The sequence below is a fragment of the Amia ocellicauda genome, chromosome 13 (genome assembly GCF_036373705.1).
Source record: "Amia ocellicauda isolate fAmiCal2 chromosome 13, fAmiCal2.hap1, whole genome shotgun sequence".
Lineage (NCBI taxonomy): Eukaryota > Metazoa > Chordata > Actinopteri > Amiiformes > Amiidae > Amia > Amia ocellicauda.
Genome location: NC_089862.1, coordinates 16202570 through 16346748, shown reverse-complemented (window position 1 = coordinate 16346748; position 144179 = coordinate 16202570). Strand labels below are relative to the sequence as shown.

At 36.2% G+C, this 144179-nt stretch overlaps 3 protein-coding genes and 1 long non-coding RNA gene across 6 annotated transcripts; 3 read left to right on the top strand and 1 right to left on the bottom strand.

Annotated features, from left to right (window-relative positions):
• The first annotated feature begins 9490 nt into the window (after positions 1–9490).
• LOC136766502 (TNFAIP3-interacting protein 3) lies at positions 9491–25170 on the top strand. Its single transcript, XM_066719999.1, has 13 exons — positions 9491–9554; positions 13506–13585; positions 14222–14321; positions 15521–15601; positions 16336–16422; positions 16652–16717; positions 16845–16964; positions 17420–17548; positions 20986–21048; positions 21488–21613; positions 22491–22661; positions 24585–24666; positions 25030–25170. Exons 1-13 carry the CDS (start codon positions 9510–9512, stop codon positions 25050–25052), a joined length of 1173 nt encoding a protein of 390 aa, XP_066576096.1. The 5' UTR covers positions 9491–9509; the 3' UTR covers positions 25053–25170.
• A 5585-nt stretch (positions 25171–30755) lies between these two features.
• On the top strand, positions 30756–41591 carry ndnf (neuron-derived neurotrophic factor). 2 transcript variants are annotated; one of them, XM_066719998.1, is made up of 4 exons: positions 30756–30941; positions 37027–37212; positions 37902–38026; positions 39496–41591. In XM_066719998.1, the coding sequence occupies exons 2-4, from the start codon at positions 37028–37030 to the stop codon at positions 40893–40895; spliced, it is 1710 nt and encodes a 569-aa protein (XP_066576095.1). In that variant the 5' UTR covers positions 30756–30941; position 37027; the 3' UTR covers positions 40896–41591. The 2 variants fall into 2 exon arrangements, with proteins under 2 accessions (XP_066576095.1, XP_066576094.1); XM_066719997.1 differs by lacking the exon at positions 30756–30941 and adding an exon at positions 31131–31562.
• A 10651-nt stretch (positions 41592–52242) lies between these two features.
• Positions 52243–54100, bottom strand: LOC136766499 (uncharacterized). The gene is made up of 2 exons (XR_010821748.1): positions 53325–54100; positions 52243–53206 (listed from the first exon to the last, which is right to left on the bottom strand). It is a non-coding gene; the product is annotated as an uncharacterized LOC136766499 (long non-coding RNA).
• A 3105-nt stretch (positions 54101–57205) lies between these two features.
• prdm5 (PR domain containing 5) lies at positions 57206–108390 on the top strand. 2 transcript variants are annotated; one of them, XM_066719995.1, is made up of 16 exons: positions 57206–57440; positions 58264–58347; positions 59556–59678; positions 64985–65138; positions 66338–66509; positions 67647–67739; positions 67980–68101; positions 72642–72721; positions 75486–75570; positions 76028–76185; positions 79027–79120; positions 80637–80797; positions 84697–84790; positions 96866–96951; positions 105015–105119; positions 106671–108390. In XM_066719995.1, the coding sequence occupies exons 1-16, from the start codon at positions 57342–57344 to the stop codon at positions 106833–106835; spliced, it is 1875 nt and encodes a 624-aa protein (XP_066576092.1). In that variant the 5' UTR covers positions 57206–57341; the 3' UTR covers positions 106836–108390. The 2 variants fall into 2 exon arrangements, with proteins under 2 accessions (XP_066576092.1, XP_066576093.1); XM_066719996.1 differs by lacking the exon at positions 67647–67739.
• The last annotated feature ends 35789 nt before the right edge of the window (positions 108391–144179 follow it).

The following is a 144179-nucleotide window of genomic DNA, read 5'->3' as shown; positions in this document are numbered from 1 at the left end:
TTCAGCAGTGATTTTTAAAACATCTATCTGACAACAATAATAATTGAAAATGCATGTTTTTTTCTTTTACAGTTGGAAAAAAACATTTCAATCTATTTCTATACATTGTGTGAAGAAAGATTAATTTTCATAGTTTCTTGTTGATAGTTAAAAAAAAAAAAGACCGTGCATGACTTTAATGGCTATCACCCTGCTCTTTAGTAGTTGAGCTCCTCTACAAAATCATGTTCAGTGAGGATTCACTCCCAAAACTTTGTGATTTATTTTTGTTTGCAGGTGCAAGTTCATTGAGGGGAGAACAATCATAACAATCATCCATGAAAATATTGACATGCAAAACTGTTATCAGCCATGTGATGGACCCACATCACAATGGTACATATTTATGTGAAAACAATAAATATGCTGAATTACATCTACATGACACATATTGTCTATTTACCTGTATCTGTGTAAATCTTCACAGGATGCCTTGTCCACTTTGCTTTGTCAGGAAGCTCACCTTTTCACACTCTGTACACAATACTCAATACACATTTCATTTGTTTGTAAATTGTGGCCTTGTAACATCGTCATTATAATGACACAACTCATTATGAATTTAAAAAGTGAATATATTTCCCTGAAAAACTGATGACCTCTTTGATACTCTCTCACCATATCAATGGTACCACTTCTACTGTATTCTCCACCAGAATTCCTGAATAGCAGCAGTCAGCAATCTTCAAATTGTAATGATGTAGATTGTATTATTTAGTGTTTTTTTTTTAATCTAATATTTATTCTAAGTTGAAGACCGTTATTATGCAACATGCAGATACACATATTGAAATAATTATCTTGTAATCAAAATGCGTGAAGAACACAACCCGCTCCTCTTCAATCATCCTTTTGGCAGACATGATCTTCATGTGTGCATCTCTCATGTGAGCTCTGTAACAACCTACAATGCAGGAGTCACACGGCTCATTGAAATAAGGTTCCAGTCTTTCAAACACTCGAAGGAGCATCTTTGTATCATCATCATCTGTGTCATGTGCGATGGCAGTTTCTTCACAGCAAGCAGTGTCACTGAGGACATAGGCATTGTTTGGCCTCTTGCTATGGATTTTCCTCTTGTGTTGTGGTTTTATCATTTGAAAACTGTCAAGCTCTCCAAGTCTTTTCATGATTTGTGCAAGAGGGTTTTACCTGAGCGAACCAGACGTTTCAGCTGCTGTAGTTAGTTCTCACATCCACAGCCATTATCAAGGCTCCTGTGCTCATTTGCATCAGATGCAAAATGGACCATGGAATGCACATTATAAACTAGGAATTATTGCCCATGCAAATTGCTTCCTTGTGCCACAAGGAATATCAGTAGCTTTCTTGCATAGTCATTTTATTATTGAGCAGATCCTGGGCAGACAATGATGCACAAAGCAACACTGAAGGTCATGAAATTATCGTAAAGATTGTCTTGAAGATTGTCTTCAGAACCACCCTCTCTGTGCACAGTGCCATTTGTCAAAATCGGTTTCACCCAATCCTCTTGGCTTTTGTGCAGAACAGTTTGGCTCTGAGGTCTTCAGCTGATGTAGCTGACTTCAATTATTTGTCCAGCTGACATTCATGTTTGTCTGTTTCATTGCAGCCATAAAAGTCGGAGTGTTTTCACCCAGGCAACTCTGGTGCATGTAATCTGCTGGGAGTTGCATGGCCATGTCAGTTACAGAGATGTGAATTCCCATTGTGGTGCTCTTCTTACACTTTCATTCGGAACAAGTAATCCGTTCTCAATGTTAGGTTGTCCACCTCTTGATGAGAAATTTTATTCAGCCACACACCTTTCAGGGTACATTTGTCACATCCATCATAATACATAAATAAATAGTACTGTTTAATGGGTTTCACCATCGCCCTGGCAGGAGCATCACATATAATGCATCTCAGTTGTATCCTTAGTGTTTTGTCTCCATACTAAGCCAAGATAATGTGAAGATTATTGCCAAGATCATTTATGGTCTCCTCAAGATATTCCAAATCAACTGGTTTGGAAGAGCAAAGAATAAGGGTAACTGGAAAGATGGTGGTGGGTGATTCATGGATAGCACACAGAATTGGCCAAAGTGTTACTTTGGTGTTGTTGAAGAGGGGCAATCAATCAATGTGAAAGAAATGTCCAAATTGTCTACTCTGCTTACTTCAGCTTCTGGATATCTTTTCAGCTCCTTTGAAACTTAGTTTTTCAATTAGAAATGAATGTACTGCATCCCTGACTTAATTTCTGTATTTTATTTAAATTATATCTATCTATCTATATATATATATATATATATATATATATATATATATATATACACTCACCTAAAGGATTATTAGGAACACCATACTAATACTGTGTTTGACCCCCTTTCGCCTTCAGAACTGCCTTAATTCTACGTGGCATTGATTCAACAAGGTGCTGAAAGCATTCTTTAGAAATGTTGGCCCATATTGATAGGATAGCATCTTGCAGTTGATGGAGATTCGTGGGATGCACATCCAGGGCACGAAGCTCCCGTTCCACCACATCCCAAAGATGCTCTATTGGGTTGAGATCTGGTGACTGTGGGGGCCAGTTTAGTACAGTGAACTCATGTTGTCATGTTCAAGAAACCAATTTGAAATGATTCGACCTTTGTGACATGGTGCATTATCCTGCTGGAAGTAGCCATCAGAGGATGGGTACATGGTGGTCATAAAGGGATGGACATGGTCAGAAACAATGCTCAGGTAGGCCGTGGCATTTAAACGATGCCCAATTGGCACTAAGGGGCCTAAAGTGTGCCAAGAAAACATCCCCCACACCATTACACCACCACCACCAGCCTGCACAGTGGTAACAAGGCATGATGGATCCATGTTCTCATTCTGTTTACTCCAAATTCTGACTCTACCATCTGAATGTCTCAACAGAAATCGAGACTCATCAGACCAGGCAACATTTTTCCAGTCTTCAACTGTCCAATTTTGGTGAGCTTGTGCAAATTGTAGCCTCTTTTTCCTATTTGTAGTGGAGATGAGTGGTACCCGGTGGGGTCTTCTGCTGTTGTAGCCCATCCGCCTCAAGGTTGTACGTGTTGTGACTTCACAAATGCTTTGCTGCATACCTCGGTTGTAACGAGTGGTTATTTCAGTCAAAGTTGCTCACATAGTGACCATAGTCACCAAGAAAACAATTGGTAACACACTACGCCGTGAAGGACTGAAATCCTGCAGCGCCCGCGAGGTCCCCCTGCTCAAGAAAGCACATGTACAGGCCCGTCTGAAGTTTGCCAATGAACATCTGAATGATTCAGAGGAGAACTGGGTGAAAGTGTTGTGGTCAGATGAGACCACTTTTTTGAAATGCGTTTTTCTGGATTTTTTTGTTGTTATTCTGTCTCTCACTGTTAAAATACACCTACCATTAAAATCATAGACTGATCATTTCTTTATCATTGGGCAAACGTACAAAATCAGCAGGGGATCAAATACTTTTTTCCCCTACTGTATAATATACACTACCAGTCAAGAGTTATAGAACACCCCAATTTTTCCAGTTTTAATTGAAATTTAAGCAGTTCAAGTCCAGTGAATAACCTGAAATGGTACAAAGGTAAGTAAACTGGTAAACTGCAAGAGGTTAAAAAAAAGTACAATTCAGAGTTATTTACTGTGTTACTACACCCTCTTAAGCATTATTTGGCATTGTTACGTGCAGCTCCTGTGCATAGAAATTACACTGTATTCCTACGATGCGCACATCATTTGAAAGCTTATTCTCTTGGCTACCAGCGTGTTTCATTATCAGACACATTCAATTTACAGTTTCTGTGTCGCCCGCCGTCATTCAGAGCCCAGGGGGTAAATGTGCTGCTCTGGCAGGGGGGGTCTCATTCACAGATCTCTCAGCTTCGATCGGATTTCTTTGCAAATAGGCTTGTTTTGTTCAGAACAACCTGACAATTAATCCAGTATATATTTGATGTTCGATCAAACACAGTGCAGTTCAGATCCAATTATGTAAAATCATTGTGTATTAGTACACTGTTAACAGAGTTTTCCATCTTGACATTGTGAGCTCTCTATGGGTGTGTTGCTTCTACCAAAACATGGATGGTCTTGTTTTGATCAGTCTCATTCCAGAATATGTCATAATTCTGAGATTTTGTATTCCTACTCAGACCAAGTATCCCTCCACCCCACCCCCCCATATCAGAATGCAAGTATAAAACTTTTTTTTTCACATTGTTAGAAAGCTGAGAATATGAGAGTTTCAGCTTTCATGGGATACCAAACACTTGGCAATCAACACAACAGTGGAGAGTACACATGGGATCAAAGAGAAGCACATGGATTTGGTGCCCTTTTAAGAGTACCAGAGGGGTTTGTCAGTTTAAGGGGTTAAATTTTGCTAAACAAAACGATTCCATGATTTCATTTTTATCTCCAATTCTCTATTTGTTCTATGCTTTAATTTCAGAGTACATTGAAACATTAAGCTGCGTAAATGTCAAAAAAACTGGACAAATGGAGGTGTTCTATAACTTTTGGCCAGTAGTGTGTGTCTATATCTAGTCTGAGAACATCACTCGAGCTCTATCAGTGACCCTAGGGTTCCTTGCAGACACATTACATTACTTAGTAAACAGCTTAAGACAGTATTTGCAAGTCAATGAAAAAGACAGGGTAGTGTTTTACATCACAATTAATTGTTTGATAACTTTTCATGAAGTTTAATTTAATGAATTATATATATATATATATATATATATATATATATATATATATAATTTGACAACCATACATTACTGTAATTAATTTAATTTGGTCTCTGTCTTGTTATTTTGGACACATTCAGTGTTTTAGACTAACAACTAAACAACAGTAAAAGTCGAGTCAGATAAAAACCCGCATACATACAGTTACAAGCTTCACAATGATAAAACACACCCCGTGGTCTGATTTGTACTTTGCGATTAGCGGTCAAAGTCTTATTTAGTTTATTATAAAGTAAACAGCGAGTTCATAAACATTGTGGCTAGTTTTATAAAGGAAAACTAATAAATTAGGCAGTACAGAACAAAATGTGACATCTGGCATTTCATTAGGGCTTTTCAGCAAATGCGCAATAACTGAGAAAGAAAACTAAATATCCTCCTCACAGATCTACATGCTCAGAAAATACAACTAAAACTAAAGCCTGTGAGTCATGGCACTTCCTTGATGCAATAAATGTGGGTATTGCATTTCCTACTGCAAACAGAATAAATATATAAATTAGATCATTTTCATCTATTTAATTTACATCCTACATAGATCTATAACATGGGGGGAAAAACACAAACAAAATGCCAGCTAAAATGCATATTAGCAACAGATAATTCCTCATAGAAAAAAATCTCTGTCTGACAAGTGTGTCTCATATTGCCACAGCTTCAGCATTGTGTGGACCTCCATATCGCCGACGAGGTGGCTGTGGTTGTTAATGCAAGTCCTGGGCCTCTGCTAGTCCAGGCAACTTGATGTAGCTGCTCATCATCCTCTCCCATATGGCAGTGCAGACCGCATATACACAACGGTGAACATAGTCTTGTGGACTACGATTGCCTCTCCCGCCACCCTGTACTCTGCACAACTGCTGTGAACTTTCGGGTTGAAACTGGAGGACGGTGTCTTGGCATGCTCAGCCCTACAAAGGATCCAATCACTCAGCACAAGCTTTCTAAGGACATTTCTGAAATGTCCATTGCCTGCATCATGATTAAGCGAAGTATTACTGCGTTGTTGTCTTCGGAAGATGACACAAACTGTGGTGACTTTGCATTATTATTATTATTATTATTATTATTATTATTATTATTATTATTATGTTGTTATCTCCATAATATATATGTCACAGCATTGTTGTTATGATTTAAGTATTTTATATACATTATTCCGGAAATCAGTCCTGTATTTTTTTTTTCTCTATTGTTGATCAATTCTATGTGTTCTACTAGTAAACTAAAACATTTAAATTATTAATTTGCACATTCTAAGCAGTGATTTAATAACATAATAACCACAATAAGATGTATTAGTAATAAAGGGATGCATGACTAATTAAATGTCCGCAGCTGCTGCCACTTAATTAACGTGCCAATGTGTATTAGTGGAATGACTAAATGAAATGATTACAGGAATCAGGAGATTATTAATCAATAAGTGGTTTGATTAAGAAGACTACATGATCATCTTGTGCTGGGAGGAATGAAGTGCTGCCTTAGAAAGTTGTATAAACCACAGGCCCCTATTCATAGGGTCTACAGGTGCAGTCTGAATATATGTGTTTTCGGGCAGTCTAATAATGGTATATGCATTATTTCAACCATTTCTCAGCAATCTAATTCGGTTGGTGAGGACAAGTAGATAGGGATTTAGTCTCAGATCCTATCATTATCATCACTGTGCTCAAAATCAGATCGTTCATAAAAGGAACTGGGGTGTATGTCCACACTGTTGGATGGATGGCATTGTGTCTTCTATTGGTAAGTTTAGCTCCCTTACACACATCACTAAAATATTCTCACTGCTGGAAATTGGGATTGTGAAACTGGACTGAAATGGAGGAGCCTGGCAGGTTTCTCCAACATGATCGAAACCAAATCCCTCTTATGCAGCTGAGGTGACACCTTAGATTAGAGTTTGAGGTATTGCTGCCAAACCTGTTTTGCTGCTGTACACCAACTTGTGACTGGTGTCCTGTGAAAAATGAGTCACTGTTCAAAGCTGTAATTTCTGGGCCTTAACGTGGCATGCACTGCAACACAGCCCTCCCTGCTCTGTCCACTAGATCTGCCCTCCCTACCTCTGAACCTCCATTTCTAACACTTGGGTCTGGGTCCATCCCTCATGCAGGAGGCCAACCGCTCTGCTCCTGTAGAGAGGAATTCAATCCGCAACGCGACTAGTTACACTTTGTCTTACTGCAGAAACAACCTCCCCACACAACAGGCATGCAAAGGCAACCATAGTGACGTCACTCCTAAACACAATGCCTGGTCTTCTGTCAGCCCACAGTATCTCCCCGGAAGCCCCCTTGGTGGTCTTTGCCTATACATGAAACACCTATAGACATACAAGACACACACTGGTCTGAGGATAGTTTGCTACAGTATTGTATACATATTTAAATGCTTTATTTAATAATACTGATCAAAATGGTTTGCCTGAATTATAGAAATAAAACCATTGAAATATTTGTTCTGCATTCAGATCCATACACTGAGAATATCAGTGCTGTACACAGAATAGCTTTTAAATAGTTGCCAGAGTTCTGTGACATTTCATTATAAGAACGTCTCATTATGGCTTTTAGTGGATTCATGGCAATTAAATGACTAAGTTTTCGTTATGATTTAATGGGCAAGTCAAATGCCACACATTTCTGACTACAAATCGAGCATTCAGCAATTGAAAACAAATTTAGTTTCTATCCCAGTTCAAACAAAGGTGGGGGATTTCTAAACTACTTTATGATTGATTCACAGCACAGTTATATCCTTGGTATCTGATTGCTTAATCTAAACTATACTGGAATAAACGTTTGTTTGTGACAACTTTTATTGTATATTTATTGCATGGAAATCCAAAGGTACAACAATGTAAAATAATTCACACTGATATCTAACTATAGATGTTTTAGGGGCAATGATTGGATTAGAACAGAATGTAAAATAATCAATCTGTAAATTGAATTGTTGAATGAAATATACTTTTTACAAATGGTTATCCAATTACATTTTGCTTTATAAATAACTTGGCTTAATATATCTACACTCACCTAAAGGATTATTAGGAACACCTGTTCAATTTCTCATTAATGCAATTATCTAACCAACCAATCACATGGCAGTTGCTTCAATGCATTTAGGGGTGTGGTCCTGGTCAAGACAATCTCCTGAACTCCAAACTGAATGTCTGAATGGGAAAGAAAGGTGATTTATGCAATTTTGAGCGTGGCATGGTTGTTGGTGCCAGACGGGCCGGTCTGAGTATTTCACAATCTGCTCAGTTACTGGGATTTTCACGCACAACCATTTCTAGGGTTTACAAAGAATGGTGTGAAAAGGGAAAAACATCCAGTATGCGGCAGTCCTGTGGGCGAAAATGCCTTGTTGATGCTAGAGGTCAGAGGAGAATGGGCCGACTGATTCAAGCTGATAGAAGAGCAACTTTGACTGAAATAACCACTCGTTACAATCGAGGTATGCAGCAAAGCATTTGTGAAGCCACAACACATACAACCTTGAGGCAGATGGGCTACAACAGCAGAAGACCCCACCGGGTACCACTCATCTCCACTACAAATAGGAAAAAGAGGCTACAATTTGCACAAGCTCACCAAAATTGGACAGTTGAAGACTGGAAAAATGTTGCCTGGTCTGATGAGTCTCGATTTCTGTTGAGACATTCAGATGGTAGAGTCAGAATTTGGCGTAAACAGAATGAGAACATGGATCCATCATGCCTTGTTAGCACTGTGCAGGCTGGTGGTGGTGGTGTAATGGTGTGGGGGATGTTTTCTTGGCACACTTTAGGCCCCTTAGTGCCATTTGGGCATCGTTTAAATGCCACGGCCTACCTGAGCATTGTTTCTGACCATGTCCATCCCTTTATGACCACCATGTACCCATCCTCTGATGGCTACTTCCAGCAGGATAATGCACCATGTCACAAAGGTCGAATCATTTCAAATTGGTTTCTTGAACATGACAATGAGTTCACTGTACTAAACTGGCCCCCACAGTCACCAGATCTCAACCCAATAGAGCATCTTTGGGATGTGGTGGAACGGGAGCTTCGTGCCCTGGATGTGCATCCCACAAATCTCCATCAACTGCAAGATGCTATCCTATCAATATGGGCCAACATTTCTAAAGAATGCTTTCAGCACCTTGTTGAATCAATGCCACGTAGAATTAAGGCAGTTCTGAAGGCGAAAGGGGGTCAAACACAGTATTAGTATGGTGTTCCTAATAATCCTTTAGGTGAATGTATTGAGATATCTGTAAATAGATTTCACAGATTTACATCGGATTAATAGTTTATTTGAATATATTGAACAGTGGGCTATTTATGCAGTAGTGCACTCTTTTCTGTTTCTGTTTCATTTTATCATAAAGTGCTGTGTTTAAAAAAAAAATACAACTTGGTGTCAGAAGCTCCCATGGTCTTTTTCAGCTTCATGAAATATTGCTAAACCATTTTGCTAACAACACATTTTATACTGTTCTCTACCAAGTCATATGTATATATATATATATATAGAACCAATTTATTAAAAGGATACAGAAATGAAAACTATCAAGAGATCCTGGATCAGCTTTTAGTGAGTCATACATGAGTCACTGCATATCTTACGTATGAACTGTGACTGGTATCTAGAATTTCCTAGGAATTTGAGAGGCACTATATAAACTTGTGTCAACATGGATTCATCATCTGAGGCATTGAAGACACACATGACATATCGGCTACATCCCTGTGGATATTTTTCAGAAATCATGGTAAGTTTACTTGATACTCCACTTTTTAATAATAATAAAAAGTTTGTGGCAGTTATACACAAATTTATGGTTTTAGTTGATATTATAGGGCTCATATTTGTTTTGTTTAGAGATATTGGAGTTGGTTTGCTAGAAATGTCTTATACAATTGAGCCATAGTCTGCCCCCACGCATTGCATACAGCAATGTGGGTGTTTGAGATTGAAAAGTCCCTCTGACTGACCCATCAAAGACTAGGACTACAAAAGGTTAAAAAACATTTACTGTCAATCTTGAGGCTTTGCTTGACCTTAAAAATGATGGGTCTGGAGTTGAAGAAACATGTATCTAAAGCCATGCCTAACGCCTTAAATCACTGTACCTTCTGTGCAAAAAAAAAAAAGACAAAAAGACAAACAAAGAAGAGAGCAGAGACAAGACAAGCTGTTAATATGCTCTTAGTATGTGTTTCTCTAGTCACATAAATGTCCCTGTAGGCCTTATATTTTGTTAGGTGATTATCTCCGGTATGATTTTGAGTTATTTTGGATTAAGAGCTGGCTATGGTTTCTACATTTACTTTTAGTCTCTTGTAAACTGATGTTCTTGTATAAAGAAAAGTAGTCCTGGTTCTGACCTCCGATCAACACAATGATTTTCACGGTCTAAAGACTCTGAGAGAACAAACAGCAGATTCTATGGACGTGTGGTATCAGCTACAAGAAGATAAGGACAGCTCAATGTTTATATTTAAAAGAAAAAGGAACTTCTTGCAGGAAATAAAAGTGAAGCCTTTACTCACGTGTAGTATTGTTAACAAGATCTGCAATGGTTAAATTCGTTGCTTAGAATAGAAGGTAAAACGGAGGACATAAGTGATAGAAAATAAATAACCAAATCGAACAAAATAATACAAAGCTGGTGGAAGTAAAGAATAAAGTGGTGCTGCTGGTGCAGGTTTGCTTTTATTTTCAGCAAAGATATTGTGCAGAAAACCAGCATATTTATCTTACCAGCACACCAGCACGATTCATCCACCTACCCCAGCCGACAAGGTTACCTTCAGCAGATGGTAATCGACAGGTCGCTGATCTCAGTGGGTGATTATCATTTAGGAAAGATGCTTACTAATAATTGAGGGGAGCATACCTATAAAATCCCCTCTCTGTTTACTGACATTAGGAGAATGCGTTTTTGAGTCAGCATCTACTGCACAAAGGATATCCAGATTAACATGAGCTGATCTTGCTTTGCGAATTGACTTCACAGATTCTTATGTTGTTTGGCAATTTTAAAAGGATTCCATTCAGTTAAAATGACAGCATAGAACTGCTTATAGAGTTAGAACTGGAATTTTAATTAAAGTCATGGTATTTGTTTGAGTTTCATGTTTACTGAATATATAGTATACATACTTGTTTAAAATCTTACAGAACACATATCCAATGAGAGATGTAGTTGTTAGCTAAGTTAATTTAAAATTACTTTTTCTTAAATTCCAAATTTGCAAACAAGAATTCCCATTAGAAATTATAATAATAAAGTATAGAATATATACACATTTGGAATATAGAAAATATAGAATCTGCATTTATATAGAATCTGGATTTTTACTGTGACATTAAGAAAGGTTAAACCTGAACAGAGCCTTTACAGTAAGTCCTTCAAATTACTGGCATTGAATATACCAGGTACTGATGAATCCTTTCCAAATCTGAAAGTCGTGGCTCCCTCTTGGTGAGTAGGTGAACCTGTGTTACTGTGTTTTTTAACTTGCTCCATGACAAACTATGATTAATAGGGAATCCTTGCAGTAGAAGACTGCGTGGGCGGCCGCGTGCTGTTGCGAATGTGAAAAGGAAGTATACTGCTTTTGAATGGGGATTCCCTTTTGGGTGGGCTAAGTTTTATTTAAATAAGCCATCGCAGGAAGAAAAAAATGTTGCTCTCCCTTGGTATACTGTCAGAGCCAGTATAGTTACTCAGATTATTGCAACATGAACAGAGGAGACTCCTGTTAATAGAGTGGTGAGTTTGTATTAGTTTGATATTGAAATAAGTGCTGTTGAGTTAGAAAACATTTGGATGAAAAGACAGAGAGGGAGAAAGAAAGCTATTTAATCTTCCATTCTAACAATGTACCAAACATTAAAAATAATAATTTATGTATTCAGAATTTTACTTACATAATGTAAGCATTATAGTAAACAAATCAATGAAAATGTATTCAGATACAGTATACATGTTTAACATAATGTTTAAAAGCTTATGACTGGCCTGTTAAGGCCATTTCTAAAATGTGTAAGTCTCCATTTACAGCAAATCTGAAAACTGCTTCAGATTTTCAGTCAACAATAGCAGCGACAACAGCAACAGCAACAACAACAACAACAACAACAACAACAACAACAACAACAACAACAATAAAATTAGTAAATACGCCTCTGGTATCATTTTAGGTGTATGGGTTTGCATGACACCTTATTAATACTTTTTTAACTAGCTTGATATACACAAAAACAAACTGCATTACAATATCATTCAGTTAAGATACACTGGATAATTAATACAGGTCAGTCAATGACACTCTTATAATATTAATTGAGTTTTATACTACTTGTTACAAAGTTTTTAGTCACATAATCCTAGCACAAAACTAGAAAACAGTATAGGTTATATTAAGGTTATATTTTGTATTTCTTTACAATGACCTTTAAGAAATGTCAACAAATGATCTATTGTTACAAAGATTGTTTTTAGTTTTACAATCTTGTAGTACTTATTTATAGATAAAGTACAAATATAAATGGCTAATCTCTGATTCATTGTCACTGAATTAAAGCATTAAACTACATTAGTAATGTTACATCAAATTGCAGCCAGTTAACTAAAACAGGAAATGGAACCTCAATGGACATTCAAAATGTTTCCCTCAATATGAGGGTTTGTTGGCTCAGGTTTCTATATTTTTGTGTACATTTCTCAGAGCTGTTGCTGAGATGTAACTTAAGAGACATATAACTTGTCTACGTAGAGGGTTTTACTAGGGATATGCCAAAAATAAGGAATTTTGCTAACTGTTTACTGACCGAAATTAAAACAAATTTTGGAGTCTAACTTATATTGTAGATTCTATGGTATGAGGGAAAGCTATACAATGTGAAGAATGTACATCCTTGGTTCATTATGTGAAAAATATCAACAAAAATGGTTTCTCAATAATTATTCAGGACATGAACACATGCTTAAAACATTATAACTGAGGCTGACAGTCAGGGGGTGATTGTAAATGCTTGTCGGTCCTCTCTGCAAAGGAAAAGGTAAAGACAATGTTTTTATAGAAAAAATAAAACACGCCATTATAACCATTAGCCATTATAACATGCCCATTTATATGAAAGGTGGGTGTTTCTTGGAAGCAGCACATACTGTAATCTGCATTTGAAGGTGGTGGGCGTCTTGCAGATTTGACTCTGAAGGATCTCCCACCCAAATGGAGACCTCTAATGTTCGCATGAAACCATATAGTGGGTCCGCTATGAAGGATTGCTCATCATTTTCCATTTCCTCCATATTTGGTATTTTTTGAAACCACAGTACAACGTTGCTTTAGTGGTATTTCCCAGGTCCTGCGCTTTAAGATCATCGGGTCTGCTTTTATTGTTCAATTCTGACATTCATTTCAGGCAGAAAACTCCACGAGATATGCCCTGTCATGGAGGCAGCACGAAGATGTGGGGGAATGAAAACAATGTACAGGGTAGCAGAAATGACTGATTTGAAACTGAGTGTATTAATAACCGTCAAATAAAAATTTGTTTATTCATCTTTCTATCCTCTTTGACGTGGATGTGAAAAGTCATCGGTGTCACTTTATTCTTTTTCATTGCTGACTTGTGCTGTATGCAGAAGTAGGCTGTTGAAGATACCAATGCGATTACAGTGTGGTGACAAAGCTGTCTGCTTCCACAGCCGCAGAATGAGCACCTGAGCATGAGGGACCAAGAGCTGAGACCAAGACATCACATGGAAAGTTGTGAAGATCTGGAAAGGTAATTTTTCTATTTAGTGTTCACACCATATCGCAGGAGAGAGCACTGTGTTATAAACCAGTCTGGGTTTTCAATGTTTTTAGTTCTTTTCTTAAACACATTTGTTTGTTTTGCGAATAAGAATATGGCATGTATTTCTATAAAGTGTGATCATTCTTAGAAGAGACCAAGCAAAGGCAGATAAATACAAGGTTTCCCAAAATATTCTTATTTTATTATCTGGGCAGTTAGTGGGAATTTAATATTACAGGGCTCTTTGTGACAAAATCTGAATTACCGTGGCTTGCTATGAGTCACATGGCAAAACTTGTCATGTTCTGATTGAATATATATCAAGGTGGGATGTTGTTAAAATGCTGTTTGATGACTCACTATTTATGCCTATGTTTACCTGTCGTGTGCATTGGTGCCTTGAGCACTGAGCAAAGGGAATTAATAAACTCAAATGTATTAATAAACCTTTCATTCATTACTTATATAAAAAATGGTATAGTAAACTATAATTAAACTAGTATAAATTCATCAATATAATCAAATGTCTCCCTCATTAAAATGCTCACATTATATAAAATATATCAGGTAGTGTTCAACATATGCTGGAAGTATCATTGGCATTTTTGTGCTGTATTGTTATAGGTGTGAAAGTGTGGAGCTTGATGACAATATCAGATTGTACATTACCCAGATGAATGCTTCCCACAGCCAAAACTACATAAAGAAACAACATCAACTTCAGGTAAGCATGAGATTTGGTTTCCTTCTCAGTTTCGTAAAGAGTTGAGCTGTGTTCCAGTCAGTGTAAAAAGGAAAGCATTTCCCTGAGTTTTGTAATAGAGGAAATGTACCACAGGGAGACCAGTAAACGAAGCCTGACCGTAATTCTGACAGGCTTACCAAAAGTCAGAAAGCTATTTTTAACTTGGTATTAAAATGATGATTGGGTTATTTCTCTTCTAAATATATAAATATCCTAGTGCTGTGAATCTTTCATAATAAAAAGTAATATACATATACATACAAGTTATAAATCAATCAATAATTAAATAGTTCTGACTGAATGCCCTTGGGTGGTAATGCTCCCAGTGGGTAACATTATCAATTTAATTTTTCTAACGTCATTCTCATTTTGTCATTTTATTTTTTATTTTTTTGAGTTTCAGTATCCTCTTACTAACTTCCTTTTTTAATAATATATGTTAAGCTTGTGTGGCTCCTGGTTTCCTGCTGTAGCAAAATGGTTATAGAAGAATAAGAAAAAATAGGACTTTGCTGGTCAAATGTTTGGATGGTCTCTTGATTTTGAAACGTCAGTCACATTTCTAGGTCAGTCTTCATTTTTCATTTCAATACATGCATTATCTGTAGTTATGTTCATATACCATATAATACATCTGCACAGGTACTAAAGCACAACAATAAGGTACCATGTCAGGTTATAGACATGCAGGAATTCATCACCCTTTTTGAAGTATTCATCCTCAAGGAAAAAAACTAAAACGCACTATTCACATTTTGCTCTAAGTATATTTAATTGCCTAAGATTTTTATGTTATGGCATAACTTGCTAACTTGACAAGTGACATTTTAGGAATTATTTTGCAAATGTTGTCTCTGTCAGAGAGCTACTTCACATGCTACTTCACAGAGTCACATGCCCCTGTATATCTGGTGTTTATTAGGGTTATTATTAGGTTTGAGTTTGTTCCTTTTTAGCTTTCTTCCTTATCGAGCTTTCCAGTAAAAAAAGCAGCCGTAGTTTCCACTATATTCCATCCTTAAGAAATGATCATTTGAAGCAGGGATATTGTGTCATTGTGGGATGACGCTTATTGTGAAAAAAATGTAAGTTTTCCATACACCTCATGAAGTCCAACTTCAAAAGCAATGTGCTGAACAGTACCACTTACTGTTTTTTTGTTTTTTTCTCATCAAAAGCCTTCATGTCCTTCAGAGGATTTAGAGTCCAGAAGGAGCTCCTGTAGGATGACAGAAGAACTGCCGGTTGACACAAGTGAGGTAAGAATTCTTCATATTCTGAACTACAGAATTAAAAGAGAGTCATAAATCAAACTAGTTCATTTAGCCCTGTTTTGACTCTTCATGGACTAGTATCATTAATGTGATTGAAGGCAATGAACATGTTTTAGCTAATGGAAGTCACAGGAGGACACAATACATTCCAGCCACATTAATGCTTGCCATTAGTTTTTGATATTTGTGTAGTTGAATTTCTGTAATTTACTTTGTATATTCAACAACAGCTCAGTGTGTATACAATGATTAATATAATTATTTCCAAAACTGGAAAGATTAGATGCTGGTTACAAAGTGACTTTTTAAGCATTGTTTATATGACTGAATAATTTCAATAGTAATTTTAAAGGTATAGAAAGTGGGTACATGATGCATGATGGCTCGGAAATTACTTTACAAACAAACCTTTATTTTGCCCTTTTTCAAAATCAAGCTACAAAAGTGTAAGCATAAAAAGGGTCAGATCTGCTTTTAAGTTTGCTTTTGGCTCCATCTAATGGTTATATGTTTAACTTAAAAATAAACGTATGTGTACATTATACATGGACTCAAATATCTACATCAAAATACAGCAGTGGGTTCAAACTATAAGTCATTCATTAACTATGGACTGTTAGCAGATTAACATCTTTAATTGATCAATGAGAGAGAGAACTGTGGATAAAAAAGTAATTGGTCAGACTTTTACAGAGATTGTGTTATTATTGTGTTCACAGGTTTTGGGATCAAAGGGAAGTCAGAGAGGGACTTCCCCAGAGGAGTTAAAACAACGGATCATGATTCTGGAAAAACAAAGACAAGAGGTTAATTTAAATGCCATATATATATATATATATATATATATATATATATATATATATATATATATATATATATATATATATATATCGTTAATAGCAAGCTAGGCTTGGTGGATAATTGAGATGGGGAACAAGTATGGCTTTGTTGAATGCCATTTGGGTGTTAATGGAAGGCTTAGAGATGGTTATTCCAGATGTGTGTCTGAGCCATTGTTCTTTTTCCATTTCATAGCTGCTTGCTGTGAATAAGAAATGGGATGAGCAATATAAAACCATGAAAAAACATTATGAACTGAAGGTAATTCTTTTTCATTTTTCTAAGATGATTTTTAACGTTTGTTTAGTTTTTTACAAAATGTATGTACACAATACGAACTAAAAATGAATATTATAACTCCTTTCTATGGCTTGCATTTCATTTTCAGATCATGGAAATGAGAAAGAGGTTGATGACGTGTAATAAATACATCACTGAACTGCAGGAGAAGCAGACAGATTTTGATAATAAAATTATGATTGCCAAAGAAAAGATTGAAAATGAACAGGTCGGTTTCATGTATTGCTCATGTGATACATATATTCAATATCTGTATTAAATCTAGAATGTGTAACTCTGAGAAACACAGAAACAGATAAAGATCATTGTGGTTTATGTGTTAGCAGGAGCTAATTATCATGCTGATTATTATCAAAAGTACAAGCCATAGCTCAGAGATGACATTAAAAAGTCTGTAAAAGTTAAAATGATATCCAATTGGCAGGTACATGGATACTTCCATTTATTACTATGATTGATAAGCATAAAGGGCAAGTATTACCTTTAACAGATTGACATGCCTACAGTCCTCAAGCTTACATCTGATACAGGAAACCACACAAGGCAGAATATTATAATCATGACTTACAAGGTTTCATGTCCTAAATCAGATGCTAGTATCAGATATACAGTTAAATAAAATGAACTAAGCTCTGTTAACAGTATTGTCTTTGATATTTGCAGGGACAAAGCACTAAACTTAGTGCTGAATTACTTGAAATGAAAAGACAAAAGCAGAATCTACAGGAAGAGAACGCCTTTCTGACTAAAAAGAAGCAACATCATGAATGTGAAATTAGGAGGCTGAACAAGGTAGGGACACTTTTGTTTAGAACCAAATATAGCAGAACTGCCTTCAAAGATTAAGTTCCTCAGTTTAACAAATACATCTCTTTGTGGATTTACAATAACTGCCTGTGTTTACTGTAATTGTGTAAACTATTCTGGGTTTTATTATAGACATCTTCAAAACACATGGGAAGAATGTCTGTGGCAATGCTATTCCCTTCTTTTTGTTAAAAAATAAGACCCTTTACTGAATGCATTTGGAAAAAAAGACTATTGGTGTTTGGGACCAAAATGTCTTTATTATATGTTATAATACATATACTGCATGTAGGCTATTGAAAATATGTATACAACTTAGTTCAAGGACAAGTCTGCTATGTGAGACATAAAGCCTTTAGTTAACATTTTACTGAAATGTTGTTCATGGGCCTTGTATTTGAAACAGGTTAGGTTAACAACTAGCTACCCCTTTCAGGAGATTCCCTTATTGTGTTATTATAGTGTCTCCTTTACATCCCCTGCTTTTGGAAAGCATAAGACAACAAAAATACTTTCAAGCAGAGGAAGACTGACCTTTCCTGTTCTCATTCATTGATATATGTATATCTCTATATATAGTATAAATATATACAAGTTTTCTTATTTCTCATGGCAAATTGGCTAATTACTTCAACTTTTCAATTAATGTAGAGAGAAAGTCAGTTAAAGAGCACTCAAGCAACCCATGATTTGTAGCCACTAGATTAGGAAGCCTGGTCTTAGTATATACAGTGGATCGAGCAGCTGTAGAATTAAAAGTGCATTCATTTCACTCCCTTCCCTAACCACACTTCCTCCATAGTAGTGAACTAGTATTTTTTTTCCTGTATGTTTTAATGTAGTTCACTGAATTTAATGAAACAGATGTGAACTTTGAGTCACAAGTGTTACCAATCAATTCTATTTTTGGTTCTGCTGACTTACACTAATATGGCAGGTCTGTGTTATTTGATGTATTGACTCACAGTAACAGGCCAGGGAGTTTTCAAAACGATACCTAAATCTCTTCCGTGAGGTCTCCTAAATCCAGAACACAGGTTTTAGCTGAGCATCACCCATCTGAATTAAAGGTCACAGTGTACTTTACAAAGTAAATACAACCTCTGTTACAGTCTGATGAAAGGATAATGCACCTTTTAGGAGAGTTAATTTATTATTTGGCTATTAGACATCATTACACTGTTTATTTTCCTCTGACCTTTAAGTAGTTTGAAAGACGACTTCATTAATCTGCTGCAGGTATTTAGTCTTGCGCTTTCATTATCCCACTAATAAGAACTGGGGTCGTTTATGTATATATGCATATGCCAGACTCTTATGGTTGGCTTGCCAGTAAGGCTGTTGTTAGAACATTTTATCCTTTGTGGGTATTCCTAAACGAATGGACTTATGGAAAATTCAAAAGAAGAAATATATAGAAATGTAATATAAAACTGGAAATAAAATATGTATAAATGTCCTTATCAATGGTATTTTCCAAACACTCGGTATTCCCTCAAAAACCTGTGTAGCAAGTCTGGTAAACCCCAAATGTTTAGAGGGAGAAATTAAACCAAGTGAAAGATATGGAAATGGCATTAAAGCAAGACATAACAGTATAGTATTGTACAGTAATCAAACCATACATTAGTCTACCTGTCACAGGTTTGAACTGTGTTTTGGTAGAATTTAAAAGAGAATAACATTGCCTGCTGAGATGAACAGGAAGTGGTTAGGCTACACAGCCACATATATACCTATGAGACATAAACAGGAAGTTATTTCAGTTTCTTTAAGTAGAATTTCTGTGAAAGTTTTTTAGTCTCGTCTAATGACTCACTGTAGACATGCTTGAAATGTGTACAGCTGTGGCTGTTATAGTGTCAGCCTGAGGATCGGTTCCAGGTTTGACTATCTGCTTAAGATATAGATTTATAGGAATGGGGAAAAAAAGAGGTTTAAGCATGCCAACCTTCAAGGTGTTAGACAAAACTAAGCCTGACCTTTTCCTGTAGCCCTGTAACTTTATCACTATTTTTACATCTCGCCTGGGTTTTAGTAGCTCCATCACTACAGTCAGAGGAATGCAGACTCTAATGCTAGGCTATTTGCAGGATTAAAGTATGTGAAAGTGGATCTTAAATATTTAATTACATGAAGTGTAGCATGTCTCATTCCTGAAAATATATTAGCTGTCAACATTCTGTTTTACAATATTTTCATCTTTAAAGATCTGAGTATGATACAATGCACTAACCTAATGAAACAATGAAGTGTCCATCATTTCAAAACAACATAGGTAGAAACCTGAAGCAAAGCTGGCAAAACATGAAATTAATTGTGACAACAATTGAAGAACATATACAAAACTTTTCAATAACGTCATCTTGTCCACGATTATTTGAAGATCTTATTATTTTTTAATTGTTTGAAAAGGTTGTTGATATGGCCTCTTTTTGCAGTGCATATGCAATCTTAATCGGAAGAATAAACAAATATTTGGCTTCATAACACTTGACCCACACAGCTGTCGACATTCACACATTCCAATAACAATCCCACTTCAAAAGAAACCTCATGGGGGATCAATTGAAGATTGCAGGAGGAAGGCACTCCGTTTAGTGCACATTCCAAACAGATGTAAATGTGAAGGCTTTACCAGATCGGGGCGAATGCTGGTATTTTTTTAAAGACACTGATTTTAATATATTTCTGATAAATATATAGAACATTTTTTTTACATTCAACAAAAGCAGTGTGTCAAAATCAATTCCCTCCATTTGATTAGCAGATGAAAAAGTAGCTGTGCATCAATCCCTGTTTCCTCATCTAGTTCATGTCTGCAGACTTAATGAGTTGAGCTATGGGCAGGGCTTGTATTGTGGACTTCAATCCATAGGGGGGCTGAGCTGAAACAACAACATTTACACCATGTGTGACATGCTTAGTGAATTCATCAGATGAATTGCTGTGTGTGGTTTAGAAATATTAATGTTACGTTTTCATTTTACGCTGGAAAACAGAAGATGTGTTTTCTTGTTTTATTCTGTATTTTGGTAATCTCTAACATCTGCAAGAGTTTAAATATATATGCATTGTTCTGTCTACCTATACATTTAATTAAGTATCATCAACTATGTGCAGGTGATTCCTCATGTATACAGGTTATATTGTCTTTTTTCGGGCTTTAAGGGTAAATCAAATTCACAAAAATCATGAAGGATCTTTTTATCTTACAAATGTTTTAAATAGACCAAGGAAGATCAGCTACAGTATCATGACGTTTAAAATATAATTTGAAAAGAAACTGAGATAAGGATAATACATGTATGCAGACAAGATTAGGTATTTCCAACATAACCAATTATCAATTGAAGCAAAACATTGATTTCACTTAAACTTTAGATCCTACTGAAATTCTAATTGAATTTTAATCATGACAGGTCCTCTCGGAAAACATCCGTGGAGAGGAAACTGTAACACAGATTGATGTCCTAAAACACCAGGTGAGGCAATGTAATACTGAATAATTGCCATCTTCCAATTTCTTATTAATAATGATAATATTTAACTTTATTGGATTAAAATGTAACTTCATAATTCGCAAAATATGGATATAGACCACATATTTCTATTGGATCTGAAAGGAGTTTATTCAAAATCCATAAATGTGTTTGTAATACATCGAACACTGATTTGAGTGATTATGAAAGGATTTAATGGACCAGACATTTTGTACCAGAATCTTCCATCTCAACCATTGTGCTAATGAGTTACATTCATAACAATTATATTAAAATGCCTTAAAGTGTTTCTCCCATATTGTTTAAAAGTCTTTTTACAGCACACATGCAGTGTGTATAATCTCTAATTATAGATAATTGCCCACTTAGGAAATGCAAAACTGACCTCATTAGAGTTTTCTTTATCTCAATGTTTTCAAAGGCTCAAGTCTATAAAGAAGACTTTCAGAAAGAAAGACACGACAGAGAGAGGCTAAAAGAAAGAAATTACGAATTGGAGAAGAAATGTAAGAAACAGCAGTCTGAGCTACAGTCACTTAAGTTACAGGTAAAAACTTAATATGTTTTTAATAAGTCTCCTTAGTTATTATTATTTGTGGTTCATAACCCCAAATGTCTTACACTGTGTGCAAACGGTGCACTTTGTCTTTCTTCTTGGACATTACACTTTATGATAGGTCACCACCTGGTATGAAATCATTGAACAGCAATGCAGTACATTGTCCAAATGCTGTGATACAAAATCCTTATGCCAAAGACTCAAACACTGGTCATATCCCTGAATGTCTTTTGTATTTTACTCATCCATATCCTTGTTACTTACACTGACTTACAAGATTGCTTTTTGTATGCATCATTTAGCTGTAAAACATTACAATTTGGTTTGCTTACATTGTTAAAAAGTAACCTGCATATAAAACATACAGGACAAATACACACACAAACACACACACACAAATACATGTTTTGAGGACTAAACAAATCAAAATAACAGCACATGAGCTTGCGTTTCTTTTCTCTGCAAGCTCCCCGACTTCATTGTTCACTACCAGACCTGTTTCGTCCAAGCCACAAATAAAATGTTTTGACCGTGTTTGAAGAAAAAATCAACATTGTGTTTGGACTACAAGTTAACATCGAAAATTAAAGAGACAGATAGGAATATAAAACAAATATGGGCTGCAGGACCTGACTGTATATGGTTCAACAAAGGCAATGCTTTAACAATCACCTTCAATTATTTGGGTTTCATGATAAGATTCCTGAACCCAGGGATAAGCAGTAAGGTCACATCCATGATTCATGAAAGCCCTTCTGGGAGAAGGACCCAGACTTCGTTTTATTTTAAAACAGCAATCCTATCTTCAATATTGACTTGACTTATATGTTTTAAATATCAGCTTCTGTTTGTTCTTGCTTCAAAGGTGAAACAGTTTCCCCAGCAAGTCGCCAAACAATGGATTCCAGCTCCCTATTACTGTCCTCACTGGGCTGCCTTTCCCACCCATGGCAACATCTGCACATTACCTCACAGCCCAGACCCCAGCGATCCACGCACACACCAGGACAAGCATGGGGACCATCAGCAACACCCAGTGAGTGACTGCTGTTTTCTAATCACCTCCTAATTGTTTCAGTATGGTTTCAGACACAACACTTTGAAAGGCTAGACTACAATAAATGAAGCATTATAACACTAATTACAACTTTTTGTAATGTCTTTATTGGTAGTTTAAAAACATCATGACTTCCCTGCTCATAAGTTAAAAATATTTGCACAGTGTATTACAAGTAATATGGAGATAATCCTTCCTCTGCTGGTAATGGATTTTACCAGAGACCATGGGCTTTGTGGAGGACATTTGTCCAGAGGTCTGTAATGGCATTCTGTTCTAGACATTCACTGGTGGTATACCAAGTGATGACAGAAATCGTGGAATGAAAGTTGCTTTCCATATTATACCTTTAGGGAGACTGTATTGCCTTTATTGGAAGACTATGGGACATCAGAGTGTAACCCAGTCCAAACATGACTGTATGAAGGATTGGATGCAGTGAACAGAGAGATTGGGTTGGTCTAAAACCCATTTCCCAAGATATCCATGACTATATGTGTGTATGCAACTGTGTCCATTGTGGAGAGGGAATTACAGTGACAATGATTTGATGGCAGGGTAGTCACCAAAGAACCAGTGAATTTACTGGGAAATAAGCAGCGATAAAGACAATTATCCAGGTACCATTGATCCTGAAGTGGAGAGCCTGGGTTTGGTGGTGGCCTGGAGAAGATTTCAATCAATCAAAAGAGTTTGGACTATTGCTTTCATTTATTTTTATTAAGGGTGGCACATATTGTGATATTTTGGACAGCCCTGTGGTGCCAGTCTCAATAGAGTTTTATAGTAAAGACCCGTGCATCTAGCAACAGGATGATTGAGCAGATCACAAAGCTCAGAGTACAGCTCAGTGGGTCAAGGAGAAGGGAATTGAAAGTGTTTCATGGTCTGCTCAGAGTCCTAACATTAATCACTGGGATGGAGGAGCAGGAACTGCAGGAATTAATGTCTCTTGTTGCCTTAGAAACTACACTGTGAGTAATGGCACAGTATTTCTCTGACCATTTATTAAAAGAAGTTGGAAAGGGATTCATCTTGGAATCATTTATGACTATAACATTCTTCATTGTCTTTTATTATTATGGTTTTTATATGGTATTGGTAATGTAATGTGCACCTATACAGCTATTCTTGGTGTGTGTACAGTGCTGTACAGTTTTTTTGCGGTGTTGTTAAAAATATCATGAAGCTTACTCTTGTATCTTCCCCCACCGAAAATCTGTAATCCCTGATCTCCAGAAGTTTTATCTGAACCAATAAGACTGTGCCCTGTCTTAGAATATATTTGAATATCCCAGGGCCACCACATGAAGAGATCTGTATCTGTGTGTAAAAAGCCTCCATGCCATGCAGTGATTCTTCATCAATACCTTGTTTTAGTATGATGATGCACATCAGCGAGAATATCTATACAGATGATCCGAGCAGGATGACAGAATGTATCAGAAAATGAGCATAGAGAGTATACCAGCTAACATTTCCTTAGGAAAAATAAATGCCATTGGTAGCAAATATTACTGTAATGCAGATCAGATGCTTATTTTCTCACAGTTGTCAACCTGTTTCACAGCTGGCATTCCTCATATCAAAGACTTCTACAGGCATTTCCCTTCTCTTCCTGTTTTTCCTGCTATTTATTTAGTAGGCATATTGTGTCCTTAATGGCTTATTTGACACGTTTCAATGTGCATTAAATTGGGGTTGCAGTTTCCCTTTCTTGCCCCCCTGTAAGATGTCTGTGGTAAATGAAGGAAATTAACTCACATTTTCTTCACACAGTGCTTTACTTAGAAATATATGCGGTGTTATAGCCAAGCTTCTTGTAGCATTGCGAACTGTGAACTCAGTGTGACATGGTGTTTTCATATTGCTGTAATATATAAACTGTCTTGTCTATTGCAGCCAAACTATCAGTGGTATGTTTCCTCTTCTGACCAGCTTCCTCCAGATGTTCCACACATCCCACCCAACCAGAAAGCCAACGGTAAGACAAAGCTCCATACCTTCTGCATTTACATTTTTCTTTGCAAAGATTACCACAAGCGTTTTGTCTGAAGAGCTTTGGAGAAACATTTAGAATACATATATAAACATTATGTTTAATTTACATTTATTTTTGGAATCCTTTTTGGTTATTCTGGATCCATTATACGGTACTAAGATATTTTAGGTGGTCTGAGGTCATGGTCTGAGTTCAAAAGTCTAATACCTGAGTATCACCATCACACCAGTTTATCTCTGTGATCAGTTATTTCCAATTAATCTCTTTTTAACTCATTCAAAGATGTTCATAAAAGCAGTTATATTTTTTTCATGTACCTTTTTTGTTTTTTTTGTCTTTTTACAGGTACAAAAAATACAGAAAAATAAGATTTTGCTGTGAATGTGTATAATAAATCCTGTGTTGTTGTTGTTGTTGTTGTTGTTGTTGTTGAACAGAAATGAAGTACAACCAAAATATATTTTTGATAATAAAATGTATAATGAATATGTTTTTCTGTTATTTTATTTACAAAATGATAATTAGAACCACATAGTGTTATTAATGTATTATCAGTCTGGCCCAAGTGATGTAATTTGGAAAGACCTTTTTTGAGCCACATTCATTTTTAATGAAGATTATAAATTATGCGGGGATACTTAATGTCTTTTGAAGTAAAACTATTAATGGTATTGTAAGGGCACTTTTTGTGATATATACAGTATATAAGCTATATATATGATTGTATGCTTGATTATATACATATTACTTGGTTATATATATTTTCCTGGGGAGATGAATGCATTTGACAGTCTGGTGACTAGCTTGTTATGGAGTAATGGGATTATGACATTCCTTTGATTCCCACAGACTGAAGATTGTTTCTGTTCTGCATACTTCATTTTCTATGGAAAGATCATAATGGTCTACATGTAAGATTAAACGTAAACATCATTTAACTTTACATTCTGAAACTCTACAAGTTTCTTGATACTCCCATTAACTGTGAATACAATTCTGACCTATAATAAAATCTGAGAAAATGGTCGTACTTGTACTGTTCAGCTGTATTAGTTCTCTTTAATCTGCATCTTAAACCCATGGCCTAGGGGAGGGGTTTCCATTAGAGGTAATTCCTAAGATATATGTTTGTCCAATGTCCCATGGATGTCCCACTTAAAATTGTTTACTCTGAGGCCTTCAGAATGCAATGGAAGTGTGTACAAATGACACAGATACATACACCAATGGACCTCATAGGCTTAGATAAAAATAGCTGTATCTTAAGTGGTACTAAGGGGATGACTTTGAAGTTTCTTGTGGACTGACTTCTGCTGTCACCTTTAACCTCTTGGTAATCTTTTGTACAGGAATCAGCCCACAGATACTCAGCAGCTCTCTTTGATTTATAAATGTTCTACATTTTTCATCTGGTTTATCTTGCCCACACTCACCCCCTGCTGATCAACCCCATAGATAATACCATCTTGGGTCCATTCTCCAAAGCTCCGATACGAACCCCATTTACGCTCAAATCTGTAGTCCATACCAAGAGCTGCATTGCCATTTTTCTTGTCAAGAAACCATCTGTGTTGCCTGTCCTTACAATGAGTTCATTTCACTCAATTCTGACTTGAGTAGATTCCTGCCAAAGCAAGGTCATGGAAAAGTATTGGAAGAACGTATGTGCTGAAGATGCATCCAACCAGAAATTAGACACAGGCCTGCATGCTTATTGTGTTAGTGAAACCCTGAGGAAAAGATACTCTCCTCTTTAGAAAATATCATAGTAAATAAGCAACCACTCACTATGGTGAGAGTAAAGCAAAGGCAATGCTGATGTGCCCACATTACGTCACAGTAGCTTAGAATTTGAATTGGGTCAGAACTCACATCCTTTTCTGCAGTGGGCTTCAGTGGTTTAAGCTTTTCCTATGGTTGAGAAGGTGGCATTAACTAATCTAATGGAAAATATTATAATGAGGTATTGCTTATGGTAATCAAAAGCTCATTTACCTTTTCTTAAAGAAAATTATTTAATTGCAACCTTAGCACTGATAAAAATTCTCTGTATCAATTTTCTCACCAGGGCATATGCTCACTGCACTGTTACTAAAGTGATTTCACCCATTCTGTCATTTCTCACAGTTTGTGTGGCTTTGTTTCATTGTCCTCTCATCCAAACTGCACGAGATGACATATCTTATACAATAAGACACATCTCTAACATGACCTATTCACTTGTAATATATGATCTTACATTCAAATACTCACGCCAACTTCTCGTCCGGTTTTCTAAATTCACGATGACTGACGAGTGTTTTCCAACCAATGAAAATCCAGAGTCCACTGTAGGCGGAGACTCTGTGTAATTAAGTAATTTCCATAGCAATAAATACTTTTTATATTAGTTTTGATAGAGGATCTATGGAAATGTGAAGGAGGGAGGAGGGGGATTTGTTGGAGGGCATTTTGATGAATGGAGGAGGGAGTTTTGTCAGAGGGAGTTTTGACGGAGGGAGGAAGGCCTTTCGTTGGAGGGTGTTTTGTTGGAGGTAGGTGGGAGTTTTGACAGAGGGAGCAGGGAGCAGAGAGTTTTGGCAGAGGGAGTAGGGAATATATGGTGGAGGTAGCTGGGAGCAGAGATGTCTAATATGGACACTGTATTACAAGATATCTTATTGAATATCCCAAACTTAATTCACAGTGAGAGTCAATATATTATTTGAACTGGTTGAACACACACTCCACCAACAACTGTGTAATTGTGTGGCAGAGAAATGACTGTGAGCACTAGATTGCATGATTGTTTCACTGGTTTATTATTTGTAAGACCTGTATTCATCATTATTCTCAATATTGTATCATTTGTCAGGATTCGATACCCAAATTCAGCCACAACTTGTTTTTTTTTCAGTAACAAAGGGTGTTTTATTCAAAGTCACATTTGTCTCATGGGCCGAGCTCAGCACTACAACATAGAGGGGGATCTCTCTTTCTGGGAACCTATTACACATTTCTGCCAAATCATATATTTCTACGAATGACAAAGATAATGCAGACAGTAGGATTATAAACTAGGATTATAAAGCTAATGGTGTCCTTTTATCACCTCTTCCACACATGGACAATGTCAACCCAAAGGACGTTTTTAAGGTCAACAATTAAACAACAACCAGAGGTCATGAATGTAAATTAAAGTTAGTAGCATTTAGGACTGAAAACGTATAAAACGCTATGATGGCCTGGACCATTGACTCCTTCAGTAAACGTCTGATTCAAGTAAGCATGTAATAAAGTTCAAATAAACTTAAACAATGTGGAAAGTATGAACATTCAAATAACCTACTTAATATCCTTTATACACTTGCATGTTCTGGTGTTGTGCAGAATTTGTTTTTTAAGGACAAAAAGTCACCTCACAAATGCTTTTCTTGTCAGGTTTTTCTCTTCCTGTCTACTATAAACTGTCCCCTGTGTGTATATGTTTTCATAGGTTTGGCATGTGGCTTCATCACTGACAATAGATTGAACTTGGCATCTATTTTAATCACAGTAACATGAGAGTCTGTTCCCCTTGGTAATTTCTAAAACTCGGAGGGCAATTATCGTACTGATATTCCTAACAAAACGCTGATCTGACATTTGCAGTGCAAGGCAGTTAGTTCTCCACCTACTTGGATTTGGTTTTGAAATCTGTGTTTTCAGTCTACTGTTGTTAGATGATAGACCAAAAAAAATGTGAAGCTACGGGATAATGTATTTCATTTAAGTATTTTACATTATTATGGTTGACTAAGCTTTGTTAATAAAAACATGCGTCCTTTGCTGCTGAGACCAGCTTTAGACTGTTTTCTGTTATGATGTTATTCCTGAGTGCTTTTGGCATGTTGCTACTGGAAGACAAGAACTGCAACTATTTAGGAAAGAATATTTCATTTCTACTTTGTGTGTTTAGTTAATGGACAGATACCCAAAGAATTCAAGTATAAATCGCAGTAAGTGGTGTATCCTGTGCAAGGCAGAGTATTATGTAGATTGTAATTGTAGAAAATAATAAATACTATTGGCTAAAAAGGTGGTAGAGAGACAAAGGGACGTCCAAGTCATAAAAAGTTATTTATATACGCTCACATTATATATGATGACATAAAAAAAGATTGGCCCCAATAATATAGACTCTCACTCATCCACTCAAGATCTAATTCACACACTCCTCGTGGAAGAGTGAAGTCAGATCAATAAACATTTTGACATGTCTTCTTCTTAATTTAATACTCACATGAAAACGTTTATTGATTGATCTTGTGTCCCTTGGTACCCCAGCAATGTAAATTTGTTGATGACCTAGGCTGATACAGTTTCCACTCCTAGCAGGACTAGAAATGTACTCCTCCCAAGAGCATACCAGTGAGGCATCCATATATCACAGTGGGCTTCAGGTGACCTTTCTTCTCTCACTGATGAGCTGAAAATATGTTGCAGGTGTTCAGATCCTACAGACACTTTCATTAATGAACACGGCCTGCTAGATGGTTGATAAGAGTTACATGACTGTTGATGTTGTGTCTTCAGTTTCATGGTGCTTGCATGGTCCTTGCTGCTTGCCTCAACAATACTAATGCTAATAATAATAATAATAATAATAATAATAATAATAATAATAATAATAATAATAAACTGATACAAAGAAAATATCAGCAATATTTAAAACACTACTTTTAAAGCACCTTTTCAGTCACATTGCAATGTAATAATTTGTTAAATAAGTGTAGTTTCTTGCGTGTTTTGATTGCACTCTGTATTAAAAAATCTGTATTTTTTACATAAACCACATGAACACCAAGTTATCTCTCTCTCTCAGTGTGTAATTGTCAGAATAGTCTTGGGTTATTCCACCTATGGACATTCCCATGTCCCCCTTGCAAAATCATTTTCTGTTTCAGGTCCAAGATATTACATAGCTTATGTGGAGGAAATAACAAACTCTTAAGCATCCTTTTCCACTTTGAATGTGTATCATTTATTTGAGTAATATATATTTATGTTGGATGTTCATTTTGGCAGCACACTACACCCCCCCCCCCCCCCCCACGTCACTGTATACAGAGTGGTCATGACGTTACTTTTCACAACGCTAGATGGAGCCCTTGCATTTGACACATCTGGATCATTAATATCCGTATAAGAAAATAGAGCAGGCTGTTTTATTTGTGTGTAATCTAACAATACGTGTTTCCTTTATGAATATTTACTTGATGTGTTCATCTTAATAATAAAAAAAAGCTGCACAGCAATTAAGAAATACCAAGATTATACCATTTAACAAAATAAATGAACTAAAATAAAATAACTAGATAACAGATAGTCAGAAATTCCTGTGCTGCATTTAAGACAATCAAATAATCACCAAGTGTTAGAACAGGCTTTCAAACCTTGTTCTCTGAGATTGCCAGACAACCCACACAGAGGGAGAAACTGAAAGCATGGACACTGGGGCTAAGTGCTCTGCTTAAGTGCGTCTGCCTTCCCTGTTCACCAAAGAAAGTTGCCTTTTTATCAAGTCATAAATTCAACAGCAATTGCTGATCTTTCTGGGCACGACTCTTATCTTAGATCAATGTTTACCGCTGGCTTGGGGTCTTGGACAACACAAAAGCTGTGCTATCTCTATGGGGTGTTCACACCTAAATGCAGAATATCCAGGGGTCAGATAAACCCATTGGATGCAAAGGCCAGAGTTTATGGCGATAAAACGCAGGAACAAACAAGTGAACCATTACACAGGCCTGGGTAGACTATTATTTTCAAAGGTGGGCTGGAATCTGTTTTTATTGTTTTCTATACTAAAGGACAGCACAGTTTCATTTTAAAACCATGTGCATGAGGCTGTTGCTTTATGGAGAATGTAAAATATTGCAGCACCTCTATAGTATAGGGACATCAAAAGCTGATCCCCAGGGGGTGCATGTCTTTGAACAGAGTTATCCAACTGCAACACATTTCCACAGGCTACAAATTGGAATAAACACTTCCCACCGGGGAAATTAGTGGGGGGATCCCCGTTTTTAAGAAGCCTGGTCAAATACATTTTCTCCCCCTGTTTTTGCAGTCGTCTGTCTGTGCCTCGACAATATGGAAAAAAGTTTAGTTCCCAAGGGATATACGTTTTATTTGTAGGAAAAAAAAGAAAAAAAAAATATATATATATATATATACGCAAAGGAAACAATTGCAATGTGACATCGATACACGGATGCTGGATTGATACAAAAAAAGTAGGTGAAAACAGAAAGTTATGCTACATTTTTTTCCAGTGCCAGTTTCTTTCATTTGCACAGCCACCGACTGCTACACTTAGGCTACTGTTGCACTGGAGGCATGCATTTCCGTGAACAACATTGTCTTTCATTCATAAAGTGATGTCAGCCGAAGTCTGTTGCTCTGATAGGCCTTGTCTTTGGTTTTTTTTTTTTCTTTTTTGTTTATTGGGATGTGTGTCTGGGACTGGTGGGCTGGCTTTAGGATTACTATTGAGGGAGTCGAGAGGGAGAGATTGCTCCAGTTTGCTGCTCAATCCAGTCGGAGGCTCAATAGCATTAACACTGCAGGGGAGGGACTCTCTGCCCAATCCAGGATCCTACACAGACCCGGGACAAGCCAAATCCGCCCGATCCCTGACCAGCATCACACTCCTAATCCCATTGCCTTGACTAGACCTGACTCCAGGAACCTCCGAGACAGAAAAAGGACAACTTTATTCTGCTTTAATCCATCTGCACCCATTGATCTTTTCACCAGAATAAACCACCCCTCCTATTGAGATACTTCTGCTTTTCCCTTACCTAAGAGAGGCAGCTTTTTAAAGTGATTTGCGTCTGTTAATCATAATCTGTAAGGTAAGAATCATTTTTAATCTAGTCTATACAGTCAATAGCAAGAAAAACCTTTTAAAAGTAGGACAATGCATGGATAGGAGTAAATGTAGCGAATGGGTAACAATGTTGCATGCTGTGTAAAGGTATTTTTGACACAAAATGTTTCACACTTCTGAGTTGATGATCTCTTGTGATGAGGTGGGCTACAGATGGTTTTGGGGGGCCGGGGAGTGCAGTTAAAGAGATTGGAGAAAGACAAAGGGGGCTCCTAGAATAAAGACCCTCTGCCTTTGAAATGGTTGCCAGTGCCCTGGGAATGGGTTTCTGTGGCTTACAACCCTCGGAAGTGCAGGCTTTCAAACACATTTCAATCAAGCCGGAGCTGTAGCATGAGTTATTCATTTACTGTTTGGAGCTGGCGTGATTTCAGCATGCAGAGCTGGAGGATAGTTCAAGAAGAAACTTTAAAGAAGTTTAAAAATAAATGCGGCTTTCCCATTTCACACCGCAGACCCTGAGCGGGGCGCGTTGTCTGTGTCTGCGCTGCTGTGCGCGTTTATGGTGATGGTCCGGATACCGGAGGAATGAAACTGGCTTTCAACTGTGCCTTGTGGCAAATTGTGTCTATACATTAATCGCGTCTGCATGCAATCACAGCTCAACTTGTTGTGACACAATGATTGCTGCAGCATTTCAATTAGGTTGGTTTGTTTGGCTTTAGCTGGGATACAGAATAAGTTTTTGCTATATTGTACACAACGCACCTGCATTTTTTTTAGACAAGACCTCTGATTTCGGTAACACATATGGTGATAGCCTACATTTGATAAGTTTAATTTTAGTTTCACTTGTTGGTATTATTATTATTATTATTATTATTATTATTATTATTATTATTAATAATAATAATAATAATAGTTTCCCTACATAGGATATGGGGTGTGACACGTAAAATAGTGTGTTCTATTTAAGTATTTAAATATGTATGCATTATTCTGGTATAAATGGCAGCTTAAATGCTAAAACGTTGATTTAGAAACATATCCAAGAGCGCTTAATCCTGCAAAATACAGGCTTGGACCATTTGCTGATTATGTAATTCACTGTGCATTGAATACAGGTTACATCAACTTAAAACATATACAAAATCTATTTACACTTTTATATTAAAGGCGTGTGGTTATTCCTGGATATCATTTGAAGCCTGTTGTGAATCTTATTTCGTGAATCATCTAACGCAGTATACAACAAGGTTACACCATTATTTTATTTCAAACTTTTCTTTTTTACTTGCGTACCTCCAATAAAAGAAGGTCTCTTTAATTTGCTTTACATTTATGTTGGACCAAAGCTTCCTAGTTCTCCCACACTCAGAAATGTAACAGACCAGTCTATCATTTTATCTTTAAAGAAACTAAACTGGAGAAAAGTCCGAAAGGGACAGAACTCCATAGCATATTATGCTACCGTAACTAAATCGTGATTTGCATATGAAAACTTCAGCTGGAAGAATTGATCCAGTGTTGTCCATGCATTTATATATGTAGGCTACTAAATCCCTCCTCACTTAGTTGATAATCACCAATTGGAAAAAGGTTATGTTACACCTATGTTATGGGGAGCTAAAATAAATGTAAGATATACTTTAAAATATATGATGTGCCTTTATATTCAACTTTGGGTTAATATGCACTGCAGTACACCCTGTAAGTCACTTTCAGCTGAGGAGCTAGTTGGTTTTTGGGTTCAGGGTAACAGAGTGGTGGCTTGGAGGATGAAGGAGTGGGGGAGGGCAGCAAAAAAAAACATCCAGATGTATTATGTTTGAGCAAACTCTTGTTTCACACACCAGCATCTTGTTCGACATCACAAGAAGCATTTATGTTTGATCACATCACAAATCTGGAATGTGAATCAGTCCTTTCCAATGTGTATCTTATCTCTGTGCTCTCTACTGACTTGCTGTTGAGAAGGCGACAGAATTCATTTTAGGTTTCTGAAATTGGGATTTACAGCTATTGCATTCTTCTCTGTGTAGATGTATGATAGGTGACAGGGTTCGGATGTTTACTTGAATGCATTAAATGTACCTGTAATACATAGCAAGCGAGGCCAATGGAAAGCAAAACTAAGGTTGTGCTTAAGCTTTAAACAGTGCCTTCTTTGCTAAAATAGTGAGATTACCCTTTCATGTGTCAATATCACAGTATCAGTTGGAGATGTGAATTCGTTTTGGCCAGTACTCTTTAAAATAATCCTGTGTCACTGATTAACACATACATCCCCTGCACTTGTTTACAGATCTGATTGGTGACCTTTCCCTTTTGAGATCCTGTAAAAGATTGTGTGTCTGCTGTAGTGTTTGTTGGGAGTCCGTAGGAAGTGAAATCTGCTCACACACACACACACACACACACACACACATATATATATATATATATATATATATATATATATATATATATATATATATATATATATATACATATACATATATTACATTAGTACAACAGATTTGCAAAATATGATTTAGATCTCTCTATAAAGGTAAAAACAAAAATGCAGAAACACAAAAATACATTATGGGATTTACACGTTTTGTTTCATTGGTATACTCAGGTGAAATCAAAATATCTTTGCTTGTTTTAGAATTACATGAAATTGCTGTCCAGGCATGTATGCTAACATAATCCAGGTGGGGCTATACCAGTGGATGAAAAGAGTGGCTGGCAAAACGTTGAGGCACAAATTGACATTCACTCTATTCTTGTGCGTGTGTTAAGAGCGTGCGGATGCTTATCAGTTACATTCTTTGTATAAGCCTTACCTCCTTGATATTTATAATACAGATCAGATGCCACACCTGCTGTAACTGCCTCATAGACATAAAGGTTGGTGTTAACTAGGGGGTGTAGGTCTAATGTAAAACAACAAACCATGCAGGGCAGGTGCTTACTGGCAACTATTGAATTATTCTCAATTCTTCTTAAATGCTTCAGGACCTGTTTGTCACCACTCTCTCAGACAGTAGCATTTTAATTTTGTGTACATGCTGATAGTATTGAACTTAAGACCACAAAGACTCACAATCCAGGGATACTATGCAATGTTTGGCATCAACTAATATCTCTCTCTCTCTCTCTCTCTCTCTCTCTCTCTCTCTCTCTCTCTCTCTCTCTCTCTCTCTCTCTCTCTCTCTCTCTCTCTCTCTCTCTCTCATATATATTACTTTGCCTACTTATTTGCCTAGTACAAAAAGCCTCATTGACCTACTCCTCTGATAAGATTTAAAACAATAGTATTATACAAATATAGTACAGGAGACATCCTTGGATGATAAAATAAAATCTCAATAAGTTCACACCCAAGCTTTATACATATCATTGTAAAATGTATAGAAAATAATATATAATTGCAATTTATTACATCATTGTGTCACCCCGTTTTAGTTCAGTAAACTTCAGTGACTTGTGAAAAAGATAAGTGCTTGATGAGAATGTCTGTTTAGTGTAGGCTATATCTATACCAAATTGTATCAAGCCAAATGTATATATAGGTAGAGTATGACTTCCAGTATAGAATAAAAGGTTTTAATTATTGTCTTTAGCTGTAGCATATCTGATGTATTTGTGGGTTCAGAGTTTGTAATGATAGAACCGATTCAAGTTTTGAACAAAGTTACTTTTCAACTAAGATTAAAAAAAAGAAATACATATATAAATAAATAAAAGGCAGCAAAACAAAGCTGACATGTCTGTGGCTGGCTCTGCCTTAAAATTATCCCTCCCAAAATTACAATCATACATTCTCTCTTCTCTGTAATTAAACATTAGACTTTATCTTTTCCAGATGTAAAGTTTGAAGCACAAACCCTGTAGTTTTATTTTTGTAAACCCATTTCAGAGCCCTGAGAAAGAACACGGTCACAACCTGCACAACCACAGCTGCATCATGGACCTCTGTAGCAAAACACATTAGAGACGGAGCCCCTTCCCTTTCACTTTTGTCTTTGTCAATGACATGAAGTCTGGAGGAGTCATTGATTTTCCTTTTGCAGGATACATTTTGACTTTTCAGAATGCCTTCTTAATACTGCTTGAGCTGCATGATTCATATCAGTATGCAATATATCAGCCAACTTGCAATGCAAATAAGGACGACGGGACTCCTGCATTTAAATGAACTTCAAATGTACTGTTTAAGGGCCTGCCCTGGTTTTAACTTCTCAATGTCAGTGGGGTGTTTGATGTGGATAAGACTTGTTTCCACTTTCTAAGCAGCATTGACAATAGTCAGAATGGCTACATTAGTGTGTTTTCCCTCCTTGTGTAACACATCCACTATAGTGGAACAATTACTTTGTACTGCCATTGGAGACCATTTTTAATTAATAACATTATTGAAAGAAAACACGTGACTGAAAAAAAAAATGTTTGTCCATATTGTAAAGCTGCTGAATTATTTATAATAAAGTTAGAAAACATTACATGTAAAAGGTGACATGGAGGTTTAGTTGTATAGTTCAGACACAAAATTGCAGTGTGTCAATATATTAAGTGTGTATATATATATATATATATATATATATATATATATATATATATATATATATATAAGTATTAAGTAAAATAATATATATGTATAATGTGTAAAATATATAATTAGTGTTTCTTACAGTATATGTTAAAATGCCTAAAATGGTATATATTTATTATCAAGTAGAAGAAGACAATGGCTGTGTTATTTGTTTTTAACTCATATTAAGCATTTACAGATTTTAAGCCTGTTTTGTATGAAACCTTCCAAACCAGAAGGCATTTTAATCTATCTTAACCATGTACAATGGCTTAAAACGGAAATGAACAGTTCTATTTTAAAGAGATTACAGTGTAGAGTTTAATCCTGCAATCAAATAGCACAAGTCCAGATAGCTGAAAAGCAGACACTGACGGACTTCACAGCGTTTTTATGGGAGTTCATTAAAAGGACAGGATTTCACTTGCAGTAAATGCTACTAAAGTATCAGGATAATCGGCTATCATTATTCTGATTAAATCACTGGGGATTTACTTCCCATCAGCTGCGATCAATGTGGCAAAATCAATAAACACAGAGTTTCATTACATAGGACTGCGTTTATATACATCTGAGGAGTCTAAAATATCTGCTGACTAAGAGGGTGGATGACAGTGATGTATTTTGTATAGTGTATAATGGGTATTTTATGGTTTTGCTTAAGTATTGTTCAGATCACTTCCTGTCATACCTAATTAACTTAATATTTTTACTTTATATTTACCTGATACATATACTAGTAAATGGTAACAAAAATGATATTGACGAATCCGTATTCGTGGATTAAGTTTGGTTTGTTGCTTATTAGGATAATTTAGTCATTTGTGTCTCCAAAAACTTAACTACAGACTAAGTCTTCCAGATCACTGATTATATCCTACGTTTCTAAACTGCAATGTGTCTCTTTTAGGATGAGAAGCTTCACTGGATCCTTCATCTTGTTACTGGTGCTTGCAGTAAGAGCCCAGAAGTTACCCACTAGGGATGAGGAACTCTTTCAGATGCAGATCCGAGACAAATCTCTTTTTCATGACTCATCTGTTATCCCAGACGGGGCTGAGATCAGTGGTTACCTCTTCAGGGACACACCCAAAAGGTACTTTCCAAATTTAGCAATCCTAATGAATGTTTCCTATTCCTCACCAAAGGAAAAAGTAACATGCTTGTTCTTTCTGTGGTATATACGAGTTTTCACATAAATTCTTCTTCTTTTCCCTTTGAAGATGGTTAGAAAACGTCAGGGCATAATTTGAAAGGAAACACCTGGGACCAATGCTATTGTAAATGTTTATACTTCATTAGTTCATGTAGAATATGCTTAACTACACAGCCAAATCACAATATTGCAGATGTTTTCCATATTTATGATTTCTGTTAGCATAAAACATTTTAATATGAGCCCAAAATGAAGCATGCATAAATGCGTGATTCAGATTATTTATTGTTGTCAGACAGGATATACAAATCATTCTAAGTTTAATACAGCAATGGGAGGTCTTTACTTAGGGGCTGGGGGGTCCATTGGTTAAGGTAGGCCACTTGTTATTAGGAGATTCATGCCCTGACTGTTGCTGACTATTTGTTTGCTACACTGAGCAAGTTATGGACTTTTAATTGCTCTTTTGATGAGATCTAAAAGTGAAATCCTGTTGTAAGTCTTAATGCACCAGCAAGTTGTTGATAGTTGTTACAAGTGCCAGCTAAATGCCTTTATCTTCTTCTGAATGTTTAAGCTGGTCAGAATGTCTCCTAACACTGATGGCACTTTATTATATCCACCCTCAGGTATTACTTTGTTGTTGAGGAAGACAATACCCCTTTGTCAGTAACCGTGACACCATGTGATGCACCTCTGGAATGGACACTAAGCCTTCAAGAACTTCCTGAAGAGTCCAGTGGAGATGGCTCAGGTAACACAGACCAAATTACAGTCTTTAAGACCCTTCTGTTATATATATATATATAGCACTACATTTCTAAACTTACATTTTAAAAAGTCCTGGATTTGCTTCAGTGTATTCTGTATGTTATGGATCATTGGGGATGGTTTGTTAATGGTCCCTCAAACCACGCAAAACACCAACATTGTTCCCATCTAATTTTGGTAATACAAAAATAAAGCGGTTTTGCTTTTTCCCTACTGTTATCATGAATTCAGTCTCCTGAATTAAACTGTTCTTCTGTCAGAACAATTTATCTTAAAATACAACTTCAATCGATCAGCAGACACACCTGTATTGGACATTAAGGTGTGTTTCACTAATTATCTTGTTAATCATTGTCATGTCTCTGCATTGTTATCTAATAGAGGTATCTAACAGTACTCGTACAGCAGGCATTCTGCTCCATTCCACTTCTCAGAGAGGAAACATTTCCGACCTTCTCACCATCTGGACAATATCTAAAATGCAAGAAATCAATTGAGTCACATTAGCAAATTGGATTGTAGTTTAAAATGTGCCTCCAAACCTATTTTTTTGAAAATGTGGTGCAGGAATGATTACTTTTGTAGTGAATGCCGGTTCTTACTAATTATTTAATGAAATAGTAAATATTTGTACTTTACCTGTGTGTTATACTTCATAAATTTAACAAACAAGGATGATGAATAATGAATGAACTTACGCTGAATGATGCTATGGTTGCAAAGTGAAAGTAGCTAATATATTCAAATTATTATACAATTATTTAAAGTATTGAGGCCACCTCAGATAACAATAAAGAGTATGTATGTTATATTGTTAGCACATCTACTGTTTCTGTTTTATTCTGTTAAGTATCTGCATTATAGCTGCCTGCACAAGTCAGATTAATTTAATATGCTGTCAAGTACACTAGTTAGTGTGAAAACATAATATTATGTTTTCTGGCAGAAGTGAAAAACGTCTTAGACTAACTCCCTTATGTGAAGGCAACAAGGGCTGCTTATCCATTCACTGCCCGAGCAAGAAAAACTCAATAACAACTTCAGATGTTGAGGAATATTTTGTCTGAAAACAGTCTTAGTGACTTGTAAATGACTTTCTGTGTCAGAGGTCAATTAAAATTTCTATGACTTCATTAGAATCAACAGTTTGTGACGACGTTCTGAGTGATTTAGTTCCAGTGGGTTATATTAATGTCATTTGTGTGTCAACACCACGTAAGTTGAGAATGTAAGCACCAGATAGAAATGCATGTCCTGGATAAACAAACGTCACGATTTTCATGATTTTGATGATAACGATATATTTTATATGTTTCTGTGTAAATTCTTAGGAAACAAAAATATTTGATGAATGTCTTTATTTATATTGCTTTTATTTGTTTATTAGACAAGGTGGACAGTGTGTACAGACGAAAACAAGAATTATAAATATATTTTCTCCTCTTCCTGCAGGTGAACCAGAACCACTAGATCAACAAAAGCAACAGATCATCAGTGAGGAAGGCACAGAGCTTTTTTCTTACAAAGGCAATGACGTTGAGTCCTATGTAGCGTCTAGTTCCCCATCTGGCTTATATCAGTTAGAACTCATCTCTACAGAGAAGGACACAAACTTCAAGGTGTATGCCACCACCACTCCAGAATCAGACCAGCCTTATCCTGAGTTGCCATATGATCCACGGGTGGATGTCACTTCCCTGGGACGCACCACCGTCACCTTGGCATGGAAACCTACCCCTACTGGTTCTCTGATGAAGCAACCCATCCAGTATTGTGTGGTCATCAACAAGGAGCACAACTTTAAAAGTCTTTGTGCTGTGGAGGGAAAATTGAATGCTGATGACGCATTTATGTTGGCACCCAAGCCGGGATTGGACTTCAGCCCATTCGACTTCTCTCACTTTGGATTCCCCTCAGAGAATGACTCTGGCAAAGACCGGTCTTTGGTGGGTAAATCAGTACCTGGAAAAATGTCTCGCTCATACACAACCAAGCAAAAAGTGGATCTCCAGAAAGTTTGTATAGGGAATAAGAACATCTTCACCGTGTCTGAACTGAAGCCTGACGTGCAGTACTATTTTGATGTATTTGCTGTGAACACTGTTACTAACATGAGCACGGCATATGTTGGCACATTTGCCAAAACTAAAGAAGAGGCTAAGCAGAAAACAGTGGAGCTAAAAGACGGGAAAGTCACAGATGTGTTCATCAAGAGGAAGGGGAGCAAGTTCTTGAGGTTTGCCCCAGTATCCTCACACCAGAAAGTCATGTTTTATGTTCATTCTTGCTTGGATGCCATCCAGATCCAGGTGAGGAGAGACGGCAAACTCCTGCTTTCTCAGAATGTGGAGGGCGTACGCCAGTTCCAGCTGAGAGGAAAACCCAAGGCTAAGTACCTGATTAGACTGAGGGGCAGCCGGAAAGGGGCATCCATGCTGAAAATCCTCGCCACTACAAGGCCCAACAAACAGCCCTTTCCTTCTCTCCCCGAGGATACCCGAATTAAAGCCTTTGATAAGTTGCGCACTTGTACCTCCGTGACCGTGGCATGGCTGGGAACACAGGAGAGGAATAAGTTCTGCATTTATAAAAAGGAAGTAGACGACAGTTACAATGAAGAACAGAGGAAAAGAGAGCAGAATCAGTGTACAGGGCCAGAGACCAGGAAGAAGTCTGAGAAAGTCCTCTGCAAATACTTTCACAGCCAAAATCTACAGAAAGCTGTCACTACAGAAACAATAAAGGGCCTTGAGCCTGGCAAATCCTACCTACTGGATGTTTACGTTGTAGGGCATGGAGGCCATTCGGTCAAGTATCAGAGCAAACTGGTGAAAACAAGGAAGTTTTGTTAATGACTCTGAATATATATATATATATATATATATATATATATATAAAAAGTTTATTTAACTCTAAGCGATATTCTACTAAAGAGTGTATACAGACTGACTACTCATGCAGCTGAGAGGCTGTGCCAGTATTTGAACTGTGTAGAAAGATATCAACTTGTATATTTATGTTTACATTATTCAGCGGTTGTTTGGACAGATTCGGAGTGGTGCTCCCAGACAGCACATGGCATTTGCGTTAACATGGGTCCATGTCTGACCATAACATCCAGTCCAGTGACGAGAAGGAACAAAGGGTTCAAGGCAGGAGAGTTCTCATCGACTTTCTTCATCACTGCATGACTTGCATTTCATCATTCGGTAGTACTAAGAAGTGCAGAGACAATTCATATAAAACTGTCTGCCTTGTTATTCACTCATACAAGTACATTTAATTCGTAGAAGAATTTTAAATTATTTTATAAATTTCTGCCTTTTTAAAATATTATTATTATAATTTTGAAAAATTGTAAATCTATTAAAAAGTAATTGACCTTCAGATGTAATCTCAGAGTTTCCTAGACTGCATCTGGAAAGTTTCCTTTGCTATTGTAAATTTATTTCCTGTCATGTGATCGATTAAATGTTTTATTATGTCTTTTATGTACAAAGTTGTTCTACAAATATTCATGTACATAAAAACTAAATATATAACAATTACATATTGTGTGATATTTTTGGGAGTGGATGTTTTGGGTGCGTGTAAAGAAGTTCACAAACATAAAAATACAGATTTTAAAGAACATTTTGAATTCACTCTGCACAGCTGTGTATCTATTACATTTAACTCCATATATATAAATGCAGTGGTTTACAGCGTTCCAGATGTATATTTGAATTGAGTAATATGTAATCCCTGTGAGCCTTAATGTAGATTAAAAAAAATACATGAGCTGATGCAGATGGTGAGATAGGGATGATGGTGCTACCTTTTTGTAGTTATTTGTTTGTACAATTAAACATGATTATCCTTTACATATACAAGGGAAAGCAATACAAATACATTTTCAATTGAATTTTACAATTTGTATGTTATTTTTTTACCATACTAGATACATGATTGTATACATCGGAATACAGGCAAATCATATTGATTGTGAAGTGATTTCTGAATATATGAGTAATGCTGAAAACAGTCAAATTCAAACCTCCTTTCAATAGGAGCTACAAATAGTTGCATAGAAGGAGACCAAAAAAACAGCCAGAAACTGGAAAAAACAGGAATGGGAATGTATTTATTTTCATGTGTTTCTTTAGTTTTAGAGCAAATGCAAAATTGCTCACAGGTGTATTTAGTAATAGTTTATTCTGCTTTAACAACATACACATCAGTTATTTAAACTCAATGTTTTAACACAGTCATTTATTATAGACATGCCCTATTTATTTCAAACCTACTTAGAGTCAATCAAATTATCACTTACATACCATGGGGAGTCTCACATGGTTTGCATTATCTTCAGATAACATGTAGAATAATAGTAGACACTCTATTAAACTCAAATAAATAAAGCAAGTCTAGAGGGACTCACAAAAGCTTTCACTCACGATACAATTACATTAAAACATTCTGAATTTAAATGACACTGGTTTTGTCTTTAGTGGATGTTTTATTTGTAAAAGTATGAAGAAGGTGATTTATTTTAAAGCACCATCATGTTTATTTAAAACAAAACAAAACAAAACAAAACAAAACAAAACAAAACTTATTGATTCCAAGTTTCAGATTTCTGGTGTTCTTGGGGTATATTAATTCAACATCAATTCCCATTCTCTGTATGAAAAGAAACAATGGCTTTAATATCTTCATGCACTCATTAAAGCATTTCAATCACTTAATTTGGACAGAATTTGAATCAGAGGAATTTTCACCATGCATTTTATGGTCCTATCTAACATTTTCAAGCAAAAATCATTAAAAAAATCAATCACCCTGCTAAAGTGGACGTTGCCTATAGAAGACCAAGCTGTGACTGAAAAGCACGGGCTGATAAAGTATGTGTTTGCATAAACTCACACCCCTCCATGCATTGTTAGCGGCTATGAATGGACTATTTCTTCAAAAATACAGACTTCTTTTTAATGAGGACCTCTTCACCTCTTACTTTTTCAAACCAAATGACGTTTCTCAAAATAAATGTGCAAACTAGTACCGATCAAATGCATTTTAACAACTTGCTAAAAATTCCCAGAATAATTAAAGAACAGGACCTCTGTCAAAGTATTTTTCCAAGTAAACATTTCTCTTGCAACTGTGTTAAACTCAAATATCTGACATATTGGTGTCTAACCTACATACAAATAGTAATTAGATTTGGTGAGATTTGTGCCTGAAATACTACCAAACACTACTAGAAGGAAACAGCTGGGAAGAATTCAGGAAGTATAAAAAAATCAACATTGATCAGCAATCAGAAGTGTTTTGGGAAAACCTTATACTCTCAGCTTGTGTGTTCTTCTCTGGGTAATTTCACCTCGTTGAGTTCGGAGCAGTGTTTTCAATATATGTTTATTGCTGCAATATTTATTCAGTCTGGAAAAGCACAAACAAAGCAGATAAGACAACAGAGAACCAGGACAAACTCTTTATTGGGTTTGTGAGAGGTAAATTCATTATATATCACTAGTTTAAAAGCAGCTACAGCTGGACTGTGATTTCAAGAGCATTTTTTCAATTTCTTCAAAAGAAGAAGATATACCTTTCATTATCATACATTCCACTTTTCTGGGTTTTTAATAGCAATGTGATACCATAGAAGTTTTGATTAATTAATTAGCATTTTCAAATGTAAATATGTAAATCAACTTTTGTTCCAGATCATTCATTTTCTATGTATTTGCTTACCTTTCATATATAAAGTATATACTAAAATCTAAATGAGAATTGAACTGTATATATGGCAGTGGAAATAATTATATTACCAAAAAAATAGCATGCAATAGTTTCCAGGCTGGACTGGATGTTAAATTGCCTCTATAGCTTGACATAATGGGCACCTGCAATGTTGCCATAACTCTTGAACGTGTTGTTCACGGCACCATCCTGAATCGAAGATGTTGCATGTGTAACTAGTTCACAGCAAACAAGATTATCCTTATTATAAGCTTAACCTTATTAAGCCTTAATCGGCATGTATAGTTAAGGTTTCATTTCCTGCTCGTGAAAGCTGTGCCTAGATGAATGACACAGTGTACATTAATAACACAGATAATGACAAACAGACCTTTTGGCTCAGCAAGCCCTGCCTTTCATCGATCACTCTCGATCCAGTACTTCATGAACAGGAGGGGTGCAGCACACACCGTCTGCTGGTGTATAGGGTTACACTTACGTTTGCATGCAAATAAAATCATTTGAAAGTCAAACTCGGGCATTTAAATGATCTTATTTTACACATTAAAACAAACAAACAAAAAAACCTTCACTTAAATAGGCTGAGGATCATCTCCAAACCTTTCGATGTATAGAATGCAACATAGGCAGATGGTCAGAGATGCTGATTGAGTGTTTGGTTTGCAGCTTGATAATGCTCTCTCTATTACCTGAATAATAATAGAATAATAACCAAAGGTACAGATTCTAATTACAGGAACACAGTCGATACATATCTATCAGCATGTTTAATGGCCTTTTGACAATGATTCATAAAGGTGAAGGTGTGAATAATGTATACCTCCCAGGCATTGAGCCTTATATAGTTAATGTACTGGGCTTCACCAGCTCAGAGCATTCTACACGAAACAGTATAATGACTTTTTAATGTTGTTACACCTTTCTCAGTAGTATTGTACACCTCTCCAGCAATATTTGTGAGTTGTTTATGGATGAATGAATAAGCAGAGGTCTCAAAGACAGAGCAGCTCACTAACGAGGAATGTGCTATACTTAATATTAGTTAATGCTGCCCCACAATGCTGTTGTACATGCTAATGGGGACACAATCCTTCTGCTTTCATCCTACACAACTGATATGCATCAAGCACACTCTCCCACACTATCACTATTTCCATTGTGACTAATGCAGAAAATTAAAGTGCTTGCCTTGCATTTGAACAATGGCAGGCTCTCAAGTCATTGCCTAAAAACTAAGACAAATAAAACCTCTCCAACAAATCTTTGTGTCCTTGTGATAGTTTCTTGGAACACATTTCCTGCAGAATTGTCAGCAGTGTAGGTTAATGAATCAAAAAATTCTATCATTTAATAATAGTTCATAGAATACATTTTATAGAACTCGTTACACATCAATTGATACTCATCACAGAGATCTGGATCTATAGTGCTAAAAGTTAAATGCTTCCTAAAGGAAGATGAATCTGGAATCCTGCCCATATCCTGAGATCAAGGTTAGAGTATACATGTCTGAAAAGTGATAATTAACCCAGATCATAAAGATTTGGCAAAGCCAATCATTATAATTTATTTGTCAAAGGACCAGACATTGGTTTTAAGTTATGGCCTTGTGTAAGTCAACATAAAGTATTGATTTAATTCAAATGTATTAATCTTCTCAAAAGTACATGCAACAATACTTTCCCAACAGATTACTGCAGAATTGTAATAAAATATTCCTAAGCAATCACAGCCAAACAGAGACCTTACGTCATCACCCCCCGTGCAAAAATACTTTTACATTTTCTTGATTAAAAAAAATAATAATAATAATATATATATATATATATATATATATATATATATATATATATATATATGATTGAATTCAAATATGTTTTTCAGAGCACCTCACAATACTTTAGTGATGGCTACTATAGTGTTTGTATTCTAATGTATCATACACGTAATTCAGAGGTGGAACATTTTAACAAATTGTGAACAAGGCAGAGATGGCAGAAAGCAGTTGTGAAGTCATTAACCAGACTGTCAACAAGTTAATGTTGGCTGTAAAATCAAACAGCGGAACTAATTAAAAACAAGTAGAAAATGAATAACGTTGAGCTGATTGATTTGATTTGATTTGATATGCACAAGAAACACATGGAATGGAAGGAGCTTCAAAAAGAAGAAGAAAAACAACTGCTGAAGGAACAGACTCTTTATAGAAGCTTTTAAGCTGCTGTTAAAAACTAAAAACAAAAGGAAGGAGGACAATATAAGTTTGGTTCCACTAATTCAATCAGTAAGAAGAACACAAATCTATATGAAAAAAAAAAAACCTGTTACCAATAAATCTTTCATTCATATGAAGAGCACATGCCATGATTTGGCAAACCCCTGCATTATATATAACATTCACTCTACAGCTGTGTCCGTCACATGCTTGTAATTGTTTGGTTTCATTGTTCACTTCGTGACCCTTCTTTAACATGAGATTCGAACTCCACCACACTCATTTGCAACATCTAAGCTTGTGTTTTGTTCAGGGGTGTGTCCCTGGGGCTCCTGTCTGTCTGACATTGATCTCGACTTCTGGAGTAAGACCAACTCCAAGTGTTTCCATCATATTAAGACAGGGGAAAACTCCCTGAGTGACATCAGACAGCAAAGCACCAAAATATGTCTTTTTGATTGTGAGTGTGATGAAGTCATAGTTTCTACTTTAATTGGAGATAAAGCTTGCATGTTATCAGGATGAAAATAACAATGACAGACACATTTCTTGAGCAGATCTGTGGATGTGAGAACATGTAGTGATGTCTAGCAGTGTCTTCTTCAGATTCTTGAAGCTTGACTTTTACTTGATACAGTTAACTGAGTCCAATTTGCAGTCCTCCATACAGTAAATCACACCCTTATAAATTATTCAGAACACTCTAGAATGTACCATTAGACCAATAAAATATGTATTTATTTTATTTAATTTTGGATCTATTCTATGCACTGTATGTGTGTTTCTGCCCTATTTTGATTAAATACACACAAGCACCATTGTACGGTGCTAACTGTAATGCATTTGGTTGGTAGAGATGTTTTGTGCTATCCATTTAGCTGTCAGTAGGAGTTGGAATGCATTGTCCAGTAAGTGCAGGGTGACATTGCAAGTAAGAAGTGCTCTTCTCTTACAATGAGAGTGAATTTTGAACAGGAAAAAAAAGAAACGAAGACAATACTGAGTACTGGCAACAAATGTCACTGCTTGTGAAAAAAGGAAGGCTTGTGAAAACTGTATTTTGATGCCAAAATAAAAAGTAAACAAAAGACTGCTGAGCAGGAAAGATTGAATACCATTTACACTTGAATCACTAATTTTGTATGAAAATTCTCATTAACTCATGCCTTTAACATCACTATCAATGTGATAGGGTTAGTTACCATAGGATTTGCATTGTCACTGGATGCTTGGGCACAGGAATTTGTTGATAGCAGATATTTAGAAATTCAGTTTCCTGAAGCAAAGGCAATTATCACTGTTCTCAATTTAAACCTGGTGGTTTATTTGAAAGGTATTGTGTATAAATCTGACATATTAGCTTCTCTTTAGCTTTGGAGATGAGTACTATTTTCAAAGTAGATTAATTAAATACATAACCCAAAACATGCAATCTGAAAATCAGTGTATGCTAAAAAACTTAAACATAGTATTAAACAACCAGGACGCAATTTCCATACACATAACATCACTTGTATGCATCAGTGCAGGTGGATAAGCTAGAAAACAGCACAGTAACGTCTATGTGTCTCTTCACAACATATATCAATATTTTTCAGTGGGAGCTCTTTGCGTTGAACACTTAAGTTGAGAAAAGAAAGCATGTTAATATGTATAACTAAACATATAGTGAGGGAAAAAACATTTGCCCAATGACATAGAAATGATCAGTCTATAATTTTAATGATAGGTGTATTTTAACAGTGAGAGACAGAATAACAACAACAAAATCCAGAAAAAAACGAATTTCAAAAAAGTTATAAATTGATTTGCATGTTAATGAGGGAAATAAGTATTTGATCCCCTATCAATCAGCAAGATTTCTGGCTCCCAGGTGTCTTTTATACAGGTAACGAGCTGAGATTAGGAGCTCTCTCTTAAAGGGAGTGCTCCTAATCTCAGCTCGTTACCTGTATAAAAGGCACCTGTCCACAGAAGCAATCAATCAATCAGATTCCAAACTCTCCACCATGGCCAAGACCAAAGAGCTGTCCAAGGATGTCAGGGACAAGATTGTAGACCTACACAAGGCTGGAATGGGCTACAAGACCATCGCCAAGCAGCTTGGTGAGAAGGTGACAACAGTTGGTGCGATTATTCGCAAATGGAAGAAACACAAAATAACTGTCAGTCTCCCTCGGTCTGGGGCTCCATGCAAGATCTCACCTCGTGGAGTTTCAATTAACAAGAGAACGGTGAGGAATCAGCCCAGAACTACACGGGAGGATCTTGTTAACGATCTCAAGGCAGCTGGGACCATAGTCACCAAGAAAACAATTGGCAACACACTACGCCGTGAAGGACTGAAATCCTGCAGCGCCCGCAAGGTCCCCCTGCTCAAGAAAGCACATGTACAGGCCCGTCTGAAGTTTGCCAATGAACATCTGAATGATTCAGAGGAGAACTGGGTGAAAGTGTTGTGGTCAGATGAGACCAAAATCGAGCTCTTTGTCATCAACTCAACTCGTCGTGTTTGGAGGAGGAGGAATGACCCCAAGAACACCATCCCCACTGTCAAACATGGAGGTGGAAACATTATGCTTTGGGGGTGTTTTTCTGCTAAGGGGACAGGACAACTGCACCGCATCAAAGGGACGATGGACGGGGCCATGTACCGTCAAATCTTGGGTGAGAACCTCCTTCCCTCAGCCAGGGCATTGAAAATGGGTCGTGGATGGGTATTCCAGCATGACAATGACCCAAAACACACAGCCAAGGCAACAAAGGAGTGGCTCAAGAAGAAGCACATTAAGGTCCTGGAGTAGCCTAGCCAGTCTCCAGACCTTAATCCCATAGAAAATCTGTGGAGGGAGCTGAAGGTTCGAGTTGCCAAACGTCAGCCTCGAAACCTTAATGACTTGGAGAGGATCTGCAAAGAGGAGTGGGACAAAATCCCTCCTGAGATGTGTGCAAACCTGGTGGCCAACTACAAGAAACGTCTAACCTCTGTGATTGCCAACAAGGGTTTTGCCACCAAGTACTAAGTCGAAGGGGTCAAATACTTATTTCCCTCATTAACATGCAAATCAATTAATAACTTTTTTGAAATGCGTTTTTCTGGATTTTTTTGTTGTTAATCTGTCTCTCACTGTTAAAATACACCTACCATTAAAATGATAGACTGATCATTTATTTGTCAGTGGGCAAACGTACAAAATCAGAAGGGGATCAAATACTTTTTTCCCTCACTGTAATTAAAACTCAATGAGAGGCAATGAGAGGCAATGACAGGGAATATTATCCTCCGTCTCATACACAATTTGCACCATTGCATGTGGAAGAAATTCGGTAGGTTTGGCAAACTCTCTTGCCATAAAAAAATACTTCAGCAATGGTTCCAAACCCTGCTAAGTTTCTGCATTTATATTAATCTGCTTTAATATTATCTCATTTTTATGTTCTGTACAGTAATAAAATGTCTCATTTTGCCCATTATCCCAGCAAAAAGGACCACAATATATACTATACTAGATACACCAGGATGCTTTGTTTTTCAATAACAACTAGATAACTGAAATGTTTGAGGATGACAATTAAAAAATGTCCATCAAAAAACAAAAACAAAGATGGAAATATATAGTTATTAATATAAAAAAAAACAGAAACAAATCTTTACATACATAGTTTTAAGAACAGATTCCCTGCGAATGTGTGATAAATCCTCTGTGAAAGCATTTCACACTGACTCATGTTATTGGTTCCACATAATATTCATTGCACACTAGGCATAATCAATTTCTTGTTATGTCAATGACAATTAATCACCCCTGATTCTTTTTGCCAAATTATTATTCTAACATATGTTCACCAACACTAAACATGTTCTTTTATTCTGAAAGCTGACTAGAATATATAACATTTCTTGTCTTCTATTTTAGATCTTTTTCCTCATTCCCTCAATACTCTGGTGTGAAACTTGTATACCGAAACTATAAAAAATACAAGCATTGCTTTTTGGCAGATTTGTTTTACTAATACTGTACTGGAAGTACCAGCTGATATCAAGATTGTTTTTTGACAGGCGATGGAGTTAGTCAGACTGAAGGATTGTCTCAATGTCTCCAGAGAAAAGAAGCTGACAACTACAAGCAGTTGTGGTTAAATGGGTATGACTATTTAATGTTTTACATTGCATATCTTTGGATTTTAGGCATGTCAGCTGTAAACCTAAGCCAGCTACTTACTTTTAGAAATATTAGTCGTGTTGCCTGTAATCTAGGAGTAAGCACCCTAAGCCTATACTTTTGAATGACATTTTTTTTTCCCTTTTTGGAAGATGATTTGGAAGATGTTCCTTGGCAGACAGGGATGGCAGACTGTATGTCCTTTTAGAGTTCTTCATACAATTTTTAGTTAGTGCTGTATTCCACTCAATGGGACAAAATTGTGATACTTCGTAGTGTTCCTATTCCTAAACACCTTATTATCTATTTTTCTGATTGTTGTGGATACATGTGTTTATACACGTTTGTGTATGAATGTATGTGATACTGGAGATTATTTATCATTGGTTAGGAACTATGAAAGCTTTGTGACTATAGAATTTTACATGAACTCTCATCTCATGCATAGTGAGAGACAAATCTAAGGAAACATTACGCACGAAGAAGAAAGACGAGTTTTTGATTCAGTGACAGAAAGGTCATGTTGAGCCCTGGAAACATTTCCATGGTGGTAAAACGCTTTCACTACCCGAGATACATGAGACTCAAGGGGGAGATTAGAGTTTGGCTGAACTCTGAACCTTCTTGCTGCAGTCAGAGGTTGAACAGGGCTAACATTAAACAGAAGACAACAAGACAAGACAAGCAGAAATCTACAGTTGATGCCTAGGTCTACTCTGAGGATGGATCGGTTATCGAACTTACAGGCAACAATGTCATGCAAAGATCCTCACCAGAAACAATCTTAAACCAGACTGATTGTGGGAGATTATATACTATTTATTTTTGTATTTACCTTTAAGGTTAGTAGAGGCACTGGCCAGCTGGTTAACTGATAAGGAAAACTTTACTGGTTCATATGGATGTAAGAGAGTCTTATTGCCTGTAACCTTTATGTAAACAAAAACCTACATGTGGAAGGATTTAATACACGGATGCCATTTTTAGACTAATGTGGCAGAGGTTTTGAAATGTAGACAAAAAGTTCTGTAATAGCTTGTAGGCGGAACGTATGATCTTGAAGCTTCCGTTCCAAAGGGACTCAAATGGGCGTAGCCTGTCAGCGTGCTTATGTTCATAAAATAACTTGTAACTGTCTGCAATTTTGCATGGTTTATTAGTGCTGTAATCTCCAGACGTGGTTTGAGAATGTCTTTAGACTGTCCATTAGGGAATAGGTTGACAACGAACATGTAATTTATTTAGGCTCCAAGTGACCTTCGAGTTCCAGGAAATTGCTTGCTGTTTCTCTAGCCTTGAGTAGCTTCAGAGTACCAGTCGTTGAGACAAAAGGTGAATGTCCTTCACATGTGGTAGAACCACTTCCTCGAGCAGTCATTTTTGTCTTCAAATTTCCAAATGCCAATAAAAAGATATATCATTAAATATTTGTACTGTACCATATGAATTCCGTAGCAATAACTGAAAATGATCTGAGAATGATTGGTTATGTGCAGTGAATTGTATGAACAAACCAGTGTACGCATTATAAGTATAAAAGCTTACTGATAAAGGGAAGTGAGACTAAAGAGGAAATAAAAGAAAACTGCACTTATATTTAAAATGCAATTCATTTGTTTTGTCCTTTCCTAAAATTAAGACAATATCATGTGGTTTCAAGGGCTAATATTGTTGAAGAAATAACATATACTCCCCGCTGTACTTCCCCACTGTTGCCCATGAAAGATGCATGGTTTGATCCACTGAGTCACTCTCAGAGTGACACCATGGATCACCGGAGTCTGTCGGAGTCCCAGACATTATCCCGTGCCACTCAGTAGCTCACAACAATGCCAAAGCATGATTTGTTCTTTGCTATGAAAGTAGAAAACATATATACATATGCAATAGCATTATACATACATATAGTTCTATATAAATCATGCTATCTGACAACATATTGCCCTTGGGAACATCAAACAGTTTCATGCAGCAGGCAAGACTCCCATAGTGGTTGCATAATATGTATTTAAATTTTGTGAGAAAAGTATATGTACTGTATTCTAATCAGAAAATTATACACAACAGATGTGCCAGAAGTGAGAAAAAACAAAATTCTATTTATTTCTGTGTAAATTCTGTATGTGGGTGAATAATGAACAGTTTTCAAAAGAGATTACAACTTTCATTGCACTTCTGGGGATGTCTCATGAAAAATTTCTGAAAAGTATAAGCAGAGACACCAATAAAGTTGTCTTGAATCTCCCCTAAAGTATATCAGAACAGAGGTATTTGTTCTTCATAATTTGAATTGTTAAGTAGCGATGTCTATCCACAGGCATTCATACTGAACTGCCCTTTTACTTACATTCCTACAGAGGTTCTTTCCCCAGGCTACATTGCTCAAAACGAAGAAAAGTGAAACTTCATGTGTGGAGCTTGATAAGGGCATTAGGTCATAACCCTGATCATTCTGGACAATCAAAGCAGGGATTTTACATTGTAGACAGAAAATATTTTTCAGAAGGACATAAAAGACCCTCTCATCATTATACAGACATTAATTACGTATCCTGTCAGACTCACACACATTTACATTTAAAATAGAACTAGTCTAAAAGAATGACTCCATAAAAAAAATTAAAAAAAACATGGAACTGACAGATGGTGACCACATTATTATAAATGCCTCTCCTGGGGTAAATATACTATGCATGAAACTGTATTTTTGTTTTTAAATCAAAATTAATATCCATCGCCAGAAAAAACAAACATACAAAAAACAAACATAAAGGGCAAACAGCATTGTTCTTATCTGTCCCAGGCTTTCACCAGGGGCTAAAGAGATGGTATTAATCGTGAAAAGAGACATCCATATTTGATCAGGAACATTTTTTTTTTTTTTTTTTTCCTTTCCGATTTCTAGAAAAGGTTGTGTAGTTCCTAATCAGCAGTTCAACATGTGGTTTGTGTTCAGATCATGTCTGTATGATTTGTTCCGGATAGGTTGTCAGTAACTGTCCGGCTGTACAGGAAGCTGAGAACATGGTGAAGCAACAGACACCTGATGAGAAACATCAGCTTTAGAAATGTGGCAGCAGGGTTCAGATCTATGCCAGGTCACATATGTCTGGGTAATGACAAACTAGGCCAAGAAGAAGGAGAAAGATGGTTTCTTCTACCTTGGGAGTGAACTTGACTGAAGGAGGCCTCTCTTACAGCTATAGGCCATCACTGAGGCTGACATCTGTGGGCAGCTCAGTCGATCTACATCCAGCTGGTGATAATTGTCCACTTGGTTTTCAGAACAATGCCTTTGGGAAGGTATGGTTATTTAGTGGGGCATGTTTGGTGTTGATCATGAAAGAAGCATGCAAAAGGCTGTTGTTGCTGCACTACATATTGTAGCAGGTTGGGGGGCCGGTCACAAAATGGGCTAGTATGTAGGCGGGGTCTGGTCTAGAAACTGGTCACAGTAGGGAGTAGGTCAAAGTCACAGTAGGGAGGCAGGCAAAGGGCACAAAACAGGCTCGCTCCGGGTTTATTGCATCCCTCAATGGCAGGCACAGTGTCAAAACAAGCAAAACAAAACCTAGCCGTGTTCAAGCACTAACTGAACTTAAACAGTCCCTAAATAACAAACAAACCACCAATAATAACAACAATAACACTAACTGCCAGGCAGACTGAAGTACAAAGGAATAAGGCAGGTTTGTAATCAAAGTTCATAATCCAAGTTTGTTACCGGTGGGAGGTTGTCAGACAGTCCAGGGTTCAAGAGGGAGAATGGTCCAGGTACATGAAAAGGGTCTCAAGTCAGTGAATCTGTCAACTTTCAACTTCACCCTTCTTTCTCCTGCTCTTCCATTCTCTCATGCCCTTCTCTCTCCATCTTCTTCTCGCCCTCCTGTGCACCTTGCTAGCCCCCCAGCCAAGCATGCACACAGTGGTTAGTTTCCTGCTTCCTTTTATAGAGGAAGTGGTGGGCGGTGCTCTGGCCATCAGGAGCCCTGCTGGCTTCTGGGGTTTGGAGTCTTGGAGGAGAGGTTTTGTAGTCTCCTCCACTGAAAGACCCGCCCTAACCCCAGCCTTGCCTCTCACACTGCCACAATATTCAGAGGTACGAGACAGAACTATACTTAGGCATCTCTGAAGTAGTAGCAACTTTGCAGGACCTGCATCACTTCAGAGGTTTGTGGGATTGAATGATGGTGTAGAAACAAATAAATGAAGAATGTTCAAGAAAGCTGTTGCTCCAGAACTTTGTCCATTACAGTATGTGCAGTGGTGATAAAAACTGTTGGGACCCTCCTATCCCTTGAAGTACAAATGCTCCAATTAATGATTAATAAATGTGGACATTGCAATTATATCGAGTGATACAGTTAGGTCCATAAATATTTGGACAGTGACACAATTGTCATCATTTTGGCTCTGTATGCCACCACAATGGATTTGAAAGGAAACAGAAAATGGGTGTTTTGCCTTCAGTTTTGCCTCAAAACAAACCAATCAGAGAGATAGCAAAAACATTAGGTTTGGCCAAATCAACTATTTGGTACATTCTTAAAAAGAAAGAATGCACTGGTGAGCTCAGGAACACCAAAAGGCCCGGAAGACCACAGAAAACAACTGTACTGGATCACAGAAGAATTCTTTCCCTGGTGAAGAAAAACCCCTTCACAACAGTTGGCCAGATCAAGGTAGGCATATCTGTATCAAAGTCCACAATGAAGAGAAGACTTCACCAGAGTAAATACAGAGGGTTTACCACAAGATGTGAACAGGAAACAGGAAGACCAGATTAGAGTTTGCCAAAAACATCTAAAGAACCTGTACAGTTCTGGAACAACATCCTATGGACAGATGAGACAAAGATCAACTTGTACCAGAAGGGTATGGAGAACAGAAGGAACTGCTCATGATCTGAAGCACACCACCTCATCTGTGCAGCATGTTATGGCATGGGCATGTATGGCTGCCAAGGGAACTGGTTCCCTTGTATTTATTGATGACGTGACTGCTGACAAAAGCAGCAGGATTAATTCTGAAGTGTTTAGGGCTATATTATCTGCTCAGATTCAGCCAAATGCTTCAAAACTCATTGGACGGCGCTTCACAGTGCAGATGAACAATGACCTGAAGCATACTGCGAAAGCAACACAAGACTTTTTTAAGGCAAAGAAGTGGAAAGTTCTGCAATGGCCAAGTCAATCACCTGAGCTGAATCCAACTGAGCAGCATTTCACTTGCTGAAGGCAAAACTGAAGGCAAAACTCCCCAAGAACAAGCAGGAACTAAAGACAGCCGCAGTGCAGGCCTGGCAGAGCATCACCAGGGAAGAAACCCAGCATCTGGTGATGTCTATGGGTTCAGACTTCAGGCAGTCATTGACTGCAAAGGATTTGCAACCAAATATGGAAACTCACAATTTAATTCATGATTATGTTAGTTTGTCCAACTACTTTTGAGCCCCTAAAATTGGGGGGACCACATATAAAAATGGGTGTAATTCCTACACCGTTCACCAAATTTGCATGTAACTACCCTCAAATTAAAGATGAAAGTCTACACTTAAAGCACATCTTGATTGTTTCCTTTCAAATCCATTGTGGTGGCATACAGAGTCAAAATTATGACAATTGTGTCACTGTCCAAATATGTATGGACCTAACTGTATATGATAGTAAATCACAATAATTATTTTGTGATTAATGTTGGCATTGGACAGTGTATAAAGAGCATAATATCCAGTTAAAGGTGGTATAGGTGCATTTGAATATTCCTAATTGTATTTCACAGCTCTTATATTAAATCTCACATTGAACTGTTAACCTGCCTAACAGCTGTGTTTCTGGTGCAATTAAAACACTGGATATTTATGTGAAGACAGATGTTCCTACCCAAGGACTGTCTGCCCTTCAGGTCTAATCACCAGAAATAAAATGCAACACCACGATGAAGAACCATAACTATTTCCAATCATTAGTATGAGACATGAAACATAAAAAATAGCTAAAACTAAACTAGATAAGGGAACTTGATTTATTGTGTCACAATGAGAGGAGAAAACATTTGCAAGTTTTTGATTACAGTGAGGAAAAAAACCAACACATTTGTTTTAAAATACTGTTACAAGTAAAAACTGAATAAAAAGACCAAATGTATTGTTATGGGCTACTCCAGTATCTTACTTTATTTTACAACTAACCAAATAATCCTGTGTTGTGTGCAATAGTGAACTAGTACCTGCAGGTCTGAACCTGAAACACTATACTAGAAAATGCCTACAGAACATTTCAAACTAAGCAAGTAAATGTGCTAAAATATTGGCAAAATGTCCATTCAAATGCTATGTTGAAATTAAAATGTTTAATTGAAATGCTTTGTTTTCACACAAAATTAAAAGTTGATAATACTAATTATTGTGAAGTTGTGGGTGTATATTCAGGTTGTTTAGGTAGACATAATATTCAATTAACAACTTTTGTCATGCAGAACGCATGCTTTCACATAAATGCCATCTTCATCATTTTACAAGGGAACTAAACCAGTATTGCAAGACCAGAGGACCTTCAGATGAACAGGCTTTCAGTCCTTACTCAGGTTTGCAAGACTGCGGCAAGAGTTTATGAATGGAGGTTTTTTTTTTTTTTTTTTTGGCAACCCAAAGTCAGCATGTTTTCACGTGCAGACCAATACAGATCCACATGGTGTCACATGTGACATGTAGACTATTATTATTATGATTATTATCATTAACATCAACAACAACAACAACAGTAGAAATATACAATACATCATCAACCGTAAAGAAAAAACTGCCTTGAACACTCACTCTATAGAGGGAGAGAGCTGGACAGGATTGTACATATGAACGTGCAGTGTTTGGCATGCAATATGCATGTTTAATTTCCATATCTGTAGACTTACTAGTAATTCATACTGTCTGTCTAATACACAGTATTGCTGCAGCTAATACAACACCGACCCGTACTGTGCAGGCATCTTCTTACGCTCCTTGAACTTTGGACCAATCAGAGCGCCGCTCCGCTCTCGCTGCTCCGGGAACAATATGGAAGTTGCTTCTGGGCCGTGGGCTGCGGTGTAGCCGAGCACAGGCTCCCGCACACTTCACACACGCACCTATCATGAGAATAGACTGATCATTTTCTCACAGGACTTGTTTTTGTAATGCAATGAAAATGCTTGGTATGTACGTGCCAGACAGATTTTTCCTGAAGTCTTCCAAAGTCCAAGATGGGATCGGTCTGTACACCGCAAGAAGAGTGAAAAAGGTTTGTTTATTTGGGCTGAGCGGCTCAGATCATACATTAAAAAAAAAAAAAAAAGTCGTGTTTGCCAGCGATTACAGTTCATGTCCAATGCGACAGTACAGGCAGATCAGTAGCTTGTTTTATCTTGCGGACGGTGTAGTGGCTGTGCTTGCAGTGCCACGTATCTACTGTACAGCTGCCTTGTGTTGCAGTCCTTGCACAGTGTAAACTTTCAAGGGCTTTGCATGCAATTCAGTCGTGTGAAAGGCACTATAAATGGATTCATTACATATGCAATTGTACAGCCTCATCTCCCCACTCCCATTTTCAGAGTATGATCACCCGTTAGGACAGTAGGACAGTGCTAGTGAATAGGTGCTTGCATGGCAGATTGTCCAGGGAGCTTGGACTGAAATCATCTGCTCTTACAATTTTTAGTGTATTGCTTTTCTATTTAGAGCATCCCATTGTATGCACTTTCTTTAATTCTTTCTTATATAATGACATATGTATTAGGCAGATTCACCCATACACATGTCAGTATTATAGTGACATTCTCTAATGCGCCCTCATTTTAATCATTTCTTTGATGTGAATGGTATTTTGCTACATGAAATGTCTTGTGAGAAAAATGCTGTATTGGAAAGTTTCTCATATTCTACTTACCAATAATTTTAAAGGATTACTACACATTGCTTTTAGTAAATAGAAAACAAAAATAATTGACTGATGTCATGGGATATGTCAGAGGTTGCTTGAAACAACATTCCCTAGCTGTGACATATGGTGTATAGGATCATATTTTTCTTCCCCCAGTGAGCATTTCTCTTATGTTCTTTCTCAGGGGGAGAAATTTGGCCCTTTTGCAGGTGAGAAGAAAATGCCCAACGAGCTGGATGAAAGCACTGATCCCAGATTAATGTGGGAGGTATGTAATTATGTTTTCAGAGTCAATTAAACACATGGGCACAAGTCATGCTGTCCTGCCACACACCTGAACACAAAGGAACAGGGGTTTCCACAGAAATTAAGTTGTCACAAAGTTGTCATAAAGGTGCTAAAACAATCCCACACAAACCAAGGCCGGTTAATAAAGCAGAGAGAAGTTCTCATGCTGTAGGTATTGAAAGCATATTCCACCACTCGAGTTCATACACTGTCTTGTCAGAAAGATGACTGTGTAATCCTTATCAAAACATGATTGAGGCAGGGCTTCCCCTTAATGAACTCATTAAAGACACACTGATGTACAGCATAACAAGCATTGCACTTCTGCAACCGACCTGTCTAGGGATAGACACAGAAAAAAGACCAGTCAGTCACTTTCCACAAAGTGAAATTCATAGCATTTTAAATACAATGTTCAAGAAAACACTGTAATAATATGCATGCCAAAAGGATATTTCTTGTGTGTCTATTTCTATAAATAGTATCACATTTCCATACAATATCTAAAAACACCAATACATTTTAAAAACAAATAACTTATTTTAGATATTGATATTATATTTCTTCTAATATAATTTCCCTTTCTGAAATAAGTGATATCTTTAATTTATATGTTTATATATTACCATGAGCCTATATTGATCCACTGCTGGATGAAGGCCTCTCCAAGATGTTTTGCTTCGATTTACAGCTTCTCATTTCCATGTCACGCCTGCAAAGTGTATGATTTCATCTTTGCCATCTTTTATGTGCTCATCTCTTGGTATCCATTCTATAGCTTCCATTGTCCATCCTTGATCTGTTCTTCTTGAAATACGGCCCATTGCCTTTTTAACATTTTCACTCTTTCAATTATGCCACATATTTTGGTTTGTTCTCGGATCCATTCATTTATTTTTCTATCTCTTAATATATATTGATATCTATATATCTATATATACACACACGTATATCATATTTGAATGGTCAATAATGTGTACTTATTTATTATGAATTGTATTTTATTTTTAAATGTACTGTTCACAAACTGTTTTGGTTTACCAGTAGATATCATTCTGAATTATGTATTATGAAGATCAAGAGAAAATAAAATACAACCAACAGCCTCTGATATGAAGGATTTCATTTTTTAACCCTCCCCTGCTTACTCATCCTCACAGTCTCATATAAACATTGTTTGTTTTGTAGGTTCGTGGGAATAAAGGAGACGTGCTCTATGTTCTGGATGCTAGTAATCCACGGCATGCTAACTGGCTGCGCTTTGTCCATCAGGCGCCATCACAGGAGCAAAAAAATCTGGCTGCTATCCAGGTAAGGCTGTCTGCTGTTAGATAACACCTTTCGTGCTATCTCTGAAACAGAGTGTTTGTAGATATTTTGTTTTGTCTGCCCTACCTGTCTGTGAAGTTTTCCTTTTTAGTTAGTGCTGGGAAATTTAGACTCAAAAGTGAAGCTTACAGCATGAATTTACTTTGCTGCTAAGACATGTACCGGGGTTGACATTAAGAATGTTCTCAGTATTAAAATCAACAACACTGTTGTAACTTGTCATTGTAACTTTCTGAGTACAGTCTGTTTACAGTGGAAGGATAATTATTGTGAAGTCGTGGGTGTATATTAAGGTTATAGTTTAATTATATGGTGTTAGAGGTAGACAATCTTCAATTATTAACATTCAAAAAGAGATGTATAGACATATACACCAATTAAATGGTAATGACTTATCTTTTAAGTATGGTATAATGTCAATAATGACCAAATGTGACTGGCATAATAAGGCAAAATGACTGGAGTCCAACCTCTGTGTATCTTGATGACAGAAAGATGATACTCATGAATGCAAAGAAAGAAATGCAGTTTTAAATTTTAAACGTAGCTTTCATCAAAGAATCTTGCAAGACTCCTTCTCATAAAAACAAAAACACAGATGCCTACATAAATATTGAACACACTAAGAAAGAAACATGTTATGTATTAAATGTCAGTCCTGTGTGTAATATAGTATATACACAAAAAGTGATTAAATAGGTTTAAAATAAATGATCGGCACAACATTTTAAAGTTCCCCTACCATTTTAAGTTTCACAGTCATATTTACAGAGAGAAGAACAGACAAATTAATATATCATGACCCGAGGTTTCCAGACTCCAGTTCAGTCTTTAATTTACATTCACAACGAAATGCTTTGTTTCCCACATTGCATTCGTAGGTATACAGACATATAGTATATAGACATTCATTTGGGCCATTTCAGACTTTCAGACATGTATATAATGTATATAATCCTTGGTATTCTGTGATTGACAAATGTAAGGGACTGAGACTGGCCTTGCATTTTTATTAAGAATAGATAACTTGATATCACAACTACAAACTGCTGTGATTTTATACAGGATTAATACCTGGTTTTCAATCTTTCTTTCTGTGGTCCAGTTACAAATAATTTTAACATTTTGTAAACTGTATCATGTTGTTACGCTGAAGATGTGCAGTCGAATGAGGACAAGTATTTGATGCTAAACAAAATCCTTTTTTCTCTCATTTAACATCTTGATTTTTTATTTAAAAAAGTTTATTTCATGTTTATGTTTTGAACACATTCAGTGTCTTCAGGTCCTAACCCCCTGATCTGAGATTAGTAATCTGACGCAATGCTGCTCTTTGCTAGATCAAGAAACAAAGAGTGGATTAATATAGTTTGAGAGGTTAATGGGAGAAGAGGTATTTTCTCTGAACTTTAAAAGGCCATGCTTTAGATATGTTACAGTGAAAGATTAGTGATGAAGACCAAGCGGATACTTTAATACATAAAGCTAGAACAGGCTATCTCTGTTGAACAGGCAAGTAAAGGGGAAAATGTAAGGGACGAGGGAAAGACAACTTTGTATAAGCTGCTTATTTCATTTATATACTGTCAGCTGCACATGTGAAGAATTGCAGTCTGCTCATGGTCTCTTTAATAGCTACTATTATTCTTTCAAAGCAGTGGGATTAACTTGTTATGCAATGAGGAAGCCATATCGAGAACATATTGAGAAGTGATACTGAGGCTATGATGAAGATTGCATTAGCCTGTGTCTGTGTTGTATTAATTTTTCAGCACAGATTAATTTGCCTCTCAAGGTCAACCAGTAAGTTAAAGAAAGTATTCAAGGAACTGTTATGAACTTCTTGATTTGCCTAAACATTCATAATTTCCATATCAACATAGATTTGTAAAATATTTATATATATATATATATATATATATATATATATATATATATATATATATATATATATATATGTTACTGAGCTTCAGTCTGGGGGAAGGATGCAACATGAGACTCAAGGTGTAAATACAGTCTGTCTGTTCATTTAATTTTTTTATTCAATTTATTTTTGCTAAAGGAACCAGTCAAACAGCTCGAAATAAAATGGCAGCAGCCACAAACTACAAATCAAAACAAACAAAACATAAATCAACCCATTTCATTACAACACACCCATAACTAAGTGTAAACACGGAAAACTTACCATTTCAGAAATGGATGAATGGAATAATATGCAGCACAATCAAATCTGCTTTTGAGCTGGACAAAACTATCATTATTTCTTATCGGTCTGAAAAAATTTATAATTTATTTGACGTGATTTCTGTTTTTTGAATGAGAACATTTCAAAATGCTTTAGTTATATTACAACACAAAAGCACAGATACTGTATTGTTGCCTAGAAAATGACTATATTTTAAATCCTCTAATTTTATATTTGGGGAATCTTGGCTAACAAGGATGATACTTGAAACTAATAGTCTTTTTAATATTTTCAATGAATTTATGGATACGTTCTTCTCAAGAAGTTTATTGGGCCTGAATTTATAGTGATTTCCATGTTGTTAATGCTGTTATCTTAGAAATGGACCTGATATGTAGGTTATATTATCAGTGGACTTTTTACCCATCAAAATGGTTTGGTGGTCAATTAATAAACAACAAAATAACAAAAACCTTACCTAGATTTCCCACAATAAAATGGTTTGAGAAAATTAATACCTCAGAAATAGCCAATGTGTAAAATGTTCATGTTTATTTTGTCTCATGTTTAGAACTGAATACCTAGAACTGTCTTTCTTTATTCTGTATAGTCAGATCCTTAATTTGCTGTACTGTACTGCATTTGGGTGTCAGTTTAATACATTTATTTCTGGTAGTAAAATTATTCTGGTAGCTTCTGATATTATTTATTATAAACCAAATAAAATGTAATGAATGTATGGCAGACAGAGTTCTCTAACAGGTAGGCTTCAAAACAAACAGTCTTATCCACAAAGTTTTTAAATACAAGCTAGGATTTAGAACCATTGTTTAGAAAGTTTTCTTTGCGGTTTCATTGGTTTTATTGTGGCAAAGATTTTAATCTTTTTAATTCCTAATATAAGTATGTAATTCATCTTTTGTATTTGAATTACCTTTTTAAAGTTCAAGATCAAAATAACTTCCTACCCTTTTATGTTTTGTTTTTTTATAAATGGTTATGTTCATTTTACATCATATAATCTAAGAGATGACACACTGTCTAGTTGAGAGAAGACGTTAATCTTGTCCTTGTGCAAAATTAATCTAAGAATCTTCTCTTGGCAATTTAAAAATACAAATGCTTAGTTTAATAAACTGCAATTGCAACTTTAATTAACTCTACAGAATGATAATCAGATAAGTCTGTAGATTTATGAGAGAATTTCCAAGCCCTTATAATTAAACGTTTTGCCTTTTCATACACAATTTATTTATTTATTTAAGTATATTATATGATAAATGTGCTTAAACCTTTTACATATTACCCAACTAATAAGAAACACACATTGTGGTCTGATTCACTTTTCATAAAATTTTGAAGAAAGCACTTTCATTTAACATACATTGACAATTGTTTAACATATAAGCATATATATAAAATAAATGGGTGTAATTATACAGCGATCAGCCATAACATTATAACCACCTGCCTAATATTGTGTAGGTTCCCCTTTTGCTGCCAAAACAGCCCTGACCCGTCGAGGCATGGACTCCACTAGACCTCTGAAGGTGTGCTGTGGTATCTGGCACCAAGACGTTAGCAGCAGATCCTTTAAGTCCTGTAAGTTGCGAGGTGGGACCTCCATGGATCGGACTTGTTTGTCCAGCACATCCCACAGATGCTCGATTGGATTGAGATCTGGGGAATTTGGAGGCCAAGTCAACACCTTGAACTCGTGATTCATCGGACCAGGCCACCTTCTTCCATTGCTCCGTGGTCCAGTTCTGATGCTCACGTGCCCATTGTAGGCGCTTTCGGCAGTGGACAGGGGTCAGCATGGGCACCCTGACTGGTCTGCGGCTACGCAGCCCCATACGCAACAAACTGCGATGCACTGTGTGTTCTGACACCTTTCTATCAGAACCAGCATTCACTTTTTCAGCAATTTGAGCTACAGTAGCTCGTCTGTTGGATCGGACCACACGGGCCAGCCTTCGCTCCCCACGTGCATCAATGAGCCTTGGCCGCCCATGACCCTGTCGCCGGTTCACCGCTTTTCCTTCCTTGGACCACTTTTGATAGGTACTGACCACTGCAGACCGGGAACACCCCACAAGAGCTGCAGTTTTGGAGATGCTCTGACCCAGTCGTCTAGCCATCACAATTTGGCCCTTGTCAAAGTCGCTCAGATCCTTACGCTTGCCCATTTTTCCTGCTTCTAACACATCAACTTTGAGGACAAAATGTTCACTTGCTGCCTAATATATCTCACCCACTGACAGGTGCCATGATTACGAGATTATCAGTGTTATTCACTTCACCTGTCAGTGGTCATAATGTTATGGCTGATCGGTGTAATCATGTATGTGAACATGTACTGTTAGGAAAGCTGCAGTAATTGTGTGATTCAATAAAGTAAAGACAGTTAAGGAGAGTAGGTATCATACTCTTTATTGGCTCCATACAAATCAATGACTTGACCAGGATTATGTTTATGTAGGCTCCACTGCTGTAAAGAAATAATTGCAAGGATGCCTTCTTATTACAGGAGTTGGGAAACCAAAGCCCAGCCTGCTATACAGAGATGTGTATGCAATGTACATTCACAGAAACAAAACAAGTCTAGAGAGGCAATCAGTATGTATCCCAAAAAAACATCCAGTCGCAGTCACCACTTGTGTGTCAGTCAAATTTGACAACCTGTTTACAACAGTCTCCTTTTTCCTTGTGTTATTTTGAACAATATAAAAGCTGGAGTCACCTAAGCCTTGAGGGGTATTCTTATTTTAACTTATAAGAACCTCATGCTTTTAGATTCAGAACATATTTTTTATGAATTTAGCAAAATAACGGGCGAAATAGACTAAAACTTGAACAACTGCATGACTCATGACAGTCAATCAGATATCCCCTGAGAAACAGCACTGCAGCCCATTAGCTCACTAAAGCACTTCTAGTTTTATGATATATCCTGTTATTGAGTACATAGTAGTAAACTTAACAGCTGATTGCCTGGGCTGTGTTGCCTACTCAGATGATGTGCCTGGAATCTTTTCAAATGCAATAGGTATACTTCATCAATGAATTAATGAATACTATGAACTCTGTTTTATAACAGGATGGAGAAAATATATTCTACTTGGCTGTAGATGACATTGACACAGACACAGAGCTTCTGATTGGTTACTTGGACAGTGATATGGAAGAAGAGGAGGAGGAGGAGGAACCCGTGAAAGACGACGACGAGAACAGCAAGGAGGCAAAGCATCTTGGTGAGTTGTATGATGTGATCTCGTTATGGTCATTAAGCATGAACCAGAACTATAGTAAAAGGGGAAAATCAGAAACATGCAGTACTATAATGGTAAATAATGTAATTATTATATTAACCTTAGAAATGCAATCATATGTCCAATATATCCAATTTTTGTTCCTAAAACTATATAGAAATAACACTAATCCAAGGATATGCATTGATTAGTACTTTCATCCACGTTAAGTTAGTAATTAATGAGTTTTCATGAGCCATGTTTCCTTTAATGCATAGGTATCTAGTTAATTAAGACCCAAGACCATGATGAAACAACCAGAAACTACCTTTCATTTTACAACACTTTTTTGTCTTTTGTCGTTTCCTCCTGAAACAGAAACAGTTCAACTTTCAACTTACACATTTTCTGTTCACACTCTAGTTTTCTTGAGAATACATTTATATCTGAATTTTCTTTGATCTATCTCCTGGCCAGGGAAGGAAACTTTGAACTAGCAATTGCAAATATTTTATGGCTTTGATATTTTGTTGTGTTTATAAGTAAGTGTAACATATTCAAGTCCTGTTTGATACCTTACCATAAATATAAGCCTCAGGTTTCTGCATTCTGTTTTAAAGCTGTTTACTATTAAGTCTGTTACTCAGACGTTTTAACCACTGAATTACATCTTTCTGGTGCATACTTTGACCCTTTTATGTGACAAAAATGTGTCTGAATTAAAAACTGATGTGGCATTCAGTCAAAGCCTAGGTGTCTCCAGCACCAAATATGTGCTTCTCTGACTCAACATTATTCACTTCCTTCTGTTATGCTTCCCACCACTTTTTGCTCATTAAACCTTTTAAAGCAGTAACATACTGAAAGGTTTCATACATTGTCTACCATTACATATTTATTTGTAAACAGCACTATTATCCAATTATCATTCATATTCAAAATGGCAAATGTATACTGTATACATTTACTGAATCAACAAATACACAGGCATGACGAGAATTATGTCAGAAGTTCCAGAACTAGTTCCAGTTGGGAATTTTCCTATTTAGATGCTTTTAAAAATCCTCCAGTCTTCCAGCTAACTTTCATGAAATATTTATCTTAGGCTCATATTCAGTACATTACTTTTTCGAATCAAACGGAGGTAATACAGTGTTTTAGGTTGAGCTCTGATAGGCTGAATGGACACTGTGGTTTCCCAGACTTGGTGAGGAAAGAGGACCACCCCTGCCCCCTCTGTGAGAACAGCTTCCCCAGCCAGGAGATTCTCGCCGCCCACCTGCAGACCCTTCACCAGAAGCCCAGCGAAGACAAAGAATTCAAGTGCAGGAACTGTGGGAAGAAGTTTCCGGTTAAACAGGCTTTACAGAGACAGTAAGCCTTGTTTATATTTTTTTATGCAGCTGCAAATGTATATTCCTTAATGAAGATATAGCATGCTGATAATAATGTGGTGATGGTGGTAAACACAAATCTTTTAAATGATGCACTTGGTAGATATTTGTTGACACTTTCAATGCCAGATAAATTCATCAGGTACAGTCATGGGAACGTGTGGTATCCTAATCTTATGGTGGCAAATGGTTAGATTTTCTTTTAATATATCACCTCAGTAGTTCATGAAAACAAACACTGTTCAGATGTACTATTTAAATTACTATTATTATGAAATTTAGGATTGAAAATGTCAATTAATTATATATTCTTTATACTAAACATATTACTTTTCAATACTTTACTATACAACAAATATCTACAAATTGAAGAGGGGAGAGTCATGTGTATTATAGTCATATGCTATCAGTTTCATGCTCGTGTTTTACATGTGTTTATTTGACATGTTACCTGAACAGGAACTAGGTGTCTGGGTGTTTTGCATGGTTGGTTCCTGGTTCCAGATTTTCTTCCTAGTGCTGACCTCTAGTATTTGTTTGATTTTCTTTGGTTATAGCAGCACTAATGGTGACCATCCTGTTTTCTTTCTGGTTGCTTCTAAACCTGCAGGCTTTTTCGTTAAATTGGGCGCACACCAATTCTGGCCTGTGCTGGTTGTGAGTTTCTTTGAAGGAGATGATAATCCATGAGTTTCACTATCCTAGTGTGAAGGGTTCTGATTGATTGATGTGCTGAAAGTGATAAACCTCCTCAGGTGAAATGCCATTGTGAAATCTTATTTTCCAAAGGAAGTATTGAATGAAGTCTGAGGGACGATTGTAAGCACGTATCCAATAATAACATCTGTTACAATTGAACTGTATAACTGTGAATCTGGTCTCCAATGTAAAAATTACACTTAGATACAGTTTAATTTGAAACCTTTAATAAGTTCAGAATGTATTGAGGTGGTATTTATTTTGAAATTTGATTCTTTCATCTATTCTTTAAATCCTAGCAAGAAAAACTTCTACACTGTATCATTCATCGTTGCAGTTACAGAATTCGCAAGAAAAACCCCACAAAAAAGTAAAGCAAATCAATGTGTACCTGACCCAGTATTTTGTGTCTTTCTAGTGTTCTTCATTGCACAGAAAATGTCAGTCCAGGAGACACCTCGAGAACACACCAGTGCTCCCTGTGCAGTAGCACCTTCAGCTCTGAGTCAAGGTTTATCTGAGACGCTTTCTTGGGCTGCCTGTTGATTTGCATGCCTGCTTTCCAGCCTAACTGCCTGCCTCCTAGCTAATGCCAGCATCTTCTAAAAACCCCTTCTCTCAGTTTGACAAGGCATGAGGGTGACTATTCTATAGAGCATACGTTTCTTTTTTTCATTTTTCACTTTACTTCTCAAGGATTAATCCGTTTGTTTCGCTCTTTCATGGTGGTCTCTGTTGGTTGTTTTTATAGTTTCGAGCAACACAAGGATGCGTGTAAAGGTGACGCCAGGTTTATTTGTAAAGCAGAAAGCTGTGGAAAGAGATTCAAGAGTAAAGATGCCTTGAAGAAACATAAAGGAAATGTTCATACAGGTAAAAGTATAAAAAAACTTTTTTATTTATTTTCACTATAGGTCACATTTGTGTTATTGTTACATTTTCTATAGTGATTTGTGAGACCACAAATGGCTAGACCAATACAAAACACTTATGTCTCCCGTGAATGTGCCATGCAGAGCATTAATTGCTTGTTCCTAATTCGCAACTTTCAGTTCGCCCATCCAAACAACACCTATCTATCCAGCAAAAGGGGGTAAAGCAATGCATCATTTGAAGTAGGCAGGAAAATGGGAAGGCAAGAAAAACACCTTGTCCAATCAACAGATTTTGAATATTTTAGAGGATGTGGAACCCCGCGAAAAACAAGCGATAAGCAGAAAGATAAACTACTTTCTCTGCATTACACTTCTTTTTATTTATATCCCCTCATCCCCTATACATTTTTGCATGCCCGCAACCCCTGTAGTGATCCGCAGTTATCCCGCACCCCTATCATTAAGCTGTTGTCGATCGGGGCTTGGGGGGGTTGCTGGCAAGTTGTCGAGCGGGGGTTTATGAACACACTGTTTAATAAATAAATAAGCCATGTCTCACACCCCCTGAGAGCACATCTCGCACCCCCTGGTTAAGAACCCCTGACTTAAACTTTCACAGCACGATGTGTTTGATTTGGTCTAACCCTAAGCTGTGTAAGGAAAGTGGTCAGTAATGCTTTTTATGTCACTCTTCTTTATGAAGAGAAATAAAGATAATTTGTATCCCTTTTAAAGTAGCTTTATATACAAGCAAAACATTAACATTTGAATTATTGCACATTAGACTCCTTTTCAAGTTTTTAGCTCCCCACACACAAAAGCACATGATTTGCTGTATTTTTGGAAACAAATAAAATAAGCAAATTGAAACGTGATTTAGACATGTTCAATTCGAAATATTTTCATTAGCTGTGTGTTTTTCACTCTTCTTTTACTCCCTTAATTTCTTCCTTGCTCTTATGTTAAAAATATATTGCAATATCTGCCCATCCCAAATAACCACCATTTGATTTGATATTAAACAATGAAAATGCATTTTCTGTCTATAATAGTTAACAGTTTAAGGGCATGCAACAGAAGGTTAAGCTTATTCTGAGGGGGAAATATGCATATCATTATATCATGGAGGATGACAGTAGCTTATGACCTTGATTAATTGAATGTCATTCTTTAATTAGTACAGTAGAAAATAGCCCCCCTTCCCCAACACCTATTTCTAATGCTGGACTATTGCAGTATTAATATTTAAAATCCACTATAGCATAAAAGTTGTTCAATTCCATTGCCTCTTTATTTCAGTTTCAGTTCACCTTTTACCTGTTACTGATGTCTTTGCAACACTATGATGTGTTTTTGTTCTGGTTTTCTAGGTTTAGATTTTGTTTTGGGATAATAGAAGTTAAATAGGTGCTTCATTCACTTTGACAATTGTAAACTGTTAGGAATTCTGCATGTATAAGTATGTATAGTATTTTATTGATGTTACAAAATTACATTGTATCATCTTAGGTTTAGAGCTAAGTGTGTAAAACATCAGTGATATTCTAAAGTATGTTTAATGATGACACAATATAAAACGAATCTCAATGTCTTAACCTTCTGGTAGAAGCGCCCTGGTCCAGATGTTTGGCTTTGATAGTGTAGCCACATGAAGCCCTGGTTGGTGGCTCCTTATCACTATCAGTCTTGTAGCCCGTTACTTTAACACTGCAGATCAGAAAGGCTTTGCTGCAAGTCATCCCATTAGACCAAAAGACATTTAATACATAGGCTGCAAAGGGTAGCTGGGTTACCACACATTTAGCAGGAGGCCTGCCCCCAGATAATTCAGCTTGATACCATGTTATAGAGAGGTCTAATTACACTTCATTATTGTAAGCAATGGCTAAGAGAAAATTTGGCAAGTTAACAAAGGAAAATGCAGTAGAAACAGACAAAAACAAACGCCGTGTGATTAGTGAAGCTTATTTTCTAGTTGTGTGAGTTGTTACTAAGAAACTACAACAATACATCGCTCTTATCTTTTAAGTTACCCGTATTATTGCTATGGATAATTTGATGTTTATTTGTATGTAAAGCTTGATATTTACCATGCCTGTTAAGCGTGCTTACAAATTCAGTCATTAAAAGATGGTATTTGGTTTTAAAAAAACAAGATGCAGATGTGAATTGTAACTCTTAGTGAGCCAGTTAATCGTCCAAAGCGACACAGAAAAACACAGGCACATGAGCAGATAGCCTCAACATCAGAAGCCTTGTTACGCCTTTTTACTCTGTACTGTGCCTATAGTGATATGTTATCTAAATTACTCCATTCCAAGACATTTAGAAACAGTTTTCTGGATTATTTAAGAATTTAAAAAGTTCAATATGCAGAATTGCTCCTGTTGCCAAATGGCTTTTGTCAGTGTGTCATTTGATTTTAAGTAAACATTTTGAAGATAGTTCTTCAAAAATGTATCTTGATTTGTTCTAAGAGCATTGCTATCATATACAGTTATAAATAGTGAGATATGAAATTCAGATATTAGCAGAATGGATAGTTAGTATGACAAATAGAAGTCTGCAAGGTAAATAACAAGTGACCACACAAAATGCATGTCAAACTCATAGAAAGCAGCATAGATGATGGGTTGTAAGCGCATTTTAATTAAAATCACTTTAGTGTAACAGTGTAATTTACCACTAGTTACATTATGTCTCTAATGACATAATGAGGGCTATGTCTGTGGGCTTAAAATATATTTTAATCACCCATGTTGAATAGATCCTATTCAACAAATGTTACTGTTTATTTAGTATTTCATTGGAGGATTAGGGATTACATTATAGATGAGTATATACAAATCAGAAGACTATCAAGTTTCTTAGACATAAGGCAAATCCTAGACTATTGTGATTCACATTTATGCCATGCAAAACAAGCTTCTTTGCTGAATTGTGCTCACTGGTATTTAAACCATCAATTTCCTGCTTCAGTCTGCTCTGCAAAGCGGTTTAATTTCTTAGGCATGGTAGGAGGGTTTGTTGTACTGCGTTGCTTCTGGGATCATTAGACGTACATGTTTCACAACCTCCCTCCCACCTGATGTCTCACTTGCAGACGCCCAGGACTTTTTAGAAGCACACAAAGGGCAAGACGATTTGAAACATCAACAGATTTAACCCACGTGAACACTGGGACGAAAGTCTACAATAATTCTGCCACAGCATATAGTACATTTTATAGTCTGTTAAACTTAACTTGGATCCATTGAATATAGACTCACATAATTAGATGCTCTGTCACTTTTTAATCCAACAGTGAAAAGGAAAGGATATACATCTGGTAATTGACCTTTAACCTACCATATAATTTTTCATGGGTGTTCAGATTAATAGCCCCTTGCACTCAACAATGAACAGAGTACTCACGTCTACTTCTATTGTGAATCACTGAGTTACACTGTCAAGAGCAATTCCTAATGAGATGTTATGTCAACTATTATGTGCTTTGCAGACCAGAGAGTTGTCCCTATTATTGCTTTATTAATATGTTTTATATTGTGACTGAAATGCTGACTGTTTCTGGACTTTCCCATGAATTCACTACATGTAATCGAAGGTGAAATTTGTTAATTGATCAACATGGAAAACAAAACAAAATTGGTTACATGTGTAGTGTAATTCATTTGGCAAGAGCGGTTGACTTCCACAGTTGCAGCACTATAAAAGATGCATTGAGCTGCAATAATTAAAACCAAGAGACCAGCTGCTGACCTTGTGTTCTTCTCTGCAACGTATAAAAATAGTTTTCAAACTTTATTTCCAACAATAGGTAAGGCCCACTGTTGTTGATTTTATTAATATTGATAGACCATTATTTGTTTTAAGTAAGTTTAGTTTTGCACTGGAATTACATAGTTTTCTTTATGGAATACAACAGCAACAGAACTCACTCATCATCATCATTAAGTTCCCGTAACTAAAGGCCTTTTGATATACAAAACTGTTGAAAGAACTTTCTGTACATATTTGAAAGCACACTGCAGTACAGTGAAGGGTGTTTTATGCTGTAAAAAAAACAACGGGACATCCAGACTGTATTGTTAAACGTTTGAGAATCTGCCGAGTTGTAATCGATACACTTTAAAGGAGAAACAGCTTCCAATAAACGGATTGCAGTTCTCTTAAAGCACTCTGTGGAAGAGTCTCTCCATCAGTTGCTGGATGGCTATACAATAATATTATATGCATGTGGGATGCATTCTTCCTGTTGTTTCCATTGAATAACAAGGCTGTAAGGTTTTGTAAAACCTCCAATAACAACGAGAATGAAGTCCTTTTATTTGTTATAAGATATCCAATTGGAAATTTCCAAAGTTATTGCACCCCTGCTGAGAACCTAGGAAATTCAACTCCTTCAGAGGGGACGTGAAATGTAAAAGGCTTGCATGTGTGGAATGACCTGTGGAGAACCACACACCCACTGCAAGCTTTTGAGGGTCACTTGTGCCCTTCCTGGTCAGAATGCTGACGGTGTTTTGTTTCTGCTGTAGGAAACGCTCGCAAGAAGCTGATGTGCTCCATTTGCAATAAGAAGTGTTCTTCAGCTGGGAACCTGCAGGAGCATCGAAAGGTCAGGTGGATAGGGCTGTCTCTCGGTATGCTCTGCTTACACTCGGGTCATGATGTCACGACTGCAGACCCACCGGTCGGTTACAAAAAAAGATCTTTCCCTTTGATATCCTTTTTTAGAAAGAGATACAATAGCACAGTCTTAATGTACATTTTAAACAGGCAAAAGATGATTGCAAACATCTTTGACTATTCGAAATCTTTATTTTACTGACAAAAGGAGCGCAGAACTACTGGTTGTCTGCATTGTGAGCATATGGAACAATTGTTAACAAATGCTCCTATCTGTTTTGAAAGAACTTGTTACTAACACGTTAGGCATAATAATTTCTTGGCATCTTGGCACTAGCTTTTCAAATGAAGATTTGGAAATCATAATCTTCCTTAATATATGCCACTGGAGATGGAGGAGTAAATCTTTTTACATTTTCCCATGATGTGTGACACATTCTGGTTAGCTAGACATTTCACAAGCACGTTTCGGTGGATTCCCCGAAGATTCTGCTGTGAAATTCAAAACTTCACAAACAGGCTGCAGATCTTTAACAGCTCCATCAAAATTCCTTCGCCATCAGGTTTTGTAAATTGGAACAGTTACAATAAGCAATACTTTAAAAGGGCAAGTTTCACTGGGAAAGTGAACAGAAAGGATGTGGGGCTTTGTTTTTAAAGCAACGAACAGTTCAAGTTAGAATTGTACCTTTAAGATGTTTAATGTACTAAAGCCCTTCAGGTTTAATATCCTTAGCTTATTGATCAGAAAGTCTCAACATACAAAATTATTTAAAACATTGTATTCATATTAAGTATGAAATTGGCCTTTGATGATATGTATCACTAAATCCTGCTTAAACACATTCAGGCATTACCATTGTATAGTTATGATGGCCAAAGAGTATTCAAAGAAAAGATGTGCCAAGATAGAGATCTTCAATGTTTAAATTCATACTTAAATTATTAGATTATTTCAGAGCTAAACACATTTTAAAAACCTTTACATCAGGTGGATTGAAGTTTCTACAGAAATTAAAAAGGGATAAGGAATATTGTGAAATTAACCTCTTGAGTTACACACAAAGGAAATACTAACACAAGAGGAAATAATTGTACCTGGGCAATGTACATTTAATGATACATATGGTAGTAACTACCAACATTACGTTAATGTCTTGACCTAATTTTGAGATTATCAATAAAAGTGCACATTCTGTTTATCTGATGTGATACATTTCTATTTGGATTTCCTAACACGGGAAAGATGATGCTCCCCCCCACAGAGATCAATTACCTGCACAGTGGGTGTCCTTCGAAGATGCAGAATAAATCCAATTTACTATCACCAGCACCAATTTAAAATATTTGCTTTTAAATTAAAAAACAAAATTCTTATTGAATAAGCCAGTGAATAATGTAATAGGAAACCATACATTTAACCTGCAGATTCCAATTCTGTCAAATGATAATGTAAAATCATCCTCAATTGTTTAATAAAGAAAAATGTTTAAATGATTTCCTATTATTCCCCTCTCAGAGCACGGTATTGCTTTTTATTAATTATATCATATTCATGTACAGTTAGAAGAATAAATCTATATTAATTATAGCGTCGGGAAGCAAATATTTTGTTATCTCCGTTTTTTAGGAAAACAAAGAGAAAATAATAGAAAAAATACAATAATTGTAATCATATTAGTACATCCCAGTGGCTTGTGTTAATGTAATGCATTTAAAATCAAATGTCTTTATAAATAAGGATACAGACACAATAGTATTGCCCAAATTTACTTATGATTTTAATAAGACACCTTGGAAAAAACATAACCACGAAAGACAGAAATCTTTTTGTATAACATAGAAGGAATCGTGGATCAGTGCAAGTGCGCTAGTGTTTAACATTATCTAGGAAGCAGCTGACTGAGCAGAATTTTCTATTGAAGATAGTTTGATTAAGATTAATGTTAAATCGGTTTGTAATAATTCAAAGCTAATTGCTGTAGAAGATAATCATATGAGCAAAGTTAAATAAATGACAATTCTTAGGGTGTTGGGGGGAAAGATCATCTCTGTGTGGTCTGAACTGTGCTTCCACCTAGGCTTCAAACAGAACATTATTGTACTAATAATCTCTGAATACAGATTTAGCATATTTTGGATTCTAAATATGTCAATAAAAGTCAAAATATTTCAATATTTAAAATTCTGCTGGCTACATTTTATTATATTTCAGTTATTTTACATCATTATTTGTATAAAGATAATTGGATTTAATGCTGTAAAATTTATATCAGTCTCTAGAGGTTACTAGTAGAGTCCTGAGTAATTTTGATTAAATTCTCTTGCTTCGTACTGCCATGGCACATGCCTTCATATTTTATTTATACTTTGCTTTATGAAAGTTTTAACTTAATGTACTGTATATCTCAGTCTTTTCTTTGAATACAACTTCAACTTTATTTAACCAAGCAATTCAAAGTGAATCATGTATTGGGAAATAGTTATTAAAACATCACAGTAAGCTTAATCTGAATTCCACAGTCCCTTTTATGAACATCTTTTCCCATTCTCAATGTCCAGATATGGCAAGAGCTATTCTTTTAGATGTAGTTTAATATTATAAGAGAATGTAATAGGGTAATTTGTATGTTATCCTTGCTGCAGGCAAGAATGCCTTTTAAGCCCAGCACAAGTATAGCTGAGAGCAGTGTTTGTTTGATCTGGGTCTGCTTTTAAGAGCGTATTGTGACTGTTTATCTCCACTTCCACAGGTTCATGAGGTCTTTGACTGCCCAGCATGTGACAAAAAGTTTATTTCAACTAACCAGCTCAAACGGCACATGATTACTCATTCAGGTATGGCAAACTCAGGTTTATTGTTTAAAACGTTAGCCATCTGGCATAAAGCTCTGTTTAGAAAAAACAAACAAACAACATCAAAATAAGCTGCTGGATTCAGAGTGTAGCTGTTTCAGAGAGTCACTGGTGCTCTCTTACAGTCTGAAGCGTGTTCTTTAGGTGATGTCCATGCTCTTTGAAGTCATTATTTTCCTAAGCAAGGCAATTAATCTGCATTTCGCGTTTGGAAAAGAGGATTCTGTCAAGCCTCTCAATTTCCTTGAGATAAACATGCGTTCATCTTTTAAGAAATGATTTAATGGTCGAAAATGAAGGGCATTAGATGCTTGTTTAATTAGTCTGAACTTAATTGCAGAGTTAATTGCAGTCTTCTCTCAGAGGAGCAGATTCTTTGCCTTTCATCTCTCATGCTGTGTTCAATGAAGATTAAATGTTCCCATCTCCTCTTCTGCAGAGAAACGCCCCTACACCTGTGAGGTCTGCAGTAGATCCTTCAAACGCCTTGACCAAGTGACAGCACACAAAATCATCCACAGTGAAGACAAACCCTACAAATGCAAGCTCTGTGGAAAGGAATTTGCACACAGGAATGTGTATAAGAACCACAAGAAGGTGAATAGATTGTTTAATGTATTTATTCCAGAAATATAATATAATCTGAATGGGCTTTTTAGTTAATTATATATATATATATATATATATATATATATATATATATATATATATATATATATATATATATATATATATATATTAGTATATGATTGTGCACCATTTTTTATCACAACAAACTCCTTACCACAAAGTAAATAAACTGTTTTTGACAATGTCTCCAACTCACGTGGTAAAATCCACTTCATGAGCAGCAGTGACCTTTAGCATTTACCTTATTCTTCAGCAATTAGACTTCGCTAATTGAATCCATTCCATCTCAAGTAAAACTTACAAATTGGGGAATCAATGATGTAACAAATGTAGTAAATCCCTCAACATACAATATAACTAAATAATTAATCGATGCAATTCAAAAATACTTGTTAAAATGAAGTTAAGCATTTTTAATATGAAATATGAAACACATGTATTGCCACTTAATAAAAGTGTACAAAAGTATTATCAATAATCAATCTATTCAAGAAACATATTAATCTTAAATGTGATTATTTACTGCAGACAAAATTGGCTTCAGCAAAAGATTAAACCTTATTGTATTAAGGCCACTGGGTTCAGCACTGGGGATAGACTCACTTTGCATAGTCTTATATTACCACTGATACCTGTTTCATCTCCATCAAACATTTTGCAGCCAGCAAACTGGTCTCTGAGGTCATGTGTCTAGCCAATATGCAGTTTCATTTTAAGTTTCCTCACACAATAGCAGCCTATGTCATTCTATGATTTTGTATCCAAAAACAACTTTTTTTTGCATATTCTTAAATGGTGTGACTATTTGGGTCAGAACAGTTTTCTGTGCCAAATGGAATATCTGACCATTATATATGACTGGTAGCTTAAAGTATTACATTTTGCACTATTCTTGTGGCTTTCGCTTTCACTGTTCCAAACTGCCGTACTCTCATATTCACAGTTCTGAACTATTATTTCGCCCTGGTGCCATTTATACAAAGCCAAAAAACACATTTTCCACCAGACTGTGTGCTAATATTCTGCATAATACTGATGCTGATTTGTTTAATTTAGTTTATAGAAAGTATCAATAATTTGCTTTAGAAACTGTCAACAAAAAATGTAATGTGAAATATGTGTTCAATGTTAACATAGATTACATTTGCAAAATATATCATGATGAATAAAAAAAAGGTACATATTTCATTTCAGAGGTTTCAGACATTAATGTTCATTTTCCTGCTACAAAACGACTGCAGCCAATGTCTGTATATCTTCTGAAACCTTTAGAAATGCTTATAAACGTTGATGTGTACTTTTGAAGAAACAATATCCTGAGAAAGTGGCCCCGACCTGCCTGGCTTAATTTCTGTATGCCTGTCATTAGATGTGACCTAAGGTTATACTTTCAACCCCAAGACTTCACCTCTTTAGCTGGAGCTCAGAAATTATTAGACTGTAAAAAATCACTTGGCTAGTTTCCTGCCCAGACCCTGGAAAATTTCTCCCTTTGCTGGTAAAAGCGATACTAGATACTTACATGTTTTTCACAGTTTGGCTCATGCTGAATGTCATCCGGGATTCAGCATGGGATCTCTGCACCTCCTCTCATAGTAATAAATCAAAGAGAAGTAGTAGTAATTAATCTCCGAGTACAAAAAATTGAAGTGTTGCCTTTTTTGTGATATTTACACAACATGTTTGGGTCAAGGTTAAGATATAAAATGTATTTCACCAAAGTCCTGTAAGAAATCCTATTTGTAAGGAATCCACAGGACTACAGTGAATCTATAAAATGTTTATTAGATAATGGTAATAAAATAATATAGAGGAACAGGTGACAGAAATACAGAGGATCCCAGGACTCAGCAATGGTTCTGACACATAGGTGTGACCAAATAGGTTGAGATCAAACAAAGAAAAAGTCCATATTTAGGAATAATTGGAAGAATCAATCAATATTCATTACATGCTTATTAATGAAAGTCTAACATTATATTGGCTACTAAATAATCAACAACATAGCTAATGAGTAAATATCATACACATCGTACATACACAGTGTACAGTGATTTATTTTGTTTGATTTGCTGTTTATATTAAATGTTTTACAAGGACATTTTGTGGAAACTGTGACCTAGAATAGAATTAGAACTAAGACAACATGTTAATGTATTGGTATAAAAATGCTGATAATTGAACATGACATATTTTAGTGAGTTCTTCCTGAACTACTAATGATTTTAATAGAAACAGTCTGTGGACTCTCTGTTACACTCTCACTGTAATTTGACAATAGTTGGCCGTTGGAAAGCTGGAGCTTTTCTACAATATTAAAAACATTTGTTCTTATCAGATTCACCGTGTTTATACATCAATAGGAGTTTTAAGGGGGGAAAACATGAAAAATAAAACACGAGATGCATAAGTAGGTTAAATTGGTAGCATTGTAAGATAAACAAAGCTCCTTTAAATTCAAGACTCACAATCCCTGTTATCTTTTCTCAGCTAATTAGGATGACTAGCTGATGGGCTGCAGAGATAAAATCACAAGAAACAGAAGTAGTCTGCAATTAGAGCCCTATAATTTGTTATTTGATGCGGCTTGCTAATTCCACGATTTTGTTCTTCCCTCTCTGTCTTTAAATCCTGGATAAATCCCAAATAACTATAAGCAGATTGAATCTTACTATGTTAAAAAAGGGCGTTTAATTATCTCTGCACCGTCTCAATTAGAACAGTTATCCGAATCCATTTAAAGAGTTGAGATAATAAGAGTGATTACCTGCTGTTGCTTCCTGTGATCCGAATCTTTCTCCTCTCCAGACTCACTCCGAAGAGAGACCGTTCCAGTGCGAGGAATGCAAAGCCCTATTCAGGACACCATTCTCCTTGCAAAGACACCTGTTGATACATAATAGTGAGTATCACAGTGGAAGTGCCTGGATAGTCACATAATCCCATTAAGGGACAAAAATATAAAGGATAATGTGATTTAGTGTAAAGCAAATAATACAGAATTCATATTAGGTATTAAAAAGTAACTAACATTTATTTTTATTTTTAAATGCCACTTTTATTTTTTCTAAAGAGAAGGGACTTCATGTCACATCATACAAGGTGTCTGATTATAAAATTGAACCCCTTGGTTGTGAATGCACGCATGTGTCTTGCATGCATTGTTGATATTATGATTTTCAGAATGTTTGAAAATTATATGCCCTTTTAAGTTCCGCGGATTTACTTAAACATTTACAATAAACAGGAAAAGTGTAATTGGTCCATGACAAGACCTGACATACTTATGTTGATATCCCATCTGTCACACAATCCACCATACATGTTGTACAATAACACGGAAACACCGGCAAACATTTTATGCACTATTGAGTCTGGTCTTAATTCACACTGACATAAAATGATTTTAGGGAAATTACAACACAGTTCCTGGCTGAAGGAAAAGATAATTTTGAGAAAATGTCTCTTGCAATTACCTTTGTTGGACAGTGCCTTTAAGCAGTGCCAAATTACAGAAATGTCTCTGTGCCAGCAAAGAAGATACAGGCTTTATTGTGAACACCTTGTATAGCTGTATAGCATTCAGTCAGTGTTCTCCAAGTATATGTTTGTATTGGCTTTATGTTCACAGTCAGTGTATCATTTTAATGAAAGGCACTAGAGAGAGTTTAGAGAAAATGGGTGGTGTTTTAAATGGATGAACTGACCAAAGAAAGAAACTGCTTACTAGGTATTTCATAATTGGCAAGTGGTTTAGGCTTTTGTGAAGCATGCACGAAAATCTATATACAGTTTCCCTGCTGACCGATATCTTGGTTTAAGAAATGTACAGATAAGTGATTATGGAATAACATTGGAATTAATATTATTACTAATATTCCCCTTTGGTCAAGAATTACATTTAACTGCATTGAAAACTACAGGCAACATGGGAATTTTGGAGAATTGTGTGTATGTTTTGGAAGGAGAACAGCAAAATTGCAAAATCCTGTAATGTTGTTAAGAATATGAAAACAGAAATGGAACATGGAAATACACCTTGTTATGGTACTTTGGGATGTAATTCACATTGAAATGTAATTTACGCAAATACATAAATTCACTGTATGTAGTTAAATAATCATTATTTTCTTTAACGTGAAATATGCAGAGGAACATTAGAAAGGACTTAAGGAATGAACATTTTTCTCAGCTAATATTAAATGATTAAAGTCCTCATACAGTATTGTATAGTTTAAAAATAGTTTAGAAGGAGAATAAAATCAAAATGCATCCCACTTGCATGGTTAAGTATTCAAAGAGAAGAACTAATAGCAAGAATGTATTCAACTGCAGCAATAATGGATTGATCTTGTCATAGAAATACCAACACAATATTCCTCTTTAAGTTTAGTTTTTGTTTTACTTTGTTTTGTCAGGTGAAAGGACGTTCAAGTGTGATCACTGCGATGCAACGTTCAAAAGAAAAGACACTTTAAATGTTCACATCCAGGTTGTGCACGATGGCCACAAGAAGTACAAATGTGATCTGTGTGAAAAGGCTTTTGTGACTCCCTCCGTTTTGAAGAGCCATAAAAAGGTAAGAATGACATTGACACCTTTGTCTACAAAGGAATTTCAAAGCAAAGAAGAGATCCCACCATAGATTATGTAGTTGAAATCCACAGTTGTCCTGTATAATTATAGGTTTGGTAGAAACTGGACTCTTTCTTGGCACACGACAAAACAAATTGCTAAAATACTACCTTGAGAGCTTCAGCAAAGACATGCAACTAAATTGAATGCACTGGAGCAAAATTCTCTTTAGTTTAACTTCAGAAAATATGGTATTAGATAAAGGTGTGGCTTGGTGTACAGTTATTAAACATAATATTTTTAGATCTTTATTTAAATTTATTAAAAGCTATTAACCACTTTATCTATTTCCTTATTTCAAGTTCTCTTTTAATAAGGTTTGTTGCATGTATATTTTAGAGTCCCTTATCTTTGACTTATTGAAGTGTTAAAGTTTGAGACTTTGACATGATTGAACATTTCTTGCAATTGAAGCCTATAGGATTCAACTTTTATTATTTTCGATAAAAAAATTCTAATCTGACATTCCTTTTATATTCATTCCTTAACTCTTATATATTTTGTTGTGGTCTTCCGAAGATAACATTCCCATGTTCTTCCTTTATAATTAATTTGTCTGTGAAATAGTATAGACTTAACAAATAAAGGTTATTAACATTTTGGAATTATAAATCTGCTGCAGACTGGAGCGGATTCTGTATCTCATCACTGCATTCTATCAGATCAGATCTTGAAAGAAAAATGTTTCTTTCAATGCATTTTTTTCATCTGTTAATTAAGCATTACAACCCCTCTGGCTAAGTTTTGTTTCCTTTCTTCCTTAAATCCTCATTTTTTGAAATAGAAGTGAGGTCTCAGTTGCATTCACACAGTGGGGTTTGAGTCTGTGACAGAAGCCTTTCCAGTTTTCTCCTTGCCTGGCTGCTCAGTTTGATTGAGTAGACTGTGCTCACAGGGATATTCAGGGACTTTTATATTTTTGTACCCTTCTGATCTGTGCTTTTCAATGACTTTATCCCTGATTTGCTTTGAGAGCTCCTTGGTTTTTATGGTTGAGTCTGTGCTTGAAATCCGCTACCTGACCAAAGCACCTCACAGAGACAGGTATTTTTATTCTGAAATCATGAGCTCCACTATTATTGCACGCAGACTTATTGCAATCATAAATTCTCATTTTTTTTAATATTAATAATCTATTTACATATTTGTTTTTTGCATTGAATGTGTGGCGTAGGTGTGTATATAGCACGTGTCAAAGTGTTATGACTGTAAGCTTTAAAGCAACAAAATTATAACTGTGAGAGGGTCCATATACTTTTTCAAGGAACTGTATATACATATATGTGTGTGTATTTGACTCTAGTTAGGAGATCAAATGTTATTATTATTCAGTTAATGCAGTTAGGAAGTTATACTATGCTTTGTCTGCAGAAGTATATCAACTGTGGTAGTTATAGACTTTAAATTAATGCTCAATGGTAGGCACCATTTATATTTTGTTGAACAAAAGGAAATGGAAGTTAAAATTAAGTAAAACCTTAAGCTGTAGTTAAACATTAGTCTTTTTTTATTCAAATACTCATGTTACAGAAAACCAAATGGTTATGAAGGAAGGAAGGATTTATATCAGGTGGCATTTCTGTGTTGCTGTAATAAACATTTCATCTGTCACTTTGCATGTATGAATTTATTATAAATGCAAACACTAGGCAGTATTAGATTTTTAATGTGCCACCTCCTATAGTTGTATAATAGAGCTTTACCAGGGTTTTTATTAAACACAATCATTGCTTTTTCTTAAACACATTTCTAGCCTTGGTCTTTAGAGGAGTCATAAGCATTTTAAAATGGTCCTGTCCTAGTCCTAAGACAGATTAGTCCATTAAATGCACATACTGTATGAGCAGCAGAGAGGTAGATGAATAGTATTTCCCCTCCTTCTTCCTGAATTTAAATAGATGTAAGTTTTATAGAGAAAATAATGAGGTGGTCTTCAGTGAATATTTGGCCTATTCACAAAGCCACCACAGTTCGGGAGTCTCCGGTGAGGCCTTGGCTGTTATGCTGTGAACAAAGACAAACGTGAACATGGTACATTTTTGCATTTACATGCAAAACCTCTCATTGTCCTGGGAACAAATTATTTTCCCTGACACTATGCAAATGAAGAAAAGGGAGGGGTTACATTTAAATTAAATATTCACAAACCCATGCTGCAATGCATCAATACATTTAGGAAACAGAAAATAAACTTTATGCGTTCCATTTGATACTTTAATGAAGCTAATTTGAACCCATGGTTACATTAGAATTGCGTATAGTTTTAGGAAGAATATAGAATACAGGTTTGGGGTAATCCACAATATGACGCTAATAAAGAAAATCAAGAATTGCATCTTTGGAACATTTGTTTATTCCCATTTGACTTTTAACTTTGGTACGTTTAGATTTTTAACTTAGATTATCATACATCCAGAGTTTCCATGAGAAGTAGGGGGTAGATTTAGTTTCCTTATATTTTGATATTCCAGCTGCAGTTTTGTCTAAAATTATTTTCTAATTTTGGAATTTCCAAGTGTGAGCAAAATCTTGATAGCGTTATATTCACTTCAGTAGTCTATTTTTAAGACCATATGGTATGCATTTATGATTTTAAACTCATTTCCACATTCACTATGGAGTAACTATTGAAATAATAGATTTAATTCAGTTCCATTCCTCTAAAATACCTTCTTCATGTAGTTCATTTATTGGTCCACAAATGTCAAACTTTTCTTACCCGCCTTGCTTGTGATGCAGATTGATGTAAAATGTAATTTACCACCCCAGATGTACTTTGCAGTACAGCGCACAGTTCAGGGCTGTGCTAACGTCATCCATCTTTCTGATGTTGCCACTAAGGGGCCAGCTCAGCTTCCATCATAAGATAATTAAATCAAATCTTCTCAAATTTTTCAAAAGTGAATTTCATCGTATGGTGCTCAAATTTGTGAATCTAATATTCTCACCAAGGAAAGGTAAACTTCCAGTTCATGATGTTCTATGACTTAACAAGAACTGTAATTTAAGAAACTAGTGTAATCCTCTGATTGTTTATACAGTGGTAGACTACTTCGAATTATTGCAAAGTAACATACCTATTCCTTTGTGTTTATCCAAACTGCCCTTGTGTTCTGGAGCTGCTCACTGCTGAAAGGGCCCCAGCATCCTCATCCTGAATGGGCTTTTACAGCTGGCCATGCCAATCTCCCCTTTAGTGAGAGCTATGAAGTCAACCAATTAACTCTGCTCCCTTGTGACCACTTTCGTCTAAACTGAAGTGACCTGTCTTTCAGACTGGAAGCCAACCACATGCATTGTTTATCTGTTAAATAACTGCCAATATTATCGGAGCAAGAGCTGTGTCTAATCAAGCTTGGAGTATTAATAACACAGAACCACATTTTGTGTCACTGGCATGTCATGTAGGAAGCTCTTAAACAGTAGTATAGGCTTACATAAGCAAACAGAGCCCTCACTTCAATGGGTCTGTGCCAGAGTGGTATGTTCTCTCGTGGAGCTGAAGTGAACAGCATTTTAAAAGTGTCCGAGAGATCAGTGATTTCTCAATCTAAATTGTAATGGCGTCTTCTGAGCTTCTTCCAGATGGACAACGAGAAGATAAACTTCGTGGTACATTTGTGTGAGATTACAGCCATGCAATTGCACCATTATGTGTGTGTGTTTTTATGCTAGTTAAATGAAATATAATACTATAAGTACCCAAGTGAATTGAAAGCATTTTGTAATGAAAAATATGTAGGATAGAACTGTGCTTAATCTTTTTCAAATGCATTGTCTTTAGTTTTTTTTCATATGACTAATCTCTTTCCCCTCCACAATATCGTTTTCATTATGTCATAGACCCACACTGGTGAAAAAGAAAAGATTTGCCCCTACTGTGGACAGAAGTTTGCAAGTAATGGGACCCTCAGAGTGCACATACGAAGCCATACAGGTAAATTGCGTATTTCTAATGTTCCTCTGTGGCCAGTCTTTAGAAACCACAGGTCATCATTTACGTCAGTGATAGATCATACTGTAAACCAGACATTGTTATATACAGAATTGCAGTAAAAGTAAGCTGTGGTCTATGGAAGATGCTTTGTATAAAAAAGTGTCATGTGCAGACCTAACTCAAAAGCTTGTGTCCCTGTATCAAACCCAAAGAGTTAATTTTATCTTCGTTCAGTTATTTTTGCAAGACAAATCTGAAATCAGTTATTTTTTAACTCTATGAAAGATTGCAGCCTTTGTTTTTGCGTCATGTACTACTACAAGTTATGGTGAGAACCCCTCAACAGTTTAACACAACTTTTACAACTTACTATAATTAAATCTCATATATGAAACTTTTTTATTTCTCATTTTGCTTTTACCTAATGGATACCTTGGGAACTGTATTTGTACATCAAATTGTGAACCAAAATGACACTGATCTGAGAAGTAGTATAGAAAAACCATCTGTTGACAAGATAGTGAGTCTCTTAGCACAAAATGCCCAGTATGTTTGCCAGCATTGGTGAGTGTGTCCCGTTTCATCTTTGAAAGTCTAGATTTAGTACATGGCAGACGCTGGGCAAATTCTTAGCCACTGTGCAACAAATATACATTTAAAATGTTTGTGTTTGGAAGTGAAACTGCATTGTTGCCATTCCTCTCTGCTTTAATTGAATAATTCTGGCGTATTCCCACAGTCTTTTTTGTGTGTGTGTTTCCTATTTATCTTAATCTTACTCTCATTTAAAAATGAAATGAAGTTCTGTTTCTCTTTGACTGAATTCACTGAATGTGCAGAAAATGTTCAGCCTTGGAAATATTTATAAGCATGTCCCTCTACCCAGTTCCTGGTGTGCTTTCTTTCTCTGTGATAAGAGAATGAACATAAAGAGGCATTTAAACTGGCACAATAAAAAGGCTGTTTAATGAACATCCACTTTCAATAATGCACATTGCTGCAGCTTCCATTCCTCAGCAGAAATCCTTTGTGGTAGAGCCAGTTCGTTGTTGCACTTTGTTTCGCCGTGTGGGAGCTTTCAGTACTTTCTGGTTTGAAAGAAATTCCAAAGACAGCAAAGAAGAAAGTCATCTTAAAACTTTTTCTCAGCTGTTACATTTCTGATAAAGTTACGTTTTAGGATTAAAAACACAACAACAACCAAACACAAACCAGCTGTAGAGGTCAGCTGCTCTGGAATTTTAATCAAGGATTATAGCAGTGAAGCTGCTAAAGCTAAACTGTTTGGGAAAATAACTTTACAGATATATTGTGGGGTATAGCCAATGAGCTTTCATCAAATTAATAAAGAGGGTCTTGCACTGAACACATGTTGAAACTTTTTTCTTTAATCGTAATTCTATTCTGATAAAGCAACCTTTTTACTCTACAACAAATATTGGTGCATGTAAAAGACAGACAATATACAATTGCTGCTGAGCTTATTTTTCCACAATCATAAAGAAAATGCAGTAACTTGAAGTATCCCCCTCCTCTAGGTTCAATGTCTATCAGCTTCAGAAACACTATCTCAGATTTAGTAAAAAAACGAACAAAAACTGAAGCCTGTTTGATAGAACAGGTATGTTCTTACAACAAAATGCAGTAAATATTCAGCTCATAACTGTAAAATGAATTAGACTTTTGTCGAATAGTGCACATTAACCTTTTTGTAATTAGTTGCATTATAAGTGTATACATTTCAATTTATTTAACAGAAACAAACAGTAATTTATTTCAGTGTTCAAATAAGTCCATAACTGTAGAATACTCAAATGAAATAAAGAGTATGAAACTATTTTATTCTAGGCATTCTGTAATAACTGGCATATGGTTCCAACCCCCTGCAGACCTTATTCCTCTCCTACTCCCCCCCCCCATTTTGCCTTTATCTGGAATTGAAGGAATATTAATGAGGCCTAACAATAGCTGGCGTTAGCACTGTGTTTGAATCGGTCTGGGGTGAGTGAAGGTGCATGTGCAGGGAGCCCAGAGTACAGGGTGAGACCGCAGGCGGCTGCGCTGCTCTGTAATCCATCATCCACACTAACAAACCAGCGAAGACAGAGGCTGCGTTCCGGGGCTCCCTTGAAACACTGCGAGGCTTTTCAGGGCCATATCCTGTCAACCCTGACTTCTGGGGGTCACTGGGATTGGAGGCTAATTTGGTCTTAAATCTTCCTGCTAAATCACACAGAGAGCTCCTCTTAATTGTGAATTACTAACACAAAAACGGTGAACTACCCCCTTAAAATCTAGATGAAAGATTAAGAAATCAGGGGCTCCATATCTTAACAAAGTCTCTCACGTGGATGGTACCCAGTTGTTTTTACCTAGTTTTTGAAAACAACATATTTCTATCGAAAAAGTTCAGATTCAGATTCACCTATATTCTAAAGGACTTATCAACAAATATTTGGCTAAGCACATAACGTTAAATTGTAATAAACAGTATATAAGAATATGTGATTGAATCTGTTTCTTTAATGTTATGCTTTATTTCATGGGTTCACAGTGTATCAGCATTTATTCAACTGAATTTTTCCCCCCTACATGGTTAAACATTACTTCTTACATTACGTTACTTATTTTTATATCACATGCATTTACACAGCTATCACAGATTTTCCAAAGATGCTGGAAGTAGGAAAACTGTCTCTCTAGATGAATGTATTAATATATTTCAACAGATTGTGACAGCTGATACTTGCCGTCTCTTTTAAGACTAAGCTGTGTAGGCCCTTTCTGATTGTATTTATACAGACACCTCTGAATAAACAAGAACTGTTGGGCTGGGAATGCAGGGGGATGGGCGAGACCTAATAGATACCTCAAAGAAAAAGAGAAAAGAAAACTTGAAACAAGAAACACGCAGGATGCCCTTGTAACCGTTGTCAATTGTTAATCTTTTGGTGATTCGCTGCACTTTTTAGATTTTTGCCTGCACTTACAATAAAGTCTGTTCTCCAAAATAAGGTGCTAAATTCTGAGACAGAACTGATGTATTTATGTTAATCTTGTGTGAAACTGGCAGGTGATTCTGTATCATTTTTGTCTGTTGGAAAAAACACTATTGAAAAAACGATATAAAACAATATATCTAGGAATATAAACATTTTATATACACTTAAAAAGGGTGACCTCTTTGCAGCAAAATACAATACATATATGTATAGTTTTCATTGTGCACTATAAGCAAATTACTGACGTCAGTGATTGAGGAAAACAAAAAACAATATACTGGTGTACAACAGTCTCCAAAATAAATGAACAAGCACCCAGAGACACCAGCCAGGTTGGTAGCCCACTTTATCATGAGCAAAAAGGCATTCAGTCTTGTTGGGCCAGGTGGTCCTTTATCACCCTGTTCCAATACCCTGACCCTGAAACAACAAAGGATTGGGCTCTTATTCAGAAAATCCTTTAGCACACTGCCTGGCCATATCATGAATAAAAAACAAACTGATCCTAAACTGTAAATATTTAGTTTGAGATATTGGTGGTGTTGTTTATGCTTGCTGCCAGATTTGATATAGTAAAGTGTTTTCAAAATAAATAACCACAAGTAATAAAGAAACCTGAAACCTGTTGTGCAAATTATTTGTGTGATATATATTTTAAGGTTTGAGTTATAGAAGAAAGTTAGGAAGTTTTATATTTAGGCCTTTTTTAATATAATATTCCCACTTCATAAAATAAATTGTACACTTTAAAGTTCTGGGAGAAGTTGTTAACAGCGTACGTTATTCAATAATGAAACAAACTGAACGTAGGCCATAAATGGTCTTTTCCGAGTTTTGAAGTCTGGTGGTCCGGTCTGAAACGGTTAAATTGGTTTCTGTGGTATACGTTATACTCGGCAAACAGATGGTGATGTGAGAACTATGTGGGATTAGAGAAAAACAAAAGCAAGCCCCCATTTCCTACGAGCATTCATCTTCCTAGCTTCTCTGCCAATGGAAGGCTTTGATTTTACTGAAGCATACGAAATTTTGCATCCATAAATCTCTGAATAGTTATTGTAGATGCCTGAATGAGATTGTCTGTTTACGTAAGGTGATTGGTCTGAATGCGCTGCTTGGTGCAGAAAATGTAGAGTTGATAGCTGGATGAAAAATTAAGCAAGTGTAATATTTCATATTTCTGTTAGTGAAACATGATCCACAGAGTCATGTCTTTTATGTAGTGTATCACCAGCACATGATCATTTTGTCTCCAGAATGCATTGTACTATTTTATATTCTCATAAACACAATTTGTGCTATGTAGTCTAGCACTCTTCATCCACAGAGCCTTGTTTAATTAAAAAATAATAAATTAATAAAATAAAGAGAAAAAATACGTGTTGAGATAATCTAGCTCTTGTGTCATCATAAACGTAGATCACACCCAATATTTCAAATGGAATAAGGGATAGAAAGTTTTTAGGTTTGATCATTCTGTTCAGTGCATATTTTGTTACTTTGAATGTGGTTATATAGCAACATTAAAAGTAGGATTTGTGTTATCCTGTTTTCTGATGTATCTAAAGTACTAGATTACTCAATGACTTTACTCAATGCTTGAACTTTAAGTCAAATACTAACATGTGCAAGGATGAGCTGAACATGTGGTGGTTTTACTATGATTTGTGTATGAGGTTACAGACTATGCAAACAAGGCTATTCCTCAGAGTTGTGGTCTACAGCAAATACAATATTTATGTGGACATACTCGATTCGTTTCAGGTTTTTTTGTAGAGTCTATGGAGAAGGGAACTATATTAGTTTAACATCATGAAAATCAACAAAATCTAGATGGATATTGTGTTGAAGAAGTTTTATATTTAAATACAGTTACTGGCATTGGAATGATACACTAGATTTGGAAACTAATGCACATAATCATGTTAGAGAGCTGAAAGTCAAATTGGGTTTGCATTTTACCCTGAAAAGCTAGTATTAATGGAAGCAAGAAAAGCCAGATCTCTTTCATGTATGTGCCAATAATCGATTATGACAACAAACAGATTTTCCTGACCTCAAGTTTGAATGTAAAATCCATACCTTTGTCATGGTCCTCTAACCTGAATAATGAATTCAAGCAGTGTTTATAAACCAAATCACTTTTATCTTTCATAATCTGTAAAGTATGAACTGAATTTGGTAAAAACACAGTCACTGTTGCTTTTATCTTTGGCATTACCTTTGGGATGTCATATAATCACACAGTTCCGAAGTATACTGATATATACCTTTTTAATGGCAGTTATACATAGTATTGTCAGTCCAAGTTTTATTTTTCATGGTGAGCACCATCACAAGCAGACATGAATTAATTACTAAGAAAAATGTTGCAGTAAAATTATGTGAATCTAACAAAACATGGATATAGATACTTAAGAATAACAACCGAATGTGTTAGAAGCCACAAAGTATAATTCTAAGCAAGGGAGCGACCCAAACAAACACAGCAGGCCTTAAAAGCCGATGAAAATAAGTTAACAAGTATAATGGAAAGATAGCGAGTTAAGGGAAAGCAAGAGAGAGCGTGTTGTATGTTTCTGCAACTCAGATTTGAACAGAGGCAGGGTAAGGGCTTCTGTAACAGCAGCAGGAAGCAAATTCCAGACGGTAACAACTGAAGGAGAGTCTCAAAGTGTAACTCTTATGGTTTTTAGTCAAGACCTGTTCATAATCAAATAATTTCAGTGGTGGTTTAGGAACACAGGTGGTCAGGAGATCAGAGAGACAATCAGGATCAACCATGTACAGGCAGCAATAATTATTCTTCTCCTACAGCAAAATTAATTTATATGTTTTTTTTGTTTTTTTTTTTGGTCTTATCTGTAATGTTTAATGTTCTCAATATGTGGATTAAAATAATAATTAATTAATTCATTCATCAGTATGTTTCTGTAATATAATAAATATTCAATAGGTTTCATGGGAGACTTGTAATTTACAGATCTATGGTATAATATAAAATCTTAAATGTGGACTATAGAAGTGATAAGTAGGGGTGTCCTCATTGTAATAAGCAATATATTCATTTAAAGACAACTTATGAAGACTATCATTATTGAAAAGGATTCAGGTCAGGTTTATTCTTACTATAGTTGTATACTGTGAACACTTTATATGTGATATTGCAATAGGGCTTGTAATACAGTGGTCTCTGCTCTTCTATGACTTACCAGTAAAATATACAGTAGTACATTCACTAACATATAGGCCTGCCAAATCACAGCGCAGAGTAGAAGTATCACTTTGCAAATTACAGTACATGGCTGTGTTATGCTTTTAGATTTGATGAAAGTCTAATGATTTTATATGTACATATTGGCGTGCTCAATGTTTTATGAAAAACCAAATGACCATGTAATCACTTTTCTTTTCATCACTGAAGGACAGGTGCCGTGGAAGAACTTCGGGTTGGGGATGTTTAACGTAGTTGCTTCCAGAACATCGTTGAGTCATGTCTGATATTGATTTCCTACCGCTTATTGCCTAGTGTCTTTCTAAAATGGGATCTAATTTTTAATTAGCATTTGTGAACCCCACAGAGCATGGACTTCCAATTTGTACCCATGGCGAAAATTCCCAGCTGTGTTTGATTGGGCAGGAATGCTTTGCTTCGCCAGAAGAAAGACTCAAACTCAGAATCTTTTGAACTACTGCCCAGAGCCCAAACCACTAAGCTACTCGTATCATGTTTTGTAAGCCATTATTAACAGCTACTTAAAACTTATTTTTATCCATTCAAGTTTAGTGCACAGTTGTTTTATTTTCGTCAACTGTATGCCACCTGAATCTGGCTATCGCACATCTCGAAAAAATTGTTCCTCCTGAGCAGGGGCTAGAAAATGAAGCACTGCGTCAGTTCACTCTCAGCTGGGTTAATTTATATGGATGTGAGGGATTAAAAGGAAAACTTTTAAGGACGTAAATAAATCACGAGAAGTTTAAGTTGCAATGAAAAGGTCACCTGCAAGTTGTTTCATATTGTAGAGGTTGATCAAAGGCAGTAGCTTATCGAGGACAGTAGATTGATATCAGATTACCTCACCATTTTCTATTGGCATCTGCTGAAGGCTGTTAAAGGTAAATTCATCAGAATTCACAGAGGCTGTAATGAATTTCTGATGGACAGCACTAATACATTTCAGGATAATTCTGACCACAAGTGCTCTCGAAACATGAACATTTGCCATGGTTGGGGTCCGGATATATGCATCTGTTTGCCAGCCATCGAGAAACTTACCTTTAAAGTAGGGCTGGGCTTGAGATTATAAGTGTCAAATGGATCAATTAGCAGCTGCAGCACTTCTTGGTTTCTGGAGGTTTTGTGGTGATAGTGGAGATTAAGGACAGTGGGGGTCAAAGAAGAAGGAGTATAGTTTCAACAGATGTTAAATTGGTTACATTTGGCTAGGATAATATCACCTAGTTAATGAGGTTTTCATTTTCTCAGCTAATGTAGCCCTTCATGCCATGGATCAGATTATCTTGTAGGTAACAAATCATAAATACTGTAATATAAAAATAATTTATAAGAATTGTAAAAGAATATCCCTAGCCTAGTTAGTAAGTGTGTTTTCACCATCTTTGGATTGCTGATTTAGAACCAGTAGCACTCAATTTGGCCTGCCAGCGGTGTTTACATTAAAAGGGAGTGGATCCAAGCCCCATAATAAACATATGACAAATATGCTGCACCATCCATAGTATACTAAATATACAGTACTAATACAAAAGTCTTAACCTGATACCCTAGTTGTTACTTTAAAGCTGTTTCTAACTAAAATAGCTTCCATCTAGAATTTTGCTTTTCCTGTTAGTCAACAAATGTAACAGAAAGCTTCCTGTTTTAAAGTTACTCTACATCTTCTAAAATGGGTTAGGTCCATTTTCACTCACACATGCATGCCAGATGAGCAAACACGAGAATATATCCCACTTGACTTGTATAAAATATCTTATCTTCATGAAAAGGTAGCTTATCTTTCAGCAATCTAGTCTACAAGCTATTGTAAAGTAGCTAAATGGGGGAAAGACACAGGCTTGCACTTCTACTAGCTAAACTAAGATGGGATGAGTGGAGGATTGAGCAAACCTCAAACCTAAACCCAGTCCGCCATTTATTTGTTTTTAGTCCTTCCAGTAGAAATGGAAACCTAACACTTATGAAGTCTATGTTTACTAGATAATGTAGCCCTTACCCTAGCCCTTTACAAAGCCTATTCTGAGCCTTTAACTTAACTCTAATACAGAATTTACATAGGATTAAGATCACCCAGAAAAAAATTGAATTCCATTATTGTAAATGCCTTGGTTGTACTGGGTACATGTTTATGAAATGTGATAAATATATGTTGTATACATTTTATGGAAGATTTTGGTTTATATGTTACTTCTTTCTGTCCAATGGAAATCCAATATCAAATACTAGGCTTGTAGTTTGTGAGTGGGACAGTATTTTTATTGAATTAGGGCCTAAGTATGAAATGGGCATGATGTTAGTCTTACACCTTGAAAACACAAGGACAGAAACATAAAACCACATTTTACCTGCTTGTATCTACTTAAGCAATGTTCCTTAATGAACTTGGTACATAAGGGGCAGAAAAAGTAATAGATTTGAAGAACCGCTTTTTCATTATTAATAAAAGATGTCAGAATTTTACATGAGGAAATGTAAAGTTCACCTATGGGGAAAAAGACCTTCTGACACTAAAGGATTGGGTATGTTCATTCCAGTTAAAAACAAATACAGAACGTTCCGCTGTCACATTCAGTTAGTGTGTTTCATGCTTTTGTTTTACCCCTCTAGTCGTAGTCTGAGGATGGCAATGAGGCAGATTAAGCTCTCCTCACACTCCTTCTTGGCATTATATCTGCAATATCCCATCCGTGGATTTTGTAGGAAGCTGAATGGGGGTTCAAACAGTTCAGCCGTTCCTGAGGCAGATACAGTCGTCACTAAATTGAATCCAGATTCAGTTTGTCCCTCTGCCATGTATTAGTGCAAGTGCTCTCTGAAATTGTAGGGATATTAGTGTGATGCTGAGGCTTTGTGTGGCTTGCACTGTAAAAAATGCTGAAGTGGTAAAAGTTGGGGGGGAAGACACAGCCTTGCTTTATTATGAATAACACACTTGGTATGTTCATCTTGTAATGTATGTGATATGAAAAATGGGCCGTTCTCGGAAAATGACAAAAAACGAACTCATTATAAATGCGCATTCCAGAACAAAAGCTTGTTTATTCATTATAAATTAAAATCCATCCTTGCACCAAAAACTTGTATTGTTACATAATAACATCAAACACACAAAAAAGTCATGTATATTACTGTTATCATGATTATCATGAATAAAAGTTTCCACACAGTAATTTGCACAATATTTAAGTAAAGATTTTATTACATTTATTGTCGAACCCCTTGTTTAAGCTATTCTATTTACCACTATGCTTCTGTGTCCCTTAAGGGATTTGTTTTCCTGCCAAATATCCTTATTACATTACCCATAATATGATACAAATTATAGAAAACGTTACTTTAATTCTTATGTTAACTCTTATTTCCTATTTTTTAAGCAGTTACATTGAGATTGATTTTTTACTTTCCTTTTTTATGCCCCTGTATTTTAGAAGTTGCTTCATGTATTCAAGAAGCCGAAAATTATTTGTGTCGGTTCTCCTCGTTTACTTTGTAGATTTTCAAAACAGATTATATGTATTGCAAGTTTATTTCTGTCAGCGGTTGCTCCAGGAGGGATACTTTTCAGGCATTGATTATTGGGTTTATATTTCCATTAAGATCAAAATTAAAGGGTGATCAAGTGTATATAATATTGCTTTAAACAGAAATGATCTTTAAACATAAATATGTGCTTATTAGAAAACTCAGAAACTAAAACTTTCACTCGATTTTAAAGGTATACACACTATATGTACACATATATATGTACATTTTAAAACAAATATACAATACTTTAAAAGTATTCTATTCTTAACAAACATTCTGCTGTTAGGTTGTTGTATTTTAATTCTCTGTCAATATCTGCTTTATGTATGTTTGCATTTAATCCTGTTCTGAGTAAACCAAGTGAGATTTATCTGAGAATCTAACTTCGTCAATCTCATATGCATTGAATTTTTAGTTTTCCTTCCGATTTTCAGAGATATGATAAGTATAATACTCAATAATAACCTTTTTAGGCAAATAAATAGCTGCTTTCGATTTCATTAGCTTTTCAGTTATTCTTTAGTTTTTAAAAAAAGTTGAAGAACCTCACTGATGTATTTAGTGTGCTTCCATGGAAAGTTTTTATATAGCAAAAGCTACCACTTTTATGCTGTCAGTTTATGTTCAGATTATGTGTAAATGAATTTAACTGTAAAGTGAAGTCAACTTTTTCTTAATGTGTTATTTTTATTTTGTGTTTGTGTTTAAGAATCAGCAGTAAAAATCCATTAATCCACTATGTTTCCAAGTATTCAATGGCAACTTGTCACTTCCCCTTAATGTTGATCTGGAAGATACGATCTCCCAAACTACATCTGTTTTCTTTTGATCTCCTGTATTGTACTTCAAAAGATGTAAGACGTGACAGCAGTAGCTTAAGTGCAATCAAGCCTTGCAGCCACAGGTCTCTGGGACGAACATCTAGAATTTCATCGTAGGACGACAAAAATCAGACTATAATCTGACATAATTTACCTTAGACCTTGTCACAGCAAATGAAATTAGTACCAAAAAAAGAGTGAAATCAGTAAAATAAAAAGCTTGAAAGAATTTGGGGTTTAAATAAATCTCTGCATTATCAGACAGTATGTATAATGAAAGGGTTTCAGGTAATCCTTCATACTTTTAGGGAACGTAGGAAACCTAAGTATGCACAGCTTGCTTTAATATCTAAATGAAATGCCAATTTATTTTATTTGATATCCTTTCAAATGATAGCCACATCAGCAGAGGTATAATTGCTACCCCCCTCAAACATAACATTTTCAAAATTACCTAGATCTCCTAGATGTCCTTGTATTTTCCGCTTTCCTATCTATTGAGCAGTGTCTCTGCAATAGTACTTATCAAAATAAAACACACATTTGGCAGACCTAATATAAAATCTATTAGTATTACAGAATTATTCTTTATATTTCAAATAACGAATTTGAGCTCCTCACACCTTTAGCTGGTGTCTCCTATAATCCCATCCGTAATCTGTTTTTTACTGTTTGTGCAGCTATGCCTCCAGTCATACCACCTCTGAGTTTTATTGTGTCTACTCTCTGAAGACTTCTAATCTCTAAGGAAAACTTGACCTAGTTGGTAATTCCCCTGGGGTTCATTAGGTCCGGGTAAGATGTGTTCCTTGCGCTGCTCCTACCACGGTCCTCTGTTGTAGATTTCATGGATTGTCTTTTCTTGTGCAGAACTGTGACCATTTTATTTCCCTTAATACCAGACTATTGGGGAGGGGTGGTTGTTTTCAATGTTTTTATGGTTTATGTTTAAATGTTGATTAGTTGTTGAAAATATGAGTTTGACTTTCGTTTTGAGAGCTCTGTTTTGATTTCTATCAGTACAAACATTTTTTGAGATCATGCATCCTTAGCGTATCGCAGTGACACCTGGATGGCTGAGATGTCAGGCCAAGCCAATCAGATAATACAGAATTAAGGTATAGTCGGCTGTCAGGCATCAGATTCATGACAGGAGATGCAGGGAACATATCAGTCATTTGTAGCCAGTCTTGTTTATTAACAACTCCGCTTTGCATGGAACCGTATCTTGGCAGGCACAAACTTCAAACGGTGGAAATGTAGAACTTTGATCCAGCTCTGCATGGGGCTGGAGCAGAAACGTTTTCTCCATGCTTATAATTCCTGAAAGCTCTGATCTCACTGTTTGAACTAAAGATTAACACTAGACCAGAAGAATTTCCCCCGCCTTTTGACGCAGCCACACTGAGACACCTTGATATGCCGAGACAGCAGTTTTTCCCCTGGGTGCTCTTTTCCTTTCCTCTGATGCTTATCTTGTGTGCAGGTGAGCGCCCCTACCAGTGTCCCTACTGTGACAAAGCTTTCAGCAAGAATGACGGATTAAAGATGCACATTCGGACACACACAAGGGTAGGCATTTCTTTCTTTCTTTCTTTTGGGGGGTGGGTTCACGACAGGAATTCATTTTTTTCAATGCTTAAACAATTGTATTGAACCGGTTTCTTTTAATTCATAGCTGTTTAAAATGTAAGCAAACATTTTGTGAATGCATAATTTTATCTTTTATCTGCCTGATGTCTTTTTTTATTATTCCAATATCTCAAGCCTGGCTGTTTGAATAAAAGGATTTTGATGTGACTATTTCCTGTTGTAATATGTTTATTTCTGAAATAACATGTACCGTTCTTGAAAAATTAGCTAAAAATTGGTTTAGTTTATCTGCACAAGTTATGTTCTGTTTTTAGACAATGGTTTAGATTATTATTATTATTATGATTATTATTGTCTGGTGTGTAATTGTGTTATGAGTATGGTACATTGGTATTTTGTATATTAACACACCCTAGTTTATAATAATAAAAAAAAATAACTGAAAAAAGTATGTTGCAGTTAATTTTTCTGTTCAATGTAACTCAAACCAGGCTTGTTGAGGTAAGAAACTGTGTTTAGTTTAACATGCTTTACATTGTGATCTTCACAAGAATCATACAAGTACTTCGTGCAATGGCTGAAGCTGGCAGTATATATTAGCATGATGTGCTGCTTTATTCTTTCTGAACAGAATGCTTTTCACTGTCCTAAAATACATTTTGCCACATTGGAGCAGGTAAGCAGGCATGCGGTATCCATACTCCATACTCCATACTCCATACTCCAGCAGTCTTTACTTTGAGATTATCTTGCTTTGAAAAGGAAGGAAGACCACTGTCACACTCCAGACAAAGTTGAGGTGTTGTCAATTAGTTATAATAGGGCAAGCAGAAGTGACACTCATAGACTCTGTCACTCAACTCTGGGGCCCGACTTTTTGTTTTCAGTAGCTCACAGAATTGGACTAGCTTGCTTCCTGGTGAATCTTTCATTCAAACTAATGCCTATTTTTTATACCTCATTCTTCCTACTACCTTCTACACACAAGTATTAAGAATTTTAATTAATTACCTAGAATATGCATTTGTCCAGACCATTGCTCACCCCACAACCTATTCCCATAACAAGCTGAACATAAGCAGAGAAACATAAAACACTTTAGTTCTTTTTAGCAGCCCTTTTAAACGTAGTCACTGTTCTCAACAGAGAGAAGAATTATTTACCCGATGGCACAATGTAATTTTTGCTGCTAGTACTGGCGAGGATTTCAGTCTCTTTAACACTAATATTTAGACAAATATTTCTAATGTGTTATTCGTAATATCTCAGAGAATATACAGAAAAATCGAATTTTTTTGAAGTATAGTATAATACATTACTCTCACTACAAATGTATAAAATACAAATTAATGAGTGGATTATAGCTTCAATTTACATAATACAGTACTACAATGTATTTTATTCATTGTTAAACAGATGCTGTGCAAAGTTAATACATCCCAAAAGAGCTTACACATAATTTTAATTAACCCGTTAAGAAACGTGGTTCTTTTGAATTGAGAATACTACCCAAAGGGGATGGGACAAATCACTTGTTTTCATGGGAACTTATACCTATCAAAGCTACCTATAGACCTATAGCGGGTTTTTGGATGGGGTGGGGGGTTCGTAGTGAACGAAAGCTGGGGGTGGAGCATGTGCGCATGCGTTTTTAAGTTGTTGTTTTTTATTGGTAATGCGAGGGGGTGGCTCATGATCTTGAGGGGACGGGTATAACACTGTTTTATGTAATTCAGTGCTGAGTGAGGGAACACATCTAACAGTGAAAATACAGCCCGTGGAACTTGGACTATAAGGTCAGCTAAAAGTCATGTAGTAATCATAAAGAATATCTTACAGCTTCTATCATATGTCATTTTAGTCTGAGAAAATTCCAACACCATGTATGCTGTATCTTTTATTTTGAAAGATGCTATCTGAATTTTTAAACTATCAATTTTTGGCTGTCATACCCATGATTTGTGCATAATATATCTATTTTGGCAAGAAGGCCTAGACAAATCCTATATTTAGTTTTTTGTATACATATTTTAAAACATCTAGATTAAATAGCTGCCCTTGAACATTTGAAATGTACAAAGACTAGAGCCTAGTTACGCCTAGTTAACCAGAGCTGAAACATTTGTCGCTGTACATTTGAACAATTATATCCACAGTGCAGCTCACATTAACCGAGTGCGATCTGGACATACAATATAATCCAATATGACAGTAAATGCAATGAAAAGGATTAATTTGCATTCCTGTAAATGTTTCTCTTATTGGAAGCAATTAAATATTTTAACGCCCTGTCATGTTCAGAGGAACAGAAAGGTCTAGCTTGCACACTTTCATATGAAAAACAACAAAGCCAAATTTAAAGCTGCGTAAGAGCTCACATTCTGTTGTCTTTATCCAGAACATCCAGAATGTTAATCCTTTAATTATCGTCATTACTAGTGCATCTACGCCTTAAGACGCTACATATTAAAGGTCCTCGGAGGTTAGGAAGGCTTATATATATAAGCCAGTGGACTTTACTATGTACTACGGGCCCATTAGCTAGTATTTGACTCTAAATAGGACTATGTTGTATCACTGGTATATGTCATTTCTTTTTTGGGAAACCTCAGCTGACTTCAATCCACCTGACCCTGGTCGTGCTTCGTTAATTGGATGGTGCCCTTGTACTCAGAACAGAGAATTTTAATATTTTAGTTTACAAGTGATCTGATTTTAGACCTAATAATAGAGCTGAAGGCTAAAATGGAGATTCCTGACATTCATCTTGATGACGTACTTGACTGGTCATTGTTTTAAGCAGCTGACAATGATGTCTTAGGTGATATCCTATCACTTCTTGTTTGTTGTCAATAAAACGGGCCTTCTGAAACAAATTCCAGGTCTAAGTGCCGATCATGTGTGTATGGGGTGTAATAAATCATGCTGTACATGAGAGCGTCCCATATCCCATTTGCTGTTAATAAATGTAGGCATAAAATCATGCCCTGCCAAAGCCATTAGGTCAATGGTATATCACATATTTAAGTGGTATGTCAGATCATTTAAAAACTTAAGATTCAGGTAAACATAATTTACAAATGTAAATGTTTTGACCTGGAGTCTAGATTGAGCTGTCAGTTAGTTGCTTAGGAGAGGAGGGTGCAACTGACAGAAGTAATGGTGTGGGATTTAACTAACTTTCCAGTGCCATAAATGATGTTGGAAAGCAGCGCCCCCTGCCTAGCATATTAGGTTTCTAAGAGGTATGCTATGTTATGAGCTAACCCCATTCATTAGATGTTCCTGTTGTGAAGCCCTGCTGAAGAGCAGAAGTTTTCAGCGAAGAGATATAAAATGTAGCCCCACATGCCCACTGTTTATCTACAATCCTGAAATGTGTGTGTATGTGTGTGTGTGTGTGTGTGTGTGTGTGTGCACCTTAAAATAGTCTCCTGATTCAACATTCAAATTGAGTTAGTCATCCACATTAATGGAGATGAGGAGAAAGAAATTAGGTATGTCAAAGCACTTTTCCCATTGACAACTGACACTGTCTTGTTGCCTTTTAAATTGGCATATAAGGAATATGAGAAGTGCAGGCAAGACTGCTGCTTGCCTGGCTCGCCACTCAATTCTTCATTAAAACGACATCACAATTTAGAGTAATACCATACGCCAGTAAGGCTCCCAGTTTAAAGGTTTTTCAAATATTCACACATTTGCCTATGAAACCTGAAGCCCCTTAACTCTTGCCAGCTGTGTTCTCTGACTTGGCTGCACTCTACACTAGGGGTTGCTAAGTTGACTATGTAGTCTGCTCAGAAAACAGAACCAGTGTTTGGCTGACATTTATTAGCCGACCGCTTCCTGTAGGACCCCAAGTATTAACTGTTAAAACAAAAACTACAGTTCAGTACTTGTGTCAACAGTTTGCTTCACGTTAGCCTCGTTGCTTTGGAAAGACAAAGGATGACTTCTTGACCCTGGAATTAATACATCCTGATGTTAGCAGACTTTTTAACCTACAAGACAAGGCACTTTAGCAATAGGTGGCCGAGTATCAGGGATTGTATTTGGATGACACATGCCCTGGAAGTTCTGTTGGCACAGCTGGGAAACTAACAAGCTTCCTTTTAAGACAAAGAATCTGAATTACCCACTGTCAGTAACCCCATTTTGCCATGTCCGCAGGGGAGGAACTCAGACCAAACAAATGTTTCATGTGGAATTTGTCAAACCTTTATATTTTCCTTAAATTAACAATTCTCCCTGTGTGTAGCATCCTTACATCAGTCCTACTGCGACATTCATGTTATCATGCCGACACTGGGAGAAAATTGCTGCTAATAGACACATACTGTGCATGGCAATTAATATAAACTATCAGATGGATTGCAGCTGTAAAATATTTTAAGTATGAGTTCTCTATTAGGTAACATAGCAACTTAATACGTGAATATTTTGGGTAGATTGATATCATTGTTTATGATAAATAATTATGTTATTTATCTATTTATATATAAAAGTTTTAAAGGAAAACTTAAATGCTAACAGTCTAAATTGAATTGACAGCTATATATCCTTTAACAAATCACATTAGATGATACATTTGTAATTTTAAACTAAAAAATAATAATTTCAAGGTACCTTCACAACGTGTGCATCACATTCTGCTGAGTTTGTAAAGGAACCGCTAATGTTCAATATAGGTGTATCAGTTTACAGGCTTCAGACAGCTGACGACAGAGACTGGGGAAAACCAATTTCTGCTGTAACAGTGTCAATAAATAGATATATTTTTTATAATGGACCTTATAATCTCAATTTGTTTTGTTAAGGTAATGTTCAACAAATATGTGCTTTACAGATTAAATGCCATATTAAAGCTTTTGCTCTTTTTTAGAGGTATTTTCAGGTTATACAGACAATATTTAATGCTGAAAGGACAAGCAGGAAAGGTACTTAAAGGACACAATCTATATATAATTTATGAATTCATCTTTCTTCTTATATATAAATAAATAGCCTTAGATCTTGTAAAAAATCAATTGCAGTGCTATATTGGATATAAGTACTTTATCTGTGCTTACTTAATTGTAAATCTTAAGCTGTATTTTTCGTCATGAACAGGACCTTATTTCCATATTTAAATTGAGATGCTGGATTATATCCTACTGAACCAGTGGATCGCTGACAAGTTTAATGGAAGCTGTGACAACATAATTGCTCTAAAGATTTTGGTCCCTCAAACACGCATGAGTCTTTCATCCGTCAGAATAGCAACATTATTTTCCTTTAAGATGTGTCACGGTTTGTTCCTCTAATTTCTCAGTTTGTTCAACCCCACCCTACATATCCTGTTTCTTAGTTCAGTATTATTCCACCCAAGATAGTCTTTTCCCATGTTCTTATCTTCATGCCTGCATCCCATTACCTTGACAACAGAGGTTTAAGATCTGCCAAATTTTCAGATATCAGAGTGTAATCAGAAGCGAATACAAAATGCTGACGTTAAGTGACACTACTGACATTTTGAATTCTCAGTGCAGTCTTGTTTTGATGTACTGCTGCTTTGCTCCATTGTTATATCAGTAACATTTTCTGGAATTCTGTCCAGCAAAAACCAAGTGTACCTTTTTCATTTTTTCCATGAGACAACACATTGGACTTGAGGCAGGATGTGTTTTCATTATATTTCCTAGAGAATGATATTGGTAGTAGTTTTAGTATTAAGTAGTAGAAGTAGTCATAGTAGTAGTATTTTTTAAAGCAAGTGCCCCTCATGATAAGATTGTTATTTTGTGGTTGCAGTGGTGGAGAGAACAATCGCCTTTCATTGGTGTAATTTAATTAAATCGTCGTTGATTAATTTTCATCAATTGACTGTTTTCTGAGACATTTGTATTTAGTTTTAATCTCTTATTACAGTTGTTTTTGTTTTTTACCTATATGATATTAATTTCCTTAGTAAGAAAGGGTAATCAATTGTAAATAAACTTTTTCTAGGTGCAAACGCTATAAGCATGCTCTTAGAAATGCAACCACAAGTTTTTACTCAACAGTATTTGGTCAGACTTCCTTCAGACATATCAAAGACAGAGCTATATCCTATCAAGGCTACTTATTTCAAAAAGTAAATGTAATATAGATGTTTCTTTATCACTTCAGGTACTATTATATATATATATATATATATATATATATATATATATATCTTTTAATCTACCTTTATTTCTTTCCAAGAATAAATTACAATTCTGTGTTGTTCTGTACTTTGCAGGCACCAGTTTAAATTCCTTATTCTTCCTTTTTATTGTTCTACATTCAACCTTTAATTTATTTTGATTAACTGCCTTGGTTGTCAATATGTTGTAATTCATTTTATTTATTATTTACTCATCCCTTTCTTATTACATGTAGTCACATGATATAATTAGGGACATTTCCGCAATTGTGTGATTTTGACCCGGATATCAAAAAACACAATAAATTATTTATAAAAATATGATATTCCTGAAAATTAGAAACGTTACACTGCATCTCTTGAAGACCTCAAGATGACTGCAACCTTCCAGGATGAATGCTTCACATACCATAATGCTACATCACTGCTGGTGGCGAGGGCAGAGTTAGTAACAACCTTGTGTGGTTCCATTCACTTACACATCTTGAATGGATTTACAGACTCTTCCATGACTTGTTAGTCCATTATTCTATGATCCAGGTTGCACAACATCCAATTTCGACACCCTTCAATGATGTTTAGGCTTATAAGGGAACAAAAACAACTATCTGTCTATCACAGAGCCCATTCTTGCCATCAACATATCTGTGTATCACTAGTCTATGGGGAATGCCTCTAAAGCCTGCCTATTACACTTTGTCTGACACCAAATTCATGCTTCACAAATCTCTGAGACATCCCTTCAGTTTACACTTATTTTACCCCAAATTGCAGAAACAGACAAACTTTTTTTTAACTTTTTGGATGCTGATATACCATGAGATGTAGGCTTCCCAGTAATTTGTTCCCCACTAAACAGACTGCATTTCCTTCTTTTTACTCAGCACAGGTTCATGTGTTATTAATCAAAGTGCAGTCGACACAGAATAATTCCTTGAACTTCATCATGTTGTTGGCCAACACCTAGTTATTGATATTCCTATAACCTATACTCCTAATAATCTACAATTGTAAAATAGACAGATAGATGAATTCCTCCTAAAATACAGCTCCTTTTTACTTTTCCAGTCACGGTTATCAGGTTTGTATATCTGGCGTCCAAAAATGTAAATAAAGTTGACTTCAGCATAACTTTAATCAGGTTAAGTTGATTCCTTCAGAAGGCAGTGTCAATTATTGTAGACATTGGTAAGTGAACAGCGTCTGGTTGTCTTAAATTGTCAAAGTCCGAGATCCGGTGGAAATCCTAACGTCTACTCTTTCCTAGCTATCTTTAGTTTCAGTTAAATAAGCATCATTGAAAAGGAATAGGTGAACAGTTACCACTGTGTATATAAAACCATACAATGCATTTTTGCTAAGAAAATATGTATATTTGGTTAGTTTCCAATGGTGTCTTGTTAAATCCAGTTTTCCACAGATTATTAAGATGTTTAATTTTGTCCCTCTCTCAGGAAATTGTAAAATAATTATAACAAAATAATTCCAGTTCCTTTTAATTATTCAAAAAATCTCTGTTTAGATATATATTCTGTTTATCTTTAATGTACCATTTAAGTTACCGTTTATTTTAATGTTTTACAGTCTGTTATATTAAACAAAATGAATTCCTGAAAGGGGCAGAGAGACAGATGGGCATGGTAAATTAATTTGTAGACCAGAAATGGGCATTGAGACAAAGTAGAAGGCTTGACATGTTTGAACAATTGTTCCGTCTCCTTTAGTTATTATTACTACTTTTTTTCATATTTTTGATTCCTCAAAATCCATGGAATGCATAAGAAAAATGTCTCATATCCACTCTTGGATGCCATATCCTCCAGTAAGTGTTTCTGCTCTGGATCACAGATTTTATTGAGTTTTATTATGGTTTCAGGAAAAGCCGTATCAGTGCAGTGAATGTAACAAGGCCTTCAGTCAGAAGAGGGGCCTGGATGAGCACATGAGGACCCACACCGGGGAAAAACCCTTCCAGTGTGATGTAAGTTTACTTCAATGTCTCTGAGTTGACATCAACTCCTGCTCATACTTTACAAATACTGTAATATCACCTAGAGTTCTGATTGAACATATTTCAGAAACATTGTCTCTGTTATGACATTGCAACATAGAAAGGAAAGACCTCCGAGATTTAATAATTGGTCAGGAATAGCATCATTAAGTCTCGCAAGATTTTGTTTTCTTTGATTAGCATATGAGTGCAAGTAAAATGTACAACCGTAATTTTCTTGTCATTGTTTGTGTTTTTGGTTTGCAGTCTAGAAATAAATATATGTTAGGTATGTAACTTTATGAAATAGAGTTTTTGTGAGAATGTTGATTTTCTACGGGGACAATATGTGATGTGTTTATCAGATCAAAATCCTGAAATGCGTACAATTTGGCACAGTTACCTTTTTTTCTGAAATGTCAAATATCAAACACCGATAATGATTTTTCGACTCCAGTGTTTTGTGTAGAGATTAAACTTCCACCCAAAGCAGTGTCACCTAGAATGTGTTTTATACTGGGGGATATTCAACTTCGGGCCAAATCCCTCTAAGCACAATATACAATTGATATTGACATGTTCTATTATATTTACATTTAAACCAGCTTGGGTCTGACTTATTATACATATAAATTAGGACTAACATTTCTGTATTTTGTGCATTTTGTTATTTTTTTAATTTAAATTTCCCAACACCTGATCAAATGTATACACTTGAAAAAATTGTTTTGCCTATTATTATTATTATTATTATTATTATTATTATTATTATTATTATTATTATTTTAATACTAATGCTTTATACAGTATAACATATGACGCTTTCTTTTACATTTACTATTAGAGGATACTTTCTATTTCATATAAACCTAAAGCACATTATGGTTATGGTTCCAGATATAAGTAATGCATATACATGCAGAATTTAAATACATTTATACCACAGTTTTCATGATCGTGTTAGTCACACTGTATTTAAATAGTAGCAACAAGTACAATGTTGATAGTGATTTATCTTTCCTCACTTTAATTATAACTGGCGAACAGTTGTTTGCTTATCTCAGGAGACATCTTTTCCATGCTCATGGTTGTTATTGTTCCCGAATTCGATGGAGGGGGGGGGGTTAAATCCTGAACACATGCAGAACACAAGCTTTTTCATAGTCTTCCAACTCTTATGATTTCTTAGATGGTAAAATGAGCCTATACATCACATATGAGCCTATAAGACCCAAACTGTACATGGTTAATTTAACGAATAAGCATTTATACTGTTAAGACGATATAAATGACATATATAAGTGACATTAGAATTTTTACATTTCTATAATGTGTTACTTTATTACTGACATAATAGTTTTTTTTCCTCTTTTTGTAGAAGGTCTGTTTGAAATCATGAGCATTCCCACTCGGAGAATCGGATAGCAAATTAACTTCTCTCACATTCAGCACAGAGAACATTTATCAGGTCTTACATTTATTTTGCAACTGAAGGTAGGGTTTCCATCATTTATTGATAACCTGCTTCTGTGTTCCCCCTAGGTCTGTGATCTCTCTTTCAGCTTGAAGAAAATGCTGATTCGGCACAAGCTCACTCATAACCCCAATCGCCCCATGGCGGAGTGCCAGCTGTGCCACAAGAAGTTTACAAGAAATGACTACCTCAAAGTGCACATGGAGAACGTGCATGGAGAAACAGATGGATGAAAAGGCATTTGCTCTGTGGGTGAAATTCTTTAATCTATCACCTTATGGCTGCAACACTGGTTGCAAAAAGGTATATTTAAGAAATGTTTTGTACTCAGAATATATTTTTTGAAACAGTATTTAGTGTTAAGTAGATCTTACAAAAGTGCTTCCTTCATCTACAAAATTCTGCATTCATTTCTAGAGTTTGCCATGTATATATTAGTTGAGATTTGAGATCTGCTCTCCAGCTGAACATTTACTTGGGACTTACGGGAATGATTATAAACATTAAAAGTATTGCACCTTAATAGTGATGGGCGATGCATTAGTTCCCTCCATGGGAGCTTTCTATTTTTTGACATACACACTTGAGTTTCTGTGTCTTGCGTGTAGTCTTATGTTGAAATAATCCGAGTTTTTTCTAATGCTGATATTTATTCCACACAAGAGAACATGTAATTGTATGTTGCTGGATTGTATTGTTTTTTTGTCAGCGGCATTATCTTGAAAGTGTCTTACACAAACATCTAAATCAGTATACAATCAGTATATTTCAATCAGGAGATAAATACAAATAAAATAAATACCTAAAATCCTGTGATTATTTCGAGTGAGATTCCACTTTGCAGTTTTCTATTTACCATCGTTATTTGGGATCTTTTTGTAAGAAGAATGTATATTGGGAAAAATATTATATAAACTGTACTCCCTGACCATGATATTATATATCAGTTAATCCCAGGCTATTTTGAAGATGAATTAATCAAACTGAATAATTATTCCCAAGACTGATATTGGGATTTGACAGCTCATATGCATTATATTACCAGTATTTTTCTCTGCATATACTTGTGCTCATTTGTGATGTCTTCTATACTTTTACAGGTATTTTTGGTATCTTCAGATTGTAACAAGTGACTTTTTCTTCAAAAACATTCCATTAGAAATAAAACATGAAACGCTGTATATATATTTTTTAAATTCTTCAAACATTCATCCTGTTGGCTGCTGTCTGGTTATTGCTTTGAAAGCTGATTAAATGTGCTTACTTTGCTGTTAATTTAACTTTTTTCCTTGGTTAAACTGGCTTCCGGAACCTTCCCGTAATTAGTGCTTTACACAGCCTATGAATTTACCCACAATTACTGCCTGACAGATCTACAAAGACGCCCACAAAGACTTCTTCTGATGGTTCCCTGCAGTTGATGTTACTATATTTGGTTTCTGAGACATAAGACACAATTCCATGTTAATGTTCCCACTCTGGGTATCTGGGTATGCCGCAAAAATAGCATTTTCTTTTTTATTACTTCCACGGTTTTACAACAATATACATGCTATGCTCTAGATTATATTCAGTGTTCATTCAGGTTGCTACATTTAAAATCATGTACAAATACATAATACTATTCAGTGTCTGCAAGATATTTCACATAGTTTTATAATATCTGTATTTTCTTATTAGAAAGAAATATGACATCAAGATAATGAGGGGTTTATTTTGGTTTGAAACTTTGTTTTATCTACTACCTGGCATGTTGTTGATTAAATAAATGAGAAGCCTTTTACCATTTATAGACTTCTGACTTTGGGATTCTTCAGGTCCATAGCAAATTTACAAAGCATCAGACAAAGGCTGCTTACAGTTTGTTGTGTAATATAAAGCAGCCCTGGACACCAGAGGGTATATGAAAATGCTGTGGTACGTTTGAAAATGTTTTTTCATTGTCAAAATGTCCAGTTCAGCGATTATCTTTTGGCTGTATTGTTGCTTTTACAGATTTGTAGAAGCATTATTATTCATCTCAGCTTCATTCTGAGAAAATAATAAATCATTCCATGGACATAACCATGCATACAAACACACACACACATGCATACACACACATACACATACTTATGTATTTAATGTAAATCCATGTCCAGTTCTAGTTCTATGAATTATAATCATGCTTTTATAATTAAACTTCAAGGCATGACCGGAATGGATTAACATGGGATAATCACAAACCTAAGGATTAATGAGGTATGACATGTAACGGAGTGCCGCTAATGCTCTAGAGCTGTGTGATTATCTCACATTTATCAGCTCGCAAGGAACCTTCTTTTAATGTTGGTGAGCTACATTTTTTAACCCTATCATTGTTTTTGTTCAGTGCATGTATCATGAGTGTTTCAACATGCTTACTGTTGCTGAAAATTGGTTGAAGTCTATTATTGGTTGATTATGCGATCACTTTGACATTCCTAGTAGAGGAATGCACCCTTGATGCACAACAGTTTATTATTTTTATGTATGTATGTATGTATGTATGTATGTATGTATATACACTCACCTAAAGGATTATTAGGAACACCTGTTCAATTTCTCATTAATGCAATTATCTAATCAACCAATCACATGGCAGTTGCTTCAATGCATTTAGGGGTGTGGTCCTGGTCAAGACAATCTCCTGAACTCCAAACTGAATGTCTGAATGGGAAAGAAAGGTGATTTAAGCAATTTTGAGCGTGGCATGGTTGTTGGTGCCAGACGGGCCGGTCTGAGTATTTCACAATCTGCTCAGTTACTGGGATTTTCACGCACAACCATTTCTAGGGTTTACAAAGAATGGTGTGAAAAGGGAAAAACATCCAGTATGTGGCAGTCCTGTGGGCGAAAATGCCTTGTTGATGCTAGAGGTCAGAGGAGAATGGGCCGACTGATTCAAGCTGATAGAAGAGCAACTTTGACTGAAATAACCACTCGTTACAACCGAGGTATGCAGCAAAGCATTTGTGAAGCCACAACACGTACAACCTTGAGGCGGATGGGCTACAACAGCAGAAGACCCCACCGGGTACCACTCATCTCCACTACAAATAGGAAAAAGAGGCTACAATTTGCACAAGCTCACCAAAATTGGACAGTTGAAGACTGGAAAAATGTTGCCTGGTCTGATGAGTCTCGATTTCTGTTGAGACATTCAGATGGTAGAGTCAGAATTTGGCGTAAACAGAATGAGAACATGGATCCATCATGCCTTGTTACCACTGTGCAGGCTGGTGGTGGTGGTGTAATGGTGTGGGGGATGTTTTCTTGGCACACTTTAGGCCCCTTAGTGCCAATTGGGCATCGTTTAAATGCCACGGCCTACCTGAGCATTGTTTCTGACCATGTCCATCCCTTTATGACCACCATGTACCCATCCTCTGATGGCTACTTCCAGCAGGATAATGCACCATGTCACAAAGGTCGAATCATTTCAAATTGGTTTCTTGAACATGACAATGAGTTCACTGTACTAAACTGGCCCCCACAGTCACCAGATCTCAACCCAATAGAGCATCTTTGGGATGTGGTGGAACGGGAGCTTCGTGCCCTGGATGTGCATCCCACAAATCTCCATCAACTGCAAGATGCTATCCTATCAATATGGGCCAACATTTCTAAAGAATGCTTTCAGTACCTTGTTGAATCAATGCCACGTAGAATTAAGGCAGTTCTGAAGGCGAAAGGGGGTCAAACACAGTATTAGTATGGTGTTCCTAATAATCCTTTAGGTGAGTGTATGTATGTATGTATGTATGTATGTATGTATGTATGTATTAGCAGAGCAATACAAAGTGCAATAATACAGTGCAGTTCAGGCATAATACATTTTACAAAGTTTACCAAATATACCATCCCACTAGCTAGTCATTATATCTAAGGTATATGGCAGTACTTGATACTCTTACATGTTCTATTGATTTTTATATTTCTATTTGAGTTTCATAATTTGTATAAAAAAATTGAGTGTTCTAGATTAATGGGGGAGCCAGGATCACACTGTCCATAAACCCACACAGACAGGTTTAAAAACACAAACAGCTTTTTTTCTATTAGCAACATATTAAACATGTCTTGTACATTGTCTTAAGTCCATTGTTATTCATAGGCCAACAGCTGGATCAAATAATAGAACAAAAGCCAATCCTTTGTTCATAGACTTACCAACAGTACAATAGCTACCATCTGATATCTACGGTGGGTTTGTTTTGATTTTTGACAGTCCATGGATTTTTAGTCAGGTGGAGTGATTTGTTTCAAAATACAGTTGTGGTGTATAAGTGGTGAAGCAGCTGTGAGTAAATCCGAGATTAAGATAAAGCTTCAGGAATGTCACCAACCAATCAGAGAATCTGATTAATAGACACAGCTGCAAAGCATAGGCTATATTACTGTAGATCGGGACACATTCAATGATAACAAATGTATTAATAAAATGTGTATTGAACAGGAATTTTGTGACAAATTAAAATGTGTATGAATCCGAGTTCCACAGGTTAAAAAATATATTATTGTTAAAATTTTGTTAAGGATGGAAAACCATGACTCTCAGTAGTTCATATAGTATATCTAAGTATATATATAGAGAGAGATTTCTGCGTCCAAGGTTAATAAAACATTGTATGTATGCATAGCTTTATATTTAAGAATATTTGTATTTTTTTCTTTTTTCTTATTATAGTTACGTTTTAGTAAAAGACTGGAAATGGTATTAAATAAATAAATATGTGTGGAGATAAACTGGTTTAACAAATCATATGCATGTTTTACTGATCCAAACTTAAGAGAGATAGTCATAGCTGTATTTTTATTTTGTGCGTATTTTTTGTGTTAGTTTATTGTGACGCTGTTCTGACACTGGCATGTTTCAGTGACCAGATTTAATTGGAAGGTATGGTGGAATCTGCTGGTCAGGATTGTATCCTTGCTTTCGTGAAAAGAATTAACAGCTGATACCCAGTCTGTCACATTTCCCTCTTCAAATTAATTTCCCTCTCAGTGGGGATTCTGCATTAGCATGGCTTTAAAGAGATACATGGTGTGCATCTTTCAGGTCTCTGTGCATAGCTTTCCGACTCCACTCGTGACTCAAGTTTGACAGTACCGGAGATCAGAAGCTCCAGTCCGTATGGGGTCTGTCATCACCAGCCTATGACAAAAGGTAGGGGACTAGCTTGAACTGTTGAGTCTTGCGGCCATGGCTATTAAAAACAGCCAGACCAGATGCTCACATTGATGTACTGCAGTAGGTGATAGAAATACCAGGTTTGGTGTTCTACTATTGTGCCCAGCAAGAGCTTCCATTAACAAGACAAAAAGCTCAACTAAAGAAGTCATCATGTCCCTGTGAAAACAAATTAGCTGGAAGTGGCAACAAAATGTCTTGCTGTTGACTGAAGAGGAATAACTGCTCTCATTTACAGACCCTTTTGAGATTAACTGATTAAGCATGCTGAGATAAATTAGAGACAAACGCCTCACAGATAAGCTGCTTTGAGGCAAGTGATGATTTCCTTAAAATAATGTTGTTTACACTAGAGTTTAGGGCTGTACTGCTGTGAAGTAAATGTCCTTCATTTTATATCAGATCAGAATTGGGGATTGGATAATTAATGCCACAAAATTAAGCTCTTAAATTACAATATGAGTATTTTAAATATTTAATGGCAGATGTTTATTGTATTTTATTGTTGATCTGATTACAGAAGAAATGCATCATAACTTTCCCTTTCTATAGTTCTTAGTGGTTAAGTATCTGGTTGGTTTTTGGAGTATGGGACAGTGGTATGTTTATAATCCATGTTGAAAACAAAACCATATATGTATGGTTTCTGTATAATATAAAGTTTTCAAAATTATACTCAAGGCAAATACAAAATACATTGCTTCTTTCAAAATCAGTGAAATGTTGTATTATTAGACACTTGTGTCTAATAATAAAATGCAAATACATTACATTTTAAGTAAGGGAATTGGCTCTATAATTATATGTGCATTCTGGTAATTGTTATTAAACCATATTTTAAATGATGTGTATTGTTCCAAAGTGTGAGGAAAAACAAACCCCACAAATCATTTTAGGAATGCTTGGACAACATCTGTGGGTCAGTCAGGTTTTCGTTGCTGGGTGTAGCAGCAATGGGTTACAGTAAATTTGCTCCTAATTATATGTTTTTATTGTAAATTCTAGTTTCCTGTACTGGAGCACCATCTGTGCTTGGTCAGACTGGGGCTACTGGTTTTAAAAGCCACATGGACTTGGTTTCTGAACAAAGACCTGAAAACAAGATACAGTATCATTATAACCAACATTTTGCGATTGAAAATAACCACTGTCACATCTAGAATGAGATGTTGAAGGTTGTTTTACAATGATGTTTGGATGAAATTTCCATGGTAACTCCCAGACAAACTGTAAAGAATAGGATACTTAGCCTATAGACTAATTGAAGAAGTGGTGTTCGCCCCAGTGTGATATAAAAATGTATAGTCATGCCACCGAAACTATTCTCATGTGTACAGAGCGTGCAGTTTGACTTCCAGCTTACATTCCAGTTCACAAAGTTCACATTTTTTTATTACAGCTGTATTGCTGTTGTCCATGGCTACTGAAATAGCTAAGAAAATAATTATGCAGCCTCCAGTCATCCCACCTTGGAGACAATCTCGTCAGCTCCCAGAAGCTAGGCTTCAGCCTGGTCATAACTTGATGAGTCTCAGAAGAACCATGGGCTGCTGCAAGAGGTATTGTTTGCGATTAGAAACCAGTTTTCACCTGAGGGTACGTTATTTTATATCAGCTGTAAAACATAATAGAGTCCCTGGTTATGTATTTAAGATCCCATAACAGGTTCTAAATTGCTTAGCCAATGCAGGTTATTCAAACCTCCTTTTCAGGTAAGTTGTATATCCTGCCACATGCGTATGTATGTAGTTCACGTCAGAATTTGTGTAATGTGCTGACTACTGGACTTGTTCTACTGAAGAGACATTCTATCCACTCACATTTACTGTAACAACATTACTTGTATATACACCATTAAATAGTTTAAAATGAAAGCAAGACATATGTATTCATTATGTATACATTATATAATTGGTATATAGATATATACATATAGCTTCCAATATAAATTTGAAATAAATGCATTATTTGTGTTGTAAAATACATCATTTTCATAGTCTTAAACTGACTTTCTATTAATTCTGTGAATGTTTATTGTTTGTACCTTCAACTTGCTGTTAATATAAATGTACTGTACAATACCTGAGTCATGTTTTCAGTTAAAGTAAACCTTTTTTATATATATATATATATATGTGTGTGTGTGTGTGTGTGTGTGTATATATATATATATATATATATATATATATATGCAATTCATGTTATATGTTCAGGAAAGTGTGAATGTTTTTTGTTGTTTTTCTTCTCTAAGCATTCATTAACATGCACAAAAGAGATTAAGTGCTTTTAGTTTCAAGTTACATTGCACTGAAGATTGTTTGACATCATCTTAAAAAAAGTGCTAGGTCAAGACATCAATAGAGATCAGTGTTACACAAAACTAGAGAACAAATTGTCTAGGGATCAGGTTAGACCTCAATTTGTGCAAACAAGATCATATAAAGGTCACAGTTGTTGTAAGATAGAGATGTTATTCTATCTGGTGATGAAGAAAGAACTGTCACCATGAGCCAAATAGACAAATCTAAACAGATTGTGCCTAACCATAAAAAAATTAAATGAAAAAATAAAATATTTTGGCTTTACTGGTGCATACATGGGTGTTCCAGTGCTTTCTGCCAATAGTTTCTGCCACTTTTATACTGCCGACATTGCAATATTATATAATGTGAGGGCTATACTGTGGTTTTGGGAAGCATAGTGACTGACTTTTTAATCCAAGTAGTTTCTCAAATTCTGTGCCACTTTAACTTTAAGCAAGTGCCAAACCTTGCATAATTCCGTTCTATTTCATGCAGAATTCAGCGGAGTCCTTGAAGAGAAAAATTGATAATTAAAAAGTGTCTGATTTAATAATTTCTGCTTCATTTGTATTTTAAGTTTTTTTTTTTTTTTTTGTTCCTTTCTGGAAAATGTTTATATGAGATATTTATAAGATGCACAAAATATAAAAATTACAAACAATATTCTAGGATATTGTATATGCTTTTGTGGTATAGCAAGAAGAGATTGTATATGAATCCAAATTATGCAAATGAAGGAAGTCGATACATGAAAATGCATTTACCTCAACAAGGAAATGCAACACAGGACATGTTTTAAAACAGCCAATATTACGCTGCAGCCTGCAAAGACTGTAACTTCAAGGCATACAAACCTTTTTTTTTTTTTTGTATTTTATAAGCCTTAATTTAAAGGCTTTTGTTGTCTGTTACATTTTCAATACTCTAACAACACATTGGAAATGTGTTTCCTGTTCATCATTGCTATAAAGACCATGGTGTAAAATCATGAGGGCCCTGAGAAAGGAGCTTGTCCATTGCCTTGGGAATTCATTGCCTAACCAGCCTGTACAGAATAATGAGCAGAACAGACATAGCAGTTCCACTATCAGGTTACTGCGGCTCTTGAACCTCTTTTGTCATGGTGCTTGCTCGCAAATGCACAAGGTGTTAGTGCACTGTTATGTCTGTGCTTGCAATATTGAAAAATTAGAGCACTCTGCAGGTGTTAGCTCTGACATGTTTAAGTCACATCCTTCTGCTCCGAATAGTTAGAAAGAGTAAGTTTCTGACTTCTGGACTGTATACATGAGCAACCCTCTGGTGGTCACATGGTGCATAACAGGTGGTTCTTTTTGCATGTTGACCTACACAATCCCTACGGTTCTCTCTAAATATTTGCTTTTACATCAGATTGTGTTTTGCAAACTGTCACTTACTTTGTCAGTGTAGACTGAAATAAACCCAGAAAAGATTAGGTTAGAGTTTCCATCCTATTATGTAATAAATGTAATTGTGACTTCCAGGAGACATGAAAAATAATTCAGTTACAATTTCAAAAACACCCCTCACTTCAGGGTGTAGAAATCACCTGTAAGCTCCAATCAAGTAAAACCAGTCCACTGCACTGGGAGATCACACTACCAGTTTATAGCACTTTGGAATACCTGTTTGAGAATCCAGAAAAACCTGCTCACACACAGTAATAATCTTCAAATTAATGAAAACAATACATATATTGATTATGCCAATGTCAGGGCACTATGGTCAGAGTGTATTGAAATGTAAACATAACCACTGTTCATGTATTTGTGTTTTCACCTAGGGGATACTTTTCACTACATACTAAAATCAGGAAGGACATGAACGCAGCCCAGTTTCCTGAAATAACAATGTGAAAAATGTCTATAAGTTAGAATACAATTAAACAAAAAACAATAAATATTAAGATTATGAGAAAAAAAAAAATGTAATTGCGGATCATACTGGGAATAATACATATCTTGGGCAACGCCACCAGCACTGCTCTCATGCGCCCACCAGTACAGGAGAGTAAACATAATTTTCCACACCTGTATTCCTAATTGCAGAGAGAAGAAACACCAAAAACACATTAACCTTTTAGCCCTTTTTGGTTATTGCATATTATTTAATTTTACATAATTAATCTAAAAATTATTACCAATTTATGTATTTTATGGAATTATTGGAAGAAAGCTTATAGATGTATCTTATGTGTGAGAAGTGCAAGTTAGGGAACATGAAGATGTTAATCAGAATGAAAAGAATAACTTAAGAGAGCATACAATTAAAAAAGGGGTCACTTCACAAGATTCAAATATACAATTAACACCAAATACTCTTGCAGTCAGAATTGTATTAATTCTGTGTGCAGTGATGGACAAATGTATGTAAACCCTTTGCAAATTATGAAACAAATATTTTCCTGGAATAATTGTTTCACACACTCAAAAAATATATATATTTAGAATTTGCATTCAAATGAAATTGTCCAGACATGAAAACAAAAGTAGATTTTATTTGTTTTAACTCGCAAAAGAAAGTTGAAGAAGCTTTCTATCATTTAGGTCATATTACATATTTTATGTCAATTTGGCGATCTTCTTTTTCACTTGAAAAGTGTGTAATTTTGAAAAAGAAAGTTTAAGTAGCTACGGATAGCTAAGAAAAAAGGATTTATTGAACTCGGTAAAGGTGGTAAACAGAAACCATATGGGTTACATCCCAGGGGATGAATTAAATACAACTCATCTGACACTTCTGTTCTAATCTATCTTTGACGGCTGCTTTTTGTATTATAGATAAAGCATCCTAGAGATTTTCATGATCCACATTTGAAGATCCTCTTGAAGGCATGTGTAGGGAGTAGTAATTAAAATGTAGGATACATTGCAGTTCACATTCATGTTCTTTATCTGTCAGCTTATTAAGTCTGATTATATAAAACAACAAAAAGAATGCAAACTGTTTGGAGGGATTCGCCAGGTCGGGTGCAACAACATCCACAGTATGTATACATTTTTCTTTTTTTCTTTCTTGCTAAACCCTTAAAACGACAACCTGGTATAAAATCAATGCAGACCAGGGAATATTCACTGCAGAAATTCAAGAAGCCACCAAGGATTGAATGCCGAAAAGGACAGTGCGTGAGTGCTGGCAGTAATGGATTCAAGTCTGAAGACAGGAAGTAAGAAGAAGGGAGTGCCAAAAATGGAAAAGAGGATGGGGTGTGTGACTGCTTTTTGTTCCTCATTCAAGAAATTGACAGAATGAGAGCATGAATGATTCATTTGACAATGAAAATTTAAGGCACCCTTTATTAAAATGACAGCAGTTTGCTTTTTCTTATGTATTAAGTTATTTTTAAAATGTTACATGACAGCTCTGTCTCAGTGATGAGTGCAAAATAGAAATCCTTAGCTAATGAAATAACTAGATCATCACTTTTTTGCATGATTTGGGTTCGTATTGGTTTTATTACCTATACCACCTATCTTGCAGTATGAGATTTGTAGTTAATTTACTACAGACCTTCTGCATCTTTTTAACCAACCACATCTCCATAGTACCTGAAAAATAATATTCATATGTTTAATACTACTTATTAATTTGTCCAACTCTATTATTCAAATACTTTTTCATAAATCATTACATGTTTTGTAATATATTTTACATATTCTGTACTTCTAATACCACCTGTATTTGTCAGAATGATTTACAAGCCAGAGAAACAACCCTATCGTAGATGGTTCACCTACCACCTTTTCCACAAAAGTGTTTGAATGCAGCAATTATTTATCAGCTCCTTCCTTTTTCCCATACCATGACCAAACATTCAGAATATAAATTCAGTGTTACTTGAATCTCGTCAAAGCAGTGAAATATGATGCCTGATCTTTGTCAACGATGTGTTCAGAAGTGAATGAAAATCAAACGTCACATTGATTGATGTCACATTGACTGTTTGCATTCTTTCCTCATTATCCTTGGTCCTGATTTTAGTTTGTAATTTAAATTGTGTTTAATTATTCACTTCAAACAGTTATTGACAGCATTTTAAAGCTATTCCTTTTCTTCAAGAAACAGTTTTGCTGTAATATAAATATATATAGATTTTTTTGTGATGAAGGATCTTCCTTAATCAAAACATGAAAAGTGTAAATTATTCCCTCACTTGTCCATTTCCCCCAATGCATAGCTCTTTGGTGAGGTATGAGGAGAAATTCTTTTGTGTATTACATTTGTTTCTGGAGAATCTGCAGCAGATTAATGAGCTTGTAAAGATATGACAAGTTACAAGTAGTTTAACATTTTGTGTCTGTTTTACCAGTACAAACATATGGGATTCAAAGTATCATGTGTCAGCTAAAACAGGCAGAATTGTGCTTTTACCAATTAATCATGGAATAACTCTGACAATATAGTGAGGATAATTTATGTAGCCATTCAAGCATATTCTGAAATTATTTGTATCTATCTGGATTTTTTTTAGATTTTTTTTTTTCATGGTTCCTTTTGTAACTTAAGAGTTTGTGATGTCTTATAGTTTAATGGTACAGAACATTCTGGAATTTTAAAACATTTATTTTAACTAATACAAATTAAAATAAAGCACAATACATTTAAAAGCATTTGGAAAACACACATCTTAGGTTAATCCATCTAATTAACTATTAAATATATACTTGATCATAAAGAATGGAATTTTGCATTTACATTAGCTTATAGTTATATAGATTGATAGACAGACAGACAGTGATTTTGTTTTTTCTTTTCTGTTGTTTCTTTGCTGTATTGCTTGAGGAGTTTCTCAAAATAACTGATACAAAGTTTGTAGCTTAGCTACAAATATGCATTGTCTGTTTTTTAGTGTTTTTATCCAAATCTTTTGTATGTGCCCTGAAGTACGGTGAGACTCAATCCTTTTTGTACTTTTAATTAACCATGCAGCCCATGTCACAAATGGACCACACACGCTCCCCATTATTCACTGATGCTCTTCATGAAGATAGCTAAAGGCTGCAGACATGAGGCAGCTGCTTCAAATAAATCTGTTTATTTGCCAACAGTCTATCCAAAAACTAATTCAGGTACAATGGAAGGTCCTTAAAAAATTATATTGGATTTTGTACAATGGGGTGAAAGGAGAACATAGACATAAATGCCAAATATATTCAGATACATTATTTTCACATGGTCTATGTGCAAAACCTTAAAAGTTACATGTTTTAGTATAGTATGTGATTCTAAAATATAAAATATGAATGGGTGGTCTTATGCAGGAATAGACAGAAGGTTCTATATACTTTGCAAATAATCATACAATATAATGTCAGTGGTTGTGGTCGATGGCACTGTAGTGAATCAATATCATCAACACATTGTTGTCTACAATGGGGAGTAAGTATATTCAACAGTTTGCTGTTTTTGGAGTACAACAGTTTGCACACCCATATTATTGCCGTGCCAGCAAGAGAGGAAAAATAAAGAACTGAATGTACTTACTTCAGTATAAACAATAGAAGTCCATGTTATTTCAGGGGAGACATATTTCAGCTGAATCTAATAAACAAAATATAATATATATAATTTAAACTTAATCCAATTAACATTATGTACATGCTTATTCCAAACAAATATTGTGTTAGTTGGATGCTAACAGACACACCAGAGTCACAAATAATAGAAGTACATAGGTCCAGATTCATCAAGGTCCTGGCACTAAAATACTGTACTTTCCATAGCTTATGAAAGCAAACTCGTGATGCAACAAACCCCATAAAAACAGAGTGAGAACTGATGAACTTGATTAAAAATGTTTATTGTTGCAAGTATGTAAAGCCCATAGTTTATGTAATTAAATGTTTTGTATTGCCAAAATGGTATTGATAATTAGTTTGACATATCCTTTGGAAACTGAAGTGTACGATTATTATTGTTATTATTTATTTCTTAGCAGATGCCCTTGTCCAGGATGATGCAAGCTCAGATTGAGTAGCCCTAAAGTAAAACATATAAATCGATGTTCTTGGTGATATATGCTCTGCATTTATCATGTGTTGCAGTACAATTCAGTTTTCATTGTAAATCTAAAATAAACTAACATGAAAATATCAGTGAAAAGCATCATTGATATGGAACCAGTGCATTCCAAGTTTTTCGATATATTCAACCTAATACATTTTTAAACTATCAGACAGTTCCAAGAATCATTTGACTATCGATTCAATAATATTATTGAAATAATAATAGACATAAATGAATGTTTAAATTAAAAGAGATTGAACATGTACACATTGAAGCATTGAAAATATTACAGAGAGAGAAATGCGGGGTCAATTAAATGAATTTATTAGGAACAGCCACAGTGAGGACTATTCCCATATAACAATCTTAAAAAGTAAGAAGTGCAAGCATTATTGACCCATATATGGTCAAGCATGAGTTGAGGTTGATAAATACGGGGGCTTCATATGATGTATTAACCGAAAACTCCTAGCATTGCTATTCTAGTTTGAACTACGGCACAGTACAGTAGCACAGTAAAACAGTGACGTCTTTGTCCACTGTCTATCTCGGTCCTGGCTTTGGAGTCATGAAGAGCCACCTCCATGGCAGCAAACAGTCTGTGTGCCCGTGGAACAGGTGTATTGTCCATTGTTAATTGTCCATGCCATCAAGGTATGGCCACCATGCCCGTCAAGATGTGTAAAATGCACATATGCTTCATCTCCTGAAGGACTCGTTTTGTCTGTAAACATGACATAGTACTTTTGCTGTCTTGTATAAAAAGGGTGTTGTGACATACACAGCAGTGGAAACATTAGCAGATTAGAAGTGAAGTCTCTTTCTGTATATGAAGATATAGACATCAATGTCACTCCGGTGATTAGTTTTCATGTTATGTAATGCATGTTATGGTGACCTGTTCAAGAATGACATTAGTCATTACACACAAGCACCTACAGTGTCAAATCAATAAAAAAGCACTAAATATCCCGTGGATAGAAGTTATCACAGTAGCTCTTTTGAATCATATGCTCACCTGAGCTTTGTCAGACACATTAACTAACCCCATGAAAGCCACAAGATAAGGTTTATTGAGGTAAAATTGTTCAATTCAAATGTCAGTGTTAAAAACAAAACAAAACATGAACACTCTAGAAAATATTCTTTATCGGTACTGAAATGTAAATTTAATTCAATTAAACATGTACACATTTACAGATGATGTGTAAATACCATTTTAAAGAAAAACAACATAGAAAGAATACATGTACAGACAATAGCCCTAGGTAGGTCAATAACAAGTCTGTTTTAAATTAAAACATAAAATATGAAATAGAAGGCTGCCTAGCAAAGTTATAATGATATTCCTGGTCCTAGAGAGACACAAGTCTTGACTCAGTGGTAATTTAGATCAATTACATCAATAATTGATTAAATTAAGTAATGAGACAAGACTCACTTAATCTAAGGCACAGAACTCACTGGGGTGGGACGCAGCAGCCATTCTGTGCTGGCAGCTCAACTATATAGCACATGAAGCACAAAAGTGAGAACTTGACTTTGCCAATTCACTAGAGGAGGATATTTAGGTATAGGCCGGACTGAGTTTTAGATTGTAGCCAAAACATTCAAGTTAGAACTGTTTATTATTGCCCCACACCCAGCCAACCCTGCAAATAGTGCCATAAGGTATCGTGATCTTGGCATAATGTCTCGTTCACAGAAAAGTGTCACCTGCCATCCTTCTGGGAGATTTGAATTTCTGGTACAGATGAAAGAAAGCCATATGGGTCCAGCAACACTTCCAGCAACTGCCATATTTTCTTAGTTCTGCCATTGAAGTGCTAAACAGACACACTCTGAGGACGCTTCTGAAATCTGACATGATCAGGCTTCACTATGGAGTAGCTGCTTGGAGTTAGTCCGAGTTGGAATGAAAACAGAAGGAGGTTAGAAGAACCTGTGACTCTTCAGAACCAGGGTCAAAAACTACCTGCACAGAAATTTCCAATGAAACAGAGCTTTATTTGTATTTCTTGGACGTGTCTACCATCTATCCAGAATAAATCTCTCGGTAAAAGAGCTCAGTAAATTTTGAAGCAATTTTTTTTTTTTTAATAATTATTAAATTAATACAGTTTTAGAATTAACGTTCTTGTTGCCTATGCACTGTTTACATTAAATGTTGTAAATGTCTATATGATATCTGAATATGTATGCTCTTGTAACTATTGTGAAGGAAAATATACATTGGACATGGATTGATAAGTTAAAATACAAGCAAGGTCCTCAGGCAAAAATGATGAAAGACACAAAGTTCCTTTTCCTGTTGGCTTGAATGCTAAAATACATAATACCATAGTTATGTGCTTAGTAATTTATTACATTGAGGAAAACAATACATTCTTTTTTTTTGCTTTTCATTGTGCTTTGTCCTTTTGTGGCAGTGATTTATGACTTTTGGTAATCTTAGTTCACTTATTTCAAAGCTGATAAAATAATGAAGCACAGGCTACTGTCTTAAACCTGTAGTCTGTGAGACGTCAGCCTTGGACCAATAACTCAAAGAGATTAAGCGCTGCCACTGCAAGCCTATGAAACAATGAAGGAAGAAATGAAATCACAAGGGAGTCCATGCTTTGTGCAGTTATATATTGTTTCTCTGCTGTGAAAAAGACACACCTTGTCAGATTTATACAGGCTGGACTCCTTAAAGAATAAGACTTATTTTGAAGTAGTCAGTGGAGGAAATATGACCATTATCTATATATAATTATTAATGTCATTAAAAAGGCTTGATATTTTGATATTTGTATTTTAGTTGATGATAATCATAATCTCACATGTATCGTTAATTTGGTGATTTGTGAAAAACAAACCAGTAGAATCTGTGTAATGTTGCTAATGCAAAAGTAATCATAAATACTGATATTTGTAATAGAAAACAAATTAGAGAAATGGTATAAGAATAATCTACAAATACAACTGACTTGATGACCACTCCTGCTGGATTTTGGTTGGTTCTTATGAGAAACACAAGAAAACCCTTATATGTTGCTTGTGTACTTCTTGGATAACATTTTTAATGGTTTTCATCAGATGCTGAAGGTGCTGAAATAAAGTGAAGCGTTGACTAAATTATAAGGAATTTAAAATTAAAACATGAATTGTTAGTGAGAAATGTCTCCCTATAAACCCACATATAAATATTGATTTAAAAAAAATGTGTTGCGGAATTACATCGCAGGTGGCTTTAAATCACATCCAGAAACATGTATTTTTTTAAATAATCTTAGATTGAGTTCAACTATATGCATTTGTATAACTCATCATATAAATACAAAACTGTGCTTCTGCTGCTCTGCTTAAACAATCAGGTTTGTTTTGTACTTAAATTGTGTTCCCAGGTGCTTCTGAGGGGTTCCCCAATGTGACTGTTTTATTTCGGTGGAGGAAAACTGTTTATCTATGGCTTAGTTGAATGGATATAATCATTAATTTATTATAATGTACTAATAGTAAATATATTTTTTTAAGTTACTCATTCCACATATAGTGAGGGAAAAAAGTATTTGATCCCCTGTTGATTTTGTACGTTTGCCCACTGACAAAGAAATGATCAGTCTATAATTTTAATGGTAGCTGTATTTTAACAGTGAGAGACAGAATAACAACAAACAAATCCAGAAAAACGCATTTCAAAAAAGTTATAAATTGATTTGCATGTTAATGAGTGAAATAAGTATTTGATCCCCTATCAATCAGCAAGATTTCTGGCTCCCAGGTGTCTTTTATACAGGTAACGAGCTGAGATTAGGAGCTCTCTCTTAAAGGGAGTGCTCCTAATCTCAGCTCGTTACCTGTATAAAAGACACCTGTCCACAGAAGCAATCAATCAATCAGATTCCAAACTCTCCACCATGGCCACCACCGAAGAGCTGTCCAAGGATGTCAGGGACAAGATTGTAGACCTACACAAGGCTGGAATGGGCTACAAGACCATCGCCAAGCAGCTTGGTGAGAAGGTGACAACAGTTGGTGCGATTATTCGCAAATGGAAGAAACACAAAATAACTGTCAGTCTCCCTCAGTCTGGGGCTCCTTGCAAGATCTCACCTCGTGGAGTTTCAATGATCATGAGAACGGTGAGGAATCAGCCCAGAACTACATGGGAGGATCTTGTTAATGATCTCAAGGCAGCTGAGACCATAGTCACCAAGAAAACAATTGGTAACACACTACGCTGTGAAGGACTGAAATCCTGCAGCACCCGCAAGGTCCCCCTGCTCAAGAAAGCACATGTACAGGCCCGTCTGAAGTTTGCCAATGAACATCTGAATGATTCAGAGGAGAACTGGGTGAAAGTGTTGTGGTCAGATGAGACCAAAATCGAGCTCTTTGGCATCAACTCAAATCGCCGTGTTTGGAGGAGGAGGAATGACCCCAAGAACACCATCCCCACCGTCAAACATGGAGGTGGAAACATTATGCTTTGGGGGTGTTTTTCTGCTAAGGGGACAGGACAACTGCACCGCATCAAAGGGACGATGGACGGGGCCATGTACTGTCAAATCTTGGGTGAGAACCTCCTTCCCTCAGCCAGGGCATTGAAAATGGGTCGTGGATGGGTATTCCAGCATGACAATGACCCAAAACACACAGCCAAGGCAACAAAGGAGTGGCTCAAGAAGAAGCACATTAAGGTCCTGGAGTGGCCTAGCCAGTCTCCAGACCTTAATCCCATAGAAAATCTGTGGAGGGAGCTGAAGGTTCGAGTTGCCAAATGTCAGCCTCGAAACCTTAATGACTTGGAGAGGATCTGCAAAGAGGAGTGGGACAAAATCCCTCCTGAGATGTGTGCAAACCTGGTGGCCAACTACAAGAAACGTCTGACCTCTGTGATTGCCAACAAGGGTTTTGCCACCAAGTACTAAGTCGAAGGGGTCAAATACTTATTTCCCTCATTAACATGCAAATCAATTTATAACTTTTTTTTTTCTTGATTTTTGTGTTCTTATTCTGTCTCTCACTGTTAAAATACACCTACCATTAAAATTATAGACTGGTCATTTCTTTGTCAGTGGGCAAACGTACAAAATCAGCAGGGGATCAAATACGTTTTTCCCTCACTGTATGAAAAGGCTCCTTTTGTACTTCAGCCAAACCATCTCCTCACTAAATAATTTGTACTTTTACAGAACATTAGTGTGTTTGTGATGAAAACATGTAGTTAGGCTTACATCAGATCTATATTTCACAAGTCTTAGTGTAATATATATAGTTGGAGAGCAATAGAACTTCTAAACTACCTCCTGTTAATTTGTATTTAAACGGGTGAAAGACGAACATTAAAATCAAATTGTTCAAAGATTCTATTTATAGTGAAAGTTTACAGAGCAGACAAGTAAACAGTTTCTCATGGTGGGAATTCCAGTGACTTTTGCTGCTTCAGTGTTTTATTACATTCAACAAAGAAACACTTGGCTTTGATATACAGTTCAGTTGATTAGATTTTGCAATTAAATATTAAAATAAAATGACACCTGTAAGCTTTTCAAATACATTTAAAATAAAAAATAAATACATGTTTTGTTTTCAGGTTGACCTCTATATTGTCTGTTAAAATAGTTTTTAATATAATAGTTTTTCTCAATCAATGTATAGAATATACTTGGAAAATGCCTGCCATATTGATGTAAACATTGACTTATTTATACAATTAAAATATTTCTTCTTAAAATAACCTGGCATAAAAAGCTCGCAGAATATACATGTTTTAATAGGTGGTTTGTTTTGTGTTGGTGTTTGGAATCCATGACTATTTAAATAATACCCTTATGTCAGTCAGGTAAAAATATTATGTAATTCAAGAAACTCACAGTAACATGTTAATAATTCATTTTTCACCTGTTTAGGAATTACAGAGAAACCTAATCCATGTTTGGGAATGTGTTTTTAGTTTTAACCTGGTATAGCATGTTTATAACCATAAAAAACACTTCCTAACACTTCGCTGCTCTCACATTTTAGTTGAAATTCTTTGTTCTTCGTTACAAAATGTGTTCCAGTTTAGATTTCATTAAAAGCATGTACAGAAATTGGAACCATTCCTGTTACATTAATGCGCACGATCTGTGTGCTGTTAACTTAAAACACATTTTTCTAATCTTAACATGTGAACTGATCCTGCATTACATCACACCTAACTCACTGTGAAACAATCTATCTTATATATATATATATAGATAAGACATTAGGGCACTGTTTACTGAGCTACAGAATAAAACACTGAAAGGATATTGACTCCTGTAGCAAACAAAAAGTGCCCATTATTAGTTAACCTGGTTATTAGTTATGGATGAAAACAATATTCTGAATAGTTCAGCCGCCTCACTCCTTCTGAATGAGCAAATCAAGATCAGCAACCAGAACGTCAGGCCACACTCGCTGAGGCCCAACCTTGGTTGTCCAGGAAATACTGCTTCACTAACTTAGCCACTGAGGAGTTTATCATAGACTACTGAAATGATCGGCTCCTCAGTCTATTTGGAAATTATGATTAGTATGATATGAATTGAATGCACTGAATGGTTGGGATAAAATGTCAGTTGTACCAAACAACAGCGAGTCTGTGTTTTTTCTAATTTCTGTTCAAAAAGACTACTGGGTAATTGCACATGACATGCTTCAGCTAAATAGTCACCAACAATTATGTTGATCATCTGCTGCCTCTTGTCTTGCCGGACAACAAATAATATTCAATAGGACTGGCGAGGGGATTGAGATTCTATTGTGCATTGTTCCTAAATCTGGCAATTACACCCACAATTGTACTGCGTTCCAAAAAATAAAATAAAAAAAGCATGTGAGAATGCTGTTATGAGTAAGATGACTTTTCATCAAAGCCATGTGGACATGTATAAGAGGGAGGTGGTTAATTGTTTTGATGATCAGAAGATAACACATAAGTCATAGGATGAGAAACAATTACCAATACAATTCTTCTCTTTCTGTCTGGATAGTTCTGGTAGACGAGGAGTATTTTGGCTGATTTATACATTAATTGGCAAATGCATTCAAAAGGAGAAAAATAATTATGATTGTTATATAAAAACTAAATCCAGATATTTAACATGAAGCTGATGGTGGGAGGCTGGAAGATTATACAAAGTAACACTATAGATTTTAACTAACCCTCGAGGCATTTGGTGAACTGTTTGCTGTAATCACAGTAATATATATATATATATATATATATATATATATATATATTTATATATATGTATATTGCTGTACACGCAATCCGATAACAATACATCATTTTATTCCATTCATTTTCATGATTCTAATTCACTCACATTTTCGGTAACCAATCAGACTTGACCAGTCCATAGATGGCCACTACTAATTTGTAATGAAGTTATTTGATTACTACTCAAAATAAAAGGACCTCATTCACTAAAGATTATTCCGTGATAAGACACTTTGGTTTATAATGTTGTGTTCACCAACCACGATAAGACGCACATTAACGCACACCTCAAAAAGACGATGGATGCATCTGCTGAATATGCTAAATGCATTCTAATGATGTGGACAAACTGCGTTAATTAGGCTTCACTTAACTGTGCTAACATCAGAAGGGTCTTAAATTGTGTGCGATTAAGCACTGTGAGCTAGGATCCTACTTATAGAAAGCTTATAGAAATCTTCATACGGGAAACCACAGAAGCATAGTGTATCATGGGTATTAAAATAGCTAACATTTGAAAGGGCTAGGTGTACAAATATGTTACATTTTCAACTGTCAAGTGTATTGTTGTGTTATTGTAAAGCAGTATAGGCAATGTGCTACACTGTTTATGGTAGCACTGAAAAAAAAAGATTGATATAACTAAAATTATCAGTGGATCCATTCTTTGGATATGGTTTTTCGTCATTTATCAAATTTTGTACTAACCAATTAGATTTCTTGCAACTTGTAAAAAGCTGACACAAAATGCTCCCTATAGATATACTTTGAATGTTTCTTTCTTTCTTTACTTTCATTTAATGGGTTAGAAATTAGTTTCCTTCCAAAGCCATTGCTTTGATTAATTTCTGTATAGAGTAGGGGCTGTACATCTGATTTAAAGTCATATGTATACTTTCACAACTGAGAATCACAAATAAAGTTGATTCATTGGTCTATTTCTCTTCAAAGTGTGTTGCTTGTCCTGTAAGAATACTATTAAAATGAGAAGTCTAGAAAAAACAATGTAACAATAGAAATGTAATTGGCAGTGCACTTTTAGGTGGGGATGAGTGGATTGATATACAGCAAGAAACCTGTGATAATTTGGCATTGTAAGCATTTCTTCTCTTACAGAGATGTGCAATTTCTATTTTTGGAACTTATAACCCTCATTCCCACCCTCTCTGGACCTACACACACAGACATAACCACAGGAAGTCTTTCTTGTAACCCAGCTGCTGGCTTGCAAAATTACTTAACACAGTGCGATCCAAGATTTGGTTAATTCCCAAGGATATAGACACTTAAATTGTAACTATTATTCCATCATATGTCAAATCATTTTAGGGAAATGTATTCCAAGCCTTCAATGTTTATTTAGTGTATGAATGACTTTTCCATAATGGGCTGCCCTGGCAATTGTCCAGGCAACAGCATAAAGCATTATCATTTTTATATTTTTTTGGTTATAATTTTAACTGTTTCAATATTTTATACAGTTACACAACTTGGACACGTAGTTTTAACATCAGGCAACAAAGCACACATATTGTAACATTGACCTGCAGTAAAAGTTTGGACCTACCTGTGAACTGCAAATTAAACACTTATACCCAATCACAAATGTATTGATAAACAGTAGAAAGTTGTCTCTGACAATAAATCAGGATTAGGTACGTATTATTTCATTTTTGAGGGTAGGTCAAATTAGACTTTTCAAAATGTATTGTTTTGATGCACATGAAACAACGTCCTGTTTGACTCTTGGATTGTCTAAACCTCTTATCTACCCAAGCAATCTGACATATTAACAATTGTCCAGTTTAACTGTATTCCTGCAGGAACACAATCGAACACCACAATAGGAAAAGACCCCTGCAAGTCAAATATTATGAGAAACAGTGTTTCAGATGTACAAAATGAATGTAACCTTGATAAGATTTATTCTTCTTGGTATGCATGATAAAAAAGAGTGTAACTCCCAAATCAGATCAGTTGTACTCCCATCTCATTTTGAAGAGAAAGAAGAAATTCTTCTATAGTATTGCATTGTTGTAATCACTGATGAATCTACCAATTTCCAAAACAGACTTTTCTTCGAGGTGTTTCAGACATGAACCGCAGATTTTGAAGGAAAAGTATTTTGGAAAATTAATTACTTCCATTTTCTGTAATATTGATTTCTTGAATTCGTGAATTAAGCATTTGACTGGCCAAGAATTGTAGTATTTTTATCAGATAGCACAAGATACACCTCAAGGGCATCAAATTATGTGTTTAACAATCTTTGGTTATACCAAAACAAAAAAAACGTGGGCACGTGGGCAGCATTATCGCTTTGATTAAATCAAAAGAGCCCAAACATCATACATACTTGATCAAAATGATTGAATGGTGTTGAATGGCCAGCACTTCCACCTGACTCAGATGTGTCCAGGTGAAATACATACCTCCAATGCCCACGCTCAGCACTTCCAGCTCAACCTTAGCTTTGTTCAGCAAGAATGCCTGTGATGTGGGGAAGCATATTTTGTGCTGGAACTACATTAATTAGACCACAAGCAGTGGGTGACCTGAACACATACACTGAAATACACTGCACAGAAAAGCAAGCATCTAGTAATTCTACTGGAGATTTTATAGGTCCAAAATTGTATATCATTAAACAGATGCATCACTAACTCTTAGTGTGTGGTTCTCCAACTGCTCAACCTCAAAACTAAGTGACCAGCAATTGATTTTCTCCATGGTCTTCATGCATGTGGGTGCTACTGAAATAGGTATACAGACTGTGAGAGGGTGAAACTGTAGTTAAAGCTATCTGAAGAATGTCACAAAAGGCCAGTGCATGTGGAGGTTGCCAAAGACTCATCTCACAATGAATACAATTTTCTTCTGGAAAGTTGGTCAGGACTGCTTGCCCAACCTGTCAAAGCAAACGTTTTTCTCCAGCTGACAGTAAATTCTGCTGACGTGGAAAGATTTTAATGAACTTGGGGTTATTTTCTATGCTCAGTGCCAATGTCTCAAATATAGTTTTTTCCCAATATTTTGAATAACTGTGCACTGATGTCTTATTAAACTAGTTGAAGGGGTAAAAAAATGTTTGGCCAAAACCAAGATGAGGGAAGAGATATCTAATCTGTCCAAAACTAGCCATCTCTGAAAATATGATTGTAGTCCAGTTTACTTAAAAAAATTAAATACATTAAAACTAATACAGTTATCATCTCTTGAACATACGATTTTCACACAGCACTCCGATATAAAATAATAATAACATCAACAGTTGAATCTATTTTCATAGGCAGTTACTAAATAACAAATATCCCAGCAAGTCTCTCTTTACTTTTAGTAAAAAGTTACAGTGGAGCCACTTCATTCTTCATTAGAAGAGGATATTTTACACTATTGCGTACAGCTGATGATTACAATAATGACTAGATGGTTCCAAAGTACCTTCAGAATATTAATGAGAATATTAGTATTATTACTGTAATGTGTGTGTTTTATTTCTGTATATTTGTTTTAAGACAAACATGTATTGGTCCTAATTGGTAACACATATAGCTTATTCTTCATAATTCAATATCTGTATTAGTATGACTACTGTATGTATACCATGCAGCTTGATTGCATGTCTCTATTCATGTTATTATAATATGAATGCTAGGCCCCTTAATACTTTAATTTTACTTGCACTGTGCCCCTTAATAAATACAGTCTGATTGGTTGTCAGGTCTATATTTCAATAGTTTTGAGCATGTGCTTTCAGAGCCCATGTTAGCTTAGTGTGTCTTCGAGCAGAGGATGTGTCTTGTGGATCCAAAGAGGAACAACAACATTAAAAGGAAGAGAAAAACTGAAAGCAAATATAGGTTTTAAAGAAGCTCACTTCAGGCATTGTATATAATTTATTATTTAGACAGTTAAAACACATAGCACTCGAGAAGAAGAACATATTTTGAGATATTCACCATAAATAGTGTGTTCTTTGTGTGTGTGCACATGTGTGTGTTTTGGTAGGTGTACATTTCTGTTTATTATGGCTGTACACTCGAGGGATCTGGAGAGCATGTATAGATCAGCTCTCCCTTGAATCACCCATATGGAACTTATCATTTTAAAGACAATTCCAGACTGAGGAAGCCTCTGAATTCCCTGGGCAAAATGGACAGCTAAGTCGGCCCTTAGAAGCTTAGTTCAGCCATATAGCAGCTGACACTCGGGTTCATATTTTGACGATCTTCCATTATAACTCAAAAGCATTATTCAGGATTAGTGGGAGCAATTCACACTGAGCACAGTGAGTTCCACAGTGCTACGGCAGCACATGTCAGCCATATGCTATCGCTTTGACTTTCCTTCAAAGAAACAATTAGGAACAATTATAGAAATATATAAATGAATTTCATCCAAGATTAAAATGTTTGGTACAGAGAAGCAGAATGTCACCAGGTGGCAACAATCTCGGCTCACTCCCAATGAAGTTTAAAAACCTTGCCTGCCTATTTGTTCAAGCACTTCAGCTCTGTCAGAGTTTGTCTCTCTTGAGCAAATTTCTTTGCCCTTCTAATACATTTAATGGAGGTAATTTGTTTTAATGGTAGGTAATTTCTTATTTCAACAATTAGAGCATGTACAAACTTGGGTGGTACTGTGAATGCAGAATGGTCTTATTAGACTTTCACAAACAAACATGTCTGTAGTAAGTAATAGCTGTCAGGATGATAATCAGCTGTCGCAGTTTGAGGTCAGCAAAAAATAAAAATATTAAACATTTTAAGGCTCAAAGGACCATGCTCAATAAGTCATAGAAACGATCGGTTGAGCAAGCCTGGTTATCTGAAAAAGAGAATACTACCCAAAGGGGGATGGGACATTGCACATTAGCATGGGGAAATCACGAATGATTTCTCTAACAAAGCTGCCTATAAGCTGCTCTGCTCTGTCACTCCCTCTGCCTGTTTTAAATAGTACTGCATACAGCATCCTGCTTTTGGAGCGGTTCACATAAGTAACATCCAAGGCCAATAGCCTACCAGGATGCGCAGACTGAGGCTGGCAGACAGGTATAAATCTCAACCACCAAAACACAGCAACAGAAGCTAGGAACATGTGCTACATAGGCTGCTGAGGCTCAACTGAATCCAGCATCGGATTTACAATAGAGGGAGCCAGGCCTATCACGTCCAGTCTGTAAAGCCGAATTAAAGTGTGTGGCGAAGCCCAGCTTGGATCGTTCGGATGTCAGTAAGATGAAGCCACACCACGAGTACAGTGTGTCACCACATGCTCAGGCACTGGGCCATTGTAATGTGCCAGTGTAATAGCATCCACAATCCAGTGGGATAGGCTCTTGGAAAGTACCTGACCCAGCATCCGAGCACCATAAAACACAAAGAACTGATCCATGCGGTGGATCAAAAGCGAAGGCAAAGGGACAGAAGATCTTGTCTGAGGAGAAAGGAGGAGGATGGAATGCCATCAGCTCCACCAGCCTGTTAACATGAAGGGGGGGAGAACTTTAGGAGGGAACGCAGGGTGAGGCCAAAGCATAACTCTGGAGTCATCACCTGCAAAGTAAATGGATGCACCGAGTATGGATGTAGCTCTCTCACCCATTTTGTAGATAGCTACAATAGCCAGCAGAAACACAGTCGTCAAAAAGAAACCAACCAGGAAATGGGCACCAGGCATACAGGCATAACAAGTGGAAATGGCTGCCAGGTACACTTTGAATGTGGATGAGGACTTGCTATCTGCCTGAGTGACAGTGCACAGCGGCCTATAGACAGCTTTGTTAGAAACATTGTTAATGAGTACCCCATGGTAACGTGCAATGTCTCATAGTATTCTCAACTTGAAAGGGAACTGTCAGCTTTTTATTTGTCATTTATGTGCATTGAGAATAGCGTTAAATAAAGAAATATCTAATTTTATATCAAGAATGTGAAGGATAATAATCAATCTACAGTATCCATAAATACATCTATGTAAATGCTATTTACAGCAGAATGGGTTTCTAACTGATCAGCATAGTATATCATTCCATATGTCCCATGTCTTTACATTGCAGAATGAGACTGATGATGTTTAGGCACAGTCAGCTATCTGCCATATGGTAGATACATGACAGAAAAAAACACATCAATGTGATTCAAGGTAAAAAAAATAAAAAATCAGCCTTTATTCTGATTAATGAAAAGAAATATTGAAGCCGAAGGTGGTAAAGTACAGAAAACTATATATACATGTGTTTAATTAAATAATATGCTATATCTATGGGCCGGATTAAATCAAAACTTTGACCCACCCACTAATAGAAAGCTTCAGAACTGTACTCAGTTACGGTTTCATTTTTAATAAGATGCCACTTTCTTCTAATCATAAATGTAACCGCTATGATGTACAGGTTTGCAGTTTGCTATCAGCGGGTGGGTCAAATTTTAATTGAATCCGGCCCTATATATATATATGAAATAGAAGTTCATGATAAAGGAGGTGGCACTCCTGGGATGTGTTTTATGTCCACATTTATAAAGTAATTATGCATCGGGACATGATGCTCAGCCAGTACATTTTGAAACATCAAGTGACCTACAGAATGACTTCAGATTAGAATGTGATTGCTCACTTTCCTCACCAAAACCACAGACTTAAATGTCTTGCGATCCCACAGTAGATAAGTCTCTAAAATACTATTTGAAAAAAATGAAAGTCTTTCATCAGAAAATGATCTCAAACCTTCTCCTCTGACATTCTGCATGGGATCATTTTTAGGGAATGACTAACATCATCCAACAGATTGTTCATCAAATGTGTTTTTCATTTTTTCCTACAAAGACAATAATCGTATGTTTGAGGATAGTGTGATAATGAATGAGGTGGTACAAAGCTTCATAAGGCAGCATATGCCCTCCATTTCATGTGCTGTATACCTCGAGGAAAACAACAATAGACCTTTTTAGCAATCGTAGTCTTAATTGGATCATTGATATGACATTTAACTTTTTAGTTAAGATCTGTTCTAAAAATTAAGATTAAAGTATGATAAAAATATTTGTGTCAGTACTCTACTTAATATATATTATATAACTTAATAACTGTACATGCCACAGAAAGGACATTCAGTTATGATCATCACTATTTATATATATATTAAAAATATTTTCTACAGGATGCAAACTTCCAGTGTGATTTTGTTTTCGATATTAAAATATTCTACAGGAATTAATACACTTCAAGGAGCTTCCATGTATTTTCCTTCAAGGACATTGATATGAATTTGGAAGGGCTCCAGACATAGTGCTTTGCAGAGACGACTCTCGTCTGTCATAAACTCATGATTAATCACACGCAGCACCGGCGTGTGTCAGTCTGTCTGTAACCTGCCATAGAAACAGTGGGTTACCAGTGCAGATTGACTTATTTCTTGCCTTCCTCTTGTGAAGGTGTCATTTAAAAATGGATGTGCTACTGTGTCTTGATCTGACATGTTCAATGTACCTGCTAGAAAACTGGTATCAATTAATTCTATGTGTTTGAGGTCTTTGGGCATTTGGTGTACATTGCAATATACCAATCATTTAGAAATATACATATGTAAATATATACATTAAATCAAATATATCAAAATGATATATCATTCATTGTTTGGGCTTATCAATTTAATGGCTGTAGATCCCAGAATACTGTATGTATTTATTGTAGTTTGTATTTATTTATAACCATGTATGATAAAATGTCTTTGAGTGAAAGTTTATGAAGCAATGCACAAAAGAGTAGCAGATCAAATAAGAATATGCATTCCATATCTACAGTAACAATTGGAAAAACAGGAGATTTAATGAAGCTTTATAATATCCATATGAGTATATGTAAGTATTTTCTTAACATTACAGATATAATAGATCGTTTCATGACAGAGGAAACTTTGGTGAAAATCAAAATTAACAAAACATATTCATCACAGACACAGGCTATGGAAAGGAATAATACTTTAGAGACTTTAAAGAATATACCGTATTGAAGAACATGCACTTCCACTTATATGCTCATCAACCTCAATAACATTGATGCATTACAGTGATAACGGAATCATTTTATCTCTTTAGCAACATGGGGTGTCTGGTGCAGATGGTTGTGAGATCCTGATGAAAGCATTACGCCACCTTTACTAAAATATCATGAGTGATTCTTATTGTAATCACACTTGTCAGAATCCTGTCTTCGATGGTGAGAAGCCATCTTTTGGGAGGGGGATTAAAGGAAATATCCAACACAGTTCAAAGGTGCTAGTTATTGCTTGGTTTATACTGTGAAAGTATGTTTTTTCTCAAGTGCATTCCAGAAAATTAAAATATTACTGCAGCCTAACTGGACTCAAATACAGTACTGCTGATGTAAACCACCAGTTTTAGATATCATATCTCACACTATTATTTTGTGCTTGTCCTTCATTATTCTTCATATCCTGAGGGTATTTTTCCATAAAATAATTTTGACACATACCAACATGTCATCATTTAAAAAGCAGCAGCTGGTATTTCCTTGTTCCATGTTAATTTCCACACACATTCACACAAAATAACATCTGTGTAAACCCCATTGATAGCTCTTTCTTTGAGTTTCCTCATTTCCTCATTGTTTTTCCTGAGTAACGAAAACTAGTCAGCTGCACTTGAAACATGTACTTTGCTGATTAGTTTGTCTTCTGATTGAGAAGTGCTATACTTTTGCATGAGTGAAATATAATTCAACTAGCCAAGTCATGCAAAATGCAGGGTCCTGACTATAAGGAATATATATAAATGATTTGCTCTTTATTGTAATTACTTTATAAAAATGGACCTTAGAAATGTTATTTTGCAACTGAAATTATTTGTACAAATGTTTAAAATTATTATCCATGTAATACACTTTCCCTTACAAATGCAAGATTCTCTTCCTTGGTATCCTATGAAATAATCAGAAACAATTCAAGATTTAGTAAAACAAAGTTACTTCAACCAGAAACTTTATTAAAGTTACATTAACCAAGATAATAGAGCTTATTGTGAATTTATTTGATCAGTGAACCAAAGAATCCAAAAATAAATGATCTAGGTTTATAGTCTCAAATCTAATAGTCAAAGCATGGAAAATATTTTTACAAAAATATGTTTTACTCTTGAAAAAGGAGAAAACTGCTATTCTGCATCTTACATGAAAAACAAAAAGCCTCCCTTTTATCAAGTTCTGTTTTTTTTATGTAATTCTATTAAAAAAAAAACACCCTTTGAAATGTTGGCGTAAAAAACAAATGTGAAATTATTTTAACCATATGTCTAACAATGATTTATACATGAATACTATCAACAATATAAGTCACCAAAATGTTTGGAGTTCGCTTTGATGGTATACAGTAACTGGCATACTTTGATGTGGCCTCCATCACTGACAGACAGGAAGAGACATCCAAGCTGAAAGGCAAACAAACTAGCTAAATGCCCCATTGTTGCAGTCGAAAGGGTCTTAAATAATTATTTCACATGTTTAGCAAGGTTTATATATATATATATATATATATATATATATATATATATATATATATATATATATATATATATATATAATTTTGTTTAACAATTTCACCTAGAGATAGTACTTTGGTAGCCTAAGCTGGTCAGGCATGATTTTGGTTTTGAAACCTCATTTCCACTAAGGGGTGCGTTTTCCACTGTTAGTGCCAGAATGGAAGTACAGCTTGCGAACTGAACTCATGTCTGACTGGCCAAATCTTCCTGAACTAGATAGGATCAAGAGATCATTGCCAAAAAGTGAGACATTTATCAAAAAGCTGAGAGAACTTGATTTGAACTCCTAAAAAAACTTGTTTCATATTTTCTTGACTCAATATCAGAATAAGAAACTCTTGGGATTTGTCCATTGCTCGTTTTGCAACTGTCGGTCAGTAAATCACAAATAAAGCTCATTTTAAATACAGAGTGTACAACCCCTTCAAAATGTACAGTCTTGAAATCTCCCAAGAGTTTTTGTTGCACTTAAAAAATGAATCTTCACACATACCAATTATTGTAGTTGTATGATTAATTGTAATGGTAATAGATAGATGGGTCCCAGTAATACATACATTGTCAAGCTGCTTTATGTTTATTAAAATATACAGCATAATCACATTTGTAATCTCATCACTTTCATTTCTGTCAATAATGTAACTTATGTTCACAAGTTAATGACAGTTTATTATTATTATTATTATTATTATTATTATTATTATTATTATTATTATTATTATTTCCAGATAGCTTTCAGAAATGTTTCCAAATACCAAGATGCCATCAGATTATGTGATCTCGGTTTGGCTAAAGTGAGGAAATAATAACATGGGGGTATTTTACATTTTATTCAATTATATTTTTGAATTGGTGCATCTTATAAATGACTAGTCTGATGCCACATTGGGGTGAGTGTGTATTTGTACAGTTGTCTGACTGCCTTTTTGTCTTAGTGGGAGATGAGAGATGGGGAACAATAGTAAGAAGGCTACTCAGGATATTATTTTTTTACTAAGATTTTGGTGGTTTGGAGAATTACGATGAGTATTCCATGTGGAACTGTTAGCCTTTTCTTTATGATTCATACATTAATTCATTTATACTTCAAGATCTAACACCGACTTCTCATAATCTGTGTATTGCACATTTGTTGAATTTAGTGGGAATTACAGTTTTAACAACAGTACTAGTAAGAACGTTTCTTGAATGTTTCTATATGTGTGTGTATATATATATATATATATACACATATATATATATATACATACACACATACATTATATATGTGTGTGTATGTGTTTATGTGTGTATTATTTTCTGCAGTTGGTAAATGCTTTCTGCTCTGTGTCAACATATGGCTGGAAACAAATTTTCCACAATGCTGTCGCTGATGACAGCCAGGCATTGCTGACACTCAAACATCTGTCTTGCAATAGATGTAGTAGCTGCGTGGATTCTACAAAAGCTTTGTGTCAGAACTACGAGAGAATTTGGTAAGCCCTGCAAGACCTGTCAAAAAAAATGAATCAGTCACCTGACACTCCGCTGGAAACAGCCTTCAAAGCACAATTTTATGGCAAAAGTGTGCTTCGATAGTTTGAGGTGACCAAGATGTCGTTACAGAAAACAGGCATTGAACTTAGTAGAGCAGCTTAATTACTGTCTTCACTAGAATGATTTGTGGTCATCCTGCAAGAGAAATTTGTGAATTTACCAAAGTTGTTAAGAACACATTCAAGGCTTATTTGTCTGCAAAGAAAACAATTTGAAGATGAATCACGAAAACATGAGAAATTCTGGGCCTGATTTTCCAGTTGGCCAAACTGTGTAGTGAATGACACTTTATTAATTTAGTAAGAGTCACCTAAGTTTACCCTTAGTTTGACAAAAGGGAAATAAGATCTTCTGTTTCATGATTGAGATGTATTTACCTTATTCATCTATTCATGAGATTATTGGCCATGCATAAAACTTGCAGATGTTCTTTGTTCAGAATAAGACAAATAAGTGTCCAGCCAAATACTGGAGCACAAATGTTTTTCATCTACAGGGCAACAAGATTTCTGAAACTGCTCGTCTCCCCTTCAAACTATAAGTATGATCACTTTTTGTGAAATATAAATGAGCAGGGACATATATGCTGTATATGTGTATTGTAACATGCTAGGAGGAACACAACTTGGGCAGCAGGCCACAACATGATACCTCCCAGAAGCCCTGGAATGGTGATTCACTTTGGCAAAGTACCTGACCAGCAGGACTCCCATGATTGTCCCCAGTTCCCGCGTTCTCCATCAGTTTAACACTGTAGGGTGTTGCCACGGTGGTGGGCTGCGTAAATAGGCCGGGCCTCAGGAAACAGTCACAGGAACAGGGTTATTATGCAATGGTGAGTATTTATTTATAGTGCTAGAGTGAATTAAAACAAAAGAAAACAAACCTAGCTCTTGGTGGAACCTAACTAAACAGAGAAATAGGTCCCTCTCTGCACATAAAGCTTATACAAACCAGAAAAGACAAAGACAGCAAACAGATATCATCCATCATGTTATATCCATTTCTGAATCCTGCTTGTGTTCTTGGTTGAACAAAGTCCAGTGTGTCTTGAAGGTGATATCTTAGTACCTTTGGAAATACTTTGTATATGATGGGACTAGTAGGCCTATCATTCTTCAGATCTTCTTCGTCTCCTTTCTTGTGATGGAGAATGAGAGTTACGTTGATCGGTTTATCTGGGATTTGTGAACTCTGAGACACTTTATGATAAGTTTTATATAGAGAGACAGTATGAAATCAATTGCTTATATGTATCACATGGATCAAATGATCAAATTCCTATTTCCCATATCGATTTTGTTTTTAATTAATAAGAGTCATTAAGGAATATTTCAAAGCAGCCACTAGATATTTTACTGGCACAAAAAGTAATTAGCAACACACATAGTATGTAGCCTTATTCCATTTTTTTTTCATTACCAAAGTTTATGGAAATTATTTTAATTCTCCCAGAAGAATCTTCAAAATTCATGTGAATCCAAAACTAGACAAAGTCTGGGCTTAATCACATTTTCATTAATGAACAACAGCTTGCTGTCTTTTATGTAGCTTGTACATTATATGATTTTCAGATGCATACTGGTAACAGTTACAGTACAGTAACATGTGCACAAGTTCTCTGACCTGACCTTGCTGATTAACTACAATCATGAAACAGATCCTGATGCAACACTGCCATTGCAGTAATGATTGCAGCACCAAATTAATTATTTTCCTTTGTCTAGTAACTTTTATACAATTCATCTTCCAATTCCAAGGCCCTACATACTTATATCAAAAATATAAAATATTAAGTTCAAGTATTCAAAATACTTAAATATGTGTAATTTTACACAATAGTCGTTGAAAATAAGACTTTAAAATATGTCTTCAAGTGAACTTTCTCAATAAAAAAAAATCCCTCTGGAGATTTCATTTTACAAGGATTTCTGGTGTGTGGAAAGATCGTGCGATATTCATAAATATATAAAATGTGTGATTTCAATTTTGAAACATAAGGAACATCTGTAGATTCTTCTATAAAAAAAGTGTCTGTAAAACAGATTTAACCATTTATAGATTATAAGAATCATATGTGCTGCAGTATGAACTTGTTCTTTTCTTTTATTTGAATTTTGTCTTGCTAATATGAAGGTCATGTTTTTTTTTACATCATCACAATATCACTGATTCAAAATACATTTCCTCACTTTCAACTTTTCTATCAAGTTTGAAAGTATGATAACTGTGTTCCATTTTCTGTCTTATTTAATTAGAAAGCACAAATGTGTTGCTCACCAAAAAATGATTATTCATATTATAATTTATAAAAATAATATTATTGATATTATCTTAACAGATACCCTTACAATTGTCACAGCATTAGGGGGAGCCAAACAGGCCATAATACATTGGATTGCGTGCATACTATTTTGGTTCACAACTTCCCATGCATGCTATATTATTTTGCGTGTGTGTGTACCATATCGATAGGTTGCGAATGCAACCCTGGTTATCTGAAAAAGGAAGCACTGCCCAAGGGGGAGGAGTTTCTGTGCACTTCTGTAGGAACCCGATCTAAACATCATTCTATCAAAGCTGCCATTGGCCGCTGCGCTCGTCACTCAGGACAGGTTCTATAAAACGTGATGTCAGCGCAGGTTCGCAACTGTCGCAAGGGAGGAGGCAGCGAGCTGGTAAGGGAGCCTGCCCCGAGGTGCACCGCTAGGGGCCTCAGCAACACAACTCCAGACAGGAGCCACAGAGGCCCCTTGGGACCAAACTAGGATGTCCAGGGGCGAGGACCTTCATCACGCTCTACCAGAGCTCTACTACTGCATCTAGGAGCGAGGCTGTATATCTACTTGCACAACATATGGCGGGGGCCATCAGGCAACTTGTGTGCCTTCCGCGCATTAACGTGGCAAAGAACCACTGGTCCAGCAGCAGCGGGGCCACAGACCCACTGAATAACACACAGTTGGCTAGTCAACTGAGTAGCCACAGCTGGACATAACAGTATACACAGCGTGGCAGCAGGAACATTCATGCTGCCTCCATGCAGCACATGAAAATCACGTTCACTGAACGGTACAGAACGGCCAGCTCCACTGTGCTGTCATAACAACTACACAGATCGCAGGGTGCAGGAAGCAGATCATGCACCACCACGTGACAGCTAGGAGTGAGGCCACACCAGCTCTACAATGTTGTACAAATGAACAACAATATATATCGTGTGGCACACAGCGAGGAAATGAGAACCAGGGGGCTCGTCATCAATGACATGCGGAGATGGCCGCCAGATACACTTTGAGTGTCGACGGTGACTTGCCCTGGTCCAACAGCTCCTGTAGAACATGCAATATGACCCCGATGGGGCAATTAATTGGGTCCTGACCGCCGTCTTGGCAACAGGTGCTAAACGTCTGCCAGCGGTAGGAGTACTGCGACCTCGTAGAGGGAGCTCTCGCCGACTGACTGACAGACACCAGGCAATCAGTTGCTCCCCCTCAGGGGCCAGGCCCAGAGCTGGAGGAGGTCCGGATTGGGGTGCCAAAGCATGCCCTGCACCTGGGACAACACGTCCTCACTGGGAGCTGTGAGGGGAGCTGTGACTAGGAGCTGCCAAGGCTCTCCGTGGAGGAGGGCAATCAGGTCTGCGAACCAGAATCTACGAGGCCACCGAGGGGCTATCAGCAGAACTCTTGCTTGTTCTTTCCTGACCTTCTCCACGACCACCGGGAGAAGGGGAAACGGTGGGAACGCGTAAAGGAGACAGCGGGGCCACGTGTGGGCTACAAGCCATTCTGAGACCGGGGGCCCTCCCCGAGAGAGGAGGTTCGCTGCCATGTTGGACAGGCCTGGGAAGTAAACTGCTCTGATGGAGCGGAACCGTGGCTACCCCCACAGAAGCAGACGGCGCGCTAGACAGTACAGTCTGTGCAACCGGAGACCTCCTTGCCTGTTGATATAGGCAACCATCGCTGTGTTGTCCGTCCGAACCAGCACGTCTGTCCTGCAGGACTGGCAGGAAATGAGACAGTCCAAGGAGTACTGCTTGTAACTCCAGGACGTTGATATGGAGGGCCCGTGTGGGCTCCGTCCACCTGCCTCGGACTCCACATCCGTCGCAGACTGCTCCCCAACCCTGCTTGGAGGCATCTGTTGTCATGACTGCTTGGTGGTAGACTGGCCCCAGGGGGACACCAAGGGTCAAATTGTGAAGGCTTCGCCACCAACAGAGCGACGCAAAGTGCCACACACTGCAACAGGTCCCTCACTGGCGGCCACACCACGCCTCAGGAGGCTAGGTAAAGTGCCAGCAGGCTTTCGGTCTTACATAGGCGAGCCGCTTGGGCTCCAGCCTCATAGGCCCTCCGGAGTAGGGTCTCTGTCATACGACATTGCCTGTCAGGACAGGCCAAGTCAAGTGACTCCGCGGACAGTGGGGTTAAAGAGACCAGCGCAGCGATGGTGGAGTTCAGTCAGAGGAAGTCCACCAGGCCCGCTTCAGCTGCACCCTGGGTTCTGGCATAGGCCTCCCCTGCCCGAGCCTGGCCGGGGGCTGTTGCCGGATGGTCCCAGGTGGCTCTCAGGTCATCCAGGAGGTCCGGCAGCAGCAGGAGGGCCCGTGTGGGCTGCTGCAACCGGTGCTATCTCTTGAACCTGGAGCGTGGGGGGGCAGGGTCAGAGGGCCAGGGGGTCTGCAAGCAGTCCCACAGTGGCGATTGCGATCTCCTACTGCTGCAGCTGCGGGCTGTAGTGTGGGTGCAAGCCGGGGAAGGAGCACCTCACGCGGGCGTGAGGATCTCTTATGACACACCGAGGCTCAGGCCGGGCAGCCGGGCCTCGGATTTTACTGCCGCTGCTAGCGCTCCTGCTGTGGAGGAAAAAGTCCTGTGGACAAAAACCAACACAGCAAGCAGTCGGAATATATAAGGCACTATATAAACACGACTATTATTATTATTGTGGACGAAACTGAAACCGAAAGCGCAGCCGGACCTCCGGTGCACGGACGGAACAGAATCAGGATTAGCTATCAATAATAACTAAATACACACAAGACAGAGATGATGTGTAGCAAAAAAACGGTGGTGAACAACACTATGAAGTGAAGCCAGCCAGCCGAAATATGCAGTTTGAATGTTTATTACAAACAGACACAGAGAGCTTACGTTCTCGTGTCCAGCAAAATGGCAAAAGAGGACGAACCTGTGCTGACGTCACGTTTTATAGAACAGGAAGTGGAAGGGACCTGTTCTGAGTGACGAGCGCAGGGGCCCATGACAGCTTTGATAGAGTGACATTTCGATCGGGTTCCTATGGAGTGCACAGAAACCCCTCCCCCTTAGGCAGTGCTTCCGACTTGAAAGATAACCATTAGTATGCACACAAACCAATATAGTACACACACAAATCAATATAATATGCACACAAACCACTATAGTACACACACAAACCGATGTGTTTTGCATGTGGCAAATACAATATAAAACCTCTATCCTAGTATAAAAAATGACTAAGAGCAAGTATAAAATGTGGTGCATGATTCTATTTAGGGGTAATTAAGGGGTTGTTTCAGTACGAGTAGAAAACATGGCAATATTTACAACCACTACTTGCAATGGAGTCAACAGAGGCATAGTTAAAAATAGTAAAATAATGGCAATTTAAAGTGCAAGAAAGAATACAGATATAATAAGGAGCAATTGGAGGGA

Coding starts and splice junctions, on each gene's coding strand:
- prdm5 (XM_066719995.1), top strand. CDS start 57,342: ATGAAAATGCTTGGTATGTACGTGCCAGACAGATTTTTCCTGAAGTCT. Junction 68,102..72,641: donor TAAAGGAAATGTTCATACAG/GTAAAAGTATAA, acceptor TTTCTGCTGTAG/GAAACGCTCGCAAGAAGCTG. Junction 80,798..84,696: donor TTTTGAAGAGCCATAAAAAG/GTAAGAATGACA, acceptor ATTATGTCATAG/ACCCACACTGGTGAAAAAGA.
- ndnf (XM_066719998.1), top strand. CDS start 37,028: ATGAGAAGCTTCACTGGATCCTTCATCTTGTTACTGGTGCTTGCAGTA. Junction 37,213..37,901: donor TTCAGGGACACACCCAAAAG/GTACTTTCCAAA, acceptor ATCCACCCTCAG/GTATTACTTTGTTGTTGAGG. Junction 38,027..39,495: donor GTCCAGTGGAGATGGCTCAG/GTAACACAGACC, acceptor CTCTTCCTGCAG/GTGAACCAGAACCACTAGAT.
- LOC136766502 (XM_066719999.1), top strand. CDS start 9,510: ATGACATATCGGCTACATCCCTGTGGATATTTTTCAGAAATCATG. Junction 16,423..16,651: donor TGGAAAAACAAAGACAAGAG/GTTAATTTAAAT, acceptor TCCATTTCATAG/CTGCTTGCTGTGAATAAGAA. Junction 16,718..16,844: donor AAAAACATTATGAACTGAAG/GTAATTCTTTTT, acceptor TTTCATTTTCAG/ATCATGGAAATGAGAAAGAG.